This window comes from Capricornis sumatraensis, chromosome 15 (genome assembly GCF_032405125.1).
Source record: "Capricornis sumatraensis isolate serow.1 chromosome 15, serow.2, whole genome shotgun sequence".
NCBI lineage: Eukaryota > Metazoa > Chordata > Mammalia > Artiodactyla > Bovidae > Capricornis > Capricornis sumatraensis.
The window spans coordinates 33,404,595-33,548,773 of NC_091083.1; the positions used below are offsets into that span (position 1 = coordinate 33,404,595).

Sequence of the window (144,179 nt, forward strand, 5' to 3'; positions counted from 1 at the left end):
ATGGCAGCCTACCAGGCCCCCCTGTCCCTGGGATTCTCCAGGCAAGAACACTGGAGTGGGTTGCCATTTCCTTCTCCAATGCAGGAGAGTGAAAAGTGAAAGTAAAGTTGCTCAGTGTATCTAACTTTTAGCGACCTCATGGACTACAGCCCACCAGGCTCCTCCATCCATGGGATTTTCCAGGCAAGAGTACTGGAGTGGGGTGCCATTGCCTTCTCCTGTATATATATATATAACTATATATATAACACACACACATTATTTTTTTAGTTTTATATATTCTTTTCCATTATGGTCTACCATAGGATATTGAATGTAGCTCCTTGTGCTATACAATAAGACCTTGTTGTTTATCCATTCTATATACAGTAGCTCATATCACCCCAGCCTCCCACTCCATCCCTCCCTTAACCTTCTCCCGCTTGGCCGCCATCAGTCTGTTCTCTGTGTTCATAATCCTGTTTCTGTTTTGCATATAGGCTCGTTTGTGACATATGTCAGATTCTACATATCAGTGAAATCATACTGTATTTGTCTTTCTGACTTCAGGTTGTGTGAGAATCTCTGATTGCATCCCTGTTTCTGCAGATGGCATTCTGCTGTTCTTTCTTACGGGTGAGTAGTATTCCTTTGTATTTATGCACCCCATCTTGTTTATCCATTCATGAGTCAGTGGACATTTAGGCTGCTTCCATCTCCTGGCTATTGTGAATAGTGCTGCTGTGAACATAGGGGTGCATGGATCTTTTTGAATTATGGTCTTATCTGGATATATGCCCAGGAGTGGGATTGCTGGGCCAAATGGGAATTCTATTTTTAGTTTTCTGGGGCACCTCTATACTGTTTTCCACACTGGCTGCACAGTTTTATGTTTCCAACAACAGTGTGCGAAGGTTCCCTTTTCTCCACATTTATTATTTGTATACTTTTTAAGGATGGCCATTCTGGCAGGTGTGAGGTGCTACCTCACTGTTGTTTTGATTTGTGTGTCTCTGATAAGTAGTGATGATGAGCATATAGTCACGTGCCTGTTGGCCATCTATGTACGTATCTTCTTTGGAGAAATGTGTATTTAAGCCTTCTGCCCATTTTTTGATTGGGTGGTTTTTTTCTGTTTTTGAGTTATACGAGCTATTCGTATTTTGAAAGTTAAGCCCTTGTCAGTCGCATCATTTGCCCATATTTTTTCCCATTCTGTATGTTGTCTCTTCATTCGTTAAGATTGTTCCTTTTGGCCTTTTCACCCACCCTGCAACACTGGCCTGTGGCGACCATCAACCTGTGTGTTGCACCTGTGAGCTTGGGTTTTTTTACACTCACATATAAGTGAAGTCATATGGTATTTGTATTTCTTGCTTGATTTATTGCAGTTAGCATGTCCTCAAGATCCAGCCAGACTGTCACAATGGCAACATCTTCTTTTTTCATGGCTGAATAATTTTCCCTTGTAAATGTATACCATATTTTCATTATTTATTGATGGACACTGAGTAGTTTCCACATCTTGGCTATTGTAATAATGTTATAGTGTGAACATAGGGATGCATATATCCTTTCATTTGGTGGTTTCATTTTCTTTGGATAAATACCAGAGAGGAATTGCTAACTCATATGGTACCGTAATTCTATCTTTAATTTTTTGAGGACAGTCCATAGTATTTTCTACAATGGCTGCACCAATTTAGATTCCTCTTGACAGTACACGGGGCTTGCTCTTTTATATGTGCTCACCTACACTTGCTATTGCTTGTCTTTTGGATGATAACCTTTTAAACAGCTGTGACGGGCTACTGCATTTGATTTCTGCCTCCCTGATAACTAGTGATCTTGAGCACTTTTTCATGTACTTGTTGGTCATCTGTATGTTTTCTTTGTAAAAATGTCTCTTCAAGTCTTCTGCCTTTTTTAAACAGTTTTATTTATTCTTTTATTTATTTTTGACTGTGCTGAATCTTTGTTGCTGTGCTCCAGCCTTCTCTAGTTGCATTGTTTGGCCTTCTCTTGCGGCGGCTTTTCTTATTGCAGATCATGAACTCTAGGCACACGGGCTTCAGTGGTTGAGACACAGAGGCTTAGTTGCTCCGAGGCATGTGAGATCTTCCTGGTCCAGGGATCAAATCCATGTCCCCTGCATTGGCAGGTGAATTAACCACTGGACCACCCGGGAGGTCCCTCTTCTGCCTCTTTAAACAGATCAGGTTGTTTGGTCTTTTGCTGTTGAGTTGTATTTTGGATATTAACCTCTAATCAGATATGATTTGCACATATTTTCTCCTGTTCAATAAGTTGCTCTTTTTCATTGTGTTGGTTTCCTTTTCTGTACAGAAGATTTTAGTTTTATGTAATCCCACTTTTTGTTGTTGTTGCCTTTGCATTTGGTGCCAAGTCCAAAAAAAATCATTGCCAAGTCTGATGTCAAGGTGCTTACTGCCTATGTTTTTTTCCAGAGTTTTATGGTTTCAGGTCTTATGTGCAAATCTTTCATCTATTGTGAGTTAATTTTTGTGTATGGTATAAAATAGTGATCCAGTTTTGTTCTTTCGCATGTAGTGGCTCAGATTTCTCAATACCATTTATTAAAGAGACTACTCTTTCCCTGTTGTATCAATGTATTCTTGGCCTCTTTGCCATAATTAGTTGATCATATATATGTGAATTTGTTTCTGGGCTCTCTGTTCTGTGCCATTGATCTAAGTGTCTATTTTTATGCAAATACCATACTCTTTTGATTACTGTTGCTTTGTAATATAATTTAAAATCAGGAGGCAGCAAGCCTCCAGTTTTGTTCTTCTTTCTCAAGATTGCTTTGGCTATTTGAGGTCTTTCATTGTTCCATATGTCTTTGAGGATGGTTTCTTCTGTTGTGTCTGTGAATTTTTTGTGATTGGAATTTTGATAGGAATTACATTGAAGTGTAGATTACTTTGGGTAGTATGGACATTTTAATACTGTTAAGTCTTACAGTTTATGAGCCCAGAACATCTTTTCATTTATTTGCGTCTTAGATTTCTTTCATCATTGTCTTAAGGTTTTTAGGGTACCAGTCTTTCACCCTCTGGATTAGATTGGCTCCTGGGTATTTTATTATTTCTGATGTGGCTGTAAATAGGATTGTTGTCTTAATTTCTCTTTCTATTATTAGTATATAGAAATGCGATAGTTTTATTACTTCCTTTAGAATTTGAATGCCTTTTATTTCTTGCATAATTGCTCTGACTAGAACTCACAGTACTGTGCTGAAGGAAAGCAGTGACAGTAGGCATCTTTGTCTTGGTCCTGATCTTAGAGAAAAAACCATAATTTTCATTTGTTGAGTAAGATGTTATTTGCAGGCTTGTCATATATGGCTTTTACTATGTTGACGATATATTTCCTCTATACTCACTTTCTTGAGACTTTCCATCAGGAAAAGATGTTGAATTTTGTCAGATCAATCAACTCCTTTCATATGTTTATTATACCCTAATACATAAACGGGCCTAACTATCTGATGGCCAGTCCCCGTCTTCCTTTCCTGTAGATGCTATGGAAAGTGACGTGAAGTCGCTCAGTCGTGTCCGACTCTTTGTGACCCCGTGGACTATAGTCTACCAGGCTCCTCCATCCATGGAATTTTCCAGGCAAGAGTACTGGAGTGGGTTGCCATCATGAAAAGCTGTCACCATGCGGACTAGACTCTTGTCTTTCCATATAAGAAGAATCATGTCTCCCTTCTGTAAGGATGTCATTTCTCCCCTCTAGATTTTTAGATTTCTCCTGTAATTGGTTTAGTAGACCATGATTCTCTCTTATAATCCCATGAACTCTAGTTTTATTTTCAACAATATTTCAGATATGGACACATTGTCATAATTGTCTTGGTAAATACGATGCCATGAACCAAGATAAAGTCATAGGACCGACAGTATTGCTTCTTGCAATTTCTTTTCTGCTGCTGCTACTGCTAAGTCACTTCAGTCATGTCCGACTCTGTATTACCCCATAGACAGCAGCTACCAGGCTCCCCTGTCCCTGGGATTCTCCAGGCAAGAACACTGGAGTGGGTTGCCATTTCCTTCTCCAGTACATGAAAGTGAAAAGTGAAAGTGAAGTCGCTCAGTCGTGCCGGACTCTTAGCGACCCCATGGACTGCAGCCTACCAGGCTCCTCCATCTATGGGGTTTTCCAGGCAAAGTACTGGAGTGGGGTGCCATTGCCTTCTCCAAATTTCTTTCCTTCACCTGTATAAATCTCAAGGTTGCATATATATATATATCCAGTTTCACTTTCCCTAGCCATCCTGACCAAAATTCCATATTTTGTTGTAAGTTTTCCAGGATTATAGGTTTTGAATCTCAGTCGTTGTCTTTATCATTGTTTCATCAAGTATTAGCTCTTATTTGGGTATACAGATTGAAGTTTTGGTAGAAAGTAATCTAAAAAAGGTTTAACTTTTGAAATTCTGTCTGCAGGAGGTGGTGTGTCTGAGTTATCGTTAAAGTGAAGAAATGTCATTATTTGTTTGAACCCTCTTATCCTTTTTTAAAGATTTGTTTATTTTTGGCTGTACTGGGGCTTCATTGCTACACGCGGGCTTTCTCTACCTGCGGCGACTGCGGGCTGCTCTCTAGTTGCAGTGTGTGGGCTTCTCATTGAGTGGCAGGTGGCAAGTCTACCACATCTGGTTTGAGGTTGACTTTGGTTGGTCTCTAGTTCAAAGAACTCTTGTGGTGCCAGATGGCCTTACACTGGAAGGGGTGATAATCTTACCTCTCTTTTCATTCATATAAGGATAGATCCTTTATATCAAAACATCACATGGTACAGCTTAAATAGAAAGTTTTTTAGTTTGTCAGTTATACCTCAAGAAACCTAGGGGAATATATAAATAGATCTAATTTCCAGTTCTTTCTCTTTGGTTGGATAGGTTTTCTTGGTTTGGTATCCTTTTTTCCTGAGGGATAGATCCCATGTTCATTATGTTTATGCATGGTTCCCTTTAATTTTACACATGATGGGCGTTCCCTGGTAGCCTAGTGGTTAGGATTCTGGGCTTTCACTACCATGGTCTCAGGTTCAATCCCTGTTCGTGGAACTAAGACCCTGCAAGCTGCATGGCACAGCTAAATAAATAAATATCTTTATTCTTTTTTTTAAAAAAATAATAATTTCACACATGAAGATGTTAATATTATCTTTTGCTAGCATAGTGTTCATCATTATTTATTATCATTCTCTGAAAATGTTCTGTATACTTGATGTCAGCAGAATATGCTCTTTGCCTTTCTCTTCAATATGGCAAAAGAATTTCCACTCATGCATCAAGGCCTGTTTGCTCACTATGGCTGTGCAAGATGGTCATTTTTAGGCTTAGGATACAGTGTCGAGTATCAGTTTAATATTTGTTCCTGTGTTCAGGAACTTTGGCCACTGATGCAAAGAGCTGACTCATTTGAAAAGACCCTAATGCTGGGAAAGATTGAAGGTGGGAGGAGAAGGGGATGACAGAGATGAGATGGTTGGATGGCATCACTGACTCAATGGACATGAGTTTGAGTAAACTCCAGGAGTTGGTGATGGACAGGGAAGCCTGGCATGCTGCAGTCCATGGGGTCACAAAGAGTTGGAGATGACTGAGAGACTGAACTGAACTGATTAACAAAGTAGGTGGGTCACAAGCCCATTTCTACTGAAAACTGTTGCCCCTTCCCATAAAAAGTTGGTTTGGGAGCTGGAATATTTTAAGTGTAGTTATAGCTTTCTGTCTATTCCCAACAGATTTGTGCACTGTCTCCTTTAGAAAGTTAGTATTTTCGGTTGATCAGGATCCTGAATTGTTGGTTGGCAAGTGAGGTAGCTGACTATCAATTAAGAACAATTAGAATAACCATCATTGGAAACCCCTGGTGGTTCAGTGATTAGGACTTGACAGTTTCACTATTGGGGCCCAGGTTGAATCCCCTGTGGGGTAACTAAGATCCTAGAAGCCATGGGATATGGGGGATAAAAAAAAGAATACCCACTACTTATTTAAGCCATAAAATTTATTCATAATGTTTAGTACTCTTACAACACATTTCTTGGATGAAGAAACCAGTATGGAAACCAAGGAACTAATTCAATGATTTGTAGCTAGTGGGTGGTAGGACATTGGTCAAGGATCTACACTGCCTTCAGAAGCATCCATTATGTCAACTTCTGGCTCCAGCCTCTTGCAAGGAAATAATCTGTATTTTACTTGTTGTTGTTCAGTCTCTAAGTCATGTCCAACTCTTTGCAACCCTATGGACTGCAACACACCAGGCCTGTGTGTCCATCACCAGCTCCCAGAAATTGCTCAAACTCGTGTCCATCAAGTCGGTGATGCTTTCCAACCATCTCATCCTCTGTCATCCCCTTCACCTCCTGCCTTCAATCTTTCCCAGCATCAGGGTCTTTTTCAAAGAGTCAGCTCTTCACATGAGGTGGCCAAAATATTGGAGCTTCAGCATCAATCTTTCCAATGAATATTCAGGACTGATCTCCTTTAGGATGGACTGGTTGGATCTCTTTGCAGTCCAAGGGACTCTTAAGAGTCTTCTCTAACACCACAGCTCAAAGGCATGAATTCTTTGGCACTCAACCTTCTTTATGGTCCAACTCTCACATCCATACATGACTACTGGAAAAAAATGACAGAGCTTTGACTAGCCGGACCTTTATTGGCAAAGTAATGTCTCTGCTTTCTTTTGGAATTTTGCTACATGAGAAAAACATGGTACTGAATTTTTTGTTGTTGTTGTTCAGTTGCTAAGTCATGGCCAACTCTTAGCAACCCAATGGACTGCAGCACGCCAGGTTCCTCTCTCCTCCAGTATCTCCCAGCGTTTGCTCAAATTCATGTCAATTGAGTTGGTAACGCTATCTAACCACTGACTTCCTAGGATTTGTAAAAGCAAGTAAATAAGAAGTGTAACAGAAAACAAATACAAGTATATGAGTATTAAGTGAAAAGAAACATTTTCTTCCAGAGCAGTGTGATTTTGACATGGCATATTTCCCTATTAAATTTTGACAAGATTATATGTGTGTTTATAGACAAAATGTTTTAATTTAATTCTATGAGACAGCTGGAAATTGCTCACATTTGCTTTTTTGCTCAAAATATTTGTTTGGAATTAGTCAATTGATTTAATATGTAACATCAGTTAGTGTGAATAAGGAAAAAAGTGCAGTTGACAGGGAAGAAAATATTGTTGTATAATGTGACCATTGTGTTGATAGAATGAGTTAGTGTTCTTCAGTAGAGATGTTTAGTGTTAACTCTGATTTGGAATATAGTGGGGAAAAAAAAAAAACTGTATTGTCAATCTTACACTCAGATAAAAAACCTGCAGAGGGTAACAGGTTTTTTTGGCTCATGCATAGAAAATTAAGTCAAATGCCCTGATATGATAAGTGTGTTCAATCCCTAAGTCAGTCGAATTTTTATGACCCCATGGACTGTAGTACATTCAGCTCCTCTGTCTTCCACTGTCTCCTGGGGTTTGCTCAGATTGGTGTTCATTGAGTTGGTGATGTTACCTAAGTATCTCATCCTCTGCCCCTTTCTCCTTTTGCCTTCAATCTTTCCTATCATCAGAGTCTTTTCCTATGATTCGGCTCTTCGCATCAGGTGGCCAAAGTATTGGAGCTTCAGAATCAGTCCTTGCAATGAATATTCAGGGTTGATTTCCTTTAGGATTGACTGGTTTGATCTCCTTGCAGTCCAGGGGATTCTCAAGAGTCTTCTCTAGCACCACAATTTGAAAGCGTCAGTTCTTTGGTGCTCAGCCTTCTTTCAGGTTCAACTCTCACATCTGTACATGACTGCTGGAGAAAATGTAACTTTGACTCTGCTGACCTTTGTTGCCAAAGTGATGTCTCAGCTCTTTTAATATGCTACAATATCAAAAACATTAGAATGATCTCTGTTCATTTCCAAGGCAAACCATTCAATATCACAGTAATCCAAGTCTATGCCCCAGTGAGTAATGCTGAAGAAACTGAAGTTGAACGGTTCTATGAAGACCTACAAGACCTTCTAGAACTAACACCTCAAAAAGATGTCCTTTTCATTATAGGGGATTAGAATGTAAAAGTAGGAAGTCAGGAAACACCTGGAGTAACAGGCAAATTTGGCCTTGGAGTACAGAATGAAGCAGGGCAAAGCCTAATAGTGTTTTGCCAAGCGGACACACTGGTCATAGCAAGCACCCACTTCTAACAACACAAGACTCTACACATGGACATCACCAGATGGTCAATACCAAAATCAGATTGATTATATTCTTTGCAGCCAAAGATGGAGAAGCTCTATACAGCAAAAACAAGACTGGGAGCTGACTGTGGCTCAGATCATGAACTCCTTATTGCCAAATTCAGAGTAAAATTTCAGTAATTAGGGAAAACCACTAGACCATTCAGATATGACCTAAATCAAATCCCTTATGATTATACAGTGGAAGTGAGAAATAGATTCACGGGATTAGATCTGATAGAGTGCCTGATGAACTATGGATGGAGGTTTGTGACACTGTACAGGGGACAGGGATCAAGACCATCCCCAAGAAAAGAAATGCAAAAAAGCAAAATGGCTGTCTGAGGAGGCCTTACAAATAGCTGTGAAAAGAAGAGAAGCCAAAAGCAAAGAAATCTGAACGCAGAGTTCCAAAGAATAGCAAGGAGAGATAAGAAAGCCTTCCTCAGTGATCAATGCAAAGAAATTGTTTTCCTCTGAAAACAATAGAATGGGAAAGACTAGATCTCTAGAAAATTAGAGATACCAAGGAAACATTTCATGCAAAGATGGGCTCAATAAAAGGACAGAAATGGTATGGACTCAACAGAAGCAGAAGATATTAAGAAGAGATGGCAAGAATACACAGAACTGTACAAAAACGATCTTCATGACCCAGATAATCACGATTGTATGATGACTCACCTAGGGCCAGACATCCTGGAATGTGAACTCAAGTGGGCCTTAGGAAACATCACTACGGTGATGATGGAATTCCAGTTGAGCTATTTCAAATCCTAAAAGATGATGCTGTGAAAGTGCTGCACTCAATATGCCAGCAAATTTGGAAAACTCAGCAGTGGCCACAGGACTGGAAAAGGTCAGTTTTCATTCCAATCCCAAAGAAAGGCAATACCAAAGAATGCTCAAACTATGGCACAGTTGCACTCATCTCACATGCTAGTTAAGTAATGCTCAAAATTCTCCAAGCCATGCTTCAGCAGTACGTGAACCATGAACTTCCAGATGTTCAAGCTAGTTTTAGAAAAGGCAGAGGAACCAGAGATCAAATTGCCAACATCCTCTGGAACATCGAAAAAAGCAAGAGAGTTCCAGAAAAACATCTATTTCTCTTTTATTGACTATGCCAAAGCCTTTGACTGTGTGGATCACTACAAACTATGGAAAATTCTGAAAGAGATGGGAATACTGGACCACCTGATCTGCCTCTTGAGAAATCTCCATACAGGTCAAGAAGCAACAGTTAGAACTGGACATGGAACAGACTGGTTCCAAATAGGGAAAGAAGTACATGAAGGCTGTATGTTGTCACCCTGCTTATTTAACTTATATGCAGAGTACATCATGAGAAATGCTGGGGTGGATGAAGCACATGCTGGAATCAAGGTTGCTAGGAGAAATATCAGTAACCTCAGATATGCAGATGATACCACCCTTATGGCAGAAAGCAAAGAACTAAAGAGCCTCTTGATGAAAGTGAAAGAGGAGAGTGAAAAAGTTGGCTTAAAGCTTAGCTTTCAGAAAACTAATATCATGCCACCTGGTCCCATCACTTCATGGGAAATAGATGGGGAAACAGTGAGAGACTTTATTTTTTGGGCTCCAAAATCACTGCAGATGGTGACTGCAGCCATGAAATTAAAAGATGCTTGCTCCTTGGAAGAAAAGTTATGACCAACCTAGATAGTATATTCAAAAGCAGAAATATTACTTTGCCAACAAAGGTCCGTCTAGTCAAAGCTATGGATTTTCCAGTAGTCATGTATGGATGTGAGAGTTGGACTATAAAGAAAGTTGAGCGCCGAAGAATTGATGCTTTTGAACTGTGGTGTTGGAGAAGACTCTTGCAAGTCCTTTGGACTGCAAGGAGATCCAACCAGTCCATCCTAAAGGAGATCAGTCCTGAATATTCATTGGAAGGACTGATGTTGAAGCTGAAACTCCAATACTTTGGCCACCTGATGCGAAGAGCTGACTCATTGAAAAGGACCCTGATGCTGGGAAAGATTGATGGCAGGAGGAGAAGGGGACATCAGAAGATGGGATGGTTAGATGGCATCACTGACTCAATGGACATGAGTTTGAGTCACCTCTAGGAGTGGTGATGGACAGGGAGTCCTGGCGTGTGGCAGTCCATGGGGTCAGAGTCAGACACAACTGAGTGACTGAACTAACTCTACTGGGTTTGTCAAAGCTTTCCTTCTAAGGAGCAAGCATCTTTTAATTTTGTGGCTGCACTCACCCTCTGTAGTGATTTTGGAGCCCAAGAAAATAAAATCTGTCACTGTTTCCACTTGCCATGAAGTGATGGGACTGGATGCCATGACCATTGTTTTTTAAATGTTGAGTTTGAAGCCAGCTTTTTCACTCTCTTCTTTCACCCTCATCAAGAGGCTCTTTAGTTCCTCTTCACTTTCTGACATTAGGGTGGTATCATCTGCATATCTGAGGACGTTGATATTTCTTCCAGCAGTCTTGATTCCAGCTTTTGCTTTTACAGCCAAGCATTTCACATGATGTACTCTACTCATTTATAAGTTAAATAAGGAGGGTGACAATGTACAGCCTTGACATACTTCTTTCTCAATTTTAAACCAGTCAAATACCATGTTATGTTGAGTCATGTATTTTCTTCAATTAAATTAACAGTTATTTTTACATTTTCTGTAAAATCTGGAGGATTTTGTACCAGCTGAGCCACCAGGGAAACCCAAGAATACTGGAGTGGGCAGCCTATCTCTTCTTCAGCGGATCTTCCTGACCCAGGATTGAACCGGTGTCTCCTGCATTGGAGTAAAGAATCTGCTTGCAGCGTGGGACAGCTGGGATTGATCCTGGGTTCAGATGATCCCCTGGAGAAGAGAACGGCTACCCATGCCAGTATTCTCGCCTGAAGAATTCCACGGAACATATAGTCCATGGGGTCGCAAAGAGTTGGACATGACTGAGCAACTTTCACTTAACTTCACTTCATAGCAGAGGAATTAAGATTCAAAATATTAAGTGGACTTTATGTCTAGGAGAGAGCTTTTGCTTGCTCAATGAATAAATTTAAGTGATAGAGCCAGGTTTAAAACTAGATTTTATAAGCTTAAGTTCAGTTTTCTTCTTGCTTTATCATTTATCTTCCTGGAAGGGGTTTGGGCAAACCTAGAAGAACAATTGTGTATTGTGCTGTTTATTCAACAATTAATGTTTGCTTTTGAAAGAAGAGAATTATGGTGCTTTCACCAGCCTTTATTTAATAAAGGAAGTTTGTGGTCTTCCCTGGTGGCTCAGACAGTAAAAATCTGCCTGCACTGCAGAAGACCTGGGTTTGATCCCTGGGTGAGGAAAATCCCCTTAAGAAGGGAATGGCAAGCCACTTCAGTGTTCTTGCCTTCAGAATTCCATGGAAAGAGAAGCCTGGTGGGCTACAGTCCATGAGGCTGCATAGAGTTGGACACGATTGAGTGCTATCATTTTTACTTTACAAAGGACAACTCTACCTTTTGCTTAGCCTATAATTTATACTTTCCTATCCTTAAAATTCTGAGATAAAACTGGCACATAGCACTGAATTAACTTTAGGTATACTGATTCAATCTCCATAGTAGTAATGAATTTATTCAGATTTTCTCTTTCTTCATGATTCAGTCTTGATAGTTGTATATTTCTACAAATTTCCACGTCTCCAAAGTTATACAATTTGTTCGGCTAAGAGTTCATAGTAGAGAAGGCAATGGCACCCCACTCCAGTACTCTTGCCTGGAAAAATCCCATGGATGGAGAAGCCTGGTGGGCTGCAGTCCATGGGGTCGCTAAGAGTCAGACACGACTGAGTGACTTTACTTTCACTTTTCACTTTCATGCATTGGAGAAGGAAATGGCAACCCACTCCAGTATTCTTGCCTGGAGAATCCCAGGGATGGGGGAGCCCGGTGGGCTGCCGTCTCTGGGGCCGCACAGAGTTGGAGACGACTGAAGTGACTTAGCAGCAGCAGCAGCAGCCTCTTATGAGTCTCTGTATTTCTCAATGCAGTTGTTTCCTGCTTCATTTCTGATACTGATTACTCTTCTTTTTCTTAGTCAAATGTTGCCAATTTTCTGTATTTTTTCAAAAAACTAGCTCTTACATTTCAATGACCTTTTGTCTTTTAAGGCTGTTTCTTTTTTTAAAAAATTTTAATTGGAGAATAATTGCTTTACAATGCTGTGCTGGCTTCTGGCATACAACATGAATCAGCCATAAGTATACATATGTCCCCTCCCTCTCCCTACCCCATCCTACTCTATTTCATTTCTACTCTAATCTTTGTTATTTCCTTCCTTGTATGAACTTGAGATTCATTTCTTTTTTGTATCTTTAAGGAAAAAAGTTAGGTCATTTTTTTGAGATCTTGTTTCTTTACATAGGCACTTATCATTATGAGCTTCCCTCTTAGAACGGCTTCTGGTGTCCCGTAAATTTTTGTATGTTTTATTTCCATTTTCACTTGTCTTAGTTTTTGATTGCTCATTTCCATACCATTGTAGTCAGAAGAAAAAAAATGCTTGATATGATTTCCGTCTTCTTTGTTGATTTGTTTTGTGCCCTAACATCATATATCCTAGAAAATGTTTCATGTTAGCTTGAAAATAATGTGTATCCTGTTGCTTTTGGATGGAATGTTCTGTATATGTTAAGTCCATCTGGTCTGACATGTAGTTTCAGTCCAATGTTTCCTTTCTGGTTTTGTCTGGATGTTCTATCTGTTTATGAAAGTGGATTATTAAAGTCCCCTAATATTATTATGATGTCTACTTCTCCCTTTAGGGCTGTTAATATTTGCTTTATATGTTTAGGTGCTCCTATATTGAGTGTAATTCACAAATGTTGTATCTTCTCATTGGACTGACTTACCAGTTTATAATTATCTTTTGTCTCTTATTAGTCTTTGTCTGGAAGTCAGTTTTGACTCAGGTTTTCATCTTCCATTTGTGCAGAACATCATTTTACATCCCTTCATTTTCAGTGTGTGTCCTTAAAACCTGTGAGTCTGCTGCAGACGGCATATAGATGGGTCTTGTTTTTAAATCTTTTCAGTCATGCTGTGTATTTTGGAAAGTTTAGTCCATATACATTTTAGGTAATTATTGATAGGTATATACTTATTGCCATTTTGTTGATTGTTTCCTGGCTGTTTTGTAATTCCTCATTCTTTTGATCTCATCTGTGGTTTGATGATCTTCTGTAGTGATAGGTCTAGATTTCTTTATCTTTTGTGTATCTATTATAGGTTTTTGCTTATTGTTTCCATGAGGTTTAAATTTATGTCTCTTTTTAAGATAATAGTAAGTTTGAATGTAGTCTTAACTCCTGTCTTTTTAATATCTAGAGAATTGTAAGTAATGTTCCCCTTTCTTTTTGGTGTTAAAAATTTGTTTTACTTCTCATTTTGTTTGGTGTTTTTATCCTTTGTACTAGTTCTTTCCCTGCTCCCCCGCCCCAAGAGGTCTTTTGGTGTCGCTTTTTTCATAGTATATAACTGTTGTTTCACGGATTTCTCCTTTTATATTTTTTCTTTCAATTTTGTGACTTTTAGTATATTGTTATGCAACCATCGCAACTTTATAAAATATTTTTATTACCCCCAAAGAAACCCCTATACATTAGCAGTTATTTCCCAGTTCTGTTGCTCTACTCAATCCCCATCCTAGGCACGGGCAATTGCTAACCCCTTTTCTCCCTCTATGGTTTGCCTACTGTGGCCATTTCACATAAATGGAATCATAATACGTGGCCTTTTACAACAGGCTTCTTAGCAGGTGTTCAAAGTTCATCCATGTTGTAGCACGTTTCAGTAATTCTTAACTTTCATATGATTTTTCATTATATGTATATACGCTTATTTATCCACCCATTAGTAAACATTTAGGCTGTTTCCACTTATAGCTAGTATGAATAACACCACTATAAATATTTAAAGAAAAGTTTTTGTGGTATATATGTTGTTTCTCTTGGGTGTGTATACCTAGGAGTGGAAACACTGGGTCATACACTAACCCTTGATTTAACCTTCTGAAGAACTGCACTACTGTTTTTCTAAAGTGATTTCACCATTTTATATCCCCACCAACAACTGCAGAATTCCATTTTCTTCACATCTTTGCCAACAGCTGTTATTGTCTAGCTTTCTAATTTAAACATCCTCGGGTAGGTAAGATGGTATCTCATGACTTTTATTTGAATTTCCCTAATGACTGATTTTGTTAAGCATGGTTTCATGTGTTTACTGGACATTTATCATCTTTGGTAGTATCTCTTCCAGTCTTATGGCCATTAAAATTTTTGTGTTAAGATTTATTTATTCTGGATACAAATTCCTTATGAGGTAATGAGTCTCAAATATTTTCTCTCATTCTGTGGGTTGTCACTCATCTTTTTGATGGTGTCCTTTGATAAACAATGCTTTTAATTTTGATGAAGTTCAATTTATCTTTGCTGCTACTGTTGTTTTTGGTATTCTAAGAAACAATGCCTAACCTATTGTGATGAGGAAAATTTCTTTTATAGTTTCTTCTAAATTTTTACATAGAACATGAAGTAGAAGTCTGAATTCATTCCTTTGCACATGAATGATTGTTTTTGCATCGTTATTTACTTTCAGTTTGTTTTTGAGATGAAAGCTTACCTTTTTAATTTCCCAACTTTCTAAAGGTTACACATTTGCATTTAAGCACTGCTTTATTTCTATCCCACAATTTTGCTATCTGCTATTTTCATTATCATTCAGCAAAAAATACGTTCTAATTCCCACTGCAATTCCACTTTGACCCTTGGCTTTTTCAGAAGTGTGCTGCTTAATCTCCAGACGTTTGGGGGTTTTTCTAGGTTTGTTTTATGGTGCAGCCTATGGTCTAGGGTTAAGTACCCCACATGGACGTGAAAAGAAAATGTTATCTGCAGTTGTCTAATGTCATGTTAGACTGTTGTCAGATCAAGCTAAGGTCCCAGTCATGGGAGTTAAGGCACCTACACTCTCCTAGCTGGGCCTCCAGACTAAGAGGCAGACAAGCCTCTCCCACTGTATTTTGTTCAAACCCCTGAGCCATAGGCTTTATAAAATGATTATGTCATGGAGTTTTAGAATGGTTTGTTATGAAACAATTCTAATAACAACAGATTATATTGTAGACTCAATGTTTATGAATAGAATCTATGGTTTTTCATAATCCTTATGGAATTTAGGAGCAGAGTTAGAGAACTAATTCTAGCATAATATTTTATATCCACTTGGAAATAAGCAAGATTAACCCCAAATACTGACATTTTACAGCTGTAACTGTAGTAGCTAGTATCACACTCTTAATACAGTGCTACCGAAAGTTGTTATATATAAAATTGGGGGTTTTCCTATGCTAAAATCTACTTATCATTGTCAATGTGTACAAAAATATAAATAAAACCCCCAAGAGATTTATAGAGGAAATACATGTTATTGAAGTAAAAGTTTAGTTCCGAAATTCATTATGAGGCTGTCTTGTCTGCCTTAAGTGAAGTATTTTCTGGGTATTCACATTTCAAATTATTGGGCAACAAAACTATTGAAATACAGTAATTGCTCTCAAAAGTACACAGGACGGGGCTTCTGTAACCTGGTCTACTGACGAAGACAGCTGTCCCCCAGGTTTTGGTGCTTCCGACCATTTGAGTTACTAAGTGCAAGGTTTGGTCTCCCTGTTGAGGTGCTGTGTGAGTCCAACAGGTATTTGTTCTGTGCTCTCAGGACTACTGGGCAGACTCATTTAAGAGTACGTTATTTTGAGCTATGAATGTAAACAAATCAAGGGTAAAGTTAAAGAAAAAAGTGTTTATTTAGGCCATCGACTAGGATCATAATAAATAATGCAATATACTAATGTAATAACAGATGTTCTCATGCATTTATCACATTTGTACATATACAAGAAAGCTGGCTTACAGGGCTGTTGGGACAAATTTGGAAATGTGTAGTTGGCAATACAGTGAAAGTTAACAGTGTTAAGACTATCAAACAGATTCTCTTTCCTATCATTTTTTAAAATACATCCTCTATATATCTGTGAATAAATGGTAATGTTCCCTTATAGTTTCTACTTTTTTATACACATGCCAGAGCTAAGCCAATTGTCAAAGATTCAGGTTGATAATTTGTTATTTATCAATATTTCTAATGGAAACCAGATTTAAGAAATAATGAAGGTAAAAATTCTTTTGCATTTCAATGTAGAGGCTGATGCATTGCATGCCAGAATCACTTAAACAATAAATGGTGCCTGAATGAAATTAAATCCCAAAGTAGAAGTCTATAAATAGTAACCTTGATACTCAATATAAAAATGCTATTATAATATGATGTCTGTAATTTGGCAAATGACCAAATTATCTGACTGCAACAGTGATGAACCTTGATTAAAGCTGTTTTGCTAGTAAATTTCACATAAAGAATTTAAATAGGGTAACCTTTAACATAAAGCTTTAAAACAAATAATTTAAACATATCTTAAACACTGAAAATGTGTCTTTAATTGTTATTTACAGTTTATCAGTGATACCAGTGTATAGCTTCATTGGGCCACTTGCCAGTCTTGCATCCTTTTTTCAACATCTGCTATTACAATCTTCTTTATAAATACTTAGGCGAATCAGTTTAGTGAAGGAGAGCGATCTGTGGTCCAGAGTAATTCAATGTATGGCCATTTGGTTTGGAGACAGCGTTTAATGGGCGTGTCATCTGTCTGTAGCAGGGGGTCTTCAAACCCCATAACAACTGCGGTTCCTTCCACATACATTACCTATTGAACAGAAGCAAGCCACTGAGGTCAATCAATCTTAGCAAAGAAAATTCACTCTTCAAATGTTGCCTCATCATTCAAATGCTACCTTATTTCAGATAAAAAGTTGTGATAAAAATACAGCTATATATTCTGAGAAGGACTTATAATGAAAGCAGAAAATAAAGTGCTGAATTTCCAGAGCTGGAAACAAACTGGATATTTGTCAATGAAATTTTCTGTTATTGCATTAAATACTTCTGAAGTGCTCTTCATTTTGGTTTGGCACAAAGAATCATGGAGAAAAAAAGACTTCAGTCAGAAACAGAAATCAAATAGCAGGAAAAGGTTGATGGATAAAAAACTAGGTAATTGATATGCAGTGGCAGGTGGACGTCAAAAAAGGTTTCATTCTAATTTTAAAAACTTTTAGACATTATCTATGAAGTAACATACTGACAATAAGTTAGCATTTATAAGCACTCACTGTATACATGAAAGCATTGTCATTAATTTCTCTTGATATCAGAATATTCTGATTGCATAATTTGAAAGACAACAGAATAAGCCTGCTGTGTTGAGAAAGTATGTATAATGATTTTCACACTCAGTGGCTGATACACATGATTGTAATTATGTTCTTCCAAGATAAAAGCTATAAACTTAGCCTTAAGTTGGAATCTCCTTAAAAAACATTAACTACAGGAGTGGAGTATTTTCTATTACTAGGTCAGGTACTTTGGTTTCTTAATTAGGTTCTAGTTTTGATGGAGTAACTTTACTATTAAAACCCTAAGTAATCATGCTTTTTAGCTCTCTAAAGCAAAACTTCTTTTTCTCAAAAACTGTCCACCAAGCATATAACAGGTTATCATAATGAACAAGACAGACAGGACCTCTCTTCCATGAGAAACTTCCGTCGCAGTGTTAGAGCAGAAGTGTTCAGGGCTGAGTACCATGATCTCCTCTGTGGCCTCACCAGCCTGGGCTGCACCGGTGGGTCAGGCTCCCTTCCACTTGGCCAGCCTTCTCCTGCTACCTGTTTCCTCAGGTATTTTTAATAGTATCTTCTATGTGGTATAACGTAAGAAACTTTATGTTATACCTTTGCAGCTTAATAGTATAATACATGCTTTGCATTCTAATTCTTATGTCCTGTTGTCAGGTTAATAGTTCATCTTTGATTTCTGATCTTCTTGTTAGTCATGTCAGACACTTGTTATGAGCATGACTTAAAGACTTAGTATACACATATAGCGTGGGCAAGCAGACCAAGGACAGAACTGGGTTTCAGGAACTCAGTTCCAGTCTCTGCTCTGCCAGTGACTGGCCGTGTGACCCTGGGTGAGTCGCTAATCTCCCTGTCCCAGAGGCTTCATCTGTAAAATACAGATAACATTAGACTGATCTACTTTGCAGGGATTGTGTAGGCAAGTAACTACTTTGTGACTACAAAGTACCGTCTAGTACAAGGCTACACAGAACCTACAACTAGATGAAGTGCTCATTAATTTACACAGTAGGACCGAACATACAAGTTCTCTTTTTATTGACAATTTCTAAACCTAGGGCAGGTTTAGATGTGCCCTAATACACATGATGATCTGTTTTCTGTAGCCATCCTCAGTATATCAGATACACATGAAGTCAGCACGGGTACTTCAAATTAAAAAGGCATGTTAGGCTTTAGTCCTTCTAATATGAGCTATATCTACTGTGACTCTTAACTGGAATAAATGCAAACAGAGTAGATAGATCTTATGTGTTGCCAAGCTCATTAATCAAAGAGGGTGAATTGGCAAGACCAAACTTCTGCTGTAGAGTGGGTGAGTACATCTGGAAGTGAAGCACCCATGGGCCCTTGTCTGAGATTCAAGAAGGCAAGATCAGAGCACAGCGGGTGAACCACAGGCTCGGAGGGAGACACCCTTCACTCCAGCTCTGCTGTCTCCTTGCTGCCTGACCTTGGTGAGCTGCTTCCTTCTCTGTGCCTCAATTTTCTCTATTGTAAACAGAGAATATGCAAGAATACTTAGTTCATGAGGTGGGGTGAAACTTTGGAGAAAACAAAGTGCTGATGACAATTCTTGGTACATCCTCAATAAATGCTCGCTGTTATGGTTATTAACTTAAATCCTTTAAAAAATATATATATATTTTTTTTAATAAAAAATCTCCCTCTTGCCCCCTCTTTCAAGTGGGTCAATAACTTTAGTGGACTAAACTTGATTTTATAACAACATGTATGTAGATGAGTTACCTTGTTATAGTGAAACCACTGCTCCAGAATTCCAATGACTCTCTCACTGAGTCCAGGTCTATGATAAGCTGTGACAGTAAAGAGACTCCTAGAATAACCTTGCTTAGGCATCAGTTTTATGGGACTCAGACATTGTAATACATACTCCTGTATTTTATCAACTCAGGTGAAGACAAATTACACTGAGTTATCATACCTTTTCATTGTAATTTGACTGTTTCAATCCATTGTAGTGGTAGACAGTAAAAGACTCGGGACCACTGGAACCCTATATTATAAATAACCAACAATTAAAACTGTATATCAGGCAATTTCTAACTAGCAATTCAAAGTAAAATGGAAGCTTCTTAATTCCACAGCCTTTGATTACGGAATCAGTTGACAAAGCAAGACACTTAGATTTACGTACTTAATGTTAGGTAAAAGACGACCAGGACACCAAAAAAAAAAAACCGTCTAACAAGCTTTTTAATGATGAAGCGCTACCGGGCGGGATTCCTGGACCCAAACGAGGCAGGTTGAGGAAGTCCGTGCCCGGCCGTGTTAGAAGCAGCTTATATAAGTTTGTTGCGAGGGATGGTCAGGTTAATGGATGGGGATTTGGACAGGTCGTCGGGCCAAGGTGTCGCGGGCTGATAGGTCCTTCTATGTGGCTGGGGTGGGGCGGATTTGGTGAACTGTGCTGTCACTGGTCCCCAGGATCTGGGAGGCTCCTTCCTTAGGGACTTCTCTCGCCAGCGGGGGAGGGAAGGGGCGGCCCATCATGGCCCCCGGGGTCCGACCTTACACTTAAGTACTATAAAATCTAAAAGCTGAAATAGTTGCATCTGGGGAAGAGACTAGAGATTGGCAAAGCAGTGATTTTTATGATAAGTTCTTCTACAGTAGTTGATGGTTTTAAATATGTGCATGTACGGGGGTGGAGATGAAACTTGGCCCAGTCCCAGAAGCTCTTGGAACCCACCTTCCAGGCACTACCTACCTCTTCTATCCTTCAGGTATTCTGAGCTATTCCTTCCTGCTCGTTTAGTTCATGCTGGGATTTGTAACCAAGAATCCTAAAAATGTAGGACCTAAGCTGCTTTTCCAGTCTTGTCCCCAACCACTCACCTTTCTCAGTTCTCTGAGACAAGCATATTCCTCATCTTCACATGGAAAGACCTTTTGTTGTCAGCTCTGCACATTTGTGATTTTTTTTTAACTCCTCTTCTTTTACAAGATTTAGTTCAAGTCTTACTTATACTAATTGGACTTCCAGTTGTCTCAATAATTTGTGCATCATATTTTGAAAGAGTTGATATTTTTAACTTTTTTACTTTTCATGTCTAGAATCTACGCTCTTTTTTGTATCCCACTCAAAAGCTTTATAAGACATATCAACCATCTTATTTATACACAAGTCAGTGCAATTACTTAGATAAATGATTTGACTGGATTTTCAGAGTTAATATATTTTAACTTACAAAATAAATATTTTACTGCAGTTCTGGTAACAAGTGGTACAAAATAAATAGCAACAAAAGGTAATGTAACTGCACTAAAATGGTTTGTCTCTGGGTTTAGACAACCTACACTGGATCCTGAATGGGCCTCGTGCTAGCAGTATAACCTTAAGCCATTTTTTTAAGTTCTCTAATCTTCAATTTCCTCACTGGCAAAATTGGGGAAAAATAATATGCAATTTAGAAGGTACACAGTATCTCATGCATAGTACATGCTTATTAAATGGTAGCTGCTTCTGCTATTTTTACTGTAAACTATGCTGGTATCTGATGAAATCACAACACACCTTGCTAAATAATTTGAGGGAGTGGTAAAACCCTGCACTCCGACAGGAGGAAAAGTTAAGTGTAGGCTGTAGAATTAGCCAGTGACATAGACATGACCCAACATGAAATAGTACGGTTCCACTCAAAGAAGGGTCTCCTTTAATGCATTCTCCTGGGACACAGGAGCACTGGTAGGAGTTCGCACTACATACAGGATCCTTAACCTTCTTTGCTAGCATTGAGAAAGTTCTAAAGCTACATACCAATCCATTGACAATAGTTACCTGAAAGAAGTTACCCAAGGGCAGGAAGGGATTAAGAGAATCTTTCTGTTTTTATTCCACGTATTTCTGAATTTGAATCTTTCTTTAGAAAACAGTATCAAAATGTCTATATTGGTGTATATACTGGCTTTCACCACCTCTGTCCTTGAATCAAAATTTTACATTATTGTATTGGAACATACATGCCCTTCTATCCTCTTGGTCTGGGCAAGTATTTACATAATAATAGTGCTTTCTTAGTCTAATATCTGCATGTTAGAACATGTTTAGTAGGGAAAAATGCAGAAACAATCATAATATGATCATCCCAATAGAACAAAACAATGTTACCTGATCAGGAAAAAATTCTTGAAGAAATGGACCCAATAATATGATCCCTAATCCTTCTGGATCTAATTTATTCTTCATGAGATTTATACTATGGAGAGAGAAAAAAGAAAAACAGTGGATACCACAGGAAAAAAAGCTTATTTTTCTTCTTTCATGATTAAATTACTGGTACTGCAACACATTTGACTGCCAAAAATCCTGAGAGCTGTTCTTTTTTAGACCCTTAATGACAAATACACAGGAATGACATCTAATTTGCCAAAACTTGGTTATTTTTAAACCAGAGTAATCTGTTACTATTTAGAATTTAAATTATGATGATGACTTTGGAATATTGTTCCTTATTAGGTAAAGTAACTTAAAAACCCAGGCTTGTAAAAGCAGGCCTATAGCCTCCCAAAGGCACATTCCCTTTGCTTCATAGGTATGCCTGAATTTAGCTACCAAATGAGGCATTTAGGCTTAAAAATAAACATCCTTTTCTTTTACGTTAAAGAGAAAAAGGAACGGTGTCAAAGGTAGCAGTACATCAGATAATCAAAAACATCTCCTGAAAAGCTCACTTTCAAGAACCAAATGAGGTGGAGGCTTAAAATTCTTAGACAGTGTAAACTGAAGGTTATGAAAGGTAAGACAATTCTCAAAGAGCTAATAAAGTACACTGAATCTCAGGAAGTGGCATGACTGTTGTTCCAGTAGCGGTCTGGAGTAGGGTTTGGCAGAGCCCTTACCATTTGGTGTCACTGAGGTTGCTGAAAGGTATTATGTGTAGAAAGAAGGCAGAGAAGAGTGGACTGCAGTTTAAAGAGTTTTAAAAATGAAAATGGTCTTTTCAGAACATTTTTATTTTCCATATTACCTCTCAGGTTAAAAAGATAACTTTTATACAGTTGACCCTTGCATAACATGGGTTTGAATTGCCAGGGTCTACTTACACAAACACACACATGTATTTTTCAATCAATATATACATATATCATAAATAAATTTCTCTTATGATTTTCCTAATAACCTTTCCTTTAGCTTACTTTAAGAATACAGTAATACATATATATCATGTTATGAAATGAAACAAATGAAGACACAGTCATATTTACTATATTAATCCTTGATATGGTCCAGTTAGCTTATGGCCATCAAACATTATAAATGGACTGGACCAAAGGACCAAGTGAGTAACTGTCCAATCTTTCAGCGATTTCTAGAAAAACAATTTGACTCAGCTGTGCTAACTTTAATAACTGCCTTTTTCTTCCTTCCCATCTTAAGACTTCTTAGTAACCAAAATTATCCGAATTCAAGTCTCTTTTGCGTATTAGAGCAATGTAAACAAAAAGGTCTCCACTTGGTAATCAGTTGAGAAGAAATACGGTAGTTACTATTATACTATTTATTGGACTGGTTCAACTGTCCCTGAATTTCTCCTCTTTAAGTTGGCATCACCAGTTATGTCTACTAAGAAAGGGTAACATCCCAGCTCTAGGTGGTGAGATTGAGACATTATTTCACATGTGATTAGTTTGCAAATATTTATACATATTTCATACTTTCAAAGAAAATATAGCCAAACTAACTGAAAACAGAATAGTATGAAGTTCTAAAAACTGTATACCAATATGTTTTGGGTTGTTTTTGCTGAATCCTTTCCTTAAATGTTTGTTAGCTAAAGCTTTTTCACTGTCAGATATACTTTTGGAAAAAGGAAAAAAAAAAAAAGGAAATGTAGATCAAAGGTGATTTTTAATAACCTATATTTGATCAATATATTATGTATTTGATTAAAAGATGTGTCCACCTAACTAGAGATTTTCCCATGGATAATAAAGATCCCAAATTTATAGAAGTTATAGATGTAATGATGTACATTATTAATGAAGACAATGGCCACGTGGGGCAGTTAAAAGAGTTCTCCCACCCTCCCCCCTCACTAAATAACACTTTGTATGTATCTTACTATTCAGGATCTGAAACAAGGTCCAAGGCTTTCATCACATCTTCTAGAAGTGAGTCAGGTATGAATCCATTATCTGAGAAAATACATTACAGAAACAATTTAGATAGTTTACTTCAAGAAATGCTATTACTGCTGATCACAGACACCACTGAAAAGTCAGTAAGAGGGATACAAAGAGTCAGGGAATAGCATATTCAGCTTATTTGGGGCACAATGTCTATTATTATTAGGTTCTTTTTTTTCCATTAGTGTTCTTGAGCACATAGGCAAAGATTTATTTTCAAGGTTAGTTTTTAATACAAAAATAACCACATGACTTCTACCTGAGAACACCAAAGAAACCTTAAAGCCAAATTACTTCTTAAACAGGCTTACAAATTTAAATGATGTAAGTTTTTTCTACTTAAGTTTATAACAACTATTTATTAATTAGGTTTATTTTTCAATAAATAATGTAAACCTTTAAATTCCCTTTAACAAATCCAATTTAAATAATCCTTTACCAATAAATTTGTCACAATGTTATGTAATTTTTTGAAAGGATTTTCATGATCGATTGCTATTTAGATCTCTAATAATATAAGATCAAGAAAAGATACCTCGACTTAAATCAACAGACCTGACTTAAATAAAAGCCAAAGATTTAACAGGAAAAAAAGCTGGGACATAGGGTAGACTCAAATGTTGATTAAGACTAGTCAATAGAAAATACTCCTTTTCTAGGGCTCAATGAGGATGGGAAATGGCCCAAACTCAGATGATGCAACAGAGCATGACACACAAAAACAGCTTCTGGGCTGTCTGAAATCACAGAGCCTTTAAACTAGCAAGTTGTTGATGCCCTTAAATGTACAACACTCGAGTTCCTCTACCCATTTACTCATTCTGAAGACTGTCTTGGCTTCCGATCAGCTTCCAACATGATACCCTTTTTCAGGGATTAGGATAATAATAACACCATACCCTTTTCAGGGGTTAGAATAATAAAAATAAAAATCTTGTTTTGGAAAACGAGGTGTCCAAAAGTCCTGCTTCTGTCATCAAACCACAAAATAAAGCATAGCTGCTCTTTCTGGATGTAGTGTGTACTCTGTCTCTACCAGAAAGGAAATAAAGAAGTTATGATGCTTTAAAGTCTTTTCTTAAACCTCCTAAGCACATGCTTATTCATATGAAGACTGATTGGCCTTGACTAAAAGGCTGAGAATCATTTAGGATAATTAAAAATTTTCCTAAACATAATTTTATAAAGTGGGGGTTTAGAATAATTCCAGTTTGTCAAGCTACCAATAATTTACAATATAGAGAATAAAGCACTTGTTTTAAGGCACCTGTGAAAATATTCCAGCTTTATAAGCCTAACTTGAGTTCGAAAGGTAGAAAAAAATTACTCATTTTGCTTAGTTAGGTCACAGCTAAAAGCTTAGCATCTCCTAATGTAAAACAGGCTTTATCAGGTCACTGGCAGACAGAAACAGTTCTGTGTTTATGGGTTATCACATGTATCACTCGACACAGGCAGTGTGTATTACAATATTCTTCAGAAGCACTGAATGGCAGGCAGCCTTATCTCTTCTTACTGTAACTGAGACTCTGCTCCCATCCTCAGAAAAAGCTAATTGGCTGTATAAGATACAAACAACAAGCAGGAAAACACCACAATGACCTCGTTAACTCAAACATGATTTACCTCAAAATGTAACCACTCTACTAACACTTTTTAAGTGGCCTATGAGATTTACAGCTTGTAAACACGGAGCACAGCAGTGACTATAAGCCAGTGACTCTATTTTTTTATACGTACAGTATAACTAGAGACTGGAGAGCGTTTTTTCAATACCTCACAGACTTTTAATATACCCAAGATCAGAAGAGGAGATTTGGAATTACCTTTTTAAAACACTGATTTTGAAGTTACTTTATTCTTTAGCAGTCATTCATATCAAGACAAGTTCTTTAGAAAAAGAAGCCTTAAGTCTAATCAGATGAAACTCATGCCATCTAGGATTTGGTTGGTTCCACAGAGAATATGGAAATAGAGACACAATGATAAGATGACCTCAGTATCAACAGCAGAGGAAACCTGAGAGTCGATCTGTTGACTTCTCAAGCTATTCTTGCCTGGAAAATTCCATGTACAGAGGAGCCCAGTGGGCTATGGTCCATGGGCTACAGTGCTGGGGGTTGTAAAGAATGGGACATGACTGAGTGAGCACGTGTGCACACATATGCACACACACACACACACAGAGGCAGGGCTAAGAAACACAAAAGGAAAAAGAATGTGAATGCATCAGTAATTTAACCACATGAATATAAAACAGACTTGTGCAGGCGTTCCACCACGGAAGAATGGGGAGGATAAGAGGAGGCACTGTGTGTGTGACAGTGAGCTGGTGAGCAGCTACAGAGCCAATGTTCACATACAGTTAAGTTGTGTTTTAAGACATTTGAAAAGGAGGGGAAACGCTGTTTGTTTACAAATTTGAAAGAGTTTTGCTTTTTCAAAACAAGTAAACAGATGGTAAGAAGTGCCCAGCTCCTAGAGTGTGAGAGGAGGGACACAGCGCAGAGCAGTGCCAGGAAGGAGCGTTGACAGCAGAGTGAGTTAACAACCTGCTGGGTACGACGAGAGTTCATGAGGAAGAAGTCAGAGCTGGACATGAAGGAAAAGGGAGCACCCACTGTGATTCCCACTGGGAAAACCTGGGGAAGACAAGGGGAACCTGGCAGGTCTCTCTCAGCAGAGGCCGCAGTTGATGGAGAGCTGCAGAAGAGCTGTGTCAGGAGTTCAAGCAGGTGAGCGAGAGCTTGAGAGGAGGCAGGACCCAGCACTGGGACTGTAATATATTCAAACCTCTGTAGATGAGAAGAGTAAAGTTTCTTAGGAACAGAGGAGAAAATCGAGAGCTAGTTATTGTTTATTCTTTAGTGGCCAAGTTGTGTCTGACTCTTTGCGACCCCAAGGACTGTAGCCCGCCAAGCTTCCCTGTCCATGGGATTTCCCAGGCAGGAATACTGGAGTGGGTTGCCATTTCCTAGAAGAGATCTAATTGAGAAGAATGTAAATACTGTTGGTCTTAGTCAAGAAAATAATAAATTATTTTTATTAAATGTTGCATCGTACTTTACCTATTATTATTATTATCAATACTTTAATAACATAAACAATTTAGTAGAACTCTTAAAGAAAGTGAAGTCGCTCAGTCATGTCTGACTCTTTGCGACCCCGTGGACTGTAGCCCATCAGGCTCCTCCGTCCATGGGATTCTCCAGGCAAGAATACTGGAGTGGGTTGCCATTTACTTCTCCAGGGGATCTTCCCGACTCAGGGATCGAACCCATGTCTCCCGCGTTGAAGGCAGATGCTTTAACCTCTGTGACTTTGGCCCTGAGGCAGGGTCCAGGCATTTTTGTGGTTGCTTTTGCCCTGGTCTCCTGTCCCGTGTCTCCCTGCTGCTTTGCTTCTCTGGCTCCTGGACGGCAGGGAAGACAGCCCCAGGACCAGCAGAGGGCTTGATACAAGAAGCTGCTCAATCACAGTTCTGACAATTATTCAAGCTAACCCTAACTTTAGACTTACATAACCTGCTCTGTTCGGGCACCATGGTTCAACCAAAAACAGCTTTGTTAACTGTACCTATGAAGTTTGGAAAGAAATGAGTAGTTGATTTCTGGCCTATCTTGCAGAACCACTTCACCTTATGTGATGGGAAAGTTACAAACCAAACCAAACATGGTGCAGAATACAGAAAAGAGTACTATGCTGGGGGTGGGGATCAAATTAGTAATTTAGTTTGTGACTAAAAATGAAGAATTTTCTATTTGGAAAACTCAGCAGTGGCCACAGGACTGGAAAAGGTCAGTTTTCATTCCAACCCCAAAGAAAGGCAATGCCAAAGAATGCTCAATCTACCACACAATTGCACTCATCTCACACGCTAATAAAGTGATGCTTAAAATTCTCCAAGCCAGGCTTCAACAATATGTGAACCATGAATTTCCAGATGTTCAAGCTGGTTTTAGAAAAGGCAGAGGAACCAGAGATCAAATTGCCAACATCCGCTGGAACATCAAAAAAGCAAGAGTTCCAGAAAAACATCGATTTCTCCTTTACTGACTGCCAAAGCCTTTGACTGTGTGGATCACAATAAACTGTGGAAAACTCTGAAAGAGGTGGGAATACCAGACCGCCTGACCTGCCTCTTGAGAAACCTATATGCAGGTCAGGAAGCAACAGTTAGAACTGGACATGGAACAACAGATTGGTTCCAAATAGGAAAAGGAGTACGTCAAGGCTGTATATTGTCACCCTGCTTATTTAACTTCTATGCAGAGTACATCATGAGAAACACAGGGCTGGATGAAGTACAAGCTGGAATCAAGATTGTTGGGAGAAATATTGATAACCTCAGATATGCAGATGACACCACCCTTATGGCAGAAAGTGAAGAAGAAGTAAAGAGCCTCCTGATGAAAGTGAAAGAGGAGAGTGAAGATGTTGGCTTAAAGCTCGACATTCAGAAAACTAAGATCATGGCATCCAGTCTCATCACTTCATGGCAAATAGATAGGGAAACAGTGGCTGACTTTATTTTTTTGGGCTCCAAAATCACTGCAGATGGTGATTGCAGCCATGAAATTAAAAGATGCTTACTCCTTGGAAGGAAAGTTATGACCAACCTAGACAGCATATTAAAAAGCAGAAACATTACTTTGCCAACAAAGGTCCGTCTAGTCAAAGCTGTGGATTTTCCAGTAGTCATGTATGGATGTGAGAGTTGGACTATAAAGAAAGCTGAGTGCCAAAGAATTGATGCTTTTGAACTGTGGTGTTGGAGAAGACTCTTGAGAGTCCCTTGGACTGCAAGGAGATCCAACCAGTCCATCCTAAAGGAGATCAGTCCTGGGTGTTCATTGGAAGGACTGATGTTGAAGCTGAAACTCCAATACTTTGGCTACCTGATGTGAAGAACTGACTCATAGGAAAAGACCCTGATGCTGGGAAAGATTGAAGGCAGGAGGAGAAGGGTATGACAGAGGATGAGATGGTTGGATGGCATCACCGACTCAATGGACATGGGTTTGGGTGGACTCTGGGAGTTGGTGATGGACAGGGAGGGCTCGCGTGCTGCAGTCCATGGGGTCACAAAGAGTGGGACACGACTGAGCAACTCAACTGAACTGAATCCAGCTTCCTAGAGTGGACTCTATATAGCTAAACAATAAACAGTGATACTCAAATGAGAAAGTGGAGTTCATTTTCTCCATGGTAAGTAAGCTCCAGGAGTTGGTGATGGACAGGCAAGCCTGGTGTGCTGCAATCCAAAGGGCTGCAAAGAGTTGGACAAGACTGAGCAAATGAACTGAACTGAAGGTTAAGTAATAGAAAGACACAGCTCCAAAATGACTGAACAAGTTTTGTTTACTTCTTAACTATCAGATTATAGTCCTGCTAAGTAGTCCCACATAAAACTATATAGATGAAAACTACTTTATTTAATCAATAATTTTCTCTAATTAAAAAACATAACGAATTTATTTTCCTATGTATTCCTGAGGACTCCATTCTGAAAAACTGCCAACGATCATAAATTGTGTTTTCATATTGACAATAAGACAGTCTAATTTTCCTTGTAATTCAGTAAAACCCAATGGAGTCTGCTACCTCATTAATGATGGAAAAAATTGAAATTGTAAAAAGCAAACAAATCTACTACTTGTGACTGTAAGATACTAAACGTTAGTTTTAGTATCTTTGTATTCCTGATAGTTCCTTTAGAATATAAACCAAAACTGACCTTCTAAATCACATTAGGCTTTTCAAGTCCAGATCTACTCCTCCTTATTCTGAAGGCATTTCTCTACAACTCTGTTCATCGTCTTCTAAAATATTGTGTTCAGTTATCTCCTGAAATATTCTGATACTTTCTGTGCACATTTCTTTTCTCAAACTCATTCACTTATAATTTTAGGTCTCAGTTTCTCACTAAGGAAAGAAATATATAGGTATCCGAAAAGGCTCAGTACAGAAAGGCCATATGTTTGCGTTGAGAGTGGTTTGTGTTGGTGGTTACACTGGGATAAGAGTATGTTTGACATCTCAGACCATCAATTCAAATCAAAATTACACAGCACTATAAAGAGCTGACTGGAAACCCTGGGAAAATACCCAGTTCATCTGTCAAGTCATCTTACTTTACTATAATGCATTCCATTCCAGAAGGAATCTACCTCTCACACAGTGATTACTATCAATATGGGTAGAAACATGTCACCTAATATGTCCTGAAACAGAGCAGGCATTTTACATGTGTATGTGTGTATACCACTCCACACTCACTCTCCACTGGGATGTGAGGTATAGAAAGGGCAAACATCTAGAAAAGGGGTGAGAGATGGAAGGGAAAAACAAAACAAATACCTTAAATCCTTAAGAGGAAGGTACATAACAGAAAACTGCTTGACTCGTTCTCTGAAATATATTCTTTAAAACATAAATCCTCTCGAAGCTCCAAGCTGAGCTTCCTGTGCTATACAGCTGCTTCCTAGTAGCTGGCTGTTTTACACATGACAGTGTATATATGCCAAGCTACTCTCTATTCGTCCCCTCCAGCTCCGCACCCCAGCTCCTCCCCGCCACCCCTGTATAAAAAGTCCATTCTCTTATGTCTGCATCTCTATTCCTGCCCTGGTGCAAGAGCGAGGGGATGTACGTATACATAGCTGAAACAATGACAGCACTGTAAAGCAATTACATCCCAATAAAAGAAAGAGAAGGAAAAAAAAAAACCCCATAAATCCAAGCCTTGACCATTAATTTCTTACCTTTGGCATCACTTCAGTAAATACTACATGATTATTTTTCTTGTGCCCTGTCTTTGCACTCAAGTCAAACACTTTGCTGGCTACTACCTGCATGTAAATTGCTATTTCCTACCTTATGTTCACAGATATCACTTTCTCTTTTTTATGCTATTTGCCAGCATGACCCTCCCCACTCAGGTCTACTTGATGGCTCTCTAGCTAATCTCAGTTCACTTCAATCACATTTCTTTTAACTTTATTTATGTCAATCTTATTTTCATTTTAACTTGCTACAGTTTCCAAAAACTCTTAAGTTTGATCCCAACTCCAAAGATACTAAAAGCATTTAGGAACATAAATTATTTATTTCCCATCTTTTCCATCAAAGGATTCAAAGAGGTAAGAGGATGCTTATTTTTGTCACCCTCCACGACACAGTTCAATGTGCTACACATAACCAGTGATTCCAGTTGAAGCTGTTAACTTATTAATACTATAAAACTGATTTCATTCAGTGGTGGGAAAATATAAAGATGTAAATTACTTTTACTTCTAAAGACTTAGAATGAAATGTTACTGGAAGTTTAAAAGATTATTAATTCCAAGAGGAAAGAAACTTTTTTTTTCAAGTTAATAAAAAGGTACAGTAGAAGAAACTAACTGTAGGTAAACTCACCAGTACCAGCACAATTAACTTGAGGTGTAGAGAGAAAGGAATCACACTTATAAAATACCTACTACACATTAAGCACTGCAGATGCTTTACACAACATTATTCATTTAATCTTCATAAGGACTCTTAAATAGGCTATTATATGATACATAAGAAAGCAGACTTATAGACTGAAAGGTAACTAAAGTTATATGGGTTACCAAGATTCCTAGAATTTGTGTGACTGAAAGAGTACATCTCCAAGAACAAAAAAATTTCAAGACAGAAGACAATGAATTTATAAAAATAACTGAATGCTTTCAGCAGTTGATAAGGACTTCTCCAACAATGTAGGTTCCTACATGGTAATTTACAAGGGAATAGAAGGCACGACTCAGTTTTAAGGTTATCCTGGAAAAGTCAGTGAGTTAGTCGTGACCATCACCTAACTAAAGTACATAAATGCAAAGGTGATCAAAACCACCTAGTTAGCAATGATACAGTGGACAACAGAGTGATGTCTATCTATCTATGAACTTTTCAAAACAACCTCTGTTAGTGTGGTAGAGAAGCTAAGATCTGGCTCAAAAACAAATCATAAAGTTGGTTTTTCTTCTTCTGTATTTTCTTGCACAATATTACACAGAAATATTCTGGGGAGTGATATCAGCAAGATGGAGGGCTTGGACACCCCAACTCATGTCTCCCACACAAAAACCCAACAAAACAACAAACAACGACAAACTGAAGAAAACAGTCCAAGCATAGCACCGGGCTATGAAGCAGAAGCAACAAACCCATGGAGTTCCAAAACAGATTGAGGATAGTGGTGGAGAAAAGCACACCACTTTTTAAGAAGTACCCCCAGCCAAGAGCAGCCTGACACCAGGAGGGCTGCCCTGGGAGGAAGTTCACCACCTGGGGGAAAAGGAAAACCCGTGCAGGCCCCCCCCAACAGTTGCGGGGGGGCACGTGCAGCCCCTGCTGCAATGGTCTCCTACCGTCTTCATCAGCGCTGCTCCTGCACCTCCTCCAAGAAGGTCTACCCCCGGGTGCCCTGCCCTGTTTTTAGGTGCTCACCTAAAACAGCCACACAGATCAATGGAACAAATAGAGTCCAGACATAAGCCTACACATAAACAGACAATTAACTTACAACATGGGAGTTGTGATATGCAATGAATAAAGACCAGTCTCTTCAGACAAGTGGTACTGTGAAAACTGGACCACTTGTCTTACACCACACACATAATTTGATCCACTTTGAGTTAAGACTTAACTGTAAGACCAGAAACCTTAAAACTTACTTATTAGAAAACACAGGTGGTAAGCTCCAAGACACTCTTGGCATTGATTTTTTTGGATGTGATATCAAAAGCAAAAATAAACAAGTGGACTATATCAAACTAAAAAGCTTGTGTAACAAAGGAAAATGAAAAGGCAACCTACTGAATGGGAGGATATATTTGCAAATCTCACCTCTGATAAGCGGTTACTATACAAAATATGCGAAGAACGCACAGAACTCAATACAGAAACCCCAAACACTATGATTACAATAGAGGCAGAAGATCTGAATGCACATTTTCCTATGAAGATATACTGATTATATACAACAGGTACATGAAACAGTACTCAACACTCACTAGTCATCAGGGAAATGCAAATCAAAGTCACAATAAGAAATAGCAAGTGTTCGAGAGGATGTGGAGAAAAGGGAACCCCTGTGCACTGTTAGTGGGGATGTAAACTGGTAGGGCCACTATGGAGTACAGTATGAAGGTTTCTCAGAAAGTTAAAAAGAGAACTACCACATCGTCCAGCAATTCCACTTCTGGGTATTTATTTGAAGGAAGAGAAAACACTACTTGAGATGCATCTTCATGTTCAATGCAGCACTGTTTACAAGCCAAGATACTGAAACACTCTAAATGTCCATCAGTGGATGAATAGATAAAGAAAATGTGGTATATACACTAAATGGAGTATTATTCAGCCAATAAAAAAGGAAGGAAATCTTTCTATTTGCCTCAACATGGATGGAACTTGGGGGCATTATGCTAAGTGAAGTAAATCAGACAAAGATAAATACCATATTATCCCAATTATATGTGGAGTGAAAAACATCTATTTCTGCTTTATTGACTATGCCAAAGCCTTTGACTGTGTGGATCACAATAAACTGTGGACAATTCTGAAAGAGATGGGAATACCAGACCACCTGACCTGCCTCTTGAGAAACCTATATGCAGGTCAGGAAGCAACAGTTAGAACTGGACATGGAACAACAGACTGGTTCCAAATAGGAAAAGGAGTACGTCAAGGCTGTATATTGTCATCCTGCTTATTTAACTTCTATGCAGAGTACATCATGAGAAACGCTGGGCTGGAAGAAGCACAAGCTGGAATCAAGATTCCTGGGAGAAATATCAATAACCTCAGATATGCAGATGACACCACCCTTATGGCAGAAAGTGAAGAGGAACTAAAGAGCCTCTTGATGAAAGTGAAAGTGGAGAGTGAAAAAGTTGGTTTAAAGCTCAACATTCAGAAAATGAAGATCATGGCATCTGGTCCCATCACTTCATGGGAAGTAGATGGGGAATCAGTGGAAACAGTGTCAGACTTTATTTTTGGGGGCTCCAAAATCACTGCACATGGTGACTGCAGCCATGAAATTAAAAGACGCTTACTCCTTGGAAGGAAAGTTATGACCAACCTAGATAGCATATTAAAAAGCAGACACATTACTTTGTCAACAAAGGTCCATCTAGTCAAGTCTATGGTTTTTCCAGTAGTCATGTATGGATGTTGAGAGTTGGACCATAAAGAAAGCTGAGCACCGAAGAATGCTTTTGAACTGTGGTGTTGGTGAAGACTCTTGAGAGTCCCTTGGACTGCAAGGAGATCCAACCAGTCCATTCTGAAGACTTCTTTGGAAGGAATGATGCTAAAGCTGAAACTCCAGTACTTTGGCCACTTCATGTGAAGAGTTGACTCATTGGAAAAGACTCTGATGCTGGGAGGGATTGGGGGCAGGAGGAAAAGGGGACGACCCAGGATGAGATGGCTGGATGGCATCATTGACTCAATGGACGTGAATCTGAGTGAACTCCAGGAGTTGGTGATGGACAGGGAGGCCTGGCGTGCTGTGATTCATGGGGTTGCAAGGAGTCGGACACGACTGAGCAACTGAACTGAAGTGAAACAAGACTGAGCTCACAGATACAGGAATAGATTGGTGGTTGCTAGAGGCAAGGGGTAGGGGAGTAGGTGAAAGGAGTAAAAGATGTCAGAGGTGCCACCTTTCAGTTATAATATGAGTCATGGGATGTGATGTACAGCATGGTGACTAGAGTTAATCATACTGTATTGTTTATATGAAAGTTGCTAAGAAAGTTTAATTCAGAAGTAGTATTTTTCCCTGTTTAACACCATCAGAAGTCAAGATTCAAGTAACCATACTTAAGAACCATGTGAAACAAAACCCTTCTACCATGTGAGAATGATGATCATTTTTTTTTTTGTTCTCACTTCCACTGTTTCTTATTTAAAACTTTCAACTAGTACACGATAGATTTCATTCAGTAATCCAACAACTCTTTAAAAATAAAACTCAGGAAAGGATCAATGTATTTTAAATACATAAAGATATAAAACAATATTAATAAAAAATAAAATCTTTTACCTTCTGGATCATAAGTTTGAAAAACTCTTCTGGCTTGTTCTGAGGGAGCCTCAGGGGCAACTAAAGCCATATCCTGAAAACATAAAAAAACATGCTATCAACAAGCTGCAATATCATGACATTAAAAACAAAATAAATACAAGGCTAGAGAAATGAAGACATTTGGAATCAAAATACTGTGTGTTATGTTAATATTTATATCATAGCTGTTATGACTCTCTGGGCCTTAACTTTACCTCTGAAAAATGGCAATACCACTTCAACCACAGAGAACTGTTGTGAGAATGACATATAAAGTTTTATATAACTCTTGAAAAAGTCTAATATTGTATAAGTAATTACTATAAAACTGAATCTGTAAAAATTAATAACACTTTTTGTTGTATAGTAATAGCCAATGAAAAATAACAAAATATACTCTAGTTTTCAAATATCTAAAAATTAAATCCAGAGATATGATAACAATTATGTAAGAATTCATTTGAAATTTTTTACTTTAGGAAGCACATTATATCAATGACCTAGGGACAGATCAATAACAACTTCAGCATGTTCAGAATTTTAATTTTTATTAAAGGAAATATCCACACTTGATCTTAGCCAAAAGGCCGAGAAGTGATTAAAGGAAATATCCAAAAGGCAGGTTTTGTTTTTCCCTATAAAACTTACTCTCTATTATGATGAATTTCTTTGAAAGTAAGCCACGTTACAACTTACCAAAAATAAGCACATAATTCAATGTTATCCTGGACTCTTCACAAAGCTTTACTCCACATATTTTAGCCATTATGAAATTCTACACTTAACCAACATGAAACTAGAATATAGGCTCTAATTGTTTTCCTCTATTCATATACCTGGTCCAAGCATCTGCCTATAATTGTGTTCACTCAGACAAACCTTATCAGACAGCAAGTTTCCCAAGCTTCCCTTTTTACTATCTTGATTCCTTTTTGAGGAGTAGATATATAAAGGGAACATATCTCAACATGAAAAATGCTATTTATGACAAACCCTCAGCCAACATAAAACTCAATGGTGAAAAGCTGAAAGCTTTCCCACTAAAATCTGAAACAAGACCAGGATGTCCACTCTCAGCTCTTCTAATCAACATAGTATTGAAAGTCCTAGCCACAGCAATCGAACAAGAAAAATAAAGGGATTCAAAATAAAAGGGAAGAAGTAAAATTGTCATTATATGCAGATGACATATATGTAGAAAACCCTAAAGATTTCATATGAAAACTTCTAGAACTGATAAATAACCAACAATATAGCAGGATACAAAATTAGCATACAGAAATCTGTTGCAGTTCTTTACACTAACAATGAAATATCAAAAAGTACAAAAAAAATCCCTTTTAAAATCACATCAAAAGTAATAAAATACTTAGGAATAAACCTGGCCAAAGAAGTGAAAGACTCATATGGTGAGAACCATAAAACACTGATGAAGGAATCAGAAAATGATTTAAAGAGACAGAAAGACATCCCATGCTCCTGGGTTGAAAGAATTATTATTAAGATCTCTATACTACCCAAAGCAATCTACAGATTTAAAGCAATCTCTATCAAATTACCTATGACATTTTTTACAGGACTAAAGAATCCTAAAATGTATATGGAACCATTAAAGACCAGAACTGCCAAAGCAATCCTGAGCAAAAAGAACAAAGCTGGAGACATAATCCTCCCAGACTTCAGACACAGCTACAGTAATCAAAATAGCATGGTACTGGTACAAAAACAGACATACAGATCAATGGAACAGAATACAGAGTCCAGAAATAAACCCACACACTTGATTTACAGCCACATATAAATCAGTGAACTTAGAATACTTACCTCAGTACCACACACAAACTCAAAATGACTTAATGACTTACATATAAAGCATGACACCATAAAATTCCTAGAAGAGATCATAGGCAAAGCACTCTGACATAAATTGCAGCAATGTTTTTTTCAGTCAGTCTCCCAAGGCAATAGAAATGAAAGTAAAAATAAACAAATGGGACCTAATCAAACTCTTAAGCTTTTGCACAGCAAAGGAAACTATAAACAAAGTAAAAAGACATTCTGAAGAATGGGAGAAAATATTTGGAAATGATGCAATTGACAAGGGCTTAATTTTCAAAATATCTAAATACCTCATAAAATTAAATAAATAAATCAAAACTACAATGAGGTATCACCTCACAAAGGTCAGAATGGCCACTTCATTAAAAAGTCTACAAATATCAAATGCTAGAGAGGGTGCACTGAAAAGGGAACAGTTGTACACTGCTGGCGGGAATGTACATTGGTACAGCCGCTATGGAGAACAGTATGGAGAGTCTTTTAAAAGCTAAAAATAGAACTACCATATAATTTAGCAATCCCACTCCTGGGCAGATATCTGGAGAAAACCATGGTTCAAAAGGATAAATGCACCCCTGTGTTCACAGCAGCACTATCGGAACAGCTAAGACATGAAAGAAAGAAAGATGTGGTATACACACGCACGAATATTACTCAGCCATAAAAAAGAACAAAATCAAGCCATGTGCAGCAACACAGACTGACCTAGAGATTATCATAATAAGTGAAATACACCAGAAAGTCAAATACTGTATGATATCAATTATATGTGCAATCTAAAATATATAAAAATGAACTTATTTATAAAATGGAAACAGACTCACACAGAAAACAAACCTATGATTACCAAAGCAGGGAGGGGCTGAGGGAGGGATAAATTAGGAGCCTGGGATTAGTACATACAAATAACTATCTATAAAATAGATAATCATCATGGTCTACTGTACAGCACAGGGAACCATATACAGTATCCTGTAACAAACCATAATGGAAGAGAACATGAAAAAAAGTATATATATTTGTATAACTGAATCACTTTGCTGTACAGCAGAAATACAACACTGTAAATCAACTATTCTTCAATTTTTAAAAAAGTGGGATATAAATGTTAAGTAGAATTTAAATTGCTATTTCTCCATGCAAACAAATTTTTAAGAAATGCACTAAATAACTTTTGTCCTAATCATCTTGCCCTTATCTCAAAGATGAAGGAATAAACTCTTCAGGGTCAGTTAGAGTAGTTCTCACTTGACCATGTCTGAGCACCTTAACAGCATGTTCCATTCAATGGGGAGTAGGTATCAAATGGGTATGGGAGTCAAAACACGGCAATATATACAAGCCCCTACACAGTTTTAATGTATTAAATGATAAAATAATTTAAAAAAATCTTGTTACTTTATAATGTAGATCTGGTAATGTACAGTTATTTCCCTTTTACCATCCCTTGATACCAACTTTTAGGGTCTCCTTTTCCTGCATTTTCAGTATCATTTTATAGATAATACACATGTCAAGGGCCATGCTTTCATCTGGTTGAACTTTCAATGCCTTTCTGATTTTATGATCCAGTCCTTTACTGCTGGATACTTGGATTGTGCGTAACATTTTACCATAACCACTGCTGTACCAAATAAACTGGAACATGTGATTTCATACGTGAACAGTCATATCTATAGGACATGAACAATGGTATCTGTAGGACAGAGTTCCAGAGCAGGATCACTGAGCCAAAGGAAAAAGGCATTGCAGTTTGGTACTACAGATACTACCCGATTCTTGGGTTAAATGTGTTCATTTAACCTAGTCTGAACAGTATTTCTTAAAATGCTTTCTCCTTTCTCTAATACATCCCCAGTAGAGCCTTAGCTCTACAATCACCTTTGTATCAAGGCTAGGATTGTAGTGTGGGTTCTCAGATTTAGGGAGCACTTAATAGCATTGAGACTATTGTTATTATTCCTTAGCTTCCTTTACCACTTCCAAACCTTTACTGCAAACGTTTTTATGTGTATTGCAGAATAAGCTTTCACCTCCTTAACTGTTTCTATCTCTCCTTTCTTTTTTCAATTGTCCACTTGAGAACGCCTGTTGGAATTTGTGGAGAAGCAAAGTCACAAACGCTGGTGGAGGAAAAGGTATACAGCTGCAGATGAGCCCTTATGCAAAGGGGAGGGTTTGGAGGCACAAGACGAAGATAAAGTCATTCTTCCTACTCAACACCTGTTGCATTTCAACCTTTGTTTCTAGTAAGTGATCAGGCAGAGCTTGAAATGAGTTTTAACAACACATTACTTCAAAATTTCTAAATATTAATTAAAACTGTCATCTAAGTAGAAGGAATGGGCATAATGTTTTTCTTGGTTAAAAAACAAACAGAATCTTTTTGGGGGAAGAGGTGGCAGAGAATATAAATGAAGCATCTTTTAAATCTTCCTACAAAAGTGAAGTTTTGGGAAACTGCCACCGTTTATAAAGTCTGGGGAACAAGGAAGATTCCAGTTCTAGCCAGAGGAAAAGGCTGGCATCAAACTCTCCGACATTAAAGATTTCAGAAAATAAGGGAGTGTGAAAAGAATTTATTAACTACCTGATGCCTCATCTCTAAGTTTCAAGTGCTACAAATAAATAAATACTATGCTCATGTAAAAAAAAAAAAAAAAAAAAGAAAGAAAATTAAAGTAGACTTAATAAAACATTCACTGCTTATCTCTTGCCTCCGGTTATAAACATATAAACAATTTAGGCTTTAGAAAATGTGTGCTTAATTCTTCTTTGGACAGGCATGGCCTAATATAGAAATATCAGATGAAGCCTGGGCAAAGTCCTGATGTACTCTGGTTTAACAAGTGTTCATTTGGAGTAAAGGTTGGCAAATTTTTTCTGTGATGGGCCAGACAGTAAATATTTTAGGCTTCACAGGCCATAAGGTAGCAAGATAAGACAATGTGTAACAGCAAGATAATACAATACATAAACAAGAGCACCTGGTTGTGTTCCAATAAATATTTCACAAAATAGGTGTAGGGCTTGATTTAGCCTGTGAGCCATAGTTTACTGACCCATGATTTAGAGAATATATTATATTTTTCCCCCTCAATGCTCTAAGCTGTAGTAAACATGCCTTCTTTTGACATATCTGGGGACATAATGATGTCTTAATCACCTTAATAAATTTTACAAAGAAGGTACTTTGGCTCTCATGTGGAACAGAAAAGAGGGTAGGAAATTCTCTCTAGCCAGAATGGAATCATCAAAGGCAGAAACGTGAATGAGCACAGCACAAGGGAAACTGAAAGAGCTGAACAGGATGGAGAACTGTGAGAGACAGGGAGTGGTTAGGCAGGGGAATCAGCTCTGATGGAAGAATAAACGAAGTTTGGAGGAGATGGTTAAAAACCCAAGTGGAGCACGTGGCTGTCTTAACACTATGCCATCCAGTGGTTGCCAGTTGTAGGCCTCTCACAGGCCAGCAGAAAAAGGCGATGAGGACTAAAGGAGATCAAAGCTGGAGAGTCTGCCAGGCAAAATATGGAAACAGGTGAAAGGAGATTATGGCAAAGATGTCAGAATAGAGTATTTCCAAAAAGGAATTTAGAGAATTTCTTGTTTGACGTTTAAAAGTTGAAACAAGTATCTCAAAACGCTATGAGCAGACAACGAAAAACCCTCAGAAGCAAACTACGAAAACAGAAATTCCTTTTTCCTCTTAAAATACAACCCAGTGGCAGTGGTCATGTTCCACATAATAAAACCATCAACTATGACTGTCATTACTAGTGAAGCAAACTGTGTCTTGAACGATTAAGAGAAAAAAATCTTGTTTTGCTCCTTTGGTTTCAGTGATATACTAATAGCTAATCTGCCAAACTCCTTAGGAATTAATTGTTCTTAACTCATATCACTGATTTTAAGATGTGTTTATACTACGGGGGGGAAAAGAAAAACACAAAGCCCCCCTACCAAAACCACGAAAGATTACAATAAATTCTAAGGAAAACATTCCAAAAGTTTTCATCCATAAATTAAAAACAGTCTTCTAAATTGATTGTTGGCTTGCTTATTTTGAGTGTTTACAATGCTTTTTAGATTACTGTAGAAAAAGATCTCTCAGTTAAAGCTCATTTAAATTTATGTAATGTTTACATGTTTATAGATGAAATCAGGACAAGTTACAAAACCACCTTCTATTCCCATTAAAGTGCTTCAGGCTGAACTCCAAACTTTTAACTTTCTAATTTGGTTTAAAATTACAAATTCCAACACTCATTTTTACCAGTTTATTTAACTTCAACACTTCTAAACAAGGTTCCTTGTGTAAGACCCGGAGTAGGATGGCCTATGTAGTAATTTCAGTGATATGGTAATATTACATATATTTCATATCTGCACAGCAAGTTTGAACAGCAAGTGTAGAATTTCATTAATTGAGAAAGGGTCCTTTTCAACCTTTTAGTGAGATATAACTGCCAAATTTTTTTCACTGCACATAAAGAAAATGATTTAATTAGAAAGGATAATTTAAAATAGAACTCTTATGTAAAAACTATAAATGTGAAGAACAATATGACGAGGATCCTACCCTTAGATTTTCTATATCTAAGACAAATGTGGCAATAGTTTTTAGACTACATATTTAACATATTTTCCCCATATAACTACCTACATACCCATAATGTTTTGAATACCTGTCAAGCCTATTAGATGAGATAAAGACATCACAATCTAACAGAAGAGAGAAAAATATGTTCCTATATGTTCCATGAATATTATTAAAATTCTCTTAAAGTTACTTTCTAAAATAAAATTCAAACACACATATCCCCCATCCTCAAAAAACTGCTGAGTTGCAAATAAATAGATTCCAATGATGTAATTCCAAATTATCTAAGGCAGCAAGGATAACCGTGAGCATTTTTTTTTCTTCCCCAGTTGCAGTACTTAGGAGAAAATTTCAGTGTGTACTGCATCCAAAACTCTTTAAGGTCCTCCCACAAGAGAATCTAAACCTAAGAGTCAAATATTTTAATTAGCAATATTTTTAAATTCTGATTTATCATCAACATTAATTTTATTTTTAAAGTAGTTCTCTACATTAGTTAAATATCATCAGATGCTTTAATGACAGGAATATTATAGCAAATAACTTCTTAGCCAATTTACTGGTCAACAGAGACTGCTAAACAATATAGCTTTTAAAGTTATCTGGCTTCATCCAACTTTCCTTAACTGGCAAAGTACTATAAAAGAAAAGGGGGGAAAAAAAAAAAAAACCCTGAGGTGTAATGGGACTATCTAATATCCTAGAGTCATGAAATGAATATCTCTTTTTCATGTAACTCTGTCCACCATAAACCTTTTAAAATGTTGTAACATTAGCTATGCTTCTAAAATACCTACGGAAACATAAGGAAGGCCCGTGTTCAGTGTGTTAGCTAGATGTAAGTATGTAGCTCATTACCAAAAAGGTCTTTAAAGCTTATTTATTATACCTTTCATCATTACCAAGAGCAATCTGCTGTCATGAGTAATCAAAGAACCCCTGAGAACCTTATCTATTTTCAGGAATGATCACACACATATAAATTACATTCTAGCTTGCAGACAACATTTTATAGTGTTATGAGGAATCCTTCCACACACACACACACAGAAAGCTAACTGGGATATAATTTCCCTTTAGACTTTAAGTAAAATTTTGCTTTAAAAATCACTTTATTATATGTTCCATATTGACTTTGCTCATGAACTACTTAAGGAAAATAATTTGGGAACTACTAAGAAATAAGATTTTAAATCAGTTATCAAATGCTCTCAAGTAGGGAATTCCCTGGTGCTCCAGTGGTTAAGAAACCGCCTTCCAATGAAGAGGACTCGGATTCAATCCCTGGTCAGGGAACTAAGATCCCATATGCGGCGGAGCAACTACTGAGCGCCCACACACTGCAACAATGACAACAAAAGATCCTGCCTGCCACAACCAAGACCCAATGCAGCCCAATAAATAAATAATAATTTTTTTTAATGGTCTTTAAAGTAGGTAGGAAAGTGGCCTTTCTTCTCACTCTTCCATGATTGCTCGAATCTGCAGCAGTCCCAGCTACCCCACAACAGCTCACTGCTGTGTGCTGACCTATGCTGTGTCAGAGGAGAAGTCAGAGTAGGAAATACACAAGCAAAACCCTTCAAGATTCTTTCTGCACAGAAACATAAACTCTAAATATGTAAACAAAACCAAGCATTGGAAGGAAAGTCTTCGATATGATGCGCTGCAATCCTTATGATGATTATATTAACACTGGTTGGATTCTTTTTCTCCCTATCGTTACGACTGTACCACTCACTGCAGGGATCCCTCCAGCCTTCTCCACTGCTTTATGCCAAAGAATTCATTCCTCGGGCCTAAGGTGTCCTGCTCTCCTGGACATCCAGAATAACTTCTGGTTTCTCTTGTTTACTCTGAAGAACTGAGCCAAGAAAAGCTCTTTGCCTCTTTAACTACCGTATGTCATGAAGAAAACCGCTAACAAGCTGTTACTCTCTAGGCACAAGGATACCTACAAAATTCAAGAAAAATGATTATCTGGCTTTTTTTTAAATGGTAGATGTTCATATTATATCAAAAATCAACCTGACGGTCAAAAATTCCTCATTTCTAGGCTAAGACTCTTTATATCCTTTAAACAAACTGAAACTCTGAGACATTACCTGGCCCCACAGTAGCCCAGGGTGGTAGACAGTACAGTCGATGTCAATTCCTGCTCTTCCCTGTGAGAGTATAATCACTGCTTGTTGTCATGGGCTCTGCAGTACCTCTCTGTGGCAGAGATCTACTCCTGAGCCCCATTGACATCATGATTTGGTTAGGTGCCATTGTTGGCCAAAGAAACAGAAGCAGAAGTGACATCCTGCCAGCTCCTGGAAGAAGCTGTGAGGGCCACCTGTGGCTGTGCCAGGAGAACTGTGAAGTCCTCACAGCAGGAGGCAGGCACCTGTGGGACACATGCAGCCACCCTGCAAATTAAGAGAAGCATAAGGGTGTGTGTCTGGGGAGACGGTTGGAGTGTGGCTCAGCACAGCAAAAAGAGGGGACACTGTCCACAGAGTTTAAACATAATAAAATGGACTTGGTCAAATTCCTCTTTATCATCGTCATATGCAGGAAGTTCTAGACGATTTCAGTGGCCAAATGCCTGCTCTGGCCTGAGGTGACTGTTCTCACTGCCCCCACCCCACCCTTCTTGAATACTGCTGTGTCAACTGTTCAAACTTTAGGATTAGTTGTGACTTCAGGAAGCTGGCACAAGGAATTAAACCCTAACATTCTGGCTGAGGTTTTAGTTTATGTCACATGTATAATATCTGCTCGTCCTGTTCATCCTTGACCTGCTTCTTCCGCTTCCATTCCTCCATGCTACCCATCGACGTGAATTTTAACCATATAAGCTGCACAGAAGGAATCTCCATATACATATATACACTTCCTATGTTTCTTGTGAAAACAGAAGCCTAGAAAGATGACTGACACTACAGTCCACACAACACTACACTGGTTATTTAAACTCCGTAGTCCTGGAGTAGTGTAAGTGCAAAGTAAGGGACATCCCTGATCCTAGATCCTCCCACATCCTCCTTCCTTTTCTACTCTTTTAAACAAGGTTTACACGGTGAAAAATACTGACAGTACTCAACTTCTAATACTCTGTAAGTTTCATCACAGCTTCAGAGAGAGAGTTCTTAAGAAGGCTGTTCCACTTCCATGAACAGGCTTTATATTCATGACCTAGATGCTCATGCTTAGCCTCTCATATCAAGATAAGCATGCATAGCTTATCAAGATAAGCATAGTACAGTGAGATGTCAGAGGAGAAATGATTATGCCAGCTGGTGCTGTATCTAATCCCAATTTTTGCTTCCATCTTATCTCTTAGCACAGTGAATATAGTTCAGCCATCATGAACCAACTATTATTCTCCAAATACAGCACAGAGCTTCATATCCCACATCTCTTTCTGCTTACTCTTTTCCCAAGCCTAGAGCACATTCCTCATTTCGTCTAATATACAATATGTCCTTTAATTCCAATGCCATCTCCTCTGCACACACCTCTCCCCTCTTTCAGTCTCTAGTTCACCCTAGTCTAATAATTTGTTTTCCTAAGGGACAGAAGTATTTAAAAGCTCAGTGAACAGAATTCATGCTTTAGCCAGGAGGTATTATTTCTCACTGGTCCCAGACTCTAAAATGTAGATGAAACCAGTACTTATTTCACAGGGTTGCACAGAGGCATGAATGAGGAGTGCACATAAGATGCTGACCATATAGTTCCCATGGGGTTGCAAAGAGTCGACATGACTGAGCAACCTTCAATTTCACTTTCATCATACATTAAATATATGCTAAGACCTTTTCTGCAACCCACTCTATTTGCCACAATTATTTTCATCAATTCTAGATGGACAGGTAGAGGTACAGACTTATCAATGCTGATTCTAAATGAAAACTCATAGACTTTACTCATAACAGAATGCCTTTAGGCATATATCAGCAATACTGTATCTTGTATGGACAATTATCTGGGTTCTAACGTAACAAAAAGCTACAAGACACAAATTCAAATGGAAAGAGTTTACTAGTTTCAGTAAACTGCATAATACCACAGACATGACTGAGATAATAGAAGAAAATTCATAAAAAACAATACTAAAATATGACACAAAATTATGATTTATGGACTTAAACTACAAACAGTAATGATTATGATTTAAACTATAAACAGTAATATTTTATGATTTAAAGTACAAACAGTACTATTTTAGCTCTTAAATCCATTTTCCTTTCTGAGGCAAATAAGGCATGAAATTTAAACAAACGCACAAAACTCTAAAATTTATTTAGGATAAATGGATAGGATGACTAAACCGTATTAATACATAGGAAAACCGTATTAAAAAGTGCCCAACTGTGAATCTAATTATATTCCAAGTCCTAAGACTTTTATCAGTAATGAAAGATAGATAGAAGTGAATTTTCTTTATGAGAAATAAAACCTATAAAGCATCATTTTGCTTCTTTTCCTTAAAATTGTGTTAATACACGTAGAGGAATATATTCACGACAAAGTAGAACTGTTCAACTTTTGAACGCCCTAAAAAAGGTTCTAACATGTAACTGCAGTAGTCCTGCTAATGTTACACCAAAGAGTAGGAACACAAAAAGAGCATGCTCTGTATAAAGAATTCTATCTCAATTCCCAGTAACAGATACCACTGTAAGAAGAGTCAGCTCATGCAGGAACAATTCAAGGTTTTGTTTCTCCTTTGCATTAAATTCAGTTTCTCCATATACTTTGCATTTAAACAGAGATGTGTTTTCATGTGTACTTATCTAAAAGGAAACCTGTTTTATCATAGGAAAGGTCAAAGGCAACACTCTGTACACAGTATACAAGGAGTCCTTTTATAACCATAAAAGAGAACAAAAAGGAATGTAAAACTCATCTTCCTGGCTTCAAAAGAAAGTTGGAAATGGATTATCAAGGAAATTAGTCACTGATCTTCTGAAGATGAAGCTAGATGTCACAGGTAGGTTCCAACTATTTTTATGTTCAGTCAACAGTTTCCATTCCAAAGATTTAAATGCACAATGAAAACAAAAACACTAAATTTGTCTATCCTTTTTAAACATAATTCTAATACTATTAAAGTATCATATTGTCAAATTTAGAGCATCATCTTGAATCCACATTGAAAATTAGCTCCATAATTAGTTCCAATTCAAGAAGAAAATATGAAAGTGAGCTAAATAATTTTAATCTGTGACCACCAAATGTAAAAAAGGAAGTTAATGAGCCAAAGGGAAAACTGATGATTAAAGAGAAGAAAAAGCAAGAAAGTTCCAGAAAAATATCTATTTCTGCTTTATTGACTATGCCAAAGCCTTTGACTGTGTGGATCACAATAAACTGTGGAAAATTCTGAAGGAGATGGGAATACCAGACCACCTGACCTGCCTCTTGAGAAACCTGTGTGCAGGTCAGGAAGCAACAGTTAGAACTGGACATGGAACAACAGACTGGTTCCAAATAGGAAAAGGAGTACGTCAAGGCTGTATACTGTCACCCTGCTTCCATGCAGAGTACATCATGAGAAACGCGGGGCTGGATGAAGTACAAGCTGGAATCAAGTTTGCCAGGAGAAATCTCAATAAGCTCAGATATGTAGATGACACCACCCTTATGACAGAAAGTGAGCAACTAAAGAACTTTTCGATGAAAGTGAAAGAGGAGGGTGAAAAAGTTGGCTTAAAGCTCAACATTCAGAAAACGAAGATCATGGCATCCAGTCTCATCACTTCATGGCAAATAGATGGGGAAACAGTAGCTAACTTTATTTTGGGGGGCTCCAAAATCACTGCAGATGGTGATTGCAGCCATGAAATTAAAATATGCTTACTCCTTGGAAGGAAAGTTATGACCAACCTAGACAGCATATTAAAAAGCAGAGACATTACTTTGTCAACAAAGGTCTGTCTAGTCAAGGTTATGGTTTTTCCAGTAGTCCATGTATGGATGTGAGAGTCCTAAAAATATACTGTTCATCTCAAAAAGAAAAAGAAGTTATTTCACTGAATAGAAACAATTTTCTTATCCATCCTCAAACCATGAAGACAGACTTTTAAATGATGATTTATGAATACTCGAAGTTTTTTAATTCACTCATCTGGAGAAAGAATCTGTGTATGTATGTGTGCGTATTTAAGTTGATCAGGCCAAGGAGTAAAAGTAAGTTCTATTTTTGTCTCTATATAGGATACTGCAAGCATTAACAATTATTTCTTGATTTCTTGATTTCAAGCTTAGGGATCTACTGAATTCTTATGATAAAAAACAATTTAGCATATTCAGCTCCATTTTCCCCCTTTATCAAGTATCAACGTGGTTACATTACAATGTGAAATAAATCTTCAGTATATTCTGCTAATTTCTTTCTTCATCTGTTTAACAAAAATCTGTAAAGCATGAACACTGAACCTGGCACTGTTCTAGGTGCTACAAACAGGAAGAGACAAAGTGGACAAGAATTCTGCCATCTTTGAGCTTACTAGAGAGATAATACCTAAAACAAGTAAGTAAAATATATGTTATGTGCCTAGTAACCAGCATATATTAAAAAACCTTACAATTCAATAAAAAGACAAACAGCCCAATTCAAAATCAGGCAAGGGACATGAATAGACAGTTCCTCAAAGAAGACATACAAATGGCCAAAGAGCACAAAAAAAGATGATCAACACCATCAGTCACTAGGAAAATGTAAATCAAGCCACAACCACCACTGTTCACCCACGAGGATGGCAATACTAATAATGGGACAGTGACAAGTGCTGGCCAAGATGTGGAGAACTGGGAACCCTTGTTTACTGCTGGTAGGAATGTAAAATGGTATAGTTGCTGGGAAGCAGCTTGGCATTTCTCCAAAAATAAAAACATAAAACTGCCATATGACCCAGCAATTCCAGTTCTAGATTGATACCAAATTCCCAAAAGAACTGAGAATACGGACTCACACAGGTCCTTGTGTAGGAATGTTCACTACAGTACTATTCACAGTAACCACAGGAAGAAACGAACCACACATCCACTGATGAGTGGACACGCTGTGTTACATGCACACAGTGGAGTATCATTCTTTCAGAAAAGGGGCTGAAGCACTGAGACAGGCTGAAATAAGGATGAGCCTCAAGACACAAAAGGTGATACGCTGTATGATTCATTTACATGAAATATCCAGTATAGGTAAACTCATCGTGACTGAAAGCAAACTGGTGGTTGCTAGGATTCCAGGCAGGAAGAATAGGGAGTAACTGCTAAGTAGATTTGGGGTTTTACTTCAGGGTAATGAATATGTTTTAGTACTAGATACAGGTGATGGCTACACAATATTGTGAAAAGTGCCAAATGCTACAAAAGTGTTCATTAAAAATGGTTAATTTTGTTACATGAATTTTACCTCAATTAAAAAATATCTATTTTGAAAATAAGTGGGAGAGAGACTTAATGAAAAGGGAGGAGGGACTGAGATTTTTATAAAGGGTCCCAGGGAAGGCCTCACTAAGAAACTAACACTTGAATCCTGATCTGAAGTATAGAGTTCCATAGCAAGGTCACAGGTGTGAGGCCTTGTACTAAGGCCACAGAGTCCCCCACCAAGGTCATCTCCCAGAACTGACTGAGCCCCATAGCAACCATTGCCATGAGTTCCCACATCCTTACCAGCCAGTTCCCTGACTCCGTATTAGGTAAAAATGTCCACTTGAGTCCTCACCCTATAGCACCCTAACCAATCACCTAATGCCACCCTTTCAGCAAGAATTTTGTCTTGAGGCTATAGAAACTGACTACTAATCCACGAAAGGGGTTGGCTTTCTCTTGAACAGGCCCACAGTTCTAAGTCAGCTCTCCCTGATCTGCCAGGTGGTCAGCCCGCTATGCTCACAGTGCCCTCATTATCTCAGCTCTTTGTTCTTAATAATAAAATCACTCCCTTCTGAAATGCTCTGTCTGGAGATTCTTTTCCAGCCTGCGCTCGGATTGCCATGCACGACATGAAGGTAGGGAGGAATCCTTGATACAGACGTCTGCTCAAGATCCTAAAGGCAAGAGCAGGGGTGGAGGGCTTGCTTCCCGTCGGGAGGTACAGGAAAAGCCACTGTGGCCAAGCAGGGCAGGAGGGGAGAGGAGCAAGAAACACGCTTACAGGGTGATGGGGAGTCTGATGAGCCGAGGAAGGGCCGAGGGGGGTCACTCTAAGGACACTGGCTTCTACTCTTAGTGCAAAGGGAGCCAGTGACATGAAGCGACTCCATGTAATGGGCTCATTCTATTGCTGAATTGAGAAGCTATTAGGCTCCATGAAGGGCCACAGCACGGTGGTCAGGAAGCTACTGCCACGACCTAGGGCAGGCATTCTCCAATCTGTCTTTCAGGAAGTTTCCGGTTTCTCTTCTGTCCTTCAAATGTCCTTTCCTCATGGCTTCCACAGTTTCATGGAATTCATCACAAATTCTCTTATGGTTCTTGGTTTTTTGAAATTTTCTTTTGATGCCTTCATTGTCCTACACTGTCTCTAATCTTGTGAGCTCCTTTTCCCTATTTGTTCTGATTTCTGTTCTTCACATTAACATTTCTCAAATGTCTCATGATCCTTGGTGGTCTTTTAATATGTGAGAGACTAAAAAGCACTGTCTGTGTGGGCAGGCCCTGTAAACCTCACTGTGGAGTTATTTTGGCTGGGCCGTTTCACTGCTATATCTTGACCTTGTCAATGTAGCCAAAGAAAAATAAATGGCCTTAATCATGAGTAGGTGCGTTCGACAAGCGCAAAGCTGTGGAGTTTTCTGAGGGTCTACGGTCTAATTAAAAACACACATCTCATTAGACTTCTCACTCCTCACCTATCTCAATCTATCACCAAGTTCTGTCAACTCAGGAATAAATCTCTCAAATTTATATACAATTGATCCTTGAACAATGCAGGGGTTGGGGACACGGACGCTCAGCACAGTCAAAAACTCACAGGAAACTTATAATTGGCCCTGTGTATTCACAGTTCCTCCGTATCTGTGGTTTTGTATCCACAGATTCAACCAACTGGAGATCCACCCAACCAGAAATTGTGTAGCATTTACTAATGAAAAAAAATATATGTAAAATCAGTTCAAACCCATGTTGTTCAAAGGTCAGCTGTACTTCTATCCATGTCAACAGTTGTTACCTTGGATCAAACTACCCTTTGCTCACCAGGAAGACTACAGGAGTCTTGTTTATCTAATCCCTAGGCTACCCTTCAATGTCTGCTTTCTACAGTTAGCCAGAGTGATTTTTTTCAAAATGTACTTTTAGTCCTGTTCCTTTCCTTCCTATCTCTCCCTCAAACTACTCCCAACGACGACTTTTAAACTCTCGTGGCTGCCCTTACTCTTAGAAGAGAGCTGCACAGGTTGTCTGCCTTTGCAGCTTCCTCCTGCCCCCACCTCCAAGTCTCAGGGCTCCCCTTCTTCTCTCAGCTGTTCACACCACAGTCCTTTCTTCTGCAGTAATTTGCTTGCTCCAACTATTTCCCTTGTAGGAACTGCTTTTTTCCCTCTCCCTGCAGCTTAATTTTACTGATGCCTCAGGGCTCATTTTCAACATCAATTTCTCAAGGAGACATCCCTAATCTTCCTCTAATCCACCTTTAGAGACCTGTGCTTTGTCAGCACCCATCACAGCTTTAATTTTTTAAGTGTGACTCTTTGATTAATGCCTCCTCCATGAGAATGCACACATCCACAACAGGCGCCTAATCTATTTTTTCCTCACCACTGTATTCACAGCACCTTGCATAATGCCAGGCGCATAGTAAATAAACCCTGTAAATATGTAAGAAATGGGTACATACATAAACGAAGAGAACTGCAACTATAATCACTTCCAGTGTATAAGTCACATGAGAAAGTCTATTGCTTTTCAAAGGCATTTTATTGTGTTGGCCAAAAAATTCATTTGGGTTTCCTGTAACAGCTTATGGAAAAGCCTAACGAACTTTCTGGCCAACCCAACATAATGCCAAATTATAGACTGCCTTTAAAATCATGACCTGAAAACATGCTTTTTAAATATTTCATCATAATCAGTACAAAGAAGTCAGCATACACAAAATACTTTTCCTGACAAACACACAAGTTTTGTAGAAAAAGGTATCAATATTCACTTTAAGTTTTGGGGGAGGGAGAGAGAGGGGAAATTGTGTTATTTCAGGTCAGGAACATACGAGTGGGTAAACCTACCAAAAACAAATAAAAAATAATAACAAAAATAAATTCACTGCCAAAATCACTTACTCAAATATATAAATATCCAAGAAAGTGTGACCAAATAACAGATCTTATTGTAATGTAAAAACCAACAAAGTTTACAATATTATCTAAATGGCAAACGCTACATGAATAAAATTTTGAAAAATTTAAATTTGAACCCAGTAAATATTATCAAGTATTATTAATACTGGACTTCCCTGGTGGCTCAGATGGTAAATAATCTACCTATGAGGCAGGAGACCTGGGTTCGTTCCATCCCTAGGTTGGGAAGATCCCCTGGAAGAGGGCATGGTAACCGACTCCAGTATTCTTGCCTGGAGAATCCCCATGGAGAGAGGAGCTGGTGGGCTGCAGTCCATGGGGTTGCAAGGAGTAGGACACGACAGAGACTGAGCACATTATTAATATCATTTACCATTTACATGTTCTTCCAGCTTTGTAACAGTTTATTTCAAAGGGAAAAATTATTTACATGTTTAAAGATACCATGTGCAAGCAATCCAAATTCAATTGCTCTAAAATTCACTGAAAAAGAAGTACCCATGCTTTTAAGAAGCTTCAGAGTGAGTCATGAAAAAACATTTTTAGAAGATATAAATGTCACTGGAACCTAAATGTGGAAAATCTGTGCAAAGGCTTTATTCATAAAACTAATGAATTCCCTATACGCTGATGGACAGGGAAGCCTGGAGTGCTGCAGTCCATGAGGTCGCAAAGAGTCGGACATGACTGAGCGACTAAACTACACAGAGGTTAAGTGTCAAAACAATTAGCACACAATTTAAGAGTTCTAAAAGAGAGATAAGGTATTTGAAATATACAAATTTCATAATTTATAACAGCAGAAGAACCTAAAATCTTAACATAAACTTCTATAATCACTTTAAATTTACGTGCACTTTCCTATTAGGATTATTAGTAGTTTTGAGGATGCGTATAAATGAAGACAGATTTAAAAACCTTGACTGGACTTCCCTGGTGGTGCAGTGGTTAAGAATCCACCTGCCAATGCAGGGGACATGGGTTGAATCCCTGATCCAGGAAGATCCCACATGCTGTGGGGCAACTAAGCCCATGCGCCTCAACTATTGAGCCTGTGCTCCATAACAAGAGAAGCCACTGCAATGAGAAGCTGGCGTACCCCAACGAAGGGTGACCCCAACTCATCCCAACTAGAAAAAGCCAACATGCAGCAATGAAGACCCAACGCAGCCAAACACAAACAAACATTTAAAAGTCTTGACTGATTTCCACAGTGTACACTGAGTGTGTTTTGAGGCCTACATGCAACTGGTGTTGCAAGGTCTCTGTTTTTTCTCTATGTATGTACCTCATGGCTCCAATTCAACTTTTCACTGCATGTGGCTGAGGTCTGTGGATAAGAAAATCAGTGAGAGTCCCTGCCCTACACAAGGCTCACTACTGACCAGGAATCAAGCGACAAAAGGCCTGAGAGGAACAATTGTGCATCTTGGGAACAACGAAGGGAGCTTCAGTGGGAACAATGAAGTAAACCAGGACAGGTAGGGGGCAGTGTGTATTTCACAGAAAGGTGTGTACTCCCACGACACTCTCGACATACCTATTATCAATGCTTGAAAACAGAATGTCTGCACTGTTACATAGCTCAACCGACACTGTTGCTTGTATTAATCTCCCATGAAATCTTTTCTGCTGTTTTGGCAACAAAATCATTTCTTAAATATCACTCATAAAATTTAAGATTTAAAACAGTTTTATCTTCAAGGTCCTACTGTAGGGCCTTGGTCCTACAGGAAACTCTGTAGGTCCATAGGAAACTCTGCTCAATGCTATGAGGCAGCCTGGATGGGAGGGGAGTTTGAGGGAGAATGGATACATGTATATATATGGCTGAGTCCCTTTGCTGCACCCCTGAAACTATCACAACATTGTTAATCAGCTATATACTCCAACACAAAATAAAAAGTTAAAATTAAAAAACACATTTTATCTGTCTTTTATATTTCATAGAATTTAATAGTTTTCCTAATGCTAAAGAACAGGGCTGTGATAAAAATAATTAATAATTGGCTTGATAACACATTTCTGTATGTGAACTGGAACTGATTTCCTTTTCTGGAAATTTATAGCACTTGACACTAAAATTAGTCAAATGATGAAATCTTCAGTCAGGGAATTAGGTGTTTAGTTTCTGCAGGTTACACTTGCTTTTAACTTCTTCCTCTCTACTTCAGGAGGGAAATGAACAGCAAAAGCTGTCAGATGAAATACAACAAATCAGTAAGGTCTGTACTTTTCAACTGTATTTATAGCTTTCCCTGTAAGGAAAGGTTAAGCCTGCATCTGCCACTAAACCCACTTGCTGGATGTTTGCCAGCACAATAAAAGTAAATACAGTAATAAATAATGAAATAGATCCACTAAAACTCGCACTGTCACTTTAGTCTTTAGTACAATTTATATAATTCATACTTCTTACAACAGACACAAATAAAGAACAGTAACAAGTACAAACTGAAAGAGCACGCTGAGTAATCAGCAAAGTGCAACAGGATTAAAAAACATCACAAACAGAATTATTTATTTTCTCCTTTTAGTCCAACATCTAGCACGTCTACACAGGCATACCAGAATAATGAAAAAGGCAATGATGATGATGATGATGACGATGACAGCTAAGATTTACTGGGCATTTAACATGTACTAGGTTCTGCTAAATGTTTTATATTTAAGCCTGACAACAATCCTAAGAACAAGATCCTATTACTAAACCCTATTTTAAAGACATGGGCGAAGAGGCTGAGCCATGTTAGGAAGTGGCAAGGCTGGGATGCTAACAACGGCTTCTGAATTCAAAGCTCTAAACCACTCAATTGTGGAAAGAGAAAGATTATAAAGCCTTTGATTTAGCAACAGTTTTCTGGGAGCAAACATTTTAAACATATTCAAATGTATTTAACCTAGTTCGATATTGTTATACTATATATACTAAAATTCCATTCTAAAAGAGCAACTGACTTCTAAATCATTGAACTATTAATAAATTTCAAAATATTTTCCTAGATGTTGTAACTAAAACTATTTTATATCACGTAAATTCAATTTTTATCCTCTAGAAAACAGTAACTCAAAACATTTAATTTCAATTATTTTCATCATAACACAGTGATTTCTAAAAAAAATCAGAAGTCAAACTTGTATAGTTGGTAAAGATAAAGAAATTATAACTAAATCATGACAGACTTGACTGAAATGACTCCAAAACTAGAGCAGGACAATCATGCAAGCAGTACGATCTTTAGTATCGCCTTTTTAGATTTTGAAACAATCCACTGAACTCTGTATAAAGATTCAAACTAAATATGGACGTAATATTACCTGTTTGTCTGATGTCAAACTTAACAACAACAACAAGAGATCTTGCAAAGCATACCTTGGCAAAAAAAACAGTGAGGTGAGTTTCACTGCCAACAATCCAAATAGGGAATTTTGGAGATTTCAAGTAAGAGCCAACCTAGAACAAAGGTAGTAAAACAAGAAAATAAAAATTTTATATTGCCTGTTAAGTATTTACCAGCAAATCCTTGAAGCATCACTAAAGTGCCTAATTCATATTTAAATGGAATAATGGATTACGCCAGATTGCCTTACCCATAAAGGTCAAATGCTAAATGTAAAAGTGAGTGTTATAAAGACTGTCAGGGCAAAGCTTATACTGCATCTTTCCACCAGTATAATAATAATACAGATTTAACACAGCAAAAAAGAAATTAGTGTAACCCTAAGAATCATTCTCATGTTTCACTGAAGATCCTAGATAAAATGGCCACTTCTAGAATTTCAGCTTGGTACTTCAAATTCTAAAACTATAAATCTGATGGTAATTACTTTATCAGGAAAATAATCATAAATTAACAAGTGAGTAGATACATGAATAAATAAGAGAAAAAGCCTTAAGAACATCTTGTCTTTAAAGAACCTAGAGCAATATAACAATCTCTCTAAAGCAAAATATATACTTCCATCTAGGAATATTAAAGAATCTTTCACTTGATTATGGCAGGAAGTAAACTCAAAGTTACACAATATTAATTCTAAAATATATTAAAAAGTTATACCTTATAGCCTGCCTTCAAGGTTACACACTTAACCTATAAAAACAACAGCACCGAAAATTTAAGGGTATCATTTTTGTGTGACAGAGAAAAAGCAAGCTTAAAATTCAACAGGTTAAAAACTGACTTGTGAAATCTGACCATGTTCACATCAGTCATTCACACTGTTAGATGGACAAGGACTCTTAAAAAACAAGTAATCTTACCAATAACATTTGCTGAGTTTTCTTTTCTCACGAAGACCTTCACCCATGCCCCAACCCCCACTGGAGCTGGGAAATCCCAAGTGGCTACTTGCAACAGTCAGTCAGGGTCAACTATTCATCACTAGGCAGCCAAAAGCCTCGCTATGATGTCCTGCTTTCAACCACCTTTGAAATTTATTGTGATCATTAGGAGGGCAGTGGGATAGTAAAACTATCTTTTGACCTGTGATGGGAGACATGAGCTGGATGTGCTAATCGCAATGACCAACCAGGAGAGGAGGAAGGGTGATCTGAGGACAACAGAGAAGATAACAGCAAAAGGGCAAAGGAGAAGACAAAGCTTAGCAGAGATTCAGAATTGAGGGATTTTAGAGGTTTTCGGCCAAGTCCTTCCATTCTACATAAGGAAACCGGAAGATACACAGGATCAGTGCCTGGTCTGAATTCAACAGCTAATTAGTAGAGAGTCAGAATTAAAACTCATGTTTTCTGACACATAATGTGGCAGCTCTCCATTACATCATGCTGCCTCTTGTGATGGAAAGTTTAGACATCGTTTAATTCCTCTTCTAGAAAAAGTGTGCATGTATCCGTGTGTAGGCATGTGTGTGTGTTTAGTTAAGGTAGAAGTAAAAAAATGAGGATAAAAGCATATACAGTGGGATCAAAGGGTAAATAAGTGCTGAACTCATGCAGTGTTTTGTAATAATAAAAATAAATAAATCGAAAGGCCATAAATAGTGCACCCACTTTGGAAAACAGTTTGCCAGTTCCTCCAAAACTTATGTAGATACCACATGATCAAGTAATTTCATTCCTGGGTACACACCCAAGAGAAATAGAACCATGTCCACAAAACACTAATGTTCACAGTAGTATTATACATTATGTTAATATTATATATTAATGTTTATAGCAGTATTATTCATAAGAGTCAAAAATCAGAAACAATTTAAATGTCCATCAACTACTAAAGAGAAAAACAAAATTGATATAAATTGATAAATCATACAAAAGAATATTATTTGGTCATAAAAAAGAAGTACTAATACACAGGAATGAACAATGGAAACATTATGCTAAGCGAAAGAAGAAGCCAGACACGAAAGGCCACATACTGTACGATTCCATTTAGATGAACTATCCAGAAGAGGCAAAGCTTCAGACACAAAAAGGCGCCAGGGGCTGGCAAGGAATGAGGAAGTGACAGCTAAAGGGTGTAGAGGATCTTCTTGGAGTGAGGAAATGTATTGAAAGCAGATAGTGGTCATGATGGCAGAGGCTTGTGAATACACCAAAAACCCCACGGAATTATATACTTTAAAATGGTGAATTTTACAGCATTGGAGTTCTATATTTTTTTTTTTTAAAGTGCACACCCCAAAGCATTCAGAGTCAACCTTTCATCTCAGTACAGTCTGATAGACACATGCACACATGGAGATAGGGAGAGAGAAAGAGAGCCAGAGAGCCCATGAGAGAGACTGTTTCCTTTGTCTTAATGAATGCATATGATAAACGTAATATGAAATTGATCATTTTAACTCTAAAGGGCAATTTGCTACACTATCAAAGAAAAGGAAAATGTTTAGACTCACAAAATCCATTAACAACACAATTATTTCCTTACTGCTGTTTCTCTAAATGTTTGATAAAAAGTATATAATTCCAAGTATATATATATTTTCAGAAGGACAGCTATAATTATATACAGATGAGCACCAGTGTAAGAGTTTTATCTTTCTTCCTTTTTAAATACTTGTCTTCACTTAGTTTCGAGGTCCTCACTAGGGGCTGGTCAGCTTCCTTTAAAACAGGCAGCTGATAAAGTCCAAACCTCCCTGATACGTCTCCCACCCTCCAGGCCACCATGCATAGCCCTAATTGCTCTGAAGCCCGGTACCAGACAACAAGGGACAACTCCCAAGCCCAGAGCCCACTGAATCTATTCAAACCAGCCAGCCCACAGCCGGGCCAGGCATGGGTTGCACAGCCCCCCAGCCAACTCCACCCCAGTTCCCATAGGAAGCTGCCCCTCAGGGCTGCAGCCTACTGGTGCCTTGTCCACAGGTCTCCTTCTCTTCCTGTCTTGGAGCTTTCTCTTGTTTAGAGCTGTAAGTAACAAAAACGTTCTGCCTTTCATCTATCTGAGCATCTGTGTGCTGTATCCTACCATAAGAAATATCTTTTAAACCCTAGAAAACACCACAATTACTGCTACAACACTAGACGGGTAATACTAGGGTAGTACTAAGGCAGTAATACTGGGGTAACAGGAGAATATACAGCAGCTAATGACTTCCCACTATGATCGTAGGCAGAAAACAAACATTCCTCTGTTCTACCTAACAGTTAAAGAAAAGCAAACGCACGTATTTAGAAGAGCTCACCATTCTGGTGAAACTGTCTGCTCATTCATCCAACAAATGTTTACTGAGCATCTAATATGTACCCAGAAAGACAATGTGACTGCTTTCATAGAGTTAATATTCCATCAAGGACAACAGAAAAATTCAAGATTAAAAAAAAAGAAGATAACTAAGCCAACAAAAAAAGGTCATTACAAAGTGATTATTCCTACAAAATAATGTGAAAAAAAGTCAGTGGGAAATGGTCCAGGAAAAGGCCTTTGAGGTACCTTCTGAGTTAGGGCTTGAAGGAGAGAGGAGTGATCCATTCAGCTGCAGTATTCCAGGCAGAAATGAAAGAAGTATAAAGATTCATCAGGTACGGGCTTGTTGTCTGTTGTTTAGTAGCTAAGTCATGACTGACTCTTTGCAATCCCACGGAGGGATCCCACCTAGGTCCCTCTGTCCATGGGATTTCCCAGCAAGAAAACTGGAGTGGGTTGCCATTTCCTTCTCCAGGGGATCTTCCCAACCCAGGGAAGTAAGGGCTTGGCATGTATGAAGAACTGACAGGAGACAGTGTGGCTGGAGGACAGAGAATCCAGACCATCAGGGCCTTAAGGCCACAGGGTGAAGATTTCAGAACATTATCACCTTCACTCTCTATCTTCCTGCAAAACACACTCCAGGCACGTTTTAGAAAACAGCTTCACTGAAATATCTTTGACATACAAAAACTAAATATATTTAAGGTAGACAACTTGATGTTTTGATACATGTATATACTATAAAAAGATCACCACAATCAAGCTAATTAACACCCATTAACTCTAGTCACCATTTTTTTATGTGCATACACAGTCAACACTTTTAGGAATAGGAATGGTTGTTTGTGGGTGTGTTGGGGAGGAGACACAGCTTTATTCCCTGGTTGCTAGACTGCCTCAGAATAGCTTTAGCTTGTGTAATTAAAGTCACTAAAAATGTAAGAGTCACTACTGTTTGACAGCACAATTACTATTAATGAGTAAAGGCGGGATGAAATCATCTGATCATCATGCCCATGCCATCCCTGTGCAAGTGCTGTCACGAAAGACGAATGCTGTCTGGTAAAAAAGCAAGGAAACAGAGGAAGGAGAGGAAGGGAGGGGAGGGAGGATGAGGAAGGGGAGGCAGACAGGCAGGCAAGGACTGTTACTGTTACTAAAAATAATCACCACCATTCGAACCACTGCTATGAAACCACCATTCTAAACTGGAAAAGAAGAGGAGATCTACTTCTTTTTCCAAAATCAGAACATTTTATTAAATGCAAATCATTAATGATTTAAACTCCATTTAAAACTATTTGGAATATCCATAGTAATTTCAGATTATGCAGGAAAAGTGATGAGATACATATCAACAAATGAGAGCTTCATGGCAGCTCCTAATCCTAGCACATGTGTTAAGAGTTTAATGCTGTGAAATGCTTAGGTCTTTCTTCTTTCAGTGTGAAATCATTTTTCAGATGAAATAGACAAAAGTTGGAATTTCAGGCATTTAACAAATTGTTTTACTATGCCTGACAAAATACTTATTACCAGTTGTTTCAGTGAACCATACTGTTAGTATGGAAGATCAAATAGGATATTCTCTCCCCTCAGTTTATAAAAAACTTTATTTATATTCAATAATGGATATCTGTTTTCATAAATTATTTCAAAGTGGGTTCTGCCTCTGACCCTCAAAAGGAATGAGCCTAAAAAAATAGGAAACTCAGCATGATTGGCCAGCTTAACTCTATCCTTGATAAGCCTGTCAGTTCAGAAAGGGTGATGAAAAAGGAATTGAGAGTATACACTATCAGCAGTAAAGTAAAATATGCTGTCATAGGAGAAAAACGCTCTCTGTAACAGGGGACAAGAGAATAAAAATCATTCAAAGTACCTTAAAAATCAACTTACCTTACAGTATCTTAAAGCTTCCATGAGGGTTAAGAATCCTACAGCAGCTTGTTCATGTATACCAAGAAGTTCTGCAACAAAAAAGTCAGCAATGCATTAGCATACAGATCTGAAAAGCACTTCAATATAAATACATATGTACACATACATATATATATTCTAAACCAAAACGTTTACTTTCACCCAAAATTGTACTTTAAAAGCCTAGCATATATTTACTGTTAAGAGATCACATCAAGTCATCATGATAGTCCTGTTCATTACAAAATATCATTACATTAGGTAACAGAGCCTTTACATGTACATTAAATGCATTTATAAAACTTTATATTCAATGTTAACTTTTGATAGACATTTGATATCATCCCTTTCTCCTCTAAATAAACACAAGCAGCAGCTTAAGACTGGGGAAATGATGAAGAACAGAACACAGTACCTGGTTTACAAAGCCTAGTGTTAGTCAGTCGTGTCTGACTTTTTGCAACCTGATGGGCTGTAGTCCACCAGGCTCCTCTGTCCATGGGATTCTCCAGGCAAGAATACTGGACTGGGTAGCCATTCCCTTCTCCAGGGGATCTTCCAAGCCAGGGATCGAACCCAGGTCTCCTGCATTGCAGGCAGATTCTTTACCCACTGAGCTACAAGGGAAACCCTTAAAAAGGCTAAGAGCTTACCAAAGGAGACAGATGAGAAAACCTGTGCTCTTTATTTAGATGAACACACACACCTTACAGTGGTGTTAAGGGCATCTGTTTACTGTGTTAGGGTAGGTGCATGCAAGTGTTAACATCTGAGTTGAATCCTGAAGCATACGCAGGAATTTTCCAGGCCAAGAAGAGGATAAGAAGAAAATTTAAAGAGAAGAAATGGCAAAGAAGTATGAAAAATCAATGTATTCAAGGGGTGAAAAATTTGTCAAAGCTTCCTTAAAGGTTTCTAGCCTGGGGAACCTGATAAATGGTGACTGACTGAGAGAGAAAATAAAGAATTAGGTTCTAAAGTGGTATGAAGAGAGAGCATGAGTTTAGTTTTAGACAAGTCGAACTGAGTGACCTTGAGGACTTCTAGAGAGAGATGGGTACATTACTAAAATTAAGGTTCACGAACACAGAAAAAGAGGTCAGAACTGGATGCAAAGCTTTAGGGAATCACCAACATGATCATGGAAATGGATAAGAAAGAGCAAAAAAAGCAAAGAAAATGAAAAGACAGACTATTCCACATCAGAAATGTAACTGTAATGGTAATAAAGTCTTTTCATAGACTACAGCTTTCAGCTAACGTACGTTAAGTATCAGGATAATTGTAATTTGGGTAACAGTAATTTGTAATTTTTTTTTTTGCATTTCTTTTCCATGGGGATGGTCTTGATCCCTGTCTTCTGCACAATGTCACGAACCTCATTCCATAGTTCATCAGGCACTCTATCTATCAGATCTAGGCCCTTAAATCTATTTCTCACTTCCACTGTATAATCATAAGGGATTTGATTTAGGTCATGCCTGAATGGTCTAGCGGTTTTGGCATCCGGTCCCATCACTTCATGGGAAATAGATGGGGAAACAGTGGAAACAGTGTCAGACTTTATTTTGGGGGGCTCCAAAATCACTGCAGATGGTGACTGCAGCCATGAAATTATAAGACGCTTATTCCTTGGAAAAAAGTTATGACCAACCTAGATAGCATATTCAAAAGCAGACACATTACTTTGCCGACTAAGGTCCGTCTAGTCAAGGCTATGGTTTTCCCAGTGGTCATGTATGGATGTGAGAGTTGGACTGTGAAGAAGGCTGAGCGCCGAAGAATTGATGCTTCTGAACTGTGGTGTTGGAGAAGACTCTTGAGAGTCCCTTGGACTGCAAGGAGATCCAACCAGTCCATTCTGAAGGACATCAGCCCTGGGATTTCTTCGGAAGGACTGATGCTTAAAGCTGAAACTCCAGTACTTTGGCCACCTCATGAGAAGAGTTGACTCATTGGAAAAGTCTTTGATGCAGGGAGGGATTGGGGGCAGGAGGAGAAGGGGATGACAGAGGATGAGATGGCTGGATGGCATCACTGACTTGATGGACGTGAGTCTGAGTGAACTCCGGGAGTTGGTGATGAACAGGGAGGCCTGGTGTGCTGCGACTCATGGAGTCGCAAAGAGTCGGACATGACTGAGCAACCGAACTGAACTGAATTTGTAACAGTAATTTGGGACCATACATATTTCTAAAAAGAATCTTTTTTCTAGTTAAAAATTATATCCACTATAAACACAACATATATATAAAATTCTACATCCTTTTTACTATTTGGTTATGTATCGTCCATTTTCCTGTAGGATATCATGTTTTTATCAATTAATGAAATAATATCAACTTATTTGCTTTGTTGTAAATATTTGACTATGTATCCTTAAGCACAATATCTAGATGGTGTAAACCAAGAGTTGGTTGTTTAAGCTTTAATTTTTGTAAATTCAAAATTAATAGAAGACATGTATACACATAGTTTGTATTTTTCACTAGCTTCTTACAGGCACAGAAGAGACATAGCTACAGTTTCCAAGTTTTGCTTAGAATTCTCAGGGATGTCTAAGTTCCTTTTAGACTTATTTCTCTGTCTTAATTTTTAACAAACCAAAAAACAGTGATTATTTTCTTATAAACCAAGTAAGCAAAAGCTTTTTTGGATCCTCAATAATGTTTAATAGTGTAAAGGTCATGAGACCAAGAAATCTGAAAATCATTGGCATAGCATTCAGATCAAAAAGAGAAAGTGAGGGTGAGCAACCCAGACAGGAAGAGATGGTACCCCACAGCCTTTCAAATTTTTTCTTCCTCTTCATTCTTAAAATTAAGGAATACTAAATATTCTCTGCTGCTAAGTCGCTTCAGTCATGTCCGACTCTGTGCGACCCCACTGATGGCAGCCCACCAGGCTCCGCCATCCCTGGAATTCTCCAGGCAAGAACACTGGAGTGGGCTGCCATTTCCTTCTCCAATGCATGAAAGTGAAAAGTGAAAGTGAAGTCGTTCAGTCATGTCCGACTCTTCACGACCCCATGGACTGCAGCCTACCAGGCTCCCCGTCCATGGGATTTTCCAGGCAAGAGTACTGGAGTGGGTTGCCATTGCCTTCTCTGCTAAATATTCTCAAGTTCAAATAATACATCTTGATGAAAGTGAAAGAGGAGAGTGAAAAAGTTGGCTTAAAGCTCAACATTCAAAAAACAAAGATCATGGCATCCGGTCCCATCACTTCATGGGAAATAGATGGGGAAACAGTGGAAACAGTGTCAGACTTTATTTTGGGGGGCTCCAAAATCACTGCAGATGGTGACTGCAGCCATGAAATTAAAAGACGCTTATTCCTTGGAAAAAAGTTATGACCAACCTAGATAGCATATTCAAAAGCAGACACATTACTTTGCCGACTAAGGTCCGTCTAGTCAAGGCTATGGTTTTTCCTGTGGTCATGTATGGATGTGAGAGTTGGACTGTGAAGAAGGCTGAGTGCCGAAGAATTGATGCTTCTGAACTGTGGTGTTGGAGAAGACTCTTGAGAGTCCCTTGGACTGCAAGGAGATTCAACCAGTCCATTCTGAAGGACATCAGCCCTGGGATTTCTTTGGAAGGACTGATGCTAAAGCTGAAACTCCAGTACTTTGGCCACCTCATGCGAAGAGTTGACTCACTGGAAAAGACTCTGATGCTGGGAGGGATTGGGGGCATGAGGAGAAGGGGACGACAGAGGATGAGATGGCTGGATGGCATCACGGACTCGATGGACGTGAGTCTGAGTGAACTCCGGGAGTTGGTGATGGACAGGGAGGCCTGGCGTGCTGCGATTCATGGGGTCGCAAAGAGTCGGACACGACTGAGCGACTGAACTGAACTGAACTGAAGAAAGTTTCACATTTTAATTTCTAAAATCACTTACCACCACCTAGTGTTATGACTTGATTACTACATCACCTATTTCCTTACAGATGTCTGGAATACTATAATATCATGCTACTAAATACACCAAATCAGCTTTCAAAACTCTTGAATAATGAATTATTCAGATGCAGTCAGTAATCACATGTTTAGCCATGTTGTTTGAATGGTAATATTTTTAAAATGTATCACTCCTATGTACTTAAAATTTTTATCTTATTTTGATAGCTAAAGTGCATCATTAATAATATTTATTATTGTACCATGTTATAACTACAGTGAAGACATACTATTCTCACATATTAAAATTTAAAGAATTTAGTTCCACTAACTACACTTTTCTCACTGAGTCTCCAAGAAATCTGTTTAAGTTTGCAGAAAAATCTAATAATTCTGTCATTATATTTCAGAACTTTATTCTTGTTTTTAGCCTAGCAATTAAGACTAACCATGATTAAGTGTCTATCCACCTTTGTGTTCAGTCAGTCAGACTGTATCAAAGTGTAGAGTTTCATATATTCACGAGTTTGCTTCTCTATACCCTTTTCTGCTCCCAACTATCACTTCTCACTACTGTCAGGGTGTCTATAGAAGTCCTTGTTAGGCCTTTCAAACTTGATATTGACTTGGAAAGCACATACCTGCACTATATTTATTTAACAAACACCCTGAGGGCCAAGTATTGAAAAGAATAATGTTAAGCACAGTGTGGGAATACAAAGGCATCACCTGGAGTATGAAGACAGAAGAACCTCTCTGCAAACTATGTATCTGATGAGGGGTTAACACCTAAAACTATAAGAAATTCTGAAAACTCACTGTTTAAAAAAAAAAAGTAACTCCCCAAACCAAACAAAATGCTTAACAAAAAAATCTGGGCTAAAGACTTAAGACATTTCTCTAAAGAATACATACAAATGGCCAACAGTATATGAAAAGATGCTGAAGATCAACATCCCCAATCATCAGAGAGGAGTAAATCAAAACCACAATGTTAGGATAACCATTCTCAAAAAACAGAAAAGATTATAAATAAGTGTTGTGGAGGATGTGTAGAATCCTTGTTCACTGTTGGTGGGAATCTAACATGAAAAACAGGATGCAGTTTCCCCCCTAAAATTAAAAATAGAACCACTGTATGATCCATCAGTTCCACCTCTGTGTATTTAATTGAAAAGAGTGAAGTGAGCATCTCAAAGAGATATCCACATTCCCATGTTCACTGCTGCACTGTTCACAACAGCTGAGAAACAGACAACCTAAATGTCTAGCAACGAATGAATGAAGCAAGCGTGCAACATCCATACAAAGGATTACCATTCAGGCTTACAAAAGAAGGAAATCTTATCGTATGTGCATATACATGAACCTTGAGGACCTTAGGCTAACTGACATATGCCAGTCATAGAAGGAGAAACACTGCATGATTCCACTGAGATGAGGTATCTAAAACAAACTCAGAGAAGCGGAAAGTAGAATGGTGGTTGATAGGAGGTAGAGAAGGAGGAAATGGGGAGAGGCTATTCTACAGATAGAGTTTCAGTTTCAGTTCTATAACACAAGTAAGATTTGCTGTACAATCTCATACCTATAATTAATACCATACTCTAAAACTTCATTGCAGGGGTAGATCTCATGTTAAACATTCTTACTACAATTTAAAAAACTCAATTCCCACCCCCCCCCCCACCCCCACAACAACAATGTAGAATGTGGTTAAGTATGATGGAGGCAAAATGCTCAGAGACCAGACAGATGACCAGCAGTTGTGGGACTCCGGGGACTCCTGGAGACAGCACAAGCAGTGGCAGCTGAAGGACTGGCCAAGCAGAGATGGCAGGGATAGAGGTCTTCAGGCACAAGGAGCAGCATGCACGGAGAAATGAAGGTAAGTAGCAGGATTCTGTTCAAGCATGGATAAGTTCACGATGGCTGAAAATATAAGCTGGGGTGAAATTATGTAAGGTCGCTAAGTAAAGAATCTACACACAATGGAATATTACTCAGCCAGAGAAATGAATGAAACTGTACCATTTACAGAGACGTGGATGGAACCAGAGACTGTCATACAGAGTGAAGTCAGTCAGAAAAAGAAAAACATCATATAGTAATGCATATATGTGGAACCTAGAAAAATGGTACACCTGTGTCTTTTCTGAAAGCACAGTGAGAGACACAGAAGTAGAGAACAAACTTATGGTTACCACGGGGGGAAGGAGGGTGGGATGAACTGAGAGATTGGGATAGACATATACACTACTATGCATAAAATAGATAACTAATTTAATGAGAACCTACTGTATAGCACAGGGAATTCTGCTTGATGCTCTGTGGTGATCTAAATGAGAAGGAAATCTAAAAAACAGGGGATACATGTATATGTATGGCTGATTATGATATAGCAGAAACTAACATCACTGTAAAGCAACTATACTCCAATGAAAATTTAAAAAAGAATCTGTTGTTTAAAAATGGAGGGGGGAGGGCTTTTTTAATAAGAATGCTAGAATACCTAAAATTTTAAAAAATACAAAAAAAAGCTTGATTCGTCTCATTTACAGGTAAAGGTACATGCACTTTGAGCCATGAACTTTGTGAAATCTATTTTTAAGTGAAGAGCTTTATAAAAACCCACTAACTGGTTATTATATTCCTGAGGAGTCAGGTTGCTATGGAGTTGGCATCAAGCCAGAGTTGCCAATTTCAGCCAATAAGAACACAATATGCCCAGTTATATTTGAATTTCAGATACAAAATAAAAATTTTCAGTATAAGTATATTCCAAATACTAAACAAAACATACTTCCGCTAAAAAGGATTGCTTATTTGAAATTCAGATTTAACTGGGAGCTCTGCATTTTATCTAGCAACGTGTGTGTGTGTGTGTGTGTGTGTGTCTGTGTGTCTCTGTGTGTCCCTCAGTAGTGTCCAACTCTTGCAACCCCATGGACTGTAGCCTGCCAGACATCTCTGGAAATTCTCCAGGCACGAATACTGGAGTGGCTTGCCCCTTCTCCAGGGGATCTTACCGACCCAGGGATCGAATCTAGGTCTTCTGCATTGCAAGCAGATTTTTTACCATCTGAGCCACTAGGGAAGTTAGAATTGGGATATTAGGTAATCCTTTGGGGAAAAGTAAAAAGGTAGATCCCTATCTCATACCACTCATGAATAAATAAAATCCAGATGGGTTAACCGGATAAACATTAAAAAGAAATAAAGCCTACCAAAGCATTTTAAGAAAATACTAGGCAGTGCTAGCTTTAACCTTGGGGTGGGAAAAACACAGAACGTATACAAAGAAAAAAATGTAAACAAAAGAAGCAAAACCCAGAAGCCCTAAAAGAAGAGATCAAATGATTTAATTTCATCAAAAATGAAAGCTTTGGTATATAAAAGATAGCAGTGGCAAAGTTAAAGAAGACAGAAATGGCTGAGAGAAAGTACCTACAACACAGATTTAATACATAAATTAAAAATTTATGAAGTACCCCTAGAAATTATAGGTAAAATAACCTCTCCTTCTAAAATGCCAAAAGACAGACAATTAGCAGAAGAAAACACTAAAAGTTGGCAAACATATGAAAAGATGATTAGGTGCAGGTTCAATAGGAATCAGAGAAATGTGAATCAAAATAGGCTACCAAGTGTCAATAAACTGATGACAAAAATACTAAAGAGTGAAAGTTCTGAGTGCTGGTTAGGATGTAGAAAAACAGGAACCACACACTGCAAGCATAAGTTTATACTTCTCCAGTCGGTAAAGCAAATTTCCAAAGGTAATTTGGCATATGAACGTTTAACAGGTATTCCTCAAAAGGTTAAATAAACAGTTATCATATGACCCAGATTTTCACTCCTGGGTAGATGCTAAAGAAAAATAAAAACATCTTCTCACTAACATTTGTACATAAATGTTACTAACCACATCACTCATCACAGCCAAGTGGAAACAAAGCAAATGTCCATCAACTGATGAATGAAAAAAGAAAATGAGAAAATGTGCTATAAGCTATACAATGAAATAGTTTTCAGTAAAATGGAGTGAAGTGCTCTTTCATGCTAAAATATGGATGAACCTTGAAAATACTACACTAAGTGAAATAAACTGGTACAGAAGTTTATATATTACATGATTCTATTAAATGTCCAGAATAGGCAAATAAACAGAGATAGAAAGCAGATTAATGGTGGCTGAAGGGAAGTGACTACTTACGGGTTTAAGGGTTCTTTTGGAGATGATACAGATGTTTTGAATCTGATATGGTGATGGCTGCACAACTCAAAAACATATTAAAAACCAATGACCTATACATTTTAAATGGCAGATGTGTAAATTATGTGAATTATATCTCAATAAATCTATTAGTTAAAAAAAAGAAAAAGAACAGAAGCCTAACTGTAACCTTTATTGGTTGGATCCACTCTAATAAATAATTCTATGTAAACTTCATCTCAGCTCTTAATTCTGATTGCACATTTACACATTCCTTCCATAATTCATCTTTATACTCCTTCTTAAAGCAGTGGATGTAAACTCTTTCTCCTTTACATGCCTCTAACTTTGTCCATTCATTGTCAGTGGACAAATTCAAACTCTCAAGTTATCCCAATTTAAATATTTGATACCTCAAAATGCCTTTTTCTTTTCTCAATACATTCTTTCTTCTTGTTTTAGAAGAACTGTGTATCTTTCCAACGTCACTGTTACTATCAACTCCATTTACTATCTCTTCTATTAAAAGCAGTTTTCCTCCTAACAGATAATTTAGGAGACTTCTATCCCTTAAAACAAAACTGGTGTATACCATCCCTTGGTCTTATGACCAGGCAACGAACTCCTCTCTTTCCACCCTTTCACCAGCAAAATGTCCTTGCCTACATTCCTAAAATATTTATTCCTTATGCTGTGGATTCTCTCTCAGTTGCTCTTTTAAGGGAAAGCCTTCATTAACTGCTAAATTCATAGCCTATTTTTAGTCCTCATTCTCCTTCATTGAGAGATTCAGCATGGCTCATTCACTTAACTCTGTATCACACACACACACAAAAATCTTTGGATAAAATTCTCAATCTCTGCTTCTCTCTATAAATGAGGCAAAAAATTACCTCTTAGGGCTATTGTGAAATTAAATAAAATGAAATTCTTCTGTATCATCTTATGTATTTATTTTCACACTGAAAACTCTGTTAAGCGTGGTTTAATAGGCTATCATGATGATTAAGTATGCTGGTTGTAAGAGAACCAGACAACTGTGGTTTAAACTCCAGCTCTGTTTGCATGAAATAAGATACTTAATTTGGTGCCTTAGTTTCCTTTATTCTATGACCTTCAAAGAGTAGTTTTAAGAAAAGAAGTGTGTAAAATGGGAGAAAAGAAAGAGAATCATTAAATATTAAGAACAGAGGTTGGCATTGCTAAGATGATGCTTGTCACTGCTGGATAATGGGCTTTTTGTTGTTATTATTATTTATTTTTATTTATTTATTTACTTGGCTGTGCCAGGTCTTAGTTGCGGCACACAGGATCAGCATTCTTAATAAGTGTCAACAGTTTTTAATGGCCCTTTAAAGAAAATGAAATACCTGAGGACAAGAATTGTTCTCTGGACCCAAACAGTGCCTTAAAGCTGACTTCCTATAAAGTTTCTTGCACATATTCATTCATTCAATAAACTTCATTTGAAAACCTATTGGTTATTTGTACCTTACTCTTATCCGTCTAATTCACAGCTGAGTTCTACAGATTCTACTTTCCCAGAGGCTCTTTCACAGAGGCAGGGGTCCAGCAGGAGAACATGCTATGGTGGACTGAGCACAGGCCTGGGCTGTGGTCAGAAGCCATGGACGCCGCCTGCTGTTGGACGTGGGGTGAATTACAAATGACCTAAGCCTCAGTTTTCTTAACTATAAATTGAGGTTGAGAAGATATACATCCAAAACATATTGCCTGGCACAAAGTACATAATCCTAGCAGCTCTCTTTCTCTTCCTTTGCCAAACCTATTTCATCTTGTTACTTCCCACCCATTGACTAGTTTGTGACCTGTCATTCTGTCCCATTCCTATGCATACAAGCTGACAGGTTCAAGTTCTTTTGTCTTATGTTACTGCTCTGCTTAAATGCCTTCAATGACTCTCTTCCTAACGCTTGACAACTAAGGTTTAAACTTCTCCGTATCAAGATCCTCTGGTTTCTTACTCATCTTTATGATCTTTTCTGTCTTCTTCACAGTCAATGCTTTTATCTCCTCAAATCTGGCTGTACATTCTAATGATGTACAGGTAATTTTTAAATTATCATGTCCAGAGCCCACTACCTAGAAATTCTAATTTGTTTATTCGTTCTCAGCTGGGGCCTGAGCACTGACTTACTCTTAAGCTTCCTAAGTGACAACGCATAGTCGGGATTAAGATACACTGCTCTAATGAGACTGGTCTGTCTCCCTGTCTCTAGACACAAACCTGTTATTTTTCCCTCTCTCTCCTTCCATGTGGCCTCATTAAAATGGCCACTCCTACTTAATGGCTCCCCACTCGTCCAAAGGCAAACAGAGTAGGAAAGGTTTCCTCCTTTCCTTGAACTTCTATCATACTTTACTTAAACTTGTGTTCATTTTGCCTTGAATTATAATTATCTGTGTGCATGTTCTTGTTTTCCTCTTTTGAGGGAAGGCCAAGTATTCCCATGGGCTGGTTGAGGCATTTTAGAAATTTAATCTTAATCTTCATAATCTAACATTTCTTTAAGGATGGTATTACCTCCCTGAGTTATAAATAAGCAAACTGCAGACAAGAGAAGTAAAGCAGCTTGCCTAAAGATTTGCAAAACTAGTAATTCTTTAATTATAATTTTTCTTTGTATAATACATATATCAGAATTTTCCCCCCATGTTGTCAGACAGAAAAATATCCAATAAATGCCGGATGAATGTATGGATTTTCATTTTAATTTTGGTGAATGAAAACAGATTCAACCTTAAGTCACCATTCATAACAATTAAGGGAGAATGCAAGAAATATACCATGTCTATTTTCTTTTCCAAGATAATATTTTAAAGTCATTGCTTAGTTTTGATATTTAAACTATACTTAAAAAAAAAACTGGGCTTCCCTAGTGGCTCAGACGGTAAAGCATCTGTCTGCAATGCAGGAGACCCAGGTTCGATCCCTGGGTTGGGACGATCCCCTGGAAAATGAAATGGCAGCCGATTCCAGTATTCTTGCCTGGAAAATCCCATGGATCACGGAGCCTGGTAGGCTACCATCAATGGGGTCACAAAGAGTCAGACACGACTGAGCGACTTCAGTTCAAAACAAAAAACACTGCAAGACAATAGCTTTGAAAGCTAGTATTTCAAGAAACAGAAAAGGATGAATTAGTACATATCAACTACTGGATAGCTGACCAATATTCTGTAAATACTGGGTTGGCCAAAAAGTTTTTCATAAGATGTAATGGAAAAACCCAAATGAACTTTTTGGCCAACCCATATATAGCATGAAGAAAAGCCTATGAAGACTTGAGAATCTGACCTGCCTTTGACTAGCAGGGTTGAATACTTTCAGCTCTCAATCAGAATGAGGGCTCAAGAACAGGATGGGCTCAATTACAAAAATATAAAGCAAGTTCACCTCACTGCTTTTTTTGTCAGTGCATTTTACTGTTTGAACTTTGACCTTTACCAGAAATCACCTAAACTAGGTTCTCATTTTCACCTCATCACTGAGATAATTTTGTATACATTAGCTAATGTAGGATGGAAGGGTACCTCTTAGATTTCTTAAATAGTTAAGGTTGGATGGTGTTAAGGTACTTTTCAATTTTGAAATTCATTCATTTTTACTGATTTTTCCCCCTAATATTGTATTCTTTTATGTTTCTATTAACTCCATGTATTTCTAAAATTTGAGAAAATTTAAATTTAAGATCAAGATTCGTTCATTTAAATGGGAGCAGAAAGCAGTAATTATTATTTTCTCAGTCATAATATTTGCTTCTGTCATTTGTTGACAGTTTTATTCAATTTTAGGAGAAAAATTAAACTTCCCTGTGAACTATAGGAGTCATGATGATTTCTGTTCTATATTACACACTTCAAGTATTACATACTTGAGAGTCTGACATGCCTTTAACTAGCAGGATTGAATATGTGGTAGTTATTCAATGTATGTTGAAAGAACAAATAAATGAATTCAAACTGACCAAGTAACAATAAGCTACAGGGAATCTTTCAGAGCTGTATATCAGCTCTCCTTAACTAGATGGATTGGCCAAAGGTGTCTGACTTCAACGTTCCTGGCAACATATGAAGGTATATGAAAGAAATAATTGAGACCAGAGTTGGAGGTGATGGTGGTTTAAAATTCTCAGACAACCTTAAATTTACCCAGCATTTTAAAGGAAATTACAAACCTTAAAAGTAATACAGGGAAAAAAACCACTAGACTCTTAAAGTAAATACTCCAAATCACAATGCTCATAATTTTTCAGTTTTAAGCAAAATTCAATAGTGTTCTCGACTTACAGACAGATATCACTGGATATGTACAAACTTTAACTATATATACATTTTAACTTTACATATATACAAAACATTTTAACTTTACATATATACAAAGACCTATTACTTTTTCTAAGCAAGTTAGTCCTATAATCCTAATTTTATATTAGAGAAAGCTAAAGGTTTAAGTAACTTGACTCAAGTCATATACTTGGGATTTGAACTCAAGTTTGTCAGCCTCCAAAGTCTATGCTCTTCATGTTATAGTGCTGTGAAAACTGTAAAGGATTCCTCTATACTAAAGCATTTATCTTAACCTCTAAGTAACACAAGGCCATTAAACAGATGAATTAACAATCAACTGTATTTTAGTGGAATATTCATCATAAACAAAATAAACACAACAAAGAATAAATACACTTACTCATTCCTGAGCATTCTCTATCACCATCCCATACATTAGAAACAGCGTGTCCTGTCAGCAGGAGGTTAATTAAACTTTGGCTATTAATAAAGATTAAAAAGTAATTAAAGTATGACTATACTAATTTTCAAAAAAAAATTATTCTTCTGACAAAGCATAAAATCATGACTTTTTACATTAAATTATGTTGTTTAAAAAATAGAAAAGCCTTACAGTTCTCATTTTATACACAACCTTGCTAAATGTATCACTTCCTGTGTCACCACAATGGTGCTTGTTGTTCTATATAATCATATCAATTTAACTTTATTCAAGACATCATATTTAAATAGATTAAAAAATGATACTTAGACTGCTAATTTATTTACAATCACCTTAAAAATACATATATAATTTTTATTATTTTGAGTTTGATGCAAGACATGTGAATTTAACATCTGGGGCAGAAAGATCTAAAGGAAATATGTTTTGGAGTGAGTTAACAATCAGTCACTGTGTCATCAATTTTTTGCATAAAAAGCTTGAGAGGCAGGGTTTTCTCTGAGAAAAATAAAGAAAAAAAAAAATTTCCCCCAAACAGGGAAAACATTCACAAATACACACGGGTATACTTATTTCTAAGTTAAAGTGAGCAAATTTCATCTATTAGAAAATTTCATGAATGCACTATCAAGCAAACTTTGTTAAAATATTCCCACTGTCATCCTGAAAGAAACTATTTGCTACAATAAACCCAGTGCATACATAGATCTAAAGTGAAAGTTAATAACTTCATACCTAAAAGCAATGTATAAAGCTTAAGACTGCTCATACTCAGAGACTTTAAGCTGTAAGTACCGACAAACAAAATTATCTGACTCAGCAGTGTTTTATCTTATGTGCATATTATCAGTCCTAAAACCTAAAGTCCATATGAGGAAATAATAGATTTTAGTCAATTACCTGCCATGTCCATACACAGGATCTATCAAAGGCTCACTCGAATCTTCAATTTCATTTTTTATGTTTTCAATGCCCTAAAGAAAACAAGAATTCATTGGCTTATTTTTAAAAAAACTAAAAATGAAAATTACGGTAGTTTAAAAACTAACCAGTTTATACTATGAATTAATAAAACACCATTATATAAGTAACTTTTCTCCCAAAGAATTACCCAGATTTGAAGTGGGGGGGTGCGTTTGAAATGAAAATGGTGAGAAGCAGTTAATTCTTAGAATCTTTTCTTCTGTGTACTTGAATCAGAACAGGTAACAGATCCAATGTGGGTATGTGAGTTAAAGGGGTGGTGGGGAGGGCCAGAGAGGGGGAGACAGAGAGACTGTTTAAGTTTCAAGAGAAGTGAGGAGAAAATTATTTTATCTGAAAGTTAATACTCATTTAACTTTAGGTGAAATTAAATTTGAACCCAATATACCTACTGAGGTACCTGATATATTTTCTTAGATCATTAAAACACTAAATATATACACACATGATAAAGATATAAATTTAAATACACAACAGGTATTTCTTGTACATAAGAAAATGGAAGGTTCTCTTCTGATTGTGCATTCTTACATATTGGTCATTCAAATGTGCACTGACAAAATGTAAACTAGGAGGGCAGGAGTTTCTTATTTTCTTGAAAGCCAATTTTCTGGTATTTTTAATCGCCCCAAAGATCACCCAAATCCCTAAAGGTCTACTTACTGGATAAGTACAAGAAGGCCTAGGCATTTTATCTCCATCAATTCCAAAATGACAAAGATAAACTGCCATTCTTTGTGCTATTCACCTAACTTTAACCATTGATTGATTATAGGCCATTTCTAAAAATTAAAGAGATGATAATCAACAATCAAAATAGTAATATTGTGGAAATACTATAGACTGATACAAACAAGTTTAAGATCCCACACTGGCCTTCCTTGTGGACAACTATACAAAATGGACTATCATAAAGTCACAATGAATAACATAATCAAGCGCCAAAAATCACTAGGGAGAGAGGGGATCTTATTTCAAAGACCAGGTCAACGAAGAACTAAACATGACAGTTTTCTTGGCTGTGAATGACTAGACAGAGAGGAGGTATCAAAAGTTTTGAGCGTAAGAACTGGAAGAGTACTGAACAGTCACGATGAACTCATTAAGAAACCAGGCATCCTCGGGACCTCCATCACTGCCAGTCCCCATTGCTAACTGACTACTAACTACTTTTCATTCTTTCTCTTAAATATGCTCCTAAATGATTTAAAATTTCTAAGTTTAAAACACGCTTCTAAAAAATATGCTCCTTTTCTTTCCATTTCCATGATCACTGCTCTGGCTTTAGGGTCACCTATTTCAGTAATTACTTTTCCAGTTTCCCTGACTCTAGTCTTACTATCCACATACCAACTCCCTCCAGCACAACTCTGATACCAATTTAAAGAACCTTTTAGCAACACAAAGATCTCGTTACTCCATTGCTCACAATTTTTGATTTGTTCCAATTTTGGCCACATAAAATGAGATTTTAAGTATTTCTGCACAAGAATTCTTACATATATGCCATTCTCATCTTCCACGGTTGCTTTTCTGGTATATTATGCTACACTAAGATAATGTCTTTATACCTGTTGTTCCCACAGCTTGGAATTTCTTCCCATAGTTATTCTGTCCAGAAAACTTCTCCCCATCCATCAAATGATGCCTACAAGGTCTGCCCTTGATTCCACCATATGAACTAAGGCCTTCTATTGTCCCACTATGCTTTGTGCATGAAACAAACACCAAAAACACTGCCAAAATGAAGTAACTATTAAGGTGTCTACTTTTTTGTTTACAACATTGGAGAGGAATGATTAAACAAAAATTGTATCCCACATTGTAAGTTTAGTCCCTAATAAACAGTCAGTGCTCAATAAACATTTATCAAGTGAGTGAAGTCTGATTCCAGATATGGCAAACCCAGCAGGATAACTCAGACCAAACAGGTCGCTGGAGATGTGAGGCTGGCACTTGCAGAAAAGGGCAGGACCAGAAGTATACAGGTCAGAATGAACCATATAAAGGTAAGCTGAGAGGATACAAAGGTAACTAACAGGAAAAGACGGAAATGAAGCTATAAGCAGAAAAGTAATTATGAGGCATTACAGAAAGAGAACCAGTATAGTGATTTATCAGGTAAGCTAAGAAGAGACTGGTGTTAGATACAGCTGTTCCAGAAGGGGCTAAGTGGTCAAGTGCTTCCACTATGATCCAAGAAAATAAAATACCAAAGACCTCACTGCACTTCATAATTAGAATATTACTGATAAATCTCTGCAGTCTAGAAGATCATGGGTAAAGCTTGAAACATGGTTAAGTAACAGGTGAATGAAGAAAGAGAGACTGATACTTCATTACTGGCACAAGAGATTTCAATTCTGAGATTTAGAAACAACATCAGAAGTAAAATTTCTCTCTGCAGTAGGAAAAATACTAAACTCGAATAAAAATCAGAAAAACATCTTCTTTAACCAACCTTTGTCAGTAACACAGAATACAGAAAAAGCAATACTCCAAATTTGTTTCCCCACATTGAATACTGGTCCAAGACAGCATCTCTTAATTCTGCTAAACTTCTGAATGATCTTTTTCTGGGGGGAAAAAAGAATTAAGTATTAATATGATATGAGATTGACCACATTCATAAATGGGAACATTTTTTAATTGTCTTCTATATTAAAATGCATACATACAAAGAGGAGATTTTTGTGTCTCAAATTTTCAAATATAAATTTAGCCATTAACAGCCGAAGCTATTGCTGACAATTGTCATTATACATAATAGGTACCATTAAAATAGAAAGCCTACTTGGTAGGGAACCTCTTCATCTCTTAGGTGAACTGTCTGACATCAATCACTTGTTTAATGATCATACAGTTATTTAAAGAATTAGGTGGTCCTCTTCTAGGATATGGTTAAGAACAAAGAAAATTGACTTTTTAAAGCTTGAAAATTATTTAACAAATATCTGAACACCAAGGATAAGGTGTACCGTTGTGGCTTCTTTTAAAATAACATTGCATTTCAAATCAAATGCCACTCGCAATTCTACCAACATAGCTATCCTTACCTTTTATTTCACAACAAAAAATTTAAATACTCTAATGAAAATATGGCACTTTTAATGAAAATTATAGAAAGCATATTTTGACAATAAGCAATAACACAAATATTTATCATACTAGAAATCTTTATTTTCACTTGCAGAAACATTATTAAGCTAAAATGATTTTTCATTATAATGATGATTTAATGTTACAAAAGGGTGTATTTCCAAAGTTAATTTGGGAATCAGAATATTAAGAACATATTGACAAAGTATTCTTTTTTTAAAAAAATCTGAAAACAAATTAATCCTCAAGCATACAAATCTAAGTACCTTTCCACAGTATGAACAGACTTAAAATGGCAAATGTGTCCACAAGGTAAGTATTTTAAATGTTCCAATGTTACTTACTGAATTAATGCATGAAATCGCTCAAAGCCAAGCTCTTCGACAGCCAAGGCAGCTATACATAAAAGACACTTTTCAGCACTACACATGGCAAATAAATGACACAAGATACACACAGCAGGCTGTAAATACTTTTAAGCAATCAAAAGTTTCCCTCTTTCCTTACTCCTTAGAATTCTCAGTTTATTTTCCACTTTACTGCAACATAAATTTATATTTCAACATCTTAGGTATCAAGAATAGAACTAAAATGGATTTAATACTGAAATGTAGAAAGGTGATTAAATAATAAACATTTTCTTTAAATTCAGTTGTGCTAGAATAGTTAATAACATGTGAGAAAGCATTGACAATCATAGTGCTTCACACATAACTGCAATGTCTCCTGCACTTCTCAATCATCTTTCATTTCTTAGAGCCAAGTCAAATCGTCACTGTTAATCTTCCTCTAATATAAAATCTTTAGACTTGATGTTTCATTATTAAACAAATGCATATAAAAAGGCAGAGAACTTTGAAAGTACACAGGTTCAATGACAGCTTTAAGTCTGTTTCCTCATTTACTTGTATAACTGTTGACAAGTTTTCAGTATCTTATTTAGATTATATTTACTAATAAAATTATAAAATTTTAAGAAATAAAAGGAAATCAAAGAAAGCATTTAAATGAAAAGTAATGCTTACTTAGCACAGTTCTAAGTTCCAGGCCCTTTTTTAAACGCTCTATGGGCCTTAACCTCATTTAATCCACAAACAACCCTATTACCCCATTTTATAGTAGAGGAACCCAAGGCCCAAAGAAGAATCCTTCCAAGAGCAAAAAGCTATAAACAGCAGAACTGAGATCTGAACCTGGATAGTCTCAGCTCCACAAAGAAATCCTGTCTTTAAAGAAATCCTACACAGATCAAAATGCTCACTCTCATTAATCACAAGGAACAATTTCATATATACCTTATTAAATAAATAAATGTTAGTACTTTCAAATACTAATCCTCACTAGAGAACTGAAGAAACTATGTATTCAAAAGTGAAATTTTGATTTACAATTTTAAAAAGTCACATTATTTTAGCCTTTCAAAGTCCAGATTTAATTTTCAAACGTTTTGAATTACTTTTTAACATCTGTAAAGTCCAAATTGATTCATTTAAATAATCTTTTGATATGTGTGTGGGAAACAAACTGAAATTGAACCTGAGTATTCACTACTGCAAACAAGTGTGCATTACCAAAAGCCAAAACTACACACCACAAAAGCCAATGAAATTAATGTTTGTACACAATGTAATATTGACAAGGGGAAAAACACTTCACATTTAAAATTTCAAGAGAAAATAAAACTTCTACATAATCTTTTCCAAACTGTACTAACTTCTATGTGGTACCTGATTATCTAAATAATTTTACTGAGTGTACAATATGAAAGTTGACATAAAGATAGTAATTTAGAGTAAAGAGGCAAGCAAAATAAAAAGCTTAGCAGGCAGGATGGTAGAAAAATATAAAACACAAGAAAAAGAACGTAGCTGGGAATAAAGGAAAAAAACAGGTAAAACAGATTGTTATATGGAATAAATTTTAATATAAGCTCATTTCATTGTCAACATCTAATGTGAATTTTCAAATTTTAAATTACTAAAACTTCTCAAATTTATATAACATTAAAAATCAATTTATAATAGTTTCATTTCATGTCTGTTTTAAAAATGAGACAATGTAAATTGGAAAATTACTAAAAAATGTTTTTTGGAGGGGGAGTCAATATAATATGCCCAAATAGGTTACTGAAGTGCCAAAGTTAACATCATGAGGCCATTTAACCCATCAACACAGAAATGTACAGCACATCCAGTGAGCACACAGTTTACTAAGATACTAATGAAAAATGTTAGCAAAAAACTATTTTCTTATAATATTAATACATGGAGTAGTTTTAACCACATATTCTTTAAAACAACTTCTAACCTCTTCAACTATTCCTATTAAGATTTTAATATCCTAAACAAAACTATTAAACATGCTTTTATGCAATCCAGTAAAATCTGGAAAATATTTTAAGACCAGCCTTAATGACATTTTTTGATTATCAACCTTGTGAGTATTTTCCACTTGTTTTCTTTAACTCTAAAAATATATTAAATTCTTTTTGAAATGCTATGTTTGAAAGGCCTAAAAGGAAATGTCATTCAACTGCTTAAAATTGAAAAATTATTCCTTGCAAATGTACTATTAGTAGAATTTGCCATTGTAACTGCAAAGGTGAGAGAGAGAAGATGCTGACATCCTAGAGACATGTTGGCTCAAAGAGATAACTTGCCTCGTAGAAAATCCTATAGGGAGAGCAAGATGTGTACCATAGCAACTGAAATTTACTTTTTAGAAATTGGGTGTCTACAGTTTCCACAAAGACGATAGTTAATGGATTGCACTATAAGCAGAACAAGTCACTTATTTAATAAAGGCACTTAGAACTATCAATTACCAAAAGCAACCTATGAACAAGTTAATTTCTAAAAAGAAAACCAGAAAAGCAACTCTATCTGTAGTACAATCTTACTAGTTCATTCTGGCAGTTTGTAGGTCAACTAGGTAAGAATATTTAAAAACTAAAGACCATAGAATATATAATTCTTCTGAGTGAGAAGAGCTGTTATTTTTAAGAGAAATCTTCAAGGTATGAAAAACTTAACGCAAAATTAAAACTCATAATAAAAAAACTATCTCAAAATAATTCATCTATAGTAACCATGTCCAAAAAGTTCAGGAGGAAAAAAAACAACACAGGGAAGGAAAATGTCCCCATCTTTGCTTTAGGAAACAGCTGAAGATAATTAAGACATTTCCTAATGTAAAAAACAGTTGTAATAATAATAATTTCCCTGTTTTTTCCAATACCAAGGAAAACACTGAAGTATTTGAAGCAAAGAAAACAGAAATATGTTCTTTCAGCTTTCTAAATGACAGTTCCAAAGCTGAAAAGAGACTGTCATCAAGTAGAAGTTAACTAGAACTTTTACTAAGTTTACTTTAAGAGATGCAGTTCCTATGTTTTTTCCCCAAAAATCAAAGAAAAAATAAACAAATGTAATATTCTGCAGCAATTAAAATCATCATGTGAGAAATGAAAACTAACAAAGCTCAAGGATTAAGTAAGCTTAGGCTAAAAAACAGATCTTATACAATGTTTAAATCTTGTTCTCTCTTTAAAATTTTCAATAGTTCTATTCAAACACACAGACAAGAAATTACTTCATGAAATAAAAGTGTGTCTTACAAGAATGTTCCACTTGGCAACTAGACTGTGCAGGGCTCCCAGAAAGACTAGCGGTTTCCTCAGTTGTTTTTCCTCTTAACCAAGAAACCAAGCAGTAGGATCCGGAGTTGTCACAACCAGCACTTTCTAAAATATCACACAAGGTATGACAAAGGAGTTCCTTCCGCTCTTCCTCTAAAAATAACCGAAGCATAAGTTACAATGGTTTTCTCTGCGGGGGACAAAAAAATCCTGTCAAATAACAATGTTAAGAATGTGTTAATTTAGTGACCAAAATCAAGCATTTTTTAGAGGGGCAGAAATCCATAAGCCACTGATCTTCAATTACAGTTTAGAAAAACAATGTGCTTCAGGGTTAAAATGTCACTGCTATTGAATATTTCCATTCAGGAGAAAAAGAATCCTGGAAAATGTAGAATTAAACATCAGAGGAAGGAATATGCTATGTGGAGTAAGCTGATACTGATCATTCCTTTCTTAGGCTGCAAACGGAACCTTTCAGCCTTCTTATAGAACCAGGTCTTGTAAGGGCCTGTGGAGACCTCTGTTTTTCCCCATTTCTGAATTAGTCTCATGTCTTTGATCTCCCAGTCCCACGGGGGAAGGATAATGAGATAATATACCATCAGCACATACAACACAATCCATTACATTAGCAGAGGCCGTTGCGGTTATGCCGCATAGTACACAAACCACTGATACTGTACTGTGGTGATCTCAGCCTCAGACATTTATAAAAAATAGCACAAATGCTCAACTCTGTCCTGAATCTTAGCCACCCTCCCCTTTTCGAGTAGTGTTCGTCTCCAGAAGTAGTACCACTTTCTGAAGCTTTCAAACAAAGGGGATAAGATGGCTATCTAACACATGTAAAATTTTATGCTAGAGGGAGGTTTCTCTCCCTAGATAGACTAAGAGTTCTTTAAAGACTGGAACTGTCCTATTCACTTTCTAGCCACCACAGCATTTACGACACTTACAACAATGCTACAAAAATTTCTTATCAATATGAATGTTTCTACGCAAGAAATTTTAGAAATTTAATAAAATGTTCATGCTAGTAACAGTCTCTTTTGAATAGTTTCTTTCTTCTCTACTGAAACTTATTTTGCATTTCAGTTATTAATTAAAAATACATGACAGTGACACTTTATCTCTTAAATTCAAAACCACTAGCAGAATGTAGCTGCATGGTTTGGAATGGAAGCTGCTCTGCCCTTATATACAAAACTGCAATTATAACCTTCTTTCAGTAGTCATTGTGAGTTCACATAAAATAGTGTAAGTGAAGAAAATATCTTTGTAAACTGTCAAGGATGCAAATGTTTGTTATTATCAGGTAGCACATACAGTTCTCTGATTTAACCATATTGCAGAAGCCACGAAAGCTTCATTTGTGATTTAACTCAGAATTACCTGTAGTAGTATTGGTATTGTGTAAAGTATTATACTAAAAGATTCAGTAATACAAAGATAATCTTGAGTTTTTGCTCAAAGCTAAATCAGACAATCAAACATAAATGATTCTTCCTTATGGTATGCTATCATTTAACAGTGCACCAAAAGATTTTTCCCTAAGTAGTAAAAACCTGTCTTACCCCTCTCAGTTAGGAAAACCACATTACAAAATACCCATTTTAAAGACCCAGAGTCACTGTTCATGAAACTTCCGGGAATATTTAAAAAGTCAACCTCACAAAAAAGTAACTGATAGTTTACTTTTTAAAAACAGATAATATCAACTGAATTACTGCCAATGAATGCTGCAGGAATCACTTATAAAATAAAAGATGGAGTAGAAGTTGATAAAAGACAGCTATCATACCTGGGCAATCCCTCCAAGAAGACTTCTCAGATGAAAACAGGAGCTTCTTCAAAAGAAATGCCTTTATACAATTAAAGCAATAATTATTAGAATTTATTATAAACATACCTTATATCATTCTTTTATTCTAAAATGGAAAAAAAACCCACCTAATTTGTACCTCCTTTCTGATCTTTTGAATAGTGCTATAGAATTTCAAATCATTTTCCTCACATTCACCAGTAACTGAACATACTTACTTACTTAGAATATATTACTATAAACTACAGTTCTTCTTTTATAGTACATATTTTTTGGCAAATAGAAGAACTGACTCAAAATAATAACTGCGTAACTGAAAAAGAAATTTACTGCTTCATTCACAGAGTGAAAGCTCTATCGACCAGGAAAAAAAAAAAATCTACGTTTCTCTCTGATTCCTTTGAGGAAAGAAAGCTAAATACAAAAGTGGTTCTGTACTAGTTCTCATTTGTGACACAGGAATACCACTGTGTGGATCACTGATAAGGAGTTCCTAACTTTCTGATTTAACTCAAAAAGCTTTAAGATCCCAAGGAAAAAACAAACCCATTTTTAACCTTTTCTTAAGTGTGCCAACTATGTTACATTAGTGTTTCCATAGATAGCAGTTCTGAGTATAATACTGTTTCCTTCTCAAAGTGTAGTTAACCTGACTTGTTTTTTTAAGAGGCAGATCCTGATGCTCCACCTACTTTATCTCCAGGGGGCAGATTCAAGAAAAAGTAGTTACTATGGTGATTCTCACTCATCAGTGTCTGAAAACAGTAGTATACAGATAAGAAAACTACTTTTAGTTGCTGCTGCTGCTAAGTCGCTTCAGTCGTGTCCGATTCTGTGCGACCCATAGACGGCAGCCCACCAGGCTCCCCTGTCCCTGGGATTTTCTAGGCAAGAATACTGGAGTGGGTTGCCATTTCATTCTTACTCATCAGTGTCTGAAAACAGTAGTATACAGATAACAGAACTACTTCTAGTTAGACAGACCTAAACTTGAATTCTGGTTCCATTATTTTACTAATCAAAAATAATAGCACAAACTTTAAAAGGTTGTAATGAGGATTACATGAGATGATCTAGTAATACACTTAGCATAATACCTGGCACCTAATAAACTATCAATTCTAAACATCTAAACAAAAAAATAAGTAATATTCTCACAGTAATAAAATCTACAAATACTACAACCAAGTGCTTCTGACTTTTCCCCAAATAACAAAAACCATAAAATTGAGTGACATAACTATATTGCAAAACTGGAAAAGTGAGGTGGGACAACCATTATTTCACCACTAATAGAACCACCATTCATATTCTGATATACTTCCTTCCAGTCTTTCTTTCATACCTGTTTCAAATTTTAAGTGAGAAGCCTAATAGGTATGTGATTGTTTTCCACTTTTCTGTTTTCCCACGTAATTCATAACTATAAGTCAATCTCTAACTGTCTACCAAGCTATTAAAGTTTACTTCAACATTATTCCATGTTTACATGATGTTACTGTGCATCAGGTTATTTGCAATTTTTAAAAACTACTATAAATAAAAAACATATTTGGAATTGCTGTAAAAAAGCTAATTCTTGAATACAATCTTTCAATTTTAAGGATTATTTCTTCAGGGAAGATTCATAGAAGTAAAATTATTCTCAAAGAATCTGCATTATTTTATTATGGTTTCAATTATAATGTAAAATTCCTTCCCAAGGTCATAGTACAAATTTATACTACATAGAGTTATCTGTAGCTACAGAGTGTGCCAGCATCACCCTACCCTTATATGTACTGGCAAGTATTTTATATATAAAGATTAGGAAAAGTAAGCCTTCGGGCAATTATTTTATATCTAAAGATAGGGAAGAGTAAGCAAAAGAATCTATTTAAAAGTTTTATTTGTACTTTGGTGGATTCCTAGTGAGCTTGGGCATCTTGATTTTTTGGCTGTGCAGCATCATTCCACCTGCCATGATTGCATATACTTGCCCATTTCACCTCTGAGGTTGAAGTGTTTTTCTAACCAATGTGTAAGAGTTCTTTGTCTAAGAAAGATATTCACTTATTGCTAACATTACCTGCAGATATTTTCCTGAGCCTGGAACTCATCTATTCTCTTAGAAGGTTGGTAACCCATTATTTTCAACTTCCCGTGGTTAAGTGTTATATCAAGAATAAACTTGGTACATGGTATGAGACGACCCAGATTCAGTTTTCCCCCCCAAATTATCAACCTGTCATATCAGTAGCATTTACTAAACTACATTGTATTTCATCATTGATTTGCATTCCTTATTATGGTATGCGATTAGAACTGTTGTATGTAACATGGTCTACTACTGTATTTTCTACTTGGTTCCGTAATGTTTATTCTTCTAGCAAAAGTGCCATGTTCTAGAGTTCGGTTTTAAAAAGTTCAACATCCAACTCGCACACTTCCCTTCATTACTCTCAGTAATTTAGTTTTGATTTTTACATTGAAATATTAATACAAACAAAATTCTAAAATCAAAAACATTTATGTGACTATGAAGCTAAGTTACTACCTCAAAGATATATCTTGATTTTGAATATTACAATTATTTCCTGTTACATAACAACTCAACTTGCAAAAATAACTACCATTTTGGAAATATAGTGAATTTTATACAACATGAAATTCCTGCTATTTATCTTGCATTTAAGTATATTCATAGACTGGCAATAGACTCTAAGGTACTATCATGGTCCAAGAGGGTCAGTGGTAATAAAATCTATCTTGTATATAAACAAGACACAGAATCCTCAAATTCTGATAAGATTCCTACTAGCAAACCAAAACCTACCTCAGTTGTTCAACAGCTCTAATAACTAATTTATAGTTAAATTTATTTATACTCCAAAATCCCTAGGCAAAGCTCATTCAAATTTTTCTTAATTAAAAAAAATCTACTAATGAAAAAAGTGTATCAATTTTACTTTTTAAAGAGGAAACAATGACCTACAAAGAATATATTTTAGAATCAACCATAAAGGAAAACATTTCTTTTCTTCTTCAAAAAATGCACTTTAAATTTAACAATATAAGTGTATGGAGTTTGAGAGACAAATTTATTTTGCAACTAACAGTCAGGAAAGCATTTTTTACGCTCAATGAATAATAAATACCACATTAAAAATGTATTCTCAAAATGTGCTGATTAAAACAAGCAATAAATTCAAGTTTCTTTTTAACAGTTCTGAAGTTATACTGCTGTTTAGACATCATAAATATCACAGCAAACTGAAAATTCAATTCTCCGTTTTAATAATTTAATAGTTCATGGCAAAACAGCCTTTGAATTTCAAACAATGCAACACATAAAAATTCAAAATCAAATACACACACTGAAACCCTATCTCATGTGCAAAGAAAAAAAAAATCTTTTTTTTTTTAAATTTTGGGAATTGTTTGAAATCGGCTGTTACTGATTTTATTTTAAAGACCCAAAAGATACACCCTATAACAGTATATATTGTCAACTTACTTTAAAATCTGATTGAGTTTTAGGCCATGAAAATATTAACCCGTCTTCAACTTTTTTGAAGAGTCATTTTAAGAGACAGAACAAATACAAATGATACCATGATTATGGTATAACTACCTTTGGCATAAATTATTATTACTCAATAGGATCACTGTGTAAGATGTCATGGTCATTATTTTCAAGAAAACATAATAGAAAACTTGGGAGTTAAAGTCAGCCAAATGGCTACTGCTGTGTAAGCTACTCATATTCTGAATTCATTTTTATTTCAGACATTTAAAGCAATTTACATGAACAATAGTTAAGAGGTAACTGATTATGCTTCATGATTACACAGAGTACAGGTATTAGAAAACACAAAGTCAAGGAGGGAACGTTTGAACACGTCCCTCTAAGGAGTTGGTAAAGTAGTCTATGTTACCTGAACAGGTGCAATAACAGCACAGGGGCCACCTTCAAACTGTTCTAATGCAGATCCCTCTGATTCACTAAACACAAACCCTAAAAATGAAAGCAAGCAGCAAAGATTAAACATGTCGTTCAAGTAGTAGCTGAAAGAATTTTTAATGTACTTTGCTTTGAGAGAGAATCACTTATCACAACAGCAAATTATCTTTAAGTCAGTCCATTGCTATAGTTCTTAGCTTTTTGGAGGATAAAAGAACCCTTTGAAAAAAGATATGGAACCTAGGCTCCCTGCCAAGCGCACATGTGTGCGCGCGCACACACACCCACACAAACACAATTTTGCACTCAGGGCCCCCTATTAAGTGGACTAAAGAGATACAGTGTAGACCTCAGTAAAAGGACACTAAATCTGATTTTTTAAAGTAATTTAATATACTGGAAGAAAGACTAGACAGTTTACTGAATTTAAACAGAAATTTTAGGACTCTTTAAATTAAAAAGCATTATACACACTGACGGCTTCCCTGATGGCTCAGACGGTACAGAATCTGCCCACAAAGTGGGAGACCCCGGTTTGATCTCTGAGTTGGAAAGATCCCCTGGAGGAGGACATGGCAACCCACTCCAGGATTCTTGCCTGGAGAATCCCATGGACAGAGGAGCCTGGAAGGCTACAGTCCAAGGGGTTGCAAAGAGTTGGACATGACTGAGTGGCTAAGCCCAGCACATACACACCAAACGTGCTCATACTGGCTCCATCTCAATTTAAGTATTACCAAGTCGCACTGATTGAAAGCAGCCAGGACAAGCTCCCACAGAGATCACGGCACACTGTGGAGATATTGCAGCCAAAGTCAGGAGAGGTGAGTTACAATCTGTACAACCTTCAGGAAATCATTTCACCTCCCTAGGCCTCGGGGTACTTAGCTTTAAAACAATCATTTCCAATTCCAACATACCTAATGGTTATAATTCAGTCATTTATCCAACGAACATTTCATGACCCTCAGACACGACACCAAACATCCAGGATATACAAATGACATGCATGACAAAGTCCCTCGTCTGGAGAAGCCAACAGTCCAGATGAAGACAGACATACGAATAAATCACTAAAATAAAGGGATAAACGAATGTTTTAACAGAAGTATGAAGAGGGTGTTGAGGAAACTGAAAGGAATGACTTTGCCTAAATCAAGTCATAACAGGTGACTTGAAAGCTGACCTTGAATGGAACTTTAACAGAGGCAAGGGTGGGAGAATGACTTTCAGGTAAAGAAAACATCTTCAGCAAAGGAAAAAGGTGTGGTAAGAACAGGACAAGTTCATGGATCAGAGGGAAATGTCATGCAGTTGAAGAGCTGTAAGGGGGCAGGATGGTGAGAAAGAAGAGATGACAGGACATTCATACTGGGAAGGGCCACATCACGACAAGTACTAATTAAAGTAGTAACACAACCATACTGGAATTTCGTTTCTTTCTTTAAAGGACGAGAATGGGGAGGAGACCATTTCAACAGACCTATAGAGACAGTGCCAGACTAATAAAAACAACACTAATGTTGAGAGAAAACACTATATACAAACAGTATTTCTAAGGTAAAAATTAAGATTTGATGAATATATGCAAGTGCAGCACAGGCTGGGTACGTAAGAAATGAGATCTAACTCTGTTTCTACCTTGAGACACTCGGTAGCAAGTGAGTTAACAAATAGTATGGAGGTCGCCATTCCAGTCCACCTCTTCTCTCTTTACCTTTCAATCTCTTTCAAATAGGATTTAAACATGTACCTCCTATTTAAAAACAAAAATTCTCCTTAAGAGTCTACCAGAAGGTCCTTGTTTACCCAAAGGAGTTGAAAATTTAGCACCCCCCCCAACAAAAACCTACACACACTGTTTACTGCGCCTTTCATAATTGCCACAACTTGGAAGCAGCCAAGATATCCTTCAGTAGGGGAATGGATAAATAGCACATACAGAAAATGAAATATTATTCAGTGTTTATAAAAAATAATGGCTTGCAAGCTGTGAAAAAACAAGGGGGAAAACAGTTATATGCCATATGATTCCAACTATATGACATTCTGGAAAAGGCAAAACTATGCAGACAGTAAAAAAGATCAGAGGCTGCCAAGGGGAGGGGAGAGGGGGATGGGGCAAACAGATAGAGCACAGAGGATTTTTACAGCAGTGAAAATACTCTATGATACTATAATGATGGATACATTCCATTATATTTTTGTCACCACCCATAGGATGTATAGAACCAAGAATAAAAACTGTGGACTTTGGGTGATAATGATGAGTCAATGTAGGTTCAAAATTGTAACAAACACTCTGGTGGGAGATATTGACATTGGAGGAGGTTGTGCACATCATGGGAGCACGAGGTATGTGGGGAAATCTCTGTTATCTTGCTTGCAATTTTGCTGTGAACCTAAATAACATTGTTCTAAAAGGAAAAGTCTTATTAAAAAATCATTTGACCATTAAAAAGAATAATTTCCATCCAAGACTCCAAACACCACTCGCTCAAAGCATACCTATTGTCTGTATGTACTGTCTCAATTTCCTCAATTAACTCAACCCACAATAATTTGGTTTTCAACCTGTGATTGCATCAAACTCTCTCTCACCAAATTCACCAATGACCCCTCAGAGAACCATCTTAAACGCTCATCAGTGACCTGTGAAAGCCTTCTGGCCCTTGGCTTTAGCGGTCCCTCTTGTTCCAGATTTTCCTTTTTTGTTTCTATTCTGTATCAATGTTGATCAGCGACTAAATGCTAATGTTCTTCAGGTCTTGGCTTTAGAGTCTTTGTTCTTTTCGTTCTACATGTTCTCCCTGTGTAACTCATCTACTCCCAAGGTTTCCATTAAGGGTTATAATCAGGTAATCTCCAAATAGAGCAATGAATGGAACTCCAGTCGCTGACAGAATCTAAATTCTTTAACACGGTCTTGTATGGTCTAGTTTCTGCCTGTGTCTCCTATCTCATCCTTTGACACTTTCCTTCTTTAGCCTCCAGGTGCACAGACTTTCTTTCAGACAATCAAATATCCATTCTCTTTCTGGTTTCTCATGTTTTGAACATGTTCCCTCCACTTGAAACACCTTCTCCAAAAAACTCCCACTTAACTTTAAGGCTTCACCTTATAAAACCTCTTGGTTCAAGGGCCCAAAACACATCTGTATCTGCCCATCTCCATTCCATTTCTGGTTCACCTTTAGGTCCTAACCACCATCATCTTTCATCTAGAACACTGTTAGGAATTTCCAATCAGGATCCCCCTGCCCCATTTCACCCACATCCCAACTCCCAACTCACCCCTTACCTATTCACCATAAATTTACCAGAGAAACAGTCTAGAAACGGAAACCAGTTTTTCTCACAGACTGCTTAAAACATTCAAATGGTTTCTTACTGCAATTAAAATAAAATTCAAACTCCTTTTTCATTGCCTAAAAAAGACCCTATATGATCTATCAATCCCAACTTCCCTCAGTTCACTCTTACCTTCATCATATACAGTGGTCTTAGTCCTCAGAACATCTTAAGATCTTTACCTGGGGCCTTGGTGTCGGCTGTTCTCTCTGCATGAAATGGTCTTTACCCTTCTCATAGCTGAATCCTTCTCATCCTAAAAGACTCAGTGGAGGTATTAACTCATCAGAGAGATGTTCCCTGACAAATCTAGCTAAGTAGATCCTTCCTACCATTCCCCAGCCCAACCAGGACTTATCATCATCTGTAATTATGTTATTGTTCATTTGTTTATTGTGTCTTGCCTTGCAAGTATCCTGCCTCTCTTATTGACCAGTTTTCCTAGTGTGTTGTTATTAATACAGTTAATACTCAATGAATACTTGCTGAAGTTTTGGGAAGAAAGATAATGGGGGTGAGCCCATGGACTGTAGTTCTCCAGGCTCCTCTGTCTAAGGGGTTCTTCAGGCAAGAATATTGGAGTGGGTTGCCATTTCCTTCTCCAGGGGATCTTCCCGACCCAGGGATCAAACCCATGTCTCCTGTGTCTCTTGCATTGGCAGGTGGATTCTTTTCCACTGAGCCATCTGGGAAGCCTGATAATGGAGATTTTTGTTTCTCAATTCAGTCTCTAAAATGTGGTGGGGGCGGATATGGGTCTGAAGCTCACGGCAGGGATGAAGATTAAAGATAGCAACTTGAATCACTCTAAACATGGCAGTTAAAGTGAATGAGAACACAGAACAAAGATAATGAAGGCAGTTAACATAAAAAAAAAAGAAAGAAAGAAACAAGCCGATGCTGAGTCAGCAAAGACGACTGACAAAGACTTGAAAGGTAAGAGAAAAAACACAGTGAGGCCCCAAAAAGGAAAAGCAGGCAGTCACCTGTTTCAAATGCTGAGTGGAATAAAAACATACATGAAAACCCTGGATTAAGCATGTCATCACTGGGAATACTAAAAAAAGCAAACTTAGAATACTAGGAAGAGCAGTCAAATTTTAGAGGGTTGAGGTGTGATTCAGAACACAAGCAGGAGGAGAGACTGCAAACTATGTTAAACAAGTGAAGGGACAAAGGATGACAGCTTGAAGGGTAGCTGGATAAAGAATTATTATTTTATAGAACAAAGGGCATGAGTTTCCAAGAAGGAAAAGAGTGATCAAATGGAAAAAGAGAAAGTTTAAGGACGCTGAGTTCTGAGAAAGCTGAGATGGTACAGAGTGGCGGTGGACTGGATAAAGAGGTTCTCAAAGTGTGGTCTACCGAACCCTGGAAATTTTAGTGACCTTTTAGGGAACCTGCTAGAGGTGAAAATCATTTTTACTATAATACAGAGATATCTGCCCTTTTCTCGGTTTGATATTCACAGTGATGGTACAAAACAAAAAGTGGGTTACGTTACTGGTGCCTTAGCACACATCAAGGCAATGCCATTAAGCTATACCAGCAGTCACTGTACTAGGAAACACCCTGATATGCTCTCAAACAAACAGAAAAAGCCAATTTAACTTAAGAAAGCTCTTGCTAATGCTAATCTTATTAAATCTTGACTCTGAATACAAAGTACTTAAAAAAAAATTGTATGACATAATGGCAACTACCTATGAAGCACCCCTGCCACGTACCCTGTACAGGTAGGTGGCTCAAAGAAAAGCAGATGTGCCATTTTTTGAACTGTGAGCTGAACTAACAGCTTGTCTGTGAATGTTATTTTTACTTTGAAGAGCTAGTAACAAACTATGATTACTTAGACTTTTTCTCAGAAGTAAATGTAGTGAGCCTGATACTTCAAGGAAAAAAAAACTGACAGTACTTTTGCCAGCAATAAAATTTCAAGCTTTTAAGTGATTAACTAAAATTCTGGAAAACTCAGGGCCACCACTGTGAGCTTGAAGCTTCCCAACACTCAAAGAGATTTTTCTGACAGGATCAGTGAGATAATAATAAATATGACTTTCAGTTCAGTTCAGTTGAGTTCAGTCGCTCAGTCGTGTCCGACTCTTTTCGACCCCATGAATGCAGCACGCCAGGCCTCCCTGTCCATCACCAACTCCCGGACTTCACTCAAATTCACGTCCATCGAGTCGGTGATGCCATCCAGCCATCTCATCCTTGGTCATCCCCTTCTCCTCCTGCCCCCAATCCCTCCCAGCATCAGAGTCTTTTCCAATGAGTCAACTCCTCGCATGAGGTGGCCAAAGTACTGGAGATTCAGCTTTAGTATCATTCCTTCCAAAGAAATCCCAGGGTTGATCTCCTTCAGAATGGACTGGCTGGATCTCCTTGCAGTCCAAGGGACTCTCTAGAGTCTTCTAGATATTGTTTAATAATATGTGTTAACATTTGGAAGATTTGCATAAAGCAGCAGACCAATAATTTCCAAACAACAAATGGTTACAAATTAATTCACAGGTAGAAGATCCACTCAAAGTACAAGACAAACCAATGGATTTCAATTTAATACAGTACAAAATGTTCAACAATGTGGCTTCAGATTTCATATCTCAACTAACCTCTAAGAAACTACCATTTGCTGAGTTTCAGTGTAGTACCAAAGAAGAATATCCACAATTATTTGAAAATGCTATTATGATACTCCTATATTACCAATTGCTTAAATGTATGAAGATGGATTTTCTGCATACACTTCAACCAAAACAACAGACTGAATGTAACAGGCTGGAGGAGCAAGTGAGAGAATCCAGCTATCTTCTAATGAGCTAGACACTGAAGAGATTTTTTAATGTAAAATAATGCCACAGGTCTCAATTTTTTTTCATAGTGAAGTCTTTAATAATTTTTAAGAGTGTAATGGGGCCCTGAGTTTATAAACTTGAGAAAACGAAAACTTTAGCAGGTTTTCAACTTAGAAATATGGGCAAAGAGGAAGTGATGTTACTGACTGAGAGCAACAGAATGAGGGGCATAGAAAACAGAATATTAATTCCAAAAAAACATAAGAGTCGACAGGATAAAGAACTAAAAGAAATACTGAGGGCTCAGCTAAGGTTTAATTAGTACATCTGTACTGATGCTCACCACAATTTGCTCCAGCAACACGCAACACTTTGGGAGAAACAGAATAAAGGACAGGCTAAATGTAGGCTAAAAAACAGGCATGATGGGGCAACCTTAATAAGGACAAATGAGAACTAAGGGTGCTGGTGATCACATCAAGACAAGCAAAACTGAGATCCAACCTGGAAACAAGAGGTGAAGCCAAGGGACCTCTACTCTTCATCCACCTCTTTTCCTAGTGGCAAGAAAGGGTCACTGGTGTTGGGGCCAAGTGCAGAGGTGAAACTAAGCTCTTCCAAACTTTCAGGGTATGTGATAAATAAGTATCAGTAATGGATTCTTGCCTTTCTTAAAATCACTGATAATGTAATTCAATTTTCAAGGTCCATGGGTGGGACTTTTAGACTGAAATACATTATGATGAGTTGCTTTCATACTTTAGAGATAAAAACCCCAGGGAGAGAATTCTAGGCAGATATGCTTTATACCAAATTCTGTTTAATTGTAGCATATATGCTTGAGGGTGTTATCTGATAATGAACAAAGGCTCTTACGGCTTAAAATGTAGTAAAAGTCAAATAAATGGAAATGAACTTTTCTGTCCTAAAACAGGACTATGCTATGTAGGCATCTCCTTTTATAATAAGGTTTCACTTGAGTTGGAATTTTTTAGGATACAGTTATTTTTCTTGTCAAGTGTTCTCATACTTGTATTATTTCCTAGTTTTAAGAGGAACTGACATCACAAAATGACTGCTTTACTACTTAGATCTGAAATTAGCCATCTAACTTAGCATCTGATCCTAAGCATATGATTTTGTATCACACTGGACAGCACTAGACTAGACACAGAAGTCTTTCTCAATTTTATAGCTCATAACTAATTTAAACCTAAGCCATGAACCTCTTTGCAATTTCCTAGTCTTTTATTTTCATATGACTTACTTATTCAAACCAGTTTGACAACTACTGCCTATGTAGTTCTAGTCTTCCATGTAAACCAAAGTCTTCATTTGTCATTATAAGTTAGATAATATTAAGTGGAATCTGAACTGAGCCTTAGTCTCCTCATCTATAAACAGGAGAATAACTACATTTATCTCTTGCTGTCTCTTGGGGTTCTTGCAAAGATTAAGCAAGATTTTCAAAAACTGAAAAGCATAATACAAATGTAAGGTATTATCATAAATATTTTGAACTTAAGATCTTTGAAATTATATGATCCATAATACTGACTTACCTTCACATCACACTTTTGGATTTTAACCCGAATTGATCCCTCAATTTTTCAAAAGTTATTTAGAATCTTTTTTTTTTAATCATACAGTAAATACTGTCCTACACAGAAAGTACAAAACTAATTTCAAACAACCACAGCTCCAAACACTCCACCTCCACCCTAAAACACACTGAACTGCAATAAACAGCAAAACTGGGTTTCTCTTCTGGCTAATCTTTAGGTGAAACAATGAAGTACTTTAAAGCTGGAAGGAACTGGGTAGAAAAAAGGAAAAGATGGGTTCTCAGAGTTCATAATGTACATCAAGGTTGACTTGTTTTTTAAATGGAGATTTGAAACACAGCCACACCCATCTTATCAAGGGCTGCTTCTGCTGCAATGCCAGACAATAAAGTCACTGGCCCTTTAAAGAAAATATTTGCCAAACACTGGCTAGACAATCAATACTGAAAAGAAAACAAAGTCTCAACCAGCCAAAATGTTTTCCTTGGTAATAAGATTAATATTTACTTTTGTTAGATCATGGTGACTCTTATTCTGGTTCTGCTGGGTTGAGGTCAACCTGACCACTTCCAACCATCTCCTCTACCACTCTCCCGGTCTAAGTCACAGTCTTTTATACCCTGGATTACTGCAATTCTCTCTCATTTGGTCTTGTTGTCTCACTCTAGGACTACAGTTCATCCTCAAATTTAGTAGTCAGGTCAGTCCTTTAGAAATTGTCATGTCATGTCTCTCCTTTGTTCCAAAACTCCCAATGACCTGTCATCTCATTTAGAATAAAAACCAAAGTCCTTACAATGGCCTATAAAATCTTAGTGATCTGGGCCACATTGTTTCTTATATCATCTTTATTGGTGCCCTCTTCCTTCATTCTGTCTCCAGCCAAACTAACCTCCTTCCCGTTCCTTAACCAGAAGTACTCTGCATAAAGTCTTTATGATGGCTATCCTCGCTGCCTGGAATATTCCTCAGATACCTGCATGACTAATGCAATTACTTCAAGGGTCTGTTCAAACCTCATCTTAAAATGAGGCCTTTCCAGGCAACTTCACCCTATAATTCCTATTTCTTTACCTTCTAGTATATATACTATGCCATATTTGTTATTTGTCTTCCCTTGTGCCATATCAAGTAAGCCTGGAACATTTCAGTTTGAGAGAAAGGAAGAATAAATGATATTTATAAATAATGAAGTAGAAAAAAACATTTTTTTTCCTTTAAAAAGCATTAGTGACAACTGAGCAGGAGGGAAGTAGGCAGGAGTAGGGAGTAAATGTCCAAGTTAAGCAACAAAACAACTTCAAATCTTTAAATTATGTGACTTATTGACTTTAAAATAAAAACTGCAAAAAAAAAAAAAAAAACACCTCACACCAAAACACTACTTTTCTCTCTTTTTAAAAAAAGTATTTGCAAAAGAGAATTATCTTAAACTGCCAAATGAATTTTAAAAGAACACACACACACACAAAAAAACCCTACGTGCTACTCCTGCACTTACTGCTTTAACATATTATCTAAAGAGGCCAAATCAATTAAAGGGGGGAGAGGGAAACTCCTAACGCTGTTTAACATATCACAGGAATTTAACAGGACCAATCAGTATAGTTTCATAAATGGAATATTCCTGGACATAGTTCTATAAATATTTACGCCAAAGACCTTACATCTATAACTTGCTTCCAAAAGATAATGAGGTTACAGTTGTCAATTCAAAGCACAGCTACAGATGATGAAATAAAGCCAAAGCTCATGTCACATTACGAACGCAGTAAGTGCAGCAAAGCAGTGTCTTGTGTCATTCCCAAATCATTGCCACAGCAACCTTCAGCAATTTCTGTCTCTTCTGAGAAAGAATAAATGAATACAAAGTCAACAGAGCAAAACCAGTAACAACACCCCTCTGATTCAGAAGTGATAACTTAAAAATACATATTCGGTTGCCTTAAAACCATGATCAATTTAAAACCTTGAAGAATCAGCTGCACTCTGTAAAGAGCAAAAAGTAACCTTTTATTTTCAAATGATATTGAACACGTTTTGTTAAGGAACTTCTGACTACAAGATGGTAGAGCATTCTAATGTGTCATTTCAAAGTGATCTAATTAACAATAATTTCTTGCAACTGAGTGATCTTTGGCTTGATCTATCCTACAATTAAGCACTTTCTAAATTAAGCTATCATTTTCTGAGTGTTTATGTCAGATATTGTGTTAAGTACTTGCCTTTAATCCTCACAACAAACCTGTAAGATAGGCACTAGTATTATCTGTTCTCCACAGAGAAGGAAACCGAGGTTTAAGTTAAAAAACTTGAACCCAGAACCAAAGAATGCCTATTTCAAAGACTGCTCCTGCTCCTAACCATTATTAGAACAGCCTCTCTGAATTCTCCTTGTATCTGCAACACAGTACTAAAATAAATGAGGCCAAATATCACCCTATTCTGTGCTATATTACTGCTTAATTAACAAAAAGTAAAACCTTTCTCAATCATACAATCTTGTGTACTTTAGGGCTATTCATTACTAGAATAAATAAGACAAATAGGAAAATAAGTTTTAAAACAGAACTTGCAAATGTGAATGCCCATAATTTCTGAGAAAAATTAGTTAAGTGACAAAATTAGGTGTGTGAAGGGAAAAGTGAAGTTGCTCAGTCGTGTCCGACTCTGCGACCCCATGGACTGTAGCCTACCAGGCTCCTCTGTCCATGGGACTTTCCAGGCAAGAGTACTGGAGTGGATTGCCATTTCCTTCTCCAGGGGATCTTCCCAGCCCAGGGACAGAACCCGGGTCTCCCGAATTGTAGACAGATGCTTTACCACCAGGGAAGTCCAAAAAGAGCCAAACTAATTACATGTCTGGTTAAAAACAGAAAGGAAAACAAGACAGAGCTGTGACTTGTAATTCACTCCCAGTTCTATCAATTCGTGCAACTTTGGCCTGGTCATTTAGCCTTCAGGACTCATTTTTCTCATTTTCAAACAAAGAGTAATGGACTAAATAACCTAACTAGCTGTTACACATTATGATTCTGTTTTTACCAGGTCTTAGAAGTATCTGAGAGGGAAGAAGACATGATTTAAACCCTAAATGTTTGTTACTAAGTAAACATTATGAAGTAAAGACATGTATCTACTATGCTAAATTTACCCCAAATCCTTTGAGAATCAGTATTTTCTAAATACATGTTTTCATAACAAAATATTTTAATAATAGTACTAAATAGCTACTATTCATTGGCTTGTGATGTTTAACATACATACATTACCACCCTTCTGATTTCAAAGACTATGCTGTTAACTTCACTTTCTTATCACCTTAACCAATGTGTTCGTTTCGTTTTAATATTAAAACGCACGAGACAGGGATGATTACTAGCATGAAGTGCCCAACGCAGAGCCTGGGACAGCTCTGGAATTAAATCTGTGTGTGTTTGTTTTCTATTTCACAATTATTCGTAGTATTAACAAAACTTCTTATATAATTCAAAATCCTGTCTGAATTATCAGATCGGCGCAGGAGGTTCTATGAGCCATGGAACAGATACTAAATCACCTCAAAATCAGGCATATTGGGGTATAGAAAACACTTTGCAGCAGCGTTTTGTTTTTGCACCGAGTACCACGCCTAACCGCCTAATTAAAATACAAACTGCACAATCGTTTCGTGGAATTAGCCACAGTGAGCTTCACGTGGACTTCCCTTCTCCAAAATTAGACCAAGCACCAAGATGAAGCCTCGTTAGAGGGTAAAGACCCAGGAGGCCAGAGCAAGTCCTGAGAAATGGATACCAAAGGCACAGGGCACACCTTCAGTGTCACACCCTGCAGCCCGACTGCCGCCCCCTTCTCCTTTCCAGCCCAAGAGGCAGCCCAGGGAGCGGCAGGGGCACTTCGGGTCTTTAGCTGCCAGCTGGAACCATTCTCCTACCCAACCTCTACCCCCTGGAAGGGCAGGGCGTTTCTAGAAAGTCCAGTGTCAGTGCAGAGCAGGGGAATTGGGACAGAGTACAGGGCACGGAAGGGGACTGGCGCGAGAGGCGTCACGGCTCGACTCTCTCGGGGCAAAAGGAAGCGGGGGCTGGAAGCCAGAGTCCAGCCGGGGTACCTTGCGTCCAGCGGCAGAAGATGGTGTCAGAGAGACCAGGGCTGCTGTTGGTGCCCCACACCAGCTCCATCAGCTCTTTAGTCAGTTCGGACATGATGGGATGCCGGCGAGCTGGTCTTGGCTTTCAGGACTCCTGCCCCGGCACATGGGGAAGGGGCGGCTTCCGAGACCAGAGTGGCGGGACAGCGGCGGTAAACGAGCTTGAAGGTCAGACGGGAGGGAGGCAAAAGGAGAGAGACCTACTTGCAGAGACCCCGCCTGTCAAGCCCGATCGAAGCGGCAGCAAGGAGTTTCCCGTACCGGAAGTACCGGAGCCACTTCCGGCTTCTCTTTCACTGCGGACCCCACGGCCGGAGGGGCAGGCGGCACCTCCCCGGAAGCGGAAGTGGGGGTGGGGCGAGAAGAGCTGCAGGGGTCTCTTCAGGCCTTTCTGAACTCAGTGCAAGGGGACTGTCCTGTGGTGGCTGCTTTTGTGTTGGCAGGAGCATCGCGTCCCATGGGTGTTGGCATATTCCTCAGTTCAGTTCAGTTCAGTCGCTGAGTCGTGTCCGACTCTGCGACCCCATGAATCGCAGCACGCCAGGCCTCCCTGTCCATCACTAACTCCTGGAGTTCACTCAGACTCGTGTCCATCGAGTCCGTGATGCCATCCAGCCATCTCATCCTCTGTCGTCCCCTTCTCCTCCTGCCCCCAATCCCTCCCAGCATCAAAGTCTTTTCCAATGAGTCAGCTCTTCGCATGAGGTGGCCAAAGTACTGGAGCTTGTAGAATACCTCCTTCTCCGCACTGCTTTGGGCTTAGCTGTAGGACCCCAGGCCCAAGCCCTAGACTCGAAACATAACCTATAACCTTAAAATTTGTAATATTAATTATGCCAAACTACAGCTTTAAAAGTATGGTTGAGTCTCCTTGAGGAAACATTCATGTCTGTGCCCATAAATTGAAGGCTCTCAATCTCTTGCTAAGTCACATAAAATTAAACCAACTATCAACATAACTGAAGAATGTGACCGAATGAATGTTAGAAATGCCTGACCCAAGTGTAACGCAGAATTACAAAGCGCTTTACAGGAAAACAGATTAAAAGCTGCCCGTTTGTAAATGGTAGAGCAATTTTACCTGCAGTTTTGAAGACTGTAGGTTGTATGGGCAACACGTGAGCTTAAAGATCAGGTTTCAATCATTGACAAGCATTCAGTTAAATTTAGTGGCTTCTCTGAGTTGGTGATGCATAGGGAATCTTGGTATGCTGCAGTCCATGGGGGTCGCAGAGTTGGACACGACTGAGCATCTGAACTGAACTGAACTGAAAAATGTCTGTTTGTGACACTTACAAAGAAGAAAACTTATTCTGGCTGAATTTGGAAAACAAATAGGCAAAAATCTGTTGTGCTCCTTCCAGGCAGCAAATAACAGAGTTTGTTAATTTATACTCTATTTTTGATTTAAGCAACCCTTGCTGTTGTTAAAAGGAATTGCTCAAAGTACCTGAACCCTATCCATAGCCTTCTTCCCAATATTTATTCCTTGTGAAATATCCTTTATCCTATTTTTCAAACGAAATCTTATTCATTCTTCAAGATGTATGTTGACTTAAAAAATACAGCCTAAAAATTCAAAGTTTTTTTTTTTTTAATTCAGTGAGAATTTTTCGGACTTTAAGCCTAGGAGACAGCATTTGTAGTAACCTTGAGACAACTGCTCTGAGGGGAGGGGAGGAACCAGGTTAATAGAAGTTTTGCAACAAAGGGCAGGTAGTCTGAACATCAAAAGATTATTGTTAATTAAAGGAAGCCGGATATCCCACAATCCAATATTCTTGGCTTCACTGGTGGCTGGAATGGTAAAAGATACATCTGCAATGCAGGAGACTTGGGTTCGATCCCTGGGTGGGGAAGATTCCCCTGGAGGAGGACATTGCAACCCACTTCAGTATTCTTGCCTGGGGAATCCCCCTGGACAGAGGAGCCTGGCAGGCTAAAGAGCTGAACACAACTGAGCGACTGAGCACAGCACAGATATCCCAAGTTAAAGAAATTAGCACTTTTCTATGTATGGGAAGATGCAAGAGTCTGGGATCACTGAAATCATCTCTTTCATATGTATCTCAGCTATCCTGGGCCAGTAGCCTGTGTTTTTTCACATCCTGAGCTCCACTGGGGCTCACCTTAGGGAGTAGCTATAGTCCTGGTGGCTGCTAGTCCACAGGTACCCTTCTTCCTGAGTGCCCTTAGGGCTCAGGAATTCACAACGGAGTTCTATAATCACTGATGACTGTGATATCCCTGTTTACTGATATGGCAGGAAATACTCCATTTCTTGGTACTTCCCTGGTGGCTCAGATGGTAAAGAATCTGTCTGCAATGCAGGATCCAGGGTTGAGCTGATCCCTTGGCAAAGGAAATGGCTACCCACTCCAGTATTCTTGCCTGGGGAATTCCATGGACACAGGAGACTGGTGGGCTACAGTCCATGGGGTCACAAAGAGTTGGACACAATTGAACAACTAACACTTCTACTTTTCACTCCACTTCTCACAAAGTAGAAATGGTACTTTGAATAAAGCCTTCTCCTGTTGTTACAATATAAAAGAAAATTTTTAGCTTCTGAAATTTCGTGAAAGTGAAGTTGCTTGGTTGTGTACAACTCTTTGTGACCCTATGGACTATAGCCTATCAGCCTCCTCCATCCACGGTATTTTCCAGGCAAGAATACTGGAGTGGGTTGCCATTTTGTAACTTGCTTATGACAATTACTGTCATTTGTAATTTGCAAATAATTATTTACTCTTCTGCTGTGGTAGATGTTTAAGGAAGATGAGGACCTGTCTTATTCATAGTAACTAATAGAGAGCCTTGAACATAGCTGGATCTCAGTATTAGAATGAAACTTGCCTTTATGGAACTTGAGAATTCACTTATGGAACTTAAGAATTCAAGAAGTGAGGAAATGAGGGAAAGTACCAGTGACTGGTCCAAGTAAATGTCTATTATTTGTACAGGTGATTTATAATTTGCACAATTATTTCACTTCCTAAAAGACATAGAAGGGCCAATATTCATAGATCTTGTAAGTGGCAGAACTCTAATGTCAACTACAAATTGGCACTTGCCATGGGAGCTTACCATCTACCTGTAATCTACAAGGATTAAATCATGTGCTGCTGCAGCTGCTGATTTTTAACACCCTTGAAAGGTCTTCAGGGTGAAGAACAGAAATGTAGCACTCTGTGCTCTGGAAAAAATGGGCAGAACAGGTCTTCAGATAGTTAGATATTTAGAGGAGCTGATTTTATGAGCCCAATTCTAGTATCTTGTCATATCTAGAAAAGCACTAAAATCCTTCATGGTGACAACTGCTTGTTGTGACTAGCAGAAACCTTCCAAAAATATATGCTTGATTGCATGTACACCCCCTTCACCAAAATCACGTATATACTGACCTTCACCACTACCTTTTTAGAGCAGTTTCTCAGAGCTATCTGAAATGCTGTCTCTCAGGTTATCGTCCTCATTTTGCCACAAATAAAACTTAACTCACAACTCTCACACTGCATTTTTTTAAAGTCAGCAATAAGTTCGGAGGTGTTTGCCACATTTTTCTCTTTTCATTATTATAGAGACATAATTATAGATATAATTGTCCATGAATAGAAAGAAATACTTTCCAAAAATTTTTAATGAAATATTTCTGGATCCATGATTTATCTTAGTTTTCAGCTGTGATGAAACTGGCAAAATCTTGGGTAGATGTTAATATGCATGATCTTTCTACCTTTAGGTTGTATTCTCTATTTGCAACATGCTTTAAATTTTTAAATTAGCTGGACATATTTTTAACAAGGAATATTTGATTGTTAAATTATTTTTGTTGCTTAATTATTCATTACTTGCTACATTTGAATTGTGAAGTTACTTACGCTACATTAGAAATGCAAATTAATGTTCATTTAACATTTTTTTAGTTAGTAATCACTTAGAAAAATAACAATAATTGTAACAGTCAAGTTTGTTGCATATATTTCTGGTACAGGAGGATAATGCCTTTTTCGTTTTTATAATGACTTGAAAATTATGTAATTTTTCTTTGGCATATTTATCTTATTCCATATTTACCATAATATTTTTTCCTTAGGACCATCTATTAGTCTTTGTCTAAGTAGCTAACTCATGTCCGACTCTTGCAACCCCATTGACTATAGTCTGCCAGGCTCCTCTGTTCATTGGATTCTCCAGGCAAGAATATTGGAGTGGGTTGCCATTTCCTTCTCCAGATTGCCATTTCCCAACCTGGGGAATCAAACCCAGGTTTCCTGCATTGCAGACCGATTCTTTACCACTGAGCTATGAGGAAAGCCCAGGACCATCTATAGTTTTGATTAAATTGATGTGTCATTAAGATGCACATATACATGAATGCCCAGTGGCTCAGTCATGTCAGACTCTTTGTGACCCCATGGACTATAGTCCACTAGGCTCCTCTGTTCATGGAATTTTCCAGGCAAGAACAGTGGAGCAGGTTGACATATAGGTTGCATAAATGATTTTTAATCCTAAAAGAGAGTCTAAAAATATCAGAAAATTCCTGTTAACATGTTAAATTTTATTTTTAGTATTCCTCTTTCAAACTCAAGTCAGGGCACCTCTATAAAACTGGGCTTAGATTACCAGAATCATCAATTCTCTTTAGCCAAATTCACCATTTCAAAGAAACAGAATCACTCATTATCAAATGCTAACTCCATGCTGAATTATTCTGTTATCTTTCCCCAAATTTCCCTGTCAAAAAAGAGCAAAACAGCTTCATGACCATGTTCCTAGCAACTACCATGAAAGAACACTTCTCCAACTAGAAGCCCTCAGACTCTAATTTAGTATATTTGCACCACTTGTTTAAGAGAAATCAATCTTTCAGAAATCCACTCTACAATAAGATAAGTTCTAAGCAGATTACTAAAACAATCCTCTCTGTATTTATTAATAAAAACTATTTCATGTATATGTCCCTTGGCTTCCAATAACAGTGTAAATCTGTCGAGCACATGAAATTCTTTTCTTTGCATCAAACTAAACATGTCTCAGTTCCTTATATATCCACCACTGTCATGCTCAGGTATGACATAAAATGTCATTTCCTACAAACACATGGTGGAAAAGGGGTTCTGTCATTAAATGCTGAGTTAAATAAAGTCAAGCAAGAGATGCTCAAAATTCTCCAAGCAAGGCTTCAACAGTACATGACCAAGAACTTCCAGATGTTCAAGCTGGATTTAGAAAAGGTAGAGGAACCAGAGGTCAAATTGCCAACATCCATTGGCTCATTGAAAAAGCAAGAGAGTTCCAGAAAAACATCTGCTTTATTGACTACACCAAAGCCTTTGACTGTGTGGATCACAACAAACTGGAAAATTATTCAAGGGATGGGAATACCAGACCACTTTACCTACCTCCTGAGAAATCTGTATGCAGGTCAAGAGGCAACAGTTTCAAAGAACTGGACATGGAACAATGGACTGGTTCCAAATTGGGAAAGGAGTGCATCAAAGCTGTATATTGTCACCCTGCTTATTTAAATTATATGCAGAGTAAATCATGCAAAATGCCAGGCTGGATGAAGCACAAGTTGAAATCAAGATTGCTGGGAAAAATACCAATAACCTCAGATATGCAGATGACACCACCCTTATGGCAGAAAGCGAAATGGAGCTGAGGAGCCTCTTGGTGAAAGTGAAAGAGGAGAGTGAAAAAGCTGCCTTAAAACTCAACATTCAAAAAATGAAGATCATGGCATCTGGTTCCATCACTTCATGGCAAATAGATGGGGAAACAATGGAAACAGTGACAGATGGTATTTTCTTGGGCTCCAAAATCACTGCAGATGGTGACTGAATCCATGAAATTAAAAGACACTTGCTCCTTGGAAGAAAAGTTATGACCAAACTAGACAGTATATTAAAAAGCAGAGACATTACTTTGCCAACAAAGGTCCATCTAGTCAAAGCTATGGTTTTTCCAGTAGTCATGTATGGATGTGAGAGTGGGACTACAAAGAAAGCTGAGCACCAAAGAACTGATGCTTTTGAGCTGTGGTGTTGGAGAAGACTCTTGAAAGTCCCTTGGACTGCAAGGAGATCCAACCAGTCCATCCTAAAGGAAATCAATTCTGAATATTCATTGAAAGGACTGATGCTGAAGGTGATACTTCAGTACTTTGGCCACCTGATGCAAAAAAATGACTCATTTGAAAAGACCCTGATGCTGGGAAAGATTGAAGGAGGGAGAAGAAGGGGATGACAGAGGATGAGATGACTGGATGGCATCACCCACTTGATGGACATGAGGTTGAGTAAGCTTGGGAATTGGTGATAGGGAAACCTGGTGTGGTACAGCCCATGGGGTCGCAAAGAGTCAGATACAACTGAACGACTGAACTGAACTGAGCAAGAGATAGAATTATATTTGAATCATATTGTTCACTGAGTTTCTCACAGTTTATTTCTACAGATAACTGTTTGGAAATCATTGACCACAGTATAATGGGATAGATTTTTTTTAACTTTTCTTAGGTTATTTGGATGTAGACCATCTTTAAAGTCTTTACTGAATTTGTTACAGTATTGCTTCTGTTTTTTGTTTTTTGGCCACAAGGCATGTGAGATCTTAGCTTTCTGACTAGGGATTGAACACACACCCTATCGTTGGAAGGGGAGGTCTTAACCACTGCACCACTAGGAAACTCCCTAATGGAATAGATTTTTTATAGGAATTAGAAAAGCTGGATGTTAGTTTTTATTTGGGTACCATGACCTTGGATGAATCACTTAACTGTGCTTTCTCTGTTCATAGTAAGGACTAAATTTAAATCATCTCTTAATATCCCATTTACTTTAGATCATGCCCAGTTCTGATTTTAAAAACTGGCTGATTAGAAGTTAAGATGTATAGAAGGAGTGAGAAGAAAAAGAATGTTGAGCAAGTATAAAGAGTAAACAGTTTAGCACTATTCTTCACTAACACATAGAATTAAAGAGGTTGGTAATTTGTCACTTGTCACTTAGTTGTGCTATCATTTTAACTACGATCAAATTCAAACTTGCATATTAATCCAGAACTAACTATATTAAATGAGTATATAAGATATACACACTTGGATGTGTCACAAGTACTCAAACTTAGTATGTGCTAAATCAAATATCTTGCCCCAGGAAACCTTCTCCCCTTTCATGTTTCATTATCAGTGAATGGTGCCATTCTGTATAAACATGCACATATTTAAATGTTCTCTATTTTGGTATAATAAGTAAGCACTTTGAGACTCAGATGCCACATACAGAAAATAAACTTACTAATAATTACATGATACAGGGATTATGGGATTTAACAGAGTACACAAAAAAATGCATAATGAAAAATGCTATTCTTGTGTTAGCTATATTGATAGTTTGAACCAGGAACCTTGGGGAGAAAGATGAAAAATGAGTTATTGCTGCATTTGATCTGGAGAAAATATCGGAGAAGTTTGAACTGGACAGAATTTAGTATTTTGGCCACACTGTGTGGCATATGGGATCTTAGTTCTCCAACCAGGGATCAAACCTGCGTCCTCTGCATTAAAAGCAACCATCTTAAACACTGGACCACCAGGGAAGTCCCCTGAACTGGAGAGAATTTTGACTAGCAAAGACAGGGAGGATGTGCGTTTAGGTATGAAATATTGCAGCAGGAGCCTGGCATTAGTGTCACTAGAGAGATGAGTGAAGAATGTCAGATTAAGGAGGTGCCATAGACTGAATTGTGCCTCTTCCAAATTCATATGCTGAAGCCTTAGCCTCAATGTGACTTGCAAATAATGCCTTTAAAGAGGTAATTAAGCTTAAATGACATCATATATATGGGATTCTAATCCAGTAGAACTGGTGGGCTAATAAGAAAAGGAAGAGACACCGGACATCTCCCTCTTTCTCTCTCTTTCCTCTCTCTTCTCATTCTCCCTCATCTTTATCTTTGGTTTTCTACTGTTCTACTGTGTTATATGGTATGGGTCATTTTTATTTATCCTGCTTGGTATTTGTTGTACTTTTTCAAATTGTAAATTTATGCCTTTTATCAACTTGGAAAATATTTCAGCCATTTAATTTTTAATATTTTTTTTCTCAGTCATTATTATCCATCTCTGGAAATCCTAACAGACATACATTGGGTTTAGTCACTCAGGCCCCCATGCTCAACTTGTCTTCCATATATGCCATTTATTTTTCTCTACGTAATATATATGTAAAATAAAGTCTTCATCTTTTAATCTCTGCTCACCTCTGTCTTTACTGCTTTTAGCAAATTTAATTGAAAATTTAAATCTCAATTGTTTCATTTTTATTTATACAAATCAAAATCTTTGATTGTTTTCCAGATTTTCCAGAAGTTTTATAATAGTATTTTCTAACTCATTTATTATGAAATGTTTTGTTAGTTCTATGGTTTGGATTATAAGCTTTTTTTCCTGTTTTGGATGTACTGTACAGTTTGTGGGATCTCAGTTCCCTGACCAAGCACTGACCCTAGGTCACTGCACTGAAATCCCAGAATCCTAACCACTAGGCCACCAGGGACTCCCAAACTTGTTTTTAAATTAAGTTTGGTTTGTGGGAATCTCGTATGACTGTATTATGTAGATTGAGTATTTGTCCCTCAAAGACATTTTGAATTTACATATTATGCTGCCATAGATCAATTTTATGTTGCTTTCTGAGACGAAATTTTCCTGGACCACACAGAGAGTGAAAATGATAACTGCAGCCTATGTGAGGAAGATACATCATTACAGATTCTCAAATGTGGCTCTTTATTGATCCATCTAGATTCTATGTCAAGACAGAGACCTTTACTTGTCATTTTTTGGACAAGTTTTCCACAAACTTTTGCACAGCAAAGGAAACCATAAGCAAAATAAAAAGAAAACCTACAGAATGGGAGAAAATATTTGCAAATGATGCAAGTGACAAGGGCTTTATTTCCAAAATACATAAATGGCTCATACCACTCAACAACAACAAAAAATAACCCAATCAAAAAATGAGCAGAAGACCTAAATAGACATTTCTTCAAAGAAGAAATACACATGACCAAGAGACACATGAACATTGCTAGTTATTCAGTTCAGTTCAGTTGCTCAGTCGTGTCCGACTCTTTGTGACCCCATGAACTGCAGCACGCCAGGCCTAGCTGACCATCACCAACTCCCGGAGTCCACCCAAACCCATGTCCTTTGAGTCGGTGATGCCATCCAGCCATCTCATCCTCTCTCGGCCCCTTCTCCTCCTGCCCTCAATCTTTCCCAGCATCAGGGTCTTTTCAAAAGAGTCAGCTCTCCGTATCAGGTGGCCAAAGTATTGGAGCTTCAGCTTCAACATCAGTCCCTCCAATGAATACCCAGGACTGATCTCCCTTAGGATGGACCGGTTGGATCTCCTTGCAGTCCAAGGGACTCTCAAGAGTCTTCTCCAACACTACAGTTCAAAAGCATCAATTCTTCTGCTCTCAGCTTTCTTTATAGAAATGCAAATTAAAACTGCAGTGTGGGCCCACTTCACACTGGTCAGAATGACCATCATTAAAAAGTCTACAAATAACAAACTCTGGTGGGGTGTGGTGAAAAGGGAACCCTCTTACACTGTTGGTGGGAATATAAGTTGGTATCGCCACTCTGAAAAGCAGTATGAAGGTTCCTCAGAAAACTGAAGCAGAATTATCATATGATCTACTAACTTTACTCCTGAACATATATCCAGACAAAACTATAATTCAAAAAGATACATGCACCACTATGTTCATAGCATCACTATTCACATTAACCAAGACGTATATACATTTTTACTCAGCCATAAAAAAGAATGTAATACTGTCATTACCACAACGTGGATGCAGCTAGAGCTTATCATACTAAGTAAGTCAGAAAGAGAAAGACAAATACCATATGACGTCACTTATATTTGTAATCTAAAATATGACACAAATGACCTATCTATGAAACAAAACCAGAATCACAGATATAGAGAACAGACTGGTGATTGCCAAGAGGAAAGGAGTTTGGGGAAGGATGGAATGGGAGATGAGGGTTAGCAGATGTAAGCTTTTTAAATATAGAATGGATAAACAGCAAGGTCCTATTGTATAGCATAAAGAACTATATTCAATATCCTATTATAAATCATAATGGAAAAGAATACATAAAAAAGAATGTGTGTGTATATATATATATAACTGAATTTGTCCAACTTTTTGAAACCCCATGGACTGTAGCCTATTAGGCTCCTCTGTCCATGGAAATCTCCAGGCAAGAATACTGGAGTGGGTAGCCATTCTCTTCTCCAGGGGATCTTCTCAACCCAGGGATCAGAACCAGTTTTCAGTCAGATTCTTTACCAGCTGAACCACCAGGGAAGCCCAAAACAGAACTTAATACCCATTGTAAATCAACTATATACTTCAATTAAAAATCTTGAAAACTAATTGTAAGTATATACTTTCTTTTGTTCAAGAAATGATTAGCCCTTAAAGGAATGCTGTGTCATTCCACAGAATGCCAGAAAGTCAAAGAACAATTGATGTAAGCCAGTCAATTACCACCTAACCATCTCACCGATAGATTTCATTTAATCAGTAGTCAATGATGTGTATATCCGTACCTTGATTTGTAATTCCGATAAATATTTGATATTGTATCTGTAATTTTAGCATTTCAATTCTGCAGTTCCATCAACAGGTGGTGCCATTGTATTATAGTTTGAATTTTGTAAACAAAAAACCTTTTTGGAGTAGTTGCACCTATAAGCATCTTCCTTTTTCCAAAGACTTCGGTCATTGCTTTTGTACCTTAGGAACCTTGATTTTATGATTTTGTTTAAAACATGTATATTATTGAAAATTATGTCCTGGAATAAACCTGGCTGGATTCTTCTACTTTATATAATACTTCTAGAAATTTCAGGATATAATGTGTGCCATTTTGTTGACAAAGCAACTAGTAACCAAAAATAATAACTATGTATTCTGATATCTATAGGACCAATGTATGCTTTATAATTTCAGATTATCACAAGTTCTCATTTTATAAAGAAAATTACAGGCCAATGTCCCTGATGAATATAGATGCAAAATCACTCTAAAACAGAATTCAGAAGCACATGAAAAGCATCATTCACCATGAGCAAGTGAGATTTATCCTTAGGATGTGAGGATGGTTCAACATACAGAAATCAATGTGATCAACCATATTATTAGAATAAAAAAATTATATATTCTCAGTAAACACAAAAAAACCATGTGGCGAAAAACAATGATTCATGATAAAAGTTTGTAAGTTAGGTATAGAAGGAACCTATTTCAACATAATAAAGGTCATATATGACACGGCAACAGAAAATTTTATAATTTTTAAAATACTCCTTTGCAACCCACTCCAGTATTCTTATCTGGAGAATTCCATGGACATAAGAGCCTGGTGGGCTATACAGTCCATGGGGTCTCAAAGAGTAGGACATGACTGAGTAACTAACTAACAACACTTGCATTTGTAACAGAACACCTCTGCATTCTTTCTTTTTTGTACTGAGAAAAGCAAGACAACACTCATTGTCTATTTGTGTATAGGTTATTTTTTTAAAGATGCTATTAAATATTACACTGGTCACACCTCTGTCAAGAGATCTCTTTATAGTTCAGTATTCCCAGAAATAACACCACTGGGCGATCTCTCCATGTTGCAGCAAGTTGAATGGGGTCAGCTTGGAATGGAATGGGTGAACCCCATATGCACTGGCATGAAGAAAGTGAATGGAGGATACCTGGCTCTGACCCTTTCAGAGTTCTGCCTTTGGTTCACTGTGTAAACTGGCAAAGCTATTTCCCTCGAAAGTGCTTGTCAAAGTCACAGCATGAACACAGAAGGTGGTAATAAGAAGTTGTGACCCACCAAAAGAACTTACTTTGAGGTTTCTTGTAATTCTCCTCGGTGATTTGAGGAACCCATAGCTTGTCTAAGCTAATTAGTCCAGCTTTGTTGGTGTGGATGATCTGAGAAAAAGAAATTGAAAATAATACAGTTCTTTAGCAATACTAAAAATATATACACACACACAAATCTAAAAATGTACACAACACAAATGTCAAGAAATGAAACAAGCCTACTTAAAATCCTTTGCATCAATTTGATGAGCAGATCAGCAGATGGAAAACTCAGCTCAGAGTAGACAAAATACAATTTATTTGGCAGCAGAAATCCAAGTTAGGGTCTACATGTTAAATGATACAATTATCAACATACTGGACACATTTTATTTCATTATAAAATCACTGCAGATGGTGACTGCAGCCATGAAATTAAAAGACGCTTACTCCTTGGAAGAAAAGTTATGACCAACCTCAATAGTATATTCAAAAACAGAGACACTACTTTGCCAACTAAGGTCCGTCTAGTCAAGGCTATGGTTTTTCCCGTGGTCATGTATGGATGTGAGAGTTGGACTGTGAAGAAGGCTGAGTGCCAAAGAATTGATGCTTTTGAACTGTGGTGTTGAAGAAGACTCTTGAAAGTCCCTTGGACTGCAAGGAGATCCAACCAGTCTATTCTGAAGGAGATCAACCCTGGGATTTCTTTGGAAGGAATGATGCTAAAGCTGAAGCTCCAGTACTTTGGCCACCTCATGTGAAGAGTTGACTCATTGGAAAAGACTTTGATGCTGGGAGGGATTGGGGGCAGGAGGAGAAGGGGACGACCCAGGAGGAGACGGCTGGATGGCATCACTGACTCGATGGATATGAGTCTGAGTGAACTCTGGGAGTTGGTGATGGACAGGGAGGCCTGGCGTGCTGCGATTCATGGGGTCGCAAAGAGTCGGACATGACTGAGCAACTGAACTGAACTGAAGAAATGTTAACAAAATTCTTCAGTATAAGTTTTAATATATAATTCTCATTTATTATCATGCCTCTATGGTTCAAAGGCACATTTTCAAATTTATCAGATTTACTCTCGTTGATTCTTATGATACAAGTCTAACAATCGCCATTTCATAATCAAGATTAGTTACCAAAAATGACACTGAAATAAGTATTGGAGCCCACAGTAAGTCAGATCCTTTTAAGTTATGTGTTCTTTCCATTACACAATGAGGAGTGAAGAGAGTAAATTTTAACAACTGAAGCTGCTCTGTAGTACAGTAAAGTGAATAAGTTTAGAGGAAAAAGATATAGAATAATCCAAATGTTATTTTTATTAAATTGTGATAAGAAATGATATGCATCTCATCCTCTCCATGAATTATCCTAACATACTGCAATTCTGTCTTTACTAGGGTTTAAAATGGGCAGGGAGGATCTCTTTGATTTTCAGATCTGGAGCTTTTTCCGGTTGGAGTGGTAAGTGAAGAGTGGGCAATATTTTTCTTGGCACAAAAATAGAGTGAGGGAATATCCCAGACATATTGTGTTAATATTCACTTTCTCTCTGCCATTATGCTTTTTCAAAGTTTGCTTGTAGATCCTTATCCATTCTGTGAAAAATCATAAGATTTTACATATGCACTTTTTCCTTTATGTCCAGAAAGTAAATTCATGATTTTTCAACAAGGGCAAACTTTTTATCTTCTTTGAGATTTTGTTTCCCTTGAGAGTAGAAAGTATCCTTTATATTTATTGAAAATTTTGCTGCTCAATTTTTTACAGAGAAATTTTATACAAAGTGACTATCTATTGCATATAACATGCATTATACATAACAATAAGTTTATGTAAGTTAAGACACTGAGGAAAATCAAGAATATTTTGTTGTTAAAAGTCGCAGAAAACAGTTGAAGCCACAAGGATGAAGTTGAAGGATGACAAGATGCTTCTAGGGGAAGATACTTTTGGAAGTGAATTTCAAGATGTTGTTTGCATCCTTCATAGTATAAAGAAAAAATTCCCTTGATCCAGAAAAGATTATAAGGATAGAAATATGAAATAAAATGTTAATAGGTAAGGAAGAAAATAGAAATGACTGTTACAAAAGGGATATATAGGGATTTCCCTGGCTGTCCCGTGATTAAGATTCCTTGCTCCCAATATAGGGGGCTGGAGTTCAATTCCTGGTCGGGGAACTAAGATCCTGCATGCTGCCTGGTGCAACCAAACACGACAACAACAACAAAATGAATATACATGGGAGAAAGGTTGTGAAGAAAACCAAAAACACAGAAGAAGAAAGATTTGAAATGGAGGCAACAAAGAGCATAATTACTTATGCAGGTCATCAGGTTGGCACTAAAGTACACTAAATTTGGATAACTCTTCCAGAATGCATAAGAAAGATTAAAGCCATGCATAAAGTTATGATAGAATAAATTACACAGAGGATGGAGACTCAAAATAAAGACAGTTGGATGGAATTAACTCTCTGAGGGGAAGGACACTGTTTCTGCTTCGTTCATTGAATTTGGGGGAGTGCCTGGGTCATAGTAGGCATTCATTATATATTTACTGAAAAAATAATTAATTGGTTACTGCATCAATTAAGATGCTTTTAGGTTTATGTCTTAGGAAACTCAACTGAAAGGGACTTAGACATTAAAGAAAATGGTCGACATAATTAATAGTTCAAAAGTAGGATAAAGGTCAAGATTGGTGAATCAGTGGTTCAACAATATCATCAAGCACCAATATTCTTACAATTCCTCAGTATACGCTTTACTTTATTGTAGTTTCCACTTGGAGTTTTGGGATAATATCTACTTCCTCATTCATGTTCAGTGGAATAAAGAGAACATTTCTTCAACTTTTGCTCAAGTGTTCTTCCTCAGTTTCGCTAATTCAGTTAATAAATCCAGCTCTGTTGCTAGGGGATCACTATGCTTAAGCTTAAAGTTAGAAACCAGTCCATAAGAAGAGTGATGTGACTGCAATGATTAGTTAATACCAACCAGAGACCATTCCTGGAACTTAGGCTAAGGTCCGTCTAGTCAAGGCTATGGTTTTTCCAGTAGTCATGTACGGTTGTGAGAGTTGGACTGTGAAGAAGGCTGAGTGTCGAAGAATTGATGCTTTTGAACTGTGGTGTTGGAGAAGACTCCTGAGAGTCCCTTGGACTACACAGAGATCCAACCAGTCCATTCTGAAGGAGATCAACCTTGAGATTTCTTTGGAAGGAACGATGCTAAAGCTGAAGCTCCAGTACTTTGGCCACCTCATGTGAAGAGTTGACTCATTGGAAAAGACTTTGATGCTGGGAGGGATTGGGGGCAGGAGGAGAAGGGGACGACAGAGGAGGAGATGGCTGGATGGCATCACTGACTCGATGGACGTGAATCTGAGTGAACTCCGGGAGTTGGTGATGGACAGGGAGGCCTGGCGTGCTGCAATTCATGGGGTCGCAAAGAGTCGGACACGACTGAGTGACTGAACTGAACTGATTGCTGCTACATAGTATCAGAAGGATAAAATCGGACAGTGAGGGTTTCACCACACATTCTTTACAAAATTTATAAAGACATTTGAGGCAAATAATGCAGCAGATACAATATTAAAAAGTCTTTTGCTGAAGAAAGATTCATGTATACATATTAGAAAGGCAATGCTGGGGCTGCCATACAAAATACCACAGATTGTGTGGCTTAAACAAAAAAAACTGTGTTTTCTAACACAGTTCTGGATGCTAAAGGCCCAAGGCCAAAGTGACGGCCGAGTTGGTTTCTGGTGAGACCTGTCTTCCCAGCTTGTACATGAGCACCTTCTCATTGTGTTCTCATATGATCATTCCTCTGTGCAGTTCAGTTTAGTTCAGTTGCTCAGTTGTGTCCGACTCTTTGCGACCCCATGAACTGCAGCACGCCAGGCCTCCCTGTCCATTGCCAACTCCCAGAGTTCACCCAAACCCATGTCCATCGAGTTGGTGATGCCATCCAACCATCTCATCCTCTGTCGGCCCCTTCTCCTCCTGCCCTCAATCTTTCCCAGCATCAGGGTCTTTTCAAATGAGTCAGCTCTTCGCGTGAGGTGGCCAAAGTATTGGAGTTTCAGCTTCAACATCAGTCCTTCCAATGAACACCCAGGACTGATCTCCTTCAGAATGGACTGGCTGGATCTCCTTGCGGTCCAAGGGACTCTCAAGAGTCTTCTCCAACACCGCAGTTCAAATGCATCAAATTCTTCTGTGCTCAGCTTTCATTATAGTCCAACTCTTACACCCATACATGACAACTGGAAAAACCATAGCCTTGACTAGACAGACCTTTGTTGACAAAGTAATGTCTCTGTTTTTTAATATGCTATCTAGGTTGGTCATAACTTGCCTTCCAAGGAGTAAGCGTCTTTTAATTTCATGGCTGCAATCACCATCTGCAGTGATTTTGGAGCCCCCAAAAATAAAGTCAGCCACTGTTTCCACTGTTTCCCCATCTATTTCCTGTGAAGTGATGGGACCAGGTGCCATGACCTTTGTTTTATGAATGTTGAGCTTTAAGCCAACTTTTTCAATTTCCTCTTTCACTTTCATCAAGAGGTTCTTTAGTTCCTCTTCACTTTCTGCCATAAGGGTGGTGTCATCTGCATATCTGAGGTGATTGATATTTCTCCCAGCAATCTTGATTCCAGCTTGTGCTTCATCCAGCCCGGTGTTTCTCATGATGTACTCTGCATATAAGTTAACTAAGTAGGGTGACAATATACAGCCTTGACGTACTCCTTTCCTATTTGGAACCAGTCTGTTGTTCCATGTCATCAGTTTTAACTGTTACTTCCTGACATGCATACAGGTTTCTCAAGAGGCGTGTCAGGTGGTCTGGTATGCCCATCTCTTTCAGAATTTTCCACAGTTTATTGTGATCCACACAGTCAAAGGCTTTGGCATAGTCAATAAAGCAGAAAGAGATGTTTTTCTGGAACTCTCTTGCTGTTTTGATGACCCAGGGGATGTTGGCAATTTGATCTCTGGTTCCTCTGCCTTTTCCTCTGTGCACAGGCATGAAAAAAGAGAGAGAGGGAGAGATAGAGAGATCTCTTCTTTCAAGACACCAGACTTACTAGATCAGGGTCCCACCCTCATGATGTCATGTAACATTGTGGTGGTGGTTTAGTCCCTAGGTCATGTCTTTTGACCACATGGACTATAGTCTGACAGGCCCCTCTGTATGGGATTTTCCAGGCAAGAATACTGGAGTGGGTTTCCATTTCCTTCTCTAGGAAATTTTCCCAACCGAGGGATCGAACCCTTGTCTCCTGCATTGCAAGCGGATTCTTTACTGACGGAGCTACCAGGGAAGCCTCAAGACCCCATCTCTGTGACATTTCAGGTCTCTGGGCATCAGTGTCCACTTGGACACTGTGTTTCACAGAATTCAGGAAATGCTGGAAACTTCCCTTTCTCCAGTGCACAGTTACCTGAGTAAAAACCTGTAGGTCCTGTTGGGAATGCACTAAGGGAATCGTGACTGTGTGTACATCTGATACATTCTTGCAAGGTCTTTTTTTCCTGGGGACCCTATCTCAAGTCAATAAATTCCATGCCTAAAACCTGGATTAGGTCTGGAAGCTGGCCTAGGGATCATGTTTTATTTAAAGGGGCAACTGTCTTCATTCTCCATCCTTTATTTTGTTTTTGCAAATTGGGAGGTACCTTTGTTTTCTGCCCATCTATTTTGCCCTTAGGGGATGCCATGTTCTTTAAACCATCTCCAACCTTGCTATCCACTACAATTGCATCTACTTAGCTTCCTGTGATTATGTGCATTCACCTCAATTCTAAAATCTAGAGGGAACTGTTATCCCCACAGTGACCAGGAGCCCTGGTCTTTAATGAACACTTCTGCTGTCATCCTAAAACACAGGAGATCTAACACTGAAGTTCTTAATGATGCTGGTGATCTCTCAACAGTGCATTTCCCATGGAACATAATCGTTTGACAGATTTTCTGGTCTAGCAGGCACATCTCTCTTAGCCTTTGGATCCCTTTTGGTACCATCATCCATGGCAACTCTGGAATTTCAAACTCCTTTTGTGTGGACCCATTGCTTTTTCCATGCTTCTAGGAGTAAACTGTACCACCCTCCTGGAGTCTTTGCCAGGATATTAAATCTTGCATTTTTGGATTGTATATTCAACATTACGGGGCTTCCCAGGTGGCTCAGTGGTAAAGAATCTGCCTGCCATGCAGGAGATACAGGTCAGTCTCTGAGTCTGGAAGATCCCCTGGAGAAGCAAATGGCAGCCTGCTCCAATATTCTTGACTAGGAAACCCCGTGAATAGAGGAGCCTGGTGGGCTAGTGTCCATGGGGTTGTAAAGAGTCTGAGACAGCTCAGCCACTAAACAACAATAACAAATTCAACCTTATACACTTGCCTCCTTCATCAAAACCTCTCAGAATCTAATCCTACGCAAATTTGCCTGGTACTTTCTAGTATAAATGAGCTATATCTTGCAGCTCATTTGAAGCACAGGTCTTTTCTTCCTGGTTGCCTTATATTGTGACTTTCCCTAATTATGGGCCTGGTCACTTGGTGAGGAGATGGGGCAGCTTTTGGGAAGGTACCAAAAAACTTAGTAACTAAGGGAAAAATAAAATGACCCTCATGAACACATACCCTATTGCTCTAGAGATTAAAGGACTGCATCTTGAAATAAGATAGTTTCCTTTCCTACTGATAATTTAAAATCTTTATAGATATTTTGATAAATCATCACATACATTTTTGGATATTTTGTCTACATGTCTCAAAAGGCTCACAAAAAGTACGTACCCTTTGATCCACCATGTATATTACTGTGTTACTGTAAATTCATCCTAAAGCAATTATCAAATAAATGTGCAAAACTATATGTGTAAGGATTTTCTTTTAAGGGTAAAAATTACACAAAATAGTTATTGGTTAAATAAATTATGGAACTATAACATAAGACTATGCAGTAATGAATGTTGACGAGGTAAAACCATATTTATTAATATAAATATACTCTTGGTATTACTGAAAAAGAACAAGTAGGCTATTAAATGTGTGTGTACAAGTGCCTGCATGTGTTTGCAAAGGAAGTAAACCAATGTGAGCTATAGCCAAAGCAAAAGAAAGGGAATTTATTATAAAAATAAAGAGATGTCTCAAAGATTCCAAAGTTACATTTTTAGGAGAAACTTCTTAGGAAAAGACTAAACCACATATTAAAAACTTACAAGCATTCTTCATCTTTTATCTCTGTTTTGCTATTTGTATTTGCTTATTCTATGATTCATGTGATGAATTTGCCTATCCTAAAACTCACAGTTTCATATATTATAGTCCAGCTATACCTAGAAACTGCCTGACATTCTGCAAATCTGAGCTCCAAATTCCTGGAGAGACTCTGGGCTAAGAATACATGAATATATGATGTCTATCCTTAGTGTATTAACTATGGACAGAGGAATAAAATTGTGTCAGACAAATGTGACTGCCAGGAACCCACTAGGTTTAGAAAGTTGATGTCATCATTTAAAAAGCGGAATGATTATGGCTGGGCAGAAAACCCACAGCTATCATAAAATATGTAGATGTATTATTCATATAAAGCTGAATCACCTATTGGTCTTTATTCAAATAAATGACAGTATAAAATTCTCCAAAAATTTGAGAATACATTTTAAAGTTTATAGCGGTATACTCAGCACACATTTCTTAAAGTTCCCTGTGATACCTACAGCCCACATCTGATACTATTAATAAAAACTTTATTCTTTCTCTTTCCTGATTACATAAATACTCTCTCATTACAATCTTCTTTTCACTCTTCTTTTCATATCCCAGATCTAGTTCATTCTCTTCCAGTGTTTTTTCCTATGTAAATCATTCAAATCAATCTTGCTTCCTTTTTAAAACAAACAAAAAAAAACTGTGTTAAGAACACAACACAAGATCTACTCTCAACAAACATTTGGTGCACAATATATAATTTTTAACTACAGGCACAGTGTTGTACAGCGGATCTCTAGAACTTCTTCATCTTTCGTAACTGAAATTTTATACTCATTAAACAGCAACCCTTTATTATTCTTTCCCTGCACACTCTGGCAACCACCATTCTACTCTCTGTTGCTGAGTTTGACTGTTTTAGATACTTCATATAAGTGGACTCATGCAGTATTTCTCCTCCTGTGAGTGGCTAACACATGGAGATAACTACGGTTGTGGATTGAAACACTTAATATTGTTAAAATATCCATGCAGCCCAGAGAGATCTACAGATTCAATGCAATCACTATCAAAATTTCAATGGCATTTTTTACAGGAAAAAGAAAAACACCTCTAAAATTATATGGAACTGCAAAAGACAATGAAAAACCAAAAGAATCTTGAAAAAGAATAAAGCTGGATAGATCACATTTCCTAATTTCAGAATACCTTAAAAACTATAGTAATTAAAACAGTATGATACTACTATAAAAATAGGCTTATCAACCAGTAGCAGAGAATGCATATACAGTCAACTGATTTTCTACTGGGTGCCAAAAATACAATTGGGAAAGGATAGTCTCTAAAACAAATAATGTTGGAGAAACTGAATATCCACAAGAAAAAGAATGAAGTTGGGCCCTTATCTTACACTATATACAAAAATAACTCAAAATGGATTAAAGATGAAATTAAGATATGAATCTGTAAAACTCCTAGGGAAAAAAAATATGGGAAAAGCTTCATGATAGTGCTCTAAGGTAATGAATTTTTGAATATGATAAAAGCACAAGCAACAAAAGGAAAAGTAGGTAAGTGATATGACACTGCAGATGGTGACTGCAGCCATGAAATTAAAAGACGCTTGCTCCTTGGAAGAAAAGTTATGGCCAACCTAGACAGCATATTCAAAAGCAGAGACATTACTTTGCCAACTAAGGTCCATCTAGTCAAGGCTATGGTTTTTCCAGTAGTTATGTATGGATGTGAGGTTGGACTGTGAAGAAAGCTGAGCACCGAAGAATTGATGCTTTTGAACTGTGGTGTTGGAGAAGACTCCTGAGAATCCCTTGGACTGCAAGGAGATCCAACCAGTCCATTCTAAAGTAGTTCAGCCCTGGGTGTTCTTTGGAAGGAATGATGATAAAGCTGAAGCTCCAGTACTTTGGCAACCTCTTGCGAATAGTTGACTCATTGGAAAAGACCCTGATGCTGGGAGGGATTGGGGGCAGGAGGAGAAGGGGACGACAGAGGATGAGATGGCTGGATGGCATCACCAACTCGATGGACATGGTTTGAGTGAACTCCGGGAGATGGTGATGGACAGGGAGGCCTGGCGTGCTGCAATTCATGGGGTTGCAAAGAGTCGGACACGACTGAGTGACTGAACTGCACTGAACTGATGACAATCTTGCTTTCTTTGTGTCTCCCTGTCTCCTACAACTGCACTCTGCACCAAGCAACTCCTCTGGCACAGTTCCATTTTGATTGAGAACAGAGCTCTGATATCTTATTTTTGCCCTGCCCAATATGTATGGGGGGAAAACAGAAAGATATAAAGTATTAATACTGTTTATCACCAGAAGGTGAAATTATGGATAATTAAAAAATCCATTTTATTTTTCTTATCTGTTTTTCTCCTGTCTTAAAATGATAAGTATGGATTAGTTGTGAAATAATTTAAAATCCATATATGGAAAATATATGTGCCAATGATTCTCATTAGTATTGTTAACATATTTTAATTTCATCTCTATTTTATCTCAAGCAGATCAAAGCCTTCAAATCAAACACCTAGCAAAACTCTACTTATAATAATGGTTGAGTAAATAATTTATTTTAAAAATGAACAAGTAAATACACAAATGCATAAAATAAAACTTAATCCTGTAGTTTACATGGCAGCCAAAAGAGAAATACCTATAAAAATCACATAACCAGGGCTAATATTGCTTTAAGTCACAAAAAGATTACTGATTACCTAGTGTAATCAGTATATAAAATTGATTTCTACCAAGAAGCAACTTCATCATTTTGCAAAACATTGTCAAAAATTAATATTCTATACTCAGCTGGAGTTGGATAAGAGTTTAACAAAATCCATCACTAGAAGTTACATAATGTATCAAGTTAGACGCTATCTCCTTACTGTGGAGTTTTTTGTTGTATGTTGTTAAAAAGTTGAATTTCGGGCTTCCCCAGTGGCCCTGTAGTTAAGAATCTCCCTGCCAATGCAAGGGACATGGGTTCAGTCCTTGGCCTGGGAAGATCCCATATGCTGCAGGGCAATTAAGCCTGTGTGCCACAATTACTGAAGCCCGTACTCCCCAGGGCCCATGCTCTGCAATAAAAGAGCTATACAATGAGTAGTTCTGGGGATCTAAAGTACAGCATGGTGATCGTAGTTAATAATACTGCTTTGTACATGTGAAGGTGGTTAGAGGAGTAAATCTTAAATGCTCTCACCACAAAAAGATATAATTTGTGATGTGATGGAAGTGGTGATTATGGCAGTCATAATTTTTAATATATAAGTGTATCACATCAATACATTGTAATACTGGTACATTATAGGTTCTCAGAAAATATTTTTTTGTTGAATAAAATAAAACATTTTTTGAGAAATTTAGATGTGTCAGAAATTAATTTTTAGAAGCTGGAAATTTTTCATCTTCTAGTGATATGAATTTCTGGAATTATATCTACAGGAAAGGTAATACTATGCTTCTTTAAATTTTTAGTAATATTTTGATTTAAAACATTTTATTGGAATATAGTTACTTTACAATGTTGCATTATTTTCTGCTGTTCAGCAAAGCAAATTAGTTATATGTGTACATATATCCTCTCTTTTTTGGATTTCCTTCCGATTTAGATCACCACAGAACACTGAATAGAGTTCCCTGTGCTATACAATAGGTTATCATTAGTTATCTGTTTTATACATAGTAGTATTTATATCGGAGAAGGCAATGGCAACCCACTCCAGTACTCTTGCCTGGAAAATCCCATGGACAGAGGAGCCTTGTAGGCTGCAGTCCACAGGGTCACTAAGAGTCAGACACGACTGAGCGACTTCACTTTCATTCTTCACATTCACGCATTGGAGAAGGAAATGGCAACCCACTTCAGTGTTCTTGCCTGGAGAATCCCAGGGACAGGGGAACTTGGCGGGCTGCCATCTATGGGGTCGCACAGAGTCAGACACGACTGAAGTGACTTAGCAGCAGCAGCAGCAGCAGCAGCAGTATATATATATCAATTCCAATTTCCCAGTTGATCCTACCCTTCACCCTCCTTGGTGTTTATACATTTGCTCTCTACATCTGTGTCTCTAATATTTTGATTTTTGATCTTTCCTATTTAAAGGGGATCTTCACGAACCAGGGATCGAACTCAGGTCTCCTGCATCGCAGGCAGATTCTTTACTGCTGAGCCACCAGGGAAGTCCATTTAAAAACGTTCACCTTTTTTCTTATATGTCAGGAAGCGTAAATGCTCAGGCTCCTCTCTTTCTCTGCTTCATGGATTTTGATGGAAAACTCCATACTGGGGAAAGAATAGTTGAGCTGAAACTTCAAATAGAATCTCATGAGTCATACACATGTCTGCTAACAGGAGGAGACAGGCAAAGATGTACAAGTACAGAAGATAATGGGAAGGGAGTTGCTTGATTTTTTTCTTCTCCTCTTAATCAGGAAATAGTTGTTTCTTCCCCACTTTTATTGTTTTGAACAATGCATTTCACCAACAAGAAGAAACTTAATGATGAGTCAATTGCAGGAAGCAGGAATTTGATTTTCTAAATTCTTAGTTCTTTAGAGTAAGCAGAGATCCAACAGTGACATTTAAAAATGATTCTGTTTCTGTAACTTGGCTAGTCTTTAAAATAAAAGGACGATGTATGTGGAATTCTGTACACCTACATGATAATTCATGTCAACCATACACTTACTGCACACTCTCAAATGCTTCCCCACATAAATCAATTCTGAGACCTAAGAGTTTCCCTCATTAAAATTTACTTGAGATTCCTGTAACCTTTTCTCAGGAAGCAACAGCAGGTATAAAATGTGCAGCTTTGTGTGTGTGTGTGTGTGTGTGTGTGTGTGCGTGTGTGCGTGTGCAAAGCTTTAATTCCAATCTATAAAAGAAAACCTTTTTTTGGTGGGTAGTTGAAAGCCTGGCAAAGGTGGGCGAGAAAGTCATAGAATTTTGGAAGTATGACATAATAGATTATAGAAATTAGAAATTTGTCACAGAATACTGATGGAGGAGATGCCAGGCTGAGTCAGATTTTCCCAGTGCTTAAGCAAGGATCTGGTTATAAATTGGACTCCCTTGAAAATTGCACTAACATTTCTGGCCACTAGATCAGTCTGAATTCTCTTCTCCCAGATGCAGCCATGATAAGAGTCAGTTTGCATATGGTATAGCTGGTGGTGTACTATTTATTGCAAGTGACAGTTTCATAAGCTGGGTGTTAAGTGTTTGGAGGAATCATTCTCTTGCTTAATGGCTACCAATGACTCTGTTTCTGCTGCAGAATAAAGTACTAATCCTGAAGTGTGGCATGCAAAGCTCTCTGGGATCTGGTATGTTGCTTAGATCTCATCATCTGGCTCTACTATCCACCTAGCTTCTATGTCAAGATTTAGACCCATCTCTTCCTTCTTTCTTTGGAAGGACTGATGCTAAAGCTGAAATTCCAATACTTTGGCCACCTGATGTGAAGAGTTGACTCATTGGAAAAGACTCTGATGCTGGGAGGGATTGGGGGCAGGAGGAGAAGGGGACGACAGAGGATGAGATGGCTGGATGGCATCACTGACTCGATGGACATGAGTTTGAGTGAACTCTGGGAGTTGGTGATGGACAGGGAGGCCTGGCATGCTGCAATTCATGGGGTTGCAAAGAGTCGGACACGACTGAGTGACTGAACTGAACTGAATTTCCTTCTTTATGCCATCACTGTACATTTTAGAGCCTTATAACAGTAAATACTTATTCATAAGTTTATCTCCTTGAAGGAAGGAACTATGGTTTATTAATCTTTTAAAAAAATTATTTATTTTATTTTTGTCTTCTTTGGGTCTTAGTTGTGGCATGTGGGTTCTTCACTGCTGTATGGGCTTAATTGTCCCAAGGCATGTGGGATCTTAGTTCCTGGACCAGGAATCAAACATCTGTCCCCTGCATTGGAGGGCAGATTCTTGACATTAGACCACCAGTGAAGCCCCCAGCTTATTAATCTTTGTATTACCTAGTATATAGTATATATACTATATATATACTATACTATATATATACTATATACTATATATCATATATACCTAGTATATCTTTGCAGTACCTAGTACATAGATATAGTATCATCATTGTTTGTTGAATTCATGGATTTATGCTCAATCTTTAAAAAAAATACTTATTGTCATTCACTTGACATGCAGTAGGCAAATTCTAAGAATGACTCTAATGACACTCATCTAATGATAATAATCCCCCTGTCTTTTGAATGAGGTCATATCTCTGCATATCATGAGACACCACTCCCATGATTGTATTATTGTGACTATATCAACTTACAAGGAAAAAGGAGGTGATCTGGTTGGGCATAATTTAAGCTAACAAGCTCTTTAAAAGCAGAGTTTCAACTGACTGATGGGGGAAAATGAAGTCAAACATTCCTTGTTTGACGGACATTTGATGCATCATTACTGGCTTTGAAGATGGAGGGGGTCATGTGCCAAGGAATGCTGGTGACCTTTGAGAACTAACAGTGGCTTACAGCCAGCCAGGAAATGGGGATCTCAGTCCTACACCCACAAAGGAACTAGATTCTGCCAACAATCTGAGTGAATTCTAGATTTTTCAGATAACAGATCAGTCTGCTGACACGTGGATTTCAGCCTTGTAAGAATCTAAGTAGAGAACCAGATCTCATTATCGCAGAGTTCTGACCTACCCAGTTAAGGGATAACCAATGGGTATTGTCAAAAGGCAGTTAAGTTTGTAGCAATTTTCTCTGCTGCAACAGAAAACAAGTCTAGCTAGTGTGCAACCTCACCAGACAGAATGGATACATATGCTCTCCTCTGTCTTGGGTTTATTAATTCAATCAATGCAAAATAGGTGTACCCATGTCCAACTGATGCCTGTTAGCTATGTAAGAACACTTAGGCCAAGGCAGTATGGTCATTTCAAATAAAGTAACAAACTGTTATTGGACACATTCCACATTTCATGCACTAGATGGGGCTCTGGCTGGGATTCAGTCCTGAATATAATACACTTAGTCAGAACAGCTTGATGTTCTAGCTCACAATAGCAGGGACATAACTGCAGACAAATACTTTATGTCAAAGAAGTCAACACAATAGCATTAAAAGTTTGAATATTTGGGGGCTATTGTTGTAGCAAGTATATTAGTTTTCTAATTACTGAAGTTCTGTTTGGTTCCATGTCAAATATGCCTGGCATTTAAATTTTAAAAAAAATTTTGGATAATATCTTCTCTTATTTTTAAGAAACCAGCCCTGAATGTTTCTAATATTAAAAAAACCTTCATTTATGTCAATTATAAGACAACTGGAAATTTGAATACTAGATATTTAATAATATTAAGGAATGTTTTAGATGCAATATTACATTTGTTTTTTTTTTTAAAAAGAGAGTCATTCCCTTTAGAAATTCATATGGAAATATGTATGGTTGCTGTAAGGGATTTACTTTCAAATAATCTTGGATGGAGGAAAGTGGATGGCAGTTTAGATGAGGCCATGGATTGGTTATGGGTTGATGGCTATTGGGATAGGTGATGGGTCCATGGGAGGTTATTTTTAAAAATGTTGTCTTTGATGTATTTAAAAGGATGCTTGCTAATTTTTACATATCATTTATAATGCTTTACTGTTGGTATTTTCAGGTTAACTAGTTAGTTATATAGCTAGAAATGGAAGTATTAATGAATTTTTTAGGTTTGGAATTGGTGAAGATGTGACTTTATGTTAAGTATACTTCTACTGAAGTCATACTCCCCCCTCCCCCACACACACATATGGCTTCAATAGAAGCATATTTTACTTAACATAAAGTCACTTCACCAATTCCAAACCTAAATTACACACATACACACACACACACACACACACACACACACACACACACACACACACACACACACACACACACTGGACTTCTCCAGTGGCTCAACAGTAAAGAATCCATCTGCAAAGCAGGAGACATGGGTTCAATCCCTGGGTCAAGAAGATCCCTTGGAGGAGGGCATAGCAACCCACTCCAGTGTTCTCGCCTAGAGAATCCCCATGGACAGAAGAGCCTGGTGGGCTAGAGTCCATTGGGTCGCAAAGAGTCAGACACAACTGAAGTGACTTACCATGCATGTACACACACACACACACACACATATATATACTGTACTATATATCTATAATCATATGCAATATAGTGTATACACTTATAAATTATATATACAATATCTTGTACATCTATGCATACTGTACCCTAGCATCCTAAAATCATAATTTAATATTATGAAAATGCTGAATTTATAGTCCCTTTAATATCTTTGGACTAGAGCTAGTAGGTGACAGATGTTGATGGCTCATGACTGTGGTACACTCCCCCAGTATTTATCACAGACCTGTAGATCAATTATGATAGGTCCCATAATGAACACAAAAAGTTACAATATCTGAACATTTCAGTTGGGTAGTCAAGATCTCTATCTCTAATATGCATAGCATTGGCCATGAAGTAGGTTGGCCTTACATCTGTACTCTCACATCTGTAGGTTGTGCAGAGCATCAGAAGAAAATGATTAAAACTGAGAAGATCTTATTACAAAGATGTTTGGAGAATATGCACTGTGTGTGGTCAGAATAAATACTTTCAAGTAGCTTGATGGTGAGGGCAGAGATGAGTCCCCTAGAGGGCATGCCATACTGCAGGGCTTGTGTTTTGGGGAGCAGGATGGGAAGGTTCTGGGAACAGCAGAACAGTAGCTGGGCTTTGTGCTCCTCCTGTGTCCTTCCCCCATACCACGTTAGCCTCTCCTTTACAAAATGGTTAAACTAATATTTAACTAGAATGAATTAGAAGGTGGCCAAATTATTCGCCTGTTGGGTGTAGACATGCACGTTGGCCCATAAATTGATAAGAAAACAAATACAGCAATGGCCCCCAACCTTTTTGGCACAAGGGGCCAGTTTTGTGGGAGACAATTTTTCCACAGACCAGGGTGGGGAGGGATGATTTCAGGATGATTCAAATGCATTGCATTTATTATGTGGCTGCTGATCTGACAGGAGGCGGAGCCCAGGCGGTAACGTGAGTGATGGGGAGCGGTGGTAAATACAGATAAAGCTTTGCTTGCTCCGCTGCTGCTCACCTCCTACTGTGTGGCCCAGATGCTAACAGGACTCAGACCCATATTAGTCTGTAGCCCAGGGGCTGGGGACTCCTGCTCTATGGCATTCTGGAGTGAGTCTAAAACATGAAGATTATATAGGATTCAGAGAATTAAGACCATGAGAGGCCACAAAAGTCAGTCCAGGAGATGTTAAGACTTCAGATAGATATCGAAACAGTGAAGAAGTAACATTTTCCTGCAGGGGTAATTGTTCTGTGGGGAGATGCACGGCAGAGTGGGGACCAATGAAAGAGAAGCCCAGCTGGCATCGGGGCTTTGGAAGGGGATGTGAGCAAATGAGACGAGACCAGCTGGTGGAGAGCCTGAGTTCCTGCCAGAGAGAGGTTTTAGACTTGATCTAATAGACAATAGGGAACCATTCACTTTTGTTAAACAGGTGGTGCTAATTAATTGAGGATAATCAGGAGTCAGCTGTTCAGCAACAAGTTAGTAGTGGAAGAGTTTTAGTTTGTTAAAGAAGATTTGCATTGGAAGAGTGTTTCCCAAACTGGTCTGAGAAGAATCCCTCAGGGGCAATTGTTAAAAGTGCAGACTGGCAAACCCTTCTTCGGATGCTGGTGTTTTAGCAGATTGGGGATAAAAACAGTGCTTTTATAAGCTTGCAAAGTGAGTCATTTATGCATAACTCTCTTCTAGGTATTTTGAAAGTGTGTGTGTTGACAGATTTAGTGTTTGCTGTGACTTTCAGTGGGATTGGACTTCCCAGGTGGCACTAGTGGTAAAGAACCTGCCTGCCAGAGCAGGAGACTAAGAGATGTGGGTTCAATCCCTGTGTCAGGAAGATCCCCTGGAGAAGGGCATGCCAACCCACTCCAGTATTCTTGCCTGGAAAATTCCATGATCTGAGGAGCCTGGCAGGATACAGTCCATGGGGTCGCAAAGAGTGGACACTGCTGAAGTGCCTAAGCACACGCAGATCAGCAGAATTAGGCAGAAGAGACAAGGATGCTGAGGAAGAAAAAGCTTTGGGGAGCTTCATTTAAGAATTGTGATACTTTCCAATTCATGGCTTTAAGGGTTTCCTTCGACTTTTGGAGTCTTTTTTCTTACTAACAAAGCTTCTGAATTGTGGTATATAGAAAAAAAGAAAACATGTGTTTAGATTAAAAGAATAAATTCCAAGACATTGCTGTTTTACAAGGCAGTTTATAATGAAATGTTCAGTCTTTGTTCTAACCATTTATTTCTGAAATCAACTGAAGATTTTCTAGTTTTGGCCTGTAGAGGGAGCTGTAACTCTTGCTATAAATAACAGTCTTCTTTTCCCAGGCAGACATAACATCACCAACCTATAGTATATTACTGAACTATTATATTCTAGAATTTATAATGAATATCCTAGAAATGAAATGTAGTATTTCCTTCATAATTTATAACTCAGGATTTGTACATACTTTGTTTATGACACTCCTTTTTACATATCTCCCAGCACGAACTCCTTTGGCAGTCAAAATGGATTGCACTATAGGGATATTTTTGGCCCTTTCTTTTCCATCCCCATTTACACAGGCTTTCTCTTTCTTTTTGGAACACAAATTGTTGTCATTTGTCTAAATATGACTTCCTTGCTTGGAACCTAATTAAGAAATAACTCTTTAATGAATCCTTCTCTGATCTCCCATCTCTCAGCTTGTATTACATGGTATCTTGTAACCCTAACCATAAGCACCTTGACTGCAGAGCTTCTGTCTGGTTCATATTCATAACCATAGAATATAGTGTCAGCTCATAGTGGTTGTTCAATCAATGAAATGGTCAAAATGTAATATGTGGTTACATTATTACCATATAAAGGATCACTACTTTTGAACACCATGACTACTGGCTTTGAAATTATTTACATCAGTCTTGCACTAATGTGTTGACAGTGAATTTTTACCCATTCTAAAATAGAAAATAGTTGTAAGAAAGAACTATGTGCTCACTAGAAACTTCAGGATTTAAAAATAAAAAATGGAGGGAACACTTGAAAGATATTTAAGTGTCTTAAAATAACTCTTTGAGTGGTTAAGAAACATTATGTGGTTAAGAAAATTCTCTTGCAGAATGATCATGCATCCCTTACAAGGAAATATGTGTATTATCATAAAAGATGCACTGTGATTGAAGCAAGAAATAAGTTCCACCTATACTACTCACTGTTTAGAAAAAAGAGCTAATCCCCACACTTTGCCTTTGAAAAGGACAGAAAAAGTGTTGGGAACTGCATTGTTTGAAGAAATGAGCTGCCTGTACTTAAATAGCTATAGGATTGTTTTACCTTAAAGAAAACCTAGGGTATTTCTCCACAAATTTAAGTTCTGTGACTTACCATCTTAGAAAAGATAGAGCAAACATTCTTATTTTTTTCTCTCTCAAAATGTGAATACTGTGTAGTTCTAAAGCCTCCTTCAAACAGCTTAAAGTCATATGTTGGAAAAATCTCATGACCAAGTTCTATTATACTCAGTGTGAGATGATATTAGTATGTGTAGAGATTACAGTCCATTTAAAAGCATACTAGTCTAAAACAATTGATTCACACATACACACATACACACAAGTGACAGAAAGTTGAAAACAATTTAAATCTCATTCAGTTCTGTTCAGCTGCTCAGTCGTGTCCGACTCTTTGCTACCCCATGAACCGCAGCACGCCAGGCCTCCCTGACCATCAACTCCCGGAATCTACCCAAACCCATGGGCATTGTCAGTGATGCCATCCAACCATCTCATCCTCTGTTGGCCCCTTCTTCTCCTGCCCCCAATCCCTCCCAGCATCAGGGTCTTTTCAAATGAGTCAGCTCTTTGCATCAGGTGGCCAAAGTATTGGAGTTTCAGCTTCAACATCAGTCCTTCCAATCACCCAGGACTGATCTCCTTTAGGATGGACTGGTTGGATCTCCTTGCAGTCCAAGTGACGCTCAGGAGTCTTCTCCAACACCACAGTTCAAAAGCATCAATTCTTCAGTGCTCAGCTTTCATTATAGTCCAACTCTCATATCCATACATGACTACTGGAAAAACCATAGCTTGACTAGACGGACCTTTGTTGGCAAAGTAATGCCTCTGCTTTTGAATATGCTGTCTAGGTTGGTTATAACTTTCCTTCCAAGGAGTAAGCATCTTTTAATTTCATGGCTGCAATCACCATCTGCAGTGATTTTGGAGCCCAGAAAAATAAAGTCAGCCACTGTTTCCACTGTTTCCCCATCTATTTCCCATGAAGTGATGGGACTAGATGCCATGATCTTCGTTCTCTGAATGTTGAGCTTTCAGCCAACTTTTTCACTCTCCTCTTTGACTTTCAAGAGGCTCTTTAGTTCCTCTTCACTTTCTGCCATAAGGATGGTATCATCTGCATATCTGAGGTTATTGATATTTCTCCCGGCAATCTTGATTCCAGCTTGTGCTTTATCCAGCCCAGCATTTCTCATGATGTACTCTGCATATAAGTTAAACAAGCAGGGTGACAATATACGGCCTTGACGTACTCCTTTTCCTATTTGTAACCAGTCTGTTGTTCCATGTCCAGTTCTAACTGTTGCTTCCTGACCTGCATACAGGTTTCTCAAGAGGCAGGTCAGGTGGTCTGGTATGCCCATCTTCAGAATTTTCCACAGTTTATTATGATCCACACAGTCAAAGGCTTTGGCATAAGTCAATAAAGCAGAAATAGATGTTTTTCTGGAACTCTCTTGCTTTTTCCATGATCCAGCAGATGTTGGCAATTTGATCTCTCATTTCTCCGTCTTTTCTAAAACCACCTTGAACGTCTGGAATTTCATGGTTCACGTATTGCTGAAGCCTGGCTTGGAGAATTTTGAGCATCACTTTACTAGCATGTGAGATGAGTGCAATCGTGCATTTTTTGGCATTGCCTTTCTTTGGGATTGGAATGAAAACTGACCTCTTCCAGTCCTGCGGCCGCTGCTGAGTTTTCCAAATTTGCTGGCATACTGAGTGCAGCACTTTCACAGCATCATCTTTCAGGATTTGAAATAGCTCAACTGGAATTCCATCACCTCCACTAGCTTTGTTCATAGTGATGCTTTCTGAGGCCCACTTGACTTCACATTCCAGGATGTCTGGCTCTAGGTGAGTGATCACACAATTGTGATTATCTGGGTTGTGAAGATCTTTTTTGTACAGTTCTTCTTTGTATTTTTGCCACCTTTTCTTAATATCTTCTGCTTTGTTAGGTCCATACCATTTCTGTCCTTTATCGAGCCCTTCTTTGCATGAAATGTTCCCTTGATATCTTTAATTTTCTTGAAGAGATCTCTAGTCTTTCCCATTCCATTGCTTTACTCTATTTCTTTGTATTGATCATTGAGGAAGGCTTTCTTATCTCTCCTTGCTATTCTTTGGAACTCTACATTCAAATGGGTATATCTTTCTTTTTCTCCTTTGCTTTTCGCTTCCTTTCTTTTCACAGCTATTTGTAAGGTCTCCTCAGACAGCCATTTTGCTTTTTTGCATTTCTTTTTCTTGGGGATGGTCTTGATCCCTGTCTCCTGTACAATGTCACGAACCTCTGTCCATAGTTCATCAGGCACTCTATCAGATCTAATCCCTTAAATCTATTTCTCACTTCCTTGTTAATAACAAATAAAAGCACTTTATAATAATATGATAAAACTCTTCATCTATTTGTTACCCCTTACTATTTAAAAAAATTATACTGCTGACAATTGGCTATACATCATAGACTCTTGGTGAGTGTGAGAACTGATATGCACTCTCTCTAGGAAAGATCTTGGCTATGGGTATGTATATTACCTTTAAAAGTTCTACACTTACCCAGTAAGAGCCCTTTAATAAATTCTTGCTAAGAGAATATACAGAAATTCATGGGCTTACCTGGGAGCTCAATTGGTAAAGAATTCACCTGCCATGCAGGAGACCCTGGTTTAATTCCTTGGTTTGGAAGATCTGTTGGAGAAGGGATAGGCTACCCACTTCAGTATTCTTGGGTTTCCCTGGTGGCTCAGCTGGTAAAAAATCTGTCTGCAATGCAGGAGACCTGCGTTTTATCCCTGGTTGGGAAGATGCCCTGGAGAAGGGAATGGCTACCACTCCAGTATTCTGGCCTGGAGAATTCCATGGACTGTATAGTCCATGGGGTCACAAAGAGTCAGACAGAATTGGGCAACTTTTACTTTCAAGAGAATATACAGAAACTCATACAAAATCCATGTGCAGATAATCCCATTATGTTTTTAAAATTGGAGTATAATTGCTTTACAATGTTATGTTAGTTTCTGCTGTACAATGAAGTGAATCAGCTATAGGTATACATATATCCTGCCCCTCTTAAGCCTCCATCCCACTTTCTCCCTATCCCGTCCCTCTAGGTCATCATAGAGCTGAGCACCTGTGCTATATAAGAGCTCCCCACTAGCCATTTTACACATAGCAATGTATATATGTCAGTGGCTATTATCTTAATTTGCCCTCTGCTCTCCTTCCCCTCTGTGTCTACAAGTCTTTTCTCTATGTCTGTGCCTCTATTCCTGCCCTGCAACTAGGTTCATCAGTATCATTTTTCTAGATTCCATATGTATGTGTTAACATACAATGTTTGTTTTTCTGATGCACGCTTTGAGAAAGGAAGGGATATGCACAGTTATTGGTGAGGGTGCCAGAAGTGACTCTCAGAGCTCCCCCGACCCCCAGCCCCACTGGTCTGCTTCTGCTCTTGGTCAATAAGCAATATGGGCCAGGATTTGCCTTTTCCTGTGGGATTCTTCATTTCTAGCCATGCTATTGCCTCCCGTTGAGATCTACTCCCTCCATTGCATATTAACCCCCAGTTCTCCTGTGTGGATGACCTCATGGGTCATAGCACTCCTGGCTGGCTTATAAACAAGATGCATTGATTTCTCACAGTTCTGGAGACTAAGAATCTGCACATTCTACGTCTGGTGAGGACCCTCTTCTCCATAGAGGATAGCTTCTCACTCTATCCTCATGTGGTAGGAAGTGTGAGGGAGCTCCATGGAGTCTGGAACGTTTTTTTTTTTGACTGTGCAGCATGCACAATCTCAGTTCTCTGACCAGAGATCAAACCTGTGCCCCTTGTAGTGGGTCTTAACCACTGAACCATCAGGCAAGTTCCTATGGAATCGCTTTTTAAAAGGGCACTGATCATACTCGTGTGGGTTCCACCTTCATGACCTAATCATCTCCCAATTGCCCCTCTCCAGATGCCATCACATTCGGGGGTAGGTTTCAACATGTGACATTTGTGATGACACCAATATTCAGTCTCTAGTCCCTGGGCAGGAAGTGGCCTTGAGACCAGTTTGGCTTCTGTTCTCGTGACCTGGGCAGAAGGATGTTGTCCTTCATCCCTTTTCTGGGTGACAGCTGAGGCAGATTGGAGGTTTCAAGATTAGGAACTACATGTCCGTCTCTACTGAGCCCTATAGTGGACTGGAGGAAGCACAAAGGGCCTGTGGAAAAGTGGACATCAAAGTGTATTTTCTTAGTGTTCAAGACAAATGGCAGTCGATTCAACCTGGTGCTTCTGACAACTCTTACACTCCTAGGTCCTTGATCTAAGAGAGACTGTAATTAAAGATTTTTCTGCAATTATATTATTCTCTGAGAATGAGGCCGACTCCACTCCTTTGCCCACCATATCACATGCAGGCTATCTAACAGGTAGACATTCAAATTTGAAATGCATTTTCAGGAAAATCTTTAAAATGATTAATCTTTCAATTTAAACAAAATTTGGGCCTAGGAATCCTAAATTAAACAATTTCCGCACCCTCACAGCCTACTGTTTTCAAATAAATCTTCCCAGTTGTATCTGACAATTTTGTAGACCTTTCAGTATTCCAACACTTTTAGCATTCTACCAACATCTTAATTTTTTCTACTGTATTACAATAGTATAATTTATTTCCACATTATTCCTTATTGTCATCAGAAATTTAAAATATCAGTTATCTGATTCTTACCTGTTTCAAATGAATCCAGATGTTCACCTACTGAAAGGGAGCCAGTGTTTTTTTTTTTTTTTTTTTTTTTGCGACCATAGATTTAACTTTGGAGAATAAATTTGGAACAATTCTGTAGGGACTATTGGTCACAGATGGCTGAGTGATAATAAATCCTCAGGTTGAGACACAGTCCTTCTGGATTGTAGCACTCGAATTGATTTTAATAATTCAAATTACTCTGCATCATCCAAGTAAACAAAATATATCTCTGGCCTAAGTCCTTCTTTTTTCCTCCCCAAAGATATATAATTAGCTTATGACATATTAACTTTTTCTTACTCTTACTCTTAATTTCTTTCTTACTCTTAATTCAGTTCTTCAACATCTCCTCCAGGAGTGTTTTTCCTTTCTTCCAAGCCATAAAGAGTTCAATCTCTTTCATCTTTTAAAATTATCCCCTTTCTTGTAGGAAACTTCCATTTATATACCCAGGCTGAGTTTTTGTAATTCTGTTTCTTACTCATCATCATATTTGCCACATGGCTTACATATCTGAGCTCCTTAGAGGCAGGAACTGGTTTCTTAACAAGTTTTGCATCTCTACAGCTTAGCAGAGTACCTGGTATACAATAGATGCTCAATAAAGAATAAAGTATAGTCCTTTCAGTGAGAGATTGATATCAAGTCATTTACATCATCCAGTGAAGGACCTAATCACCTCCCCAAATCTCACCTAATACCATCACCTTTGGGGGTTAGGATTTCAACATATGAATTTTGCAGGGCGGGGAGACATAAACATTCAAACCATAGAATTAAGTGATTATTTAACAGATTACCCTGTACCTCTTAAGAAAACACCAATATTAAAATCTTGACTTTGTGATCTACCCCTGTGTAGCTTTGGGATATATTTTGCCCTATTTACATAGCTTTTGCTGATTAATTTCCACTACCATATTTTGCCTTTGGGGATAAATCCTATGTTCCTTTTATTCTTTGTAGTCTCAGCTTCTAACATAATGTGTGGCAAGTAGTTAAATCTCAATATATATTTGTTGACTAGGTGAGGTTACTATAGCTGGGGGAAAGATAGATTTCACATCTCATTATTGACTATATACTATTCTAAGCATTTCCATGCTTCTTCTTATGGTCTTCCCTTTCAGTGACAACTAAGCAGAATTCTGGTTGTAAGAAATTGTAACCTGGTAAAAACATGGTCATGCAACAGTGCTTTTCTGTTGCTATGACAGTATCTGTAATGCTTATCTCTATGTTTTGATTAGAGTAAGAGATACAGAATAAGCCATTAGACATGTCACCTAGTGCAGGGGTCACCAACCCCTGGGCCGTGAATCAGTACTTTCTGTCAGCTCAGCAGCAGCTACATTAGATCAGAAATAAAGTGCACAATAAATGTAATGTGCTTGATCAATGTTATGTGGCAGCCTGGATGGGAGGGGAGTTTGGGGGAGAATGGATACATGTATATGTATGGCTGAGTCCCTTTGCTGTCCACCTGAAACTACCTCAACATTGTTAATTGGCTATACTCCAATATAAAATAAAAAGTTAAAAAAAGTGCAATGTGTTTGAACCATCCCCAATCCATCCCCCCTGCCACCCCCTGGTCCATGGAAGAATTATCTTCCACAAAATTGCTCCCAGGTGCCAAAAAGGTTGGGGACCTCTGACCTAGTGGACTTTTTGGGTGGCCTTCATTATCTAAGGCAGATTCAATGTCAAGTCATAAAATGACGAGCATATGGTCTTATTATTAGTTCTCTCTGGAATTCAGTCTCTTTATATATGACAAAAATCTGTTACTAGTATTTCTCGAGCCAAAGAGTCTCTGTAACCTATAAATTTAAATCGGATCTTGACTGTAATATATGCCTCCTGTAGGTAAAAAAGATGTTCCTATTCACACTGGTACAGTTTCTTTGGATTATGATTCTCACTGTCACATTTTTTTAAATAAAATGTTTTAATTTTCTTTCATCAGAGCACTGCAAGCTTTATTTTTAGGACTAAAGATTTAATTCCAACAGGATATGTTTAGAACGCTCATGTACTGGCTTTCCGAAAACATTGAGTTTCATCTTATTATGAAAAGTGTAAACAGGTTATAGCTCAGAAACAGGTGCTAGAGCACTCAGCTTTTTGAACTTCACAGGGATGTCTTCCAGCAGCGCACAGCAGACTGTTCACATGTGATTTCACATAACTCTGCACTTAAATCTCATATCTTTCTGTCATTTTACCCCCTTTGTTAGCTGGCAGGACACAACATAAACTAAATTCATATGTTAAATAAAAAAAGCAGCCTCTTCCCAATTTTGTCAACATTTTCCAAAGGAAACCACATGTCAAACTAAGCAGAGTGAAAACTGAAAGTGTTAGTCACTCAGTGGGGACTGACTCTTTGTGACCCCATGGACTCTAGCTTGCCAGGTTCCCCTGTCCATGGGAATTCTCCAAGCAAGAACACTAGAATGGGTTGCCATGCCCTCCTCCAGGGTATCTTCCTGACCCAGGGATTGAACCTGGGTCTCCTGCATTGCAGGTGGATTCTTTATCATCTGAGCCAGGGAAGGCCATGCAAAGGAAATCTTCAAAGGAAAATTTTCACCAGCAATGGCTATTCAGTATAATAAAAGTGTGCCCTCCTCATTTTAAAATTTACATGCCATTAATTTTTTTATTGGCCAATCAGCGTGTGAGAACCCAGTTCCCAGACCAGGGATCGAACTCTGCACTCTGGCGTTGGGAGCTCAGAGTCTTAACCACTGGACACTAGGCAAGTCCCCACCCCCTCTTCTGTAATAACATTTACTGAGCATCTACTAAGTGCTACATACTATTCAAAGGCTAAGAGTGCAATTGTAAATACTATAGGCAAGATCCCACAACTCATAACACTTGCATTTTGAAGGAAGGATATGAGTAAGTAACCAACCAAACAAATAATGAAACAACCAAACAACAAGTCTTTATTGCTAATGACAACATAACACGTGCCAGATAGAGAATGATCTAGGGCTGGGTGCATAGAGAATGTGTGGTAGTTAGTGTAATGACATTCTGTTTTTAATGCTTGTTATTCAAAAGCATTTAAAAGAGATTTACTGATATTATAACATTCCACACTTAAAAATGATTATGCATTTCTAAAAAGTAAGGACATTATACCATATAGGCAAAACAATATAACATTATCATACTTAATAAAATTAACAATTATTCCCTAGTGCTATCTAATAGTCAATCCACATTTAAATTTACCCAATCATTTCCTGAATGTCCTTCACAGTTGGTTTGTATGAACATTATTGAATCCAGGGCCACATATTGAATTTCATAAGTCTCTTTTGATCAAAAAAATATTTCTTGACACAGGAACCTAACTTTACCTAGTTGAATATTCTACCATTTGGACATTGCCTCATTTCTCTCACATGGTGCCATTCAATTTTATAGTTTAATACCTTGTATTTCTGAAAACCTAGAATTTTGTTTCAAAGTTTTGATTAGACCAGGTTAAACATTTTTGTATAATGCACCATAAATGATGTTGTCTATTTCATAATGCATTACATCTAGAACACATAATATCTGGTTGTCCTACTATTTTTTAAACTAAAAGTTGGCCATCAGATTAGGGAGAATTATTCAAGGCTGTAGCCTTGTCCCTTTATTGCACATTAAATCTTCCTTTTGCAATCAGGAAATAATCTGTGTGGTACACTTCGGCACCATATACACATCCATTTATTTATTTATTTATTTATTTTTAAAATTTATTTTTACTTTATTTTACTTTACAATACTGTTTTGGTTTTGCCATACATTGATATGAATCCACCTCGGGTGTACATGACTTCCCAATCAACGCTTTGTGTAATGGTTTTAAAATCAATTTGCAATCCTCGTCTGAATACATATTTTCATTGGACTTTGAAAAATGGTGATTCTTCTTTAATTTTATCCTTCCTTCTGTGATTATTTGCTGGTCATTTTAAGTAAAGTAAAGATTTTCCTCATGAACTGGGGTCATATGGTAACTTCAAAATACAGATCCTATTGAAAAGGACAAGGTACATGCATTTAAGTTTTCTCTTCGATTTCTAATTTTCAAAGAAAAAACTGGCTTAATAGCCAATGTAGAAGGCAGCAATGAGGTATTCCCTCCATTTTTTCCTTTTTTGGGGGTATTATTACAGAGTAATGGATTTTTACTGATTTAATGTTTTATCAAATATTCAACAATCATGTTATCTTATTCTTCTCAATGCTCAAAACTGTAACAGTTTTGGCTTAAAACTGGCTTTTGAGTTCTTTCACCACAGCTTCATCGTGGGATTGCTTAGGAAAAATTTTCATAGAGAAGAGAAAGAAATCACATCCTTAAAACGAAAAAAATTGGTAAGATGGACTTCTTTAAAAAAAAAAAACTAACAAATCTTTGCTTAGGAAGAAAAAGTCAACAAAATACAACATCCTTTCATGAGAAAAGCCTTGAACACATTGGAAGGAACATAATCACAAAGGCCATATATGACTGATGCCCAGCTAACATATGCAATGGAGAGAAATTGAAAGCTTTTCCTTCTAAGATTAGGAAAAAGACAAAGACGTCACTCTTACCACTCTTATTCTATACAGTATGGGAAATCATCGCTAAGAGAAGTTATGCACACAAAGAAATACAAAGCATACAAATGGGTAAAGAAGTAGTAAAATTGTTGCTATTTGCAGGTGATATAATTTGTATACAGAAAATCCCAAAGAATCAACCAAAAAAGTTTTGGAACTAATCAATGATTTCTGTAAAGTTGCAGCATATAAAATCAACATACAGAAATCAGCTGCATTTCTATACACTAATAACGAAACATCTGAATAAATAATTTAAGACTCTTTCTTTCACAACGGCATTAAAATCAATGAAATACCTCTGAATACATTTAACCAAGGAAGGGAAATATCTGCAGAATAAAACTACAAGACTTTGATGAAAGAAACTGATGACACAAAAAATCGGAAAGATGTTCTGTTCATGGCTTGGAAGAATGTTGATAAAATGTTTATACTACCTAAAGCCACCTATAGATTCAACCTAATCCCTACAAAAATACCCATGACATTCTTCACAGAAGTAGAAGAAAAATTCTGAAGTTTTTATGGAACACAAAAGGCCCAGAGAGCCAAAGCAGACCTGAGGAAAGAGAACAAAGCCAGAGGCATCACACTTTCTGACTTCAAGTTAGACTATAAAGTTATAAACAGTATGGGACTAGCAAAAATAGACACGAAGACCAATAGAATAGAATAGAGAGCCCAGAATCAAACCTCCACATATTCAGTCAACTAATGTTTGACAAGAAAGCCAAGAACGCACAGTGAGGAAGAACAAATGGTTCTGGAAAAATAGGATAAACTCATGAAGAACAATGATACTGCACCCTTATCTTATACCACTCACAAAAATTAACTCCAAGTGGATCCTGGATTTAAACATAAGATGAAAATACCATAAAGTTCCAAGAACAAAACATAGGGAAGAAGCTCCTTGACACTGGTCTTGGCAATGATTTTCTGGGCATGACACCAAAAGCACAAACAAGAAGAATAAAAATCAACAAATGAGATTACATCAAACTTAAAATGTTCGACATAGCAAAAGAATCAAAATGAAAAGGTAAGCCACAGAATGAGAGAAAAGTTTTGTGAGCCATGCATGTATTAAATAAAGGGTTAAAAACCAAAATGATATAAAGAACTCATGTAACTCAATAACAACAAAACACAAAAACAATCTATTTTAAAAATGGGCTGAGGAACTAAACAGACATCTTTCCAAAGGAGATATCCAATGACCAAGAGGTATTTGAAGAGATACCCAACATCACTAATCATTAGGGAGTGTAAATCAATACCACTATGATATATCACCTCACATGTTAGAAGAGGTAGCATCAGGAAGACAGATTATAACAGGTGCTGGTGAGGGTGTAGAGAAAAGGGAACCCTTGTACGCTGTTGGTAGGAATGTAAATTGACCCAACCATTATGGACAACAGTAGAGAGGACTTTCAAAAAATTAAAAATAGAATTGCCATATGATGTATCAGTTCCTCTTCTGGGTATGTGTGTGTGTGTGTGTATCCAAAGGAAATGAAAAAAGGATATTGAAGAGATATATGCACTCCCGTGTTTAGTGCATTATTATTTACAAGAGTCAAGATATGGAAACAAGTGCTGTTGAATGAATGGATAAAAAAATACATATACAATGGAATATTATTTAGCTATGAGAAGGAAAGACATCTTGCCATTTGCATCAACAAGGAGGGACCTTGAGCATTTTATGCTGAGTGAGATAAGTCAGATGGAGAAAGACAAATACTGTCTAGTATCACTTTAATATAAAAAACCAAATTCGTAAAAGCAGAAAGTAACACGCTGGTTACCAGGGAATAGGGGAGGGAGATCAGACAGATGTAGTTTAAGGGTACACTCTTACAATGAGCAGTAAATAAGCACTAGATTATAGACAGTAATACAGTATTATTATCATCAAACTTAAGAGACTAGAACGTAATGATTCCAAACACTTGAAAGAAAGGATAATTATGTAATATGCTAGGAAGTGCTAATTATTGCTACAATGGTAATTGTATTGTATGAATGTATCAAATTAACATATATACCTCAAAGCTATACCTTATTCTATATCAATATTTCAATAAAAAATAAGTACAAATTTATAAGAGAAAAATCTTGTTCTCCCTAAGACATCAACATAATGTAAACATCCTTACTGAATGCACCTAGAGTCAGAAATTGGCCCACCACCTGCTTTTAATCAATAAAGTTTTACTGAAACACTGACACACTCATCATTTAGGATTATCTCTGCTACACCAGCAGAGTTAAGTAATCTTGATGGAGACCTTATGTTTCCTTAAAACTAACATATTTGCTACCTATGCTTTTGCAGGTTTGCTGAGCTGTGGCTGGGACTAAGAAATGTTCAAGCAACCTGATATTTTTTGTTTGATATTGTTTCAGGCATTTGTCTTGTTTTTTCCTAACCAAAACTTTAGCTGCTATTTAAAAGTAGGAACCATGACTTACGTTTTGTCTGTATCTTTCATAATCCCCAGCACATAGCTGAACATAGAGCAGGTACTCTTAAATACTTGATTGCTTTGTCTGCTGAAAGTGTACTTTCACAGAATTTTTTTGGTTTGCTTGTAACAAAGAATATCTATCGACTCAAAGTAATGAAGTGTCTAGATACACGTGTTTATTCACCGCATTGGAATGATATGTGAATGTACTGGAATTACTGCTGTGAGTGAAAGAAATCAATTTTCTATACCCTTACAGAGATGACCCTACATTTCTACCTATTCTGCACATTTGCTTTTTAGAAGAGAATAATTTTTTTTTCACCAACTCACTGAAGTCGTTGTTATTTCATGACTAGGTAATATGAGGTTACTTTACTCTTTAGAATGAACTTCCTGTGTTGGAAAAGCCTCTCACTTTGCAGGGGGAAACATTAAGGTCAGTGACTGTGGCTCTCAGGGGATTTTGCTCACCTTGACACAGAAAGAAATTAAAAAGAAACAAATTCATATTGGAATGAGCAATAAAAATTAGTGCATGATTTAGCTCTAAGGAAGACTCACTGGGCATAGACAGAGAATTTGCTGAAAGGTGAATTCACTGAAATTCACTTGAATTCACTGAAATCTACTATCGACTATAAACAACACACTTTATCTTTCCTTTGTGCAGAGTGCCTGCAGATTTATACATGAACACTTTTGCTAAAATTCAGTGCAAGGATGGGCTGTGCGTATTTGCCATGGGAATGTTGGGAGAACTTGAATTTATTTCTGTTGACCCTTCTGTGTCTAATGCCTTATGGTTCTTGTCATCTTGTTTGGCAAAAAGGACAGCCAAGCATTCACTGATGTACATTCAAATTTTTCCCACATCTTGGCAAATGTGATTAGTGCTGCACTGACCATATGACTATGGGACCACTGGTGTATCTTTGAGATCCTTTTTGGTTCTTTTGGATGAACACCCAGAAGTGGGATTGCTTGATTATCTCATAGTTCTATTTTTAATTTTTTGAGGCATCTCCATACTGTTTTCTGTAGTGGCTGTGTCATTTTCTGTTTCCACTTGCAGTGTACAAGGTCCCAATTTCTCCATATCTTTACCAGTACTTATTTTGAGTATTTGTGGGGATAGTACTGCATTGTACAATTAAATTTCTTAAAGGTGTAGATTCCATCTTAAGTGCTCTTATCACAATAAAATAAAACTTAAGAGAAGTAACCAATATTGGGTGTCTATCACTGTGGTTAATATTTGTAGTATTTGTTTTGCATGTGTATTACAGTTAATGTTTGGCTCTGTGAAAATAGAAATTTAGCTTCCATTCTTGAAATAGTAAAATCTGCATGGAGCTAAGATCTATTAAACAAATACAGTTTCTGTGCAGCAAGCAAATTATTTCTTGTGCTACTGTTCATAAATAATGGAGCATTGTGAAATGAATACTTAAAGAAATACAAACCTATTAAAATAATGCACCATTTGCCTAAGTTTATGCAGTTAGCAGGATTTACTATAGCTGCAAATTATTTCAAAATTGACTGCAGTATTCTATAAATTTAATGTGTGGCTAATTCGGCAAGCAGCCCATTAACAAAACAAAATGGGAGAAGCACTGACTTGTTTTCATCTAGTAATACTTTCCCTAAGGTAGAAGTAGAAACCATTTTTGTCACTTTTGTAATGTTATAGACTTCCGTAGACAGACTAATGTATTTGATACTTCTTAACCTTTCTGTCGGAGAAGGCAATGGCATCCCACTCCAGTACTCTTGCCTGGAAAATCCCATGGATGGAGGAGCCTGGTAGGCTGCAGTCCATGGGGTCAATAAGAGTTGGATACGACTGAGCGACTTTATTTCCACTTTTCACTTTCATGCATTGGAGAAGGAAATGGCAACCCACTCCAGTGTTCTTGCCTGGAGAATCCCAGGGATGGGGGAGCCTGGTGGGCTGCCATCTATGGGGTCGCACAGAGTTGGACACGACTGAAATGACTTAGCAGCAACCTTTCTGTAGAATTATATCTAAGCACTATACATTTCTCTGTGTGTGTATACACATACACACACACACACACACATACACATATACACACACACATGGGTCAGGAAGATCCTTTGGAGAAAGGAATGGCAACCCATTCCAATATTCTTGCCTGAAGGATTCCATGGATGAGTAGCCTGGTGGGCTACAGTCCATAGGGTTGCAAAGAGTTGGACATGGTTGAGCAACTAACACTTTCACTTCTTCATATGTGTTTATAGATACACATATGTATGTATATGTGCATATATGTATGTGTATATCTGTATACACATATATGAGTGTGTATATATATGTGTGTTTTATGTGTGTGTTTATATGCATATGAAAAAAGTTCTTAGATTACAAAGAGGCCTTATTTCTCCTCTTTAAAAATTTTTTAAATTAAATTTTATTGGAGTATAATTGTTTTACAATTCTGTGTTAGCTTTCACACTTTTTAAAAAACCATTGGTTTGTACATCTTAAAACTTAGAAACCCAAAGTGGATCGTGTTTTTATTTTTGTTGTTGTTGTTTATTTTCGCCCTGGACTGTTGCTCTTGGGTTAGTTCCATTTTGATGAAATCTGTCACTGATAGAAGAGAGTTCAAGCTTCTCTAAACCAATTAAAATGTTTTTGCCTCAGGAGGTAAATAAAAGCACATGATAGAACTAAAGCTGAATGGAGAGTGGTAATCAGTATAGTAGTTCGATATTGAACAATATTGAGCACCATAATGATAACACCTAATAAATCATTCTGAAAGGTACATTGGATATATATTTTTTCAAGGACAAATAAAGTATACTCATGAGGATCAAAGTGATGCCTATGTTATTTTTACAGCCTATTTTACAAAGTATTGAAGATTTCTCCTAAAGTAAACTTTACATGCCTTTGTTATATGAAACATTCCTCCAAATTTGAAGTGAGATGTAAATCAATTTAAAGATTTATGTAAATTTATTTCGAGCCCTACTTAAATAATTTTAAAGTCTGTCTGTTTAAAAAATATTTGCTCTACTTTGATCACAGAAGAAATTTTAGTGTTGAATTCAAAGCATAGCTATTATTACTTTTTCTTTTAAGAATATCATAGTTTCTGTTTAGTTTTTGGAAATGGAACTGTTCAACTGTTTTCAAAATAACATTAACCTTAATGGTTTGCTTCTGTCTTTTCTTAGTGCCTTCTTTCTTTTTTTGGTAAGAACTTTTCAGTTATTTATGACTTAATGATTATAATGCCATGATTAGAAGATGGTGACTCTGAAACAGTTCATGCACATAGTGGTTTTTAAGAAACATGTTTGGTTCGTTTAATCATTTGCTTATCCATCCATTTATCTGTCTATTCATCCATTCGTTCTTCCACCTACTC

At 37.6% G+C, this 144,179-nt stretch overlaps 1 protein-coding gene across 1 annotated transcript; it reads right to left on the reverse strand.

Moving 5' to 3' along the window:
• Window positions 1-16,111: 16,111 nt before the first annotated feature.
• On the reverse strand, window positions 16,112-98,574 carry MINDY3 (MINDY lysine 48 deubiquitinase 3). Its single transcript, XM_068987261.1, has 15 exons — window positions 98,301-98,574; window positions 86,450-86,529; window positions 82,512-82,572; window positions 80,687-80,860; window positions 77,415-77,466; window positions 76,433-76,547; window positions 73,888-73,961; window positions 72,946-73,025; window positions 60,093-60,163; window positions 54,911-54,991; window positions 34,777-34,849; window positions 23,630-23,702; window positions 21,676-21,763; window positions 19,489-19,560; window positions 16,112-17,053 (listed from the first exon to the last, which is right to left on the reverse strand). Exons 1-15 carry the CDS (start codon window positions 98,392-98,394, stop codon window positions 16,904-16,906), a joined length of 1,338 nt encoding a protein of 445 aa, XP_068843362.1. The 5' UTR covers window positions 98,395-98,574; the 3' UTR covers window positions 16,112-16,903.
• Between the last annotated feature and the right edge of the window lie 45,605 nt (window positions 98,575-144,179).

Bases quoted from the DNA above. Each gene is read 5' to 3' on its own strand.
- MINDY3 (XM_068987261.1), bottom strand. From the start codon at position 98,394: ATGTCCGAACTGACTAAAGAGCTGATGGAGCTGGTGTGGGGCACCAAC. The intron at 82,573-86,449 runs GTAACATAGACT...AATTGTATAAAG, and splicing joins CTGTTATTGCACCTGTTCAG to GCATTTCTTTTGAAGAAGCT. The intron at 34,850-54,910 runs GTATGCTTTGCA...TTATGTTTTCAG, and splicing joins TCACTGTTTTTTTTGCCAAG to GATATGGCTTTAGTTGCCCC.